General features: G+C 41.2%; 3 protein-coding genes across 3 annotated transcripts; 1 reads left to right on the top strand and 2 right to left on the bottom strand.

The window, feature by feature from the left end:
- Window positions 1–76,519: 76,519 nt before the first annotated feature.
- MS3_00008253 (uncharacterized protein) lies at window positions 76,520–88,198 on the bottom strand. Its single transcript, XM_051216607.1, has 2 exons — window positions 87,662–88,198; window positions 76,520–76,788 (listed from the first exon to the last, which is right to left on the bottom strand). The coding sequence occupies exons 1-2, from the start codon at window positions 87,972–87,974 to the stop codon at window positions 76,643–76,645; spliced, it is 459 nt and encodes a 152-aa protein (XP_051065198.1). The 5' UTR covers window positions 87,975–88,198; the 3' UTR covers window positions 76,520–76,642.
- Window positions 88,199–105,120: 16,922 nt separating this feature from the next.
- On the bottom strand, window positions 105,121–118,601 carry MS3_00008252 (uncharacterized protein; the record flags this gene model as incomplete). The annotated part of the gene is made up of 6 exons (XM_012943123.3): window positions 105,121–105,428; window positions 107,966–108,179; window positions 110,431–110,527; window positions 112,879–113,006; window positions 117,151–117,313; window positions 118,556–118,601. 6 exons carry the CDS (start codon window positions 118,599–118,601, stop codon window positions 105,210–105,212), a joined length of 867 nt encoding a protein of 288 aa, XP_012798577.2. The 3' UTR covers window positions 105,121–105,209.
- A 2,278-nt stretch (window positions 118,602–120,879) lies between these two features.
- Window positions 120,880–134,999, top strand: MS3_00008251 (uncharacterized protein). Its single transcript, XM_035730300.2, has 7 exons — window positions 120,880–121,069; window positions 123,025–123,072; window positions 125,148–125,197; window positions 126,750–126,839; window positions 129,451–129,538; window positions 132,009–132,134; window positions 134,821–134,999. The coding sequence occupies exons 1-7, from the start codon at window positions 121,048–121,050 to the stop codon at window positions 134,886–134,888; spliced, it is 492 nt and encodes a 163-aa protein (XP_035586237.2). The 5' UTR covers window positions 120,880–121,047; the 3' UTR covers window positions 134,889–134,999.
- Window positions 135,000–144,179: the final 9,180 nt, after the last annotated feature.

Here is a 144,179-nt window from a genome sequence, read left to right as displayed (position 1 = left end):
CCTATCAGGTGTGTTTAAACTACCACTGACCACTGACCACTGACCACGTGAAACACTTCAAGATGCATTCCTCCGACCACATCACACCACTCACACTCGACCAGTGCACACAGCTACTTCTCAGTCGGCACGTTTGTCGAGCCGTTTCGTCTGACCGGAATAGTGGTTGTGGTGTCTGTGAGACGATCGAATGGCACACCACCTAGACACAGTGTATCGAGTCAGATGTTGATGCTGTCCTGGATAGCTTGTTGTATTGGATGACATAGATGGACGCTTCAGCGATGTCAATGTGTCTGTGCGAGTGTGTTCGTGGACGTGTGAGTTGGATAGAGGGTATGTGAGGGAGTGAGTGTATCAGGAAGACAGGAATTCTGTTGGGCGATTGAGATGTTTGTCTGACTGTCGGTGTGCTCCACGCGCATGCACGTGGATGTGAGGAAGAGTGAGTGGTTCAGTTTTGTTGTGTGTGTAGATGTAGGTGACGGCGAATGTGAAGGACAAGATGAAGATGAAGATGAAGATGAATATGGAAATGGCGTGTTGTAGTGTTGATGATGTAGTAGTAGTTGTGGATCGTGGTAGTGGAATGTATAATTGTGTGAGGAATTGTTGTTGATATATTGTCGGTATGATGTAGGTATGATGTGAATGTGTGGTGTGGTGTGTGTGGTTGCGTCGCGAATGTGGCCTCGTGGTGTAGCGGTTATCACTCTGGACTTTGAATCCAGCAACCCGAGTTCGATTCTCGGCGAGGCCTAGTACTATGAGCACTTTCGAATTTATCACTCTCCATGTGCACCACTTCGCAACTACCCTTCGATCACGTCGTCCCAATCACACTTCACCATTGCACTCAACACCACTCCTCAGTCTGATCAATCACCTGGTCAATCAACAGGCTGAACGGCAAACTGTGATTCACAAACTACTATGTCGTCTGTGTTCGACCGATTGCGGTCACACACCCACCACTACGTACGCGTGTCCCAATTACACATGTCCAGGAGGCTACCACATATGCACACAGATTCCTCCTACTCCACACTTCTGCACCTGCATGTGATTACGCATATGTGTAATTGAGCCATTGTATTTCACAGACTGTTCCAGTATTGATGCTTGTGTGTGCGTGTGCGTGACATTGATTGAGCGAGCTAGCAAGTGAGTGAGTGAGCACGTGTGTATGTGATTGCACTGTTGGCGTGCACTGTGGGATATTTTGTGTGAGTGAAACGATGTTGTTGATGGCATGTCGTGTCGTTTGTATGTGTGGTGTGAATGTGTGATGTTATGTATGCGGTGAGCGTGCATCTACTGTCTGGTGGTGTGGCGGTTGCCACTGTCACCTGCGAATCCAGTGACCCGAGTTCGAGTGACGGAGGAGCCTCATCCTATCAGGTGTGTTTAAACTACCACTGACCACTGACCACGTGAAACACTTCAAGATGCATTCCTCCGACCACATCACACCACTCACACTCGACCAGTGCACACAGCTACTTCTCAGTCGGCACGTTTGTCGAGCCGTTTCGTCTGACCGGAATAGTGGTTGTGGTGTCTGTGAGACGATCGAATGGCACACCACCTAGACACAGTGTATCGAGTCAGATGTTGATGCTGTTCCTGGATAGCTTGTTGTATTGGATGACATAGATGGACGCTTCAGCGATGTCAATGTGTCTGTGCGAGTGTGTTCGTGGACGTGTGAGTTGGATAGAGGGTATGTGAGGGAGTGAGTGTATCAGGAAGACAGGAATTCTGTTGGGCGATTGAGATGTTTGTCTGACTGTCGGTGTGCTCCACGCGCATGCACGTGGATGTGAGGAAGAGTGAGTGGTTCAGTTTTGTTGTGTGTGTAGATGTAGGTGACGGCGAATGTGAAGGACAAGATGAAGATGAAGATGAAGATGAATATGGAAATGGCGTGTTGTAGTGTTGATGATGTAGTAGTAGTTGTGGATCGTGGTAGTGGAATGTATAATTGTGTGAGGAATTGTTGTTGATATATTGTCGGTATGATGTAGGTATGATGTGAATGTGTGGTGTGGTGTGTGTGGTTGCGTCGCGAATGTGGCCTCGTGGTGTAGCGGTTATCACTCTGGACTTTGAATCCAGCAACCCGAGTTCGATTCTCGGCGAGGCCTAGTACTATGAGCACTTTCGAATTTATCACTCTCCATGTGCACCACTTCGCAACTACCCTTCGATCACGTCGTCCCAATCACACTTCACCATTGCACTCAACACCACTCCTCAGTCTGATCAATCACCTGGTCAATCAACAGGCTGAACGGCAAACTGTGATTCACAAACTACTATGTCGTCTGTGTTCGACCGATTGCGGTCACACACCCACCACTACGTACGCGTGTCCCAATTACACATGTCCAGGAGGCTACCACATATGCACACAGATTCCTCCTACTCCACACTTCTGCACCTGCATGTGATTACGCATATGTGTAATTGAGCCATTGTATTTCACAGACTGTTCCAGTATTGATGCTTGTGTGTGCGTGTGCGTGACATTGATTGAGCGAGCTAGCAAGTGAGTGAGTGAGCACGTGTGTATGTGATTGCACTGTTGGCGTGCACTGTGGGATATTTTGTGTGAGTGAAACGATGTTGTTGATGGCATGTCGTGTCGTTTGTATGTGTGGTGTGAATGTGTGATGTTATGTATGCGGTGAGCGTGCATCTACTGTCTGGTGGTGTGGCGGTTGCCACTGTCACCTGCGAATCCAGTGACCCGAGTTCGAGTGACGGAGGAGCCTCATCCTATCAGGTGTGTTTAAACTACCACTGACCACTGACCACGTGAAACACTTCAAGATGCATTCCTCCGACCACATCACACCACTCACACTCGACCAGTGCACACAGCTACTTCTCAGTCGGCACGTTTGTCGAGCCGTTTCGTCTGACCGGAATAGTGGTTGTGGTGTCTGTGAGACGATCGAATGGCACACCACCTAGACACAGTGTATCGAGTCAGATGTTGATGCTGTCCTGGATAGCTTGTTGTATTGGATGACATAGATGGACGCTTCAGCGATGTCAATGTGTCTGTGCGAGTGTGTTCGTGGACGTGTGAGTTGGATAGAGGGTATGTGAGGGAGTGAGTGTATCAGGAAGACAGGAATTCTGTTGGGCGATTGAGATGTTTGTCTGACTGTCGGTGTGCTCCACGCGCATGCACGTGGATGTGAGGAAGAGTGAGTGGTTCAGTTTTGTTGTGTGTGTAGATGTAGGTGACGGCGAATGTGAAGGACAAGATGAAGATGAAGATGAAGATGAATATGGAAATGGCGTGTTGTAGTGTTGATGATGTAGTAGTAGTTGTGGATCGTGGTAGTGGAATGTATAATTGTGTGAGGAATTGTTGTTGATATATTGTCGGTATGATGTAGGTATGATGTGAATGTGTGGTGTGGTGTGTGTGGTTGCGTCGCGAATGTGGCCTCGTGGTGTAGCGGTTATCACTCTGGACTCTGAATCCAGCAACCCGAGTTCGATTCTCGGCGAGGCCTAGTACTATGAGCACTTTTGAATTTATCACTCTCCATGTGCACCACTTCGCAACTACCCTTCGATCACGTCGTCCCAATCACACTTCACCATTGCACTCAACACCACTCCTCAGTCTGATCAATCACCTGGTCAATCAACAGGCTGAACGGCAAACTGTGATTCACAAACTACTATGTCGTCTGTGTTCGACCGATTGCGGTCACACACCCACCACTACGTACGCGTGTCCCAATTACACATGTCCAGGAGGCTACCACATATGCACACAGATTCCTCCTACTCCACACTTCTGCACCTGCATGTGATTACGCATATGTGTAATTGAGCCATTGTATTTCACAGACTGTTCCAGTATTGATGCTTGTGTGTGCGTGTGCGTGACATTGATTGAGCGAGCTAGCAAGTGAGTGAGTGAGCACGTGTGTATGTGATTGCACTGTTGGCGTGCACTGTGGGATATTTTGTGTGAGTGAAACGATGTTGTTGATGGCATGTCGTGTCGTTTGTATGTGTGGTGTGAATGTGTGATGTTATGTATGCGGTGAGCGTGCATCTACTGTCTGGTGGTGTGGCGGTTGCCACTGTCACCTGCGAATCCAGTGACCCGAGTTCGAGTGACGGAGGAGCCTCATCCTATCAGGTGTGTTTAAACTACCACTGACCACTGACCACGTGAAACACTTCAAGATGCATTCCTCCGACCACATCACACCACTCACACTCGACCAGTGCACACAGCTACTTCTCAGTCGGCACGTTTGTCGAGCCGTTTCGTCTGACCGGAATAGTGGTTGTGGTGTCTGTGAGACGATCGAATGGCACACCACCTAGACACAGTGTATCGAGTCAGATGTTGATGCTGTTCTGGATAGCTTGTTGTATTGGATGACATAGATGGACGCTTCAGCGATGTCAATGTGTCTGTGCGAGTGTGTTCGTGGACGTGTGAGTTGGATAGAGGGTATGTGAGGGAGTGAGTGTATCAGGAAGACAGGAATTCTGTTGGGCGATTGAGATGTTTGTCTGACTGTCGGTGTGCTCCACGCGCATGCACGTGGATGTGAGGAAGAGTGAGTGGTTCAGTTTTGTTGTGTGTGTAGATGTAGGTGACGGCGAATGTGAAGGACAAGATGAAGATGAAGATGAAGATGAATATGGAAATGGCGTGTTGTAGTGTTGATGATGTAGTAGTAGTTGTGGATCGTGGTAGTGGAATGTATAATTGTGTGAGGAATTGTTGTTGATATATTGTCGGTATGATGTAGGTATGATGTGAATGTGTGGTGTGGTGTGTGTGGTTGCGTCGCGAATGTGGCCTCGTGGTGTAGCGGTTATCACTCTGGACTTTGAATCCAGCAACCCGAGTTCGATTCTCGGCGAGGCCTAGTACTATGAGCACTTTCGAATTTATCACTCTCCATGTGCACCACTTCGCAACTACCCTTCGATCACGTCGTCCCAATCACACTTCACCATTGCACTCAACACCACTCCTCAGTCTGATCAATCACCTGGTCAATCAACAGGCTGAACGGCAAACTGTGATTCACAAACTACTATGTCGTCTGTGTTCGACCGATTGCGGTCACACACCCACCACTACGTACGCGTGTCCCAATTACACATGTCCAGGAGGCTACCACATATGCACACAGATTCCTCCTACTCCACACTTCTGCACCTGCATGTGATTACGCATATGTGTAATTGAGCCATTGTATTTCACAGACTGTTCCAGTATTGATGCTTGTGTGTGCGTGTGCGTGACATTGATTGAGCGAGCTAGCAAGTGAGTGAGTGAGCACGTGTGTATGTGATTGCACTGTTGGCGTGCACTGTGGGATATTTTGTGTGAGTGAAACGATGTTGTTGATGGCATGTCGTGTCGTTTGTATGTGTGGTGTGAATGTGTGATGTTATGTATGCGGTGAGCGTGCATCTACTGTCTGGTGGTGTGGCGGTTGCCACTGTCACCTGCGAATCCAGTGACCCGAGTTCGAGTGACGGAGGAGCCTCATCCTATCAGGTGTGTTTAAACTACCACTGACCACTGACCACGTGAAACACTTCAAGATGCATTCCTCCGACCACATCACACCACTCACACTCGACCAGTGCACACAGCTACTTCTCAGTCGGCACGTTTGTCGAGCCGTTTCGTCTGACCGGAATAGTGGTTGTGGTGTCTGTGAGACGATCGAATGGCACACCACCTAGACACAGTGTATCGAGTCAGATGTTGATGCTGTTCTGGATAGCTTGTTGTATTGGATGACATAGATGGACGCTTCAGCGATGTCAATGTGTCTGTGCGAGTGTGTTCGTGGACGTGTGAGTTGGATAGAGGGTATGTGAGGGAGTGAGTGTATCAGGAAGACAGGAATTCTGTTGGGCGATTGAGATGTTTGTCTGACTGTCGGTGTGCTCCACGCGCATGCACGTGGATGTGAGGAAGAGTGAGTGGTTCAGTTTTGTTGTGTGTGTAGATGTAGGTGACGGCGAATGTGAAGGACAAGATGAAGATGAAGATGAAGATGAATATGGAAATGGCGTGTTGTAGTGTTGATGATGTAGTAGTAGTTGTGGATCGTGGTAGTGGAATGTATAATTGTGTGAGGAATTGTTGTTGATATATTGTCGGTATGATGTAGGTATGATGTGAATGTGTGGTGTGGTGTGTGTGGTTGCGTCGCGAATGTGGCCTCGTGGTGTAGCGGTTATCACTCTGGACTTTGAATCCAGCAACCCGAGTTCGATTCTCGGCGAGGCCTAGTACTATGAGCACTTTCGAATTTATCACTCTCCATGTGCACCACTTCGCAACTACCCTTCGATCACGTCGTCCCAATCACACTTCACCATTGCACTCAACACCACTCCTCAGTCTGATCAATCACCTGGTCAATCAACAGGCTGAACGGCAAACTGTGATTCACAAACTACTATGTCGTCTGTGTTCGACCGATTGCGGTCACACACCCACCACTACGTACGCGTGTCCCAATTACACATGTCCAGGAGGCTACCACATATGCACACAGATTCCTCCTACTCCACACTTCTGCACCTGCATGTGATTACGCATATGTGTAATTGAGCCATTGTATTTCACAGACTGTTCCAGTATTGATGCTTGTGTGTGCGTGTGCGTGACATTGATTGAGCGAGCTAGCAAGTGAGTGAGTGAGCACGTGTGTATGTGATTGCACTGTTGGCGTGCACTGTGGGATATTTTGTGTGAGTGAAACGATGTTGTTGATGGCATGTCGTGTCGTTTGTATGTGTGGTGTGAATGTGTGATGTTATGTATGCGGTGAGCGTGCATCTACTGTCTGGTGGTGTGGCGGTTGCCACTGTCACCTGCGAATCCAGTGACCCGAGTTCGAGTGACGGAGGAGCCTCATCCTATCAGGTGTGTTTAAACTACCACCACTGACCACTGACCACGTGAAACACTTCAAGATGCATTCCTCCGACCACATCACACCACTCACACTCGACCAGTGCACACAGCTACTTCTCAGTCGGCACGTTTGTCGAGCCGTTTCGTCTGACCGGAATAGTGGTTGTGGTGTCTGTGAGACGATCGAATGGCACACCACCTAGACACAGTGTATCGAGTCAGATGTTGATGCTGTTCTGGATAGCTTGTTGTATTGGATGACATAGATGGAGGCTTCAGCGATGTCAATGTGTCTGTGCGAGTGTGTTCGTGGACGTGTGAGTTGGATAGAGGGTATGTGAGGGAGTGAGTGTATCAGGAAGACAGGAATTCTGTTGGGCGATTGAGATGTTTGTCTGACTGTCGGTGTGCTCCACGCGCATGCACGTGGATGTGAGGAAGAGTGAGTGGTTCAGTTTTGTTGTGTGTGTAGATGTAGGTGACGGCGAATGTGAAGGACAAGATGAAGATGAAGATGAAGATGAATATGGAAATGGCGTGTTGTAGTGTTGATGATGTAGTAGTAGTTGTGGATCGTGGTAGTGGAATGTATAATTGTGTGAGGAATTGTTGTTGATATATTGTCGGTATGATGTAGGTATGATGTGAATGTGTGGTGTGGTGTGTGTGGTTGCGTCGCGAATGTGGCCTCGTGGTGTAGCGGTTATCACTCTGGACTTTGAATCCAGCAACCCGAGTTCGATTCTCGGCGAGGCCTAGTACTATGAGCACTTTCGAATTTATCACTCTCCATGTGCACCACTTCGCAACTACCCTTCGATCACGTCGTCCCAATCACACTTCACCATTGCACTCAACACCACTCCTCAGTCTGATCAATCACCTGGTCAATCAACAGGCTGAACGGCAAACTGTGATTCACAAACTACTATGTCGTCTGTGTTCGACCGATTGCGGTCACACACCCACCACTACGTACGCGTGTCCCAATTACACATGTCCAGGAGGCTACCACATATGCACACAGATTCCTCCTACTCCACACTTCTGCACCTGCATGTGATTACGCATATGTGTAATTGAGCCATTGTATTTCACAGACTGTTCCAGTATTGATGCTTGTGTGTGCGTGTGCGTGACATTGATTGAGCGAGCTAGCAAGTGAGTGAGTGAGCACGTGTGTATGTGATTGCACTGTTGGCGTGCACTGTGGGATATTTTGTGTGAGTGAAACGATGTTGTTGATGGCATGTCGTGTCGTTTGTATGTGTGGTGTGAATGTGTGATGTTATGTATGCGGTGAGCGTGCATCTACTGTCTGGTGGTGTGGCGGTTGCCACTGTCACCTGCGAATCCAGTGACCCGAGTTCGAGTGACGGAGGAGCCTCATCCTATCAGGTGTGTTTAAACTACCACTGACCACTGACCACGTGAAACACTTCAAGATGCATTCCTCCGACCACATCACACCACTCACACTCGACCAGTGCACACAGCTACTTCTCAGTCGGCACGTTTGTCGAGCCGTTTCGTCTGACCGGAATAGTGGTTGTGGTGTCTGTGAGACGATCGAATGGCACACCACCTAGACACAGTGTATCGAGTCAGATGTTGATGCTGTTCTGGATAGCTTGTTGTATTGGATGACATAGATGGACGCTTCAGCGATGTCAATGTGTCTGTGCGAGTGTGTTCGTGGACGTGTGAGTTGGATAGAGGGTATGTGAGGGAGTGAGTGTATCAGGAAGACAGGAATTCTGTTGGGCGATTGAGATGTTTGTCTGACTGTCGGTGTGCTCCACGCGCATGCACGTGGATGTGAGGAAGAGTGAGTGGTTCAGTTTTGTTGTGTGTGTAGATGTAGGTGACGGCGAATGTGAAGGACAAGATGAAGATGAAGATGAAGATGAATATGGAAATGGCGTGTTGTAGTGTTGATGATGTAGTAGTAGTTGTGGATCGTGGTAGTGGAATGTATAATTGTGTGAGGAATTGTTGTTGATATATTGTCGGTATGATGTAGGTATGATGTGAATGTGTGGTGTGGTGTGTGTGGTTGCGTCGCGAATGTGGCCTCGTGGTGTAGCGGTTATCACTCTGGACTTTGAATCCAGCAACCCGAGTTCGATTCTCGGCGAGGCCTAGTACTATGAGCACTTTCGAATTTATCACTCTCCATGTGCACCACTTCGCAACTACCCTTCGATCACGTCGTCCCAATCACACTTCACCATTGCACTCAACACCACTCCTCAGTCTGATCAATCACCTGGTCAATCAACAGGCTGAACGGCAAACTGTGATTCACAAACTACTATGTCGTCTGTGTTCGACCGATTGCGGTCACACACCCACCACTACGTACGCGTGTCCCAATTACACATGTCCAGGAGGCTACCACATATGCACACAGATTCCTCCTACTCCACACTTCTGCACCTGCATGTGATTACGCATATGTGTAATTGAGCCATTGTATTTCACAGACTGTTCCAGTATTGATGCTTGTGTGTGCGTGTGCGTGACATTGATTGAGCGAGCTAGCAAGTGAGTGAGTGAGCACGTGTGTATGTGATTGCACTGTTGGCGTGCACTGTGGGATATTTTGTGTGAGTGAAACGATGTTGTTGATGGCATGTCGTGTCGTTTGTATGTGTGGTGTGAATGTGTGATGTTATGTATGCGGTGAGCGTGCATCTACTGTCTGGTGGTGTGGCGGTTGCCACTGTCACCTGCGAATCCAGTGACCCGAGTTCGAGTGACGGAGGAGCCTCATCCTATCAGGTGTGTTTAAACTACCACTGACCACTGACCACTGACCACGTGAAACACTTCAAGATGCATTCCTCCGACCACATCACACCACTCACACTCGACCAGTGCACACAGCTACTTCTCAGTCGGCACGTTTGTCGAGCCGTTTCGTCTGACCGGAATAGTGGTTGTGGTGTCTGTGAGACGATCGAATGGCACACCACCTAGACACAGTGTATCGAGTCAGATGTTGATGCTGTTCTGGATAGCTTGTTGTATTGGATGACATAGATGGACGCTTCAGCGATGTCAATGTGTCTGTGCGAGTGTGTTCGTGGACGTGTGAGTTGGATAGAGGGTATGTGAGGGAGTGAGTGTATCAGGAAGACAGGAATTCTGTTGGGCGATTGAGATGTTTGTCTGACTGTCGGTGTGCTCCACGCGCATGCACGTGGATGTGAGGAAGAGTGAGTGGTTCAGTTTTGTTGTGTGTGTAGATGTAGGTGACGGCGAATGTGAAGGACAAGATGAAGATGAAGATGAAGATGAATATGGAAATGGCGTGTTGTAGTGTTGATGATGTAGTAGTAGTTGTGGATCGTGGTAGTGGAATGTATAATTGTGTGAGGAATTGTTGTTGATATATTGTCGGTATGATGTAGGTATGATGTGAATGTGTGGTGTGGTGTGTGTGGTTGCGTCGCGAATGTGGCCTCGTGGTGTAGCGGTTATCACTCTGGACTTTGAATCCAGCAACCCGAGTTCGATTCTCGGCGAGGCCTAGTACTATGAGCACTTTCGAATTTATCACTCTCCATGTGCACCACTTCGCAACTACCCTTCGATCACGTCGTCCCAATCACACTTCACCATTGCACTCAACACCACTCCTCAGTCTGATCAATCACCTGGTCAATCAACAGGCTGAACGGCAAACTGTGATTCACAAACTACTATGTCGTCTGTGTTCGACCGATTGCGGTCACACACCCACCACTACGTACGCGTGTCCCAATTACACATGTCCAGGAGGCTACCACATATGCACACAGATTCCTCCTACTCCACACTTCTGCACCTGCATGTGATTACGCATATGTGTAATTGAGCCATTGTATTTCACAGACTGTTCCAGTATTGATGCTTGTGTGTGCGTGTGCGTGACATTGATTGAGCGAGCTAGCAAGTGAGTGAGTGAGCACGTGTGTATGTGATTGCACTGTTGGCGTGCACTGTGGGATATTTTGTGTGAGTGAAACGATGTTGTTGATGGCATGTCGTGTCGTTTGTATGTGTGGTGTGAATGTGTGATGTTATGTATGCGGTGAGCGTGCATCTACTGTCTGGTGGTGTGGCGGTTGCCACTGTCACCTGCGAATCCAGTGACCCGAGTTCGAGTGACGGAGGAGCCTCATCCTATCAGGTGTGTTTAAACTACCACTGACCACTGACCACTGACCACGTGAAACACTTCAAGATGCATTCCTCCGACCACATCACACCACTCACACTCGACCAGTGCACACAGCTACTTCTCAGTCGGCACGTTTGTCGAGCCGTTTCGTCTGACCGGAATAGTGGTTGTGGTGTCTGTGAGACGATCGAATGGCACACCACCTAGACACAGTGTATCGAGTCAGATGTTGATGCTGTTCTGGATAGCTTGTTGTATTGGATGACATAGATGGACGCTTCAGCGATGTCAATGTGTCTGTGCGAGTGTGTTCGTGGACGTGTGAGTTGGATAGAGGGTATGTGAGGGAGTGAGTGTATCAGGAAGACAGGAATTCTGTTGGGCGATTGAGATGTTTGTCTGACTGTCGGTGTGCTCCACGCGCATGCACGTGGATGTGAGGAAGAGTGAGTGGTTCAGTTTTGTTGTGTGTGTAGATGTAGGTGACGGCGAATGTGAAGGACAAGATGAAGATGAAGATGAAGATGAATATGGAAATGGCGTGTTGTAGTGTTGATGATGTAGTAGTAGTTGTGGATCGTGGTAGTGGAATGTATAATTGTGTGAGGAATTGTTGTTGATATATTGTCGGTATGATGTAGGTATGATGTGAATGTGTGGTGTGGTGTGTGTGGTTGCGTCGCGAATGTGGCCTCGTGGTGTAGCGGTTATCACTCTGGACTTTGAATCCAGCAACCCGAGTTCGATTCTCGGCGAGGCCTAGTACTATGAGCACTTTCGAATTTATCACTCTCCATGTGCACCACTTCGCAACTACCCTTCGATCACGTCGTCCCAATCACACTTCACCATTGCACTCAACACCACTCCTCAGTCTGATCAATCACCTGGTCAATCAACAGGCTGAACGGCAAACTGTGATTCACAAACTACTATGTCGTCTGTGTTCGACCGATTGCGGTCACACACCCACCACTACGTACGCGTGTCCCAATTACACATGTCCAGGAGGCTACCACATATGCACACAGATTCCTCCTACTCCACACTTCTGCACCTGCATGTGATTACGCATATGTGTAATTGAGCCATTGTATTTCACAGACTGTTCCAGTATTGATGCTTGTGTGTGCGTGTGCGTGACATTGATTGAGCGAGCTAGCAAGTGAGTGAGTGAGCACGTGTGTATGTGATTGCACTGTTGGCGTGCACTGTGGGATATTTTGTGTGAGTGAAACGATGTTGTTGATGGCATGTCGTGTCGTTTGTATGTGTGGTGTGAATGTGTGATGTTATGTATGCGGTGAGCGTGCATCTACTGTCTGGTGGTGTGGCGGTTGCCACTGTCACCTGCGAATCCAGTGACCCGAGTTCGAGTGACGGAGGAGCCTCATCCTATCAGGTGTGTTTAAACTACCACTGACCACTGACCACTGACCACGTGAAACACTTCAAGATGCATTCCTCCGACCACATCACACCACTCACACTCGACCAGTGCACACAGCTACTTCTCAGTCGGCACGTTTGTCGAGCCGTTTCGTCTGACCGGAATAGTGGTTGTGGTGTCTGTGAGACGATCGAATGGCACACCACCTAGACACAGTGTATCGAGTCAGATGTTGATGCTGTTCTGGATAGCTTGTTGTATTGGATGACATAGATGGACGCTTCAGCGATGTCAATGTGTCTGTGCGAGTGTGTTCGTGGACGTGTGAGTTGGATAGAGGGTATGTGAGGGAGTGAGTGTATCAGGAAGACAGGAATTCTGTTGGGCGATTGAGATGTTTGTCTGACTGTCGGTGTGCTCCACGCGCATGCACGTGGATGTGAGGAAGAGTGAGTGGTTCAGTTTTGTTGTGTGTGTAGATGTAGGTGACGGCGAATGTGAAGGACAAGATGAAGATGAAGATGAAGATGAATATGGAAATGGCGTGTTGTAGTGTTGATGATGTAGTAGTAGTTGTGGATCGTGGTAGTGGAATGTATAATTGTGTGAGGAATTGTTGTTGATATATTGTCGGTATGATGTAGGTATGATGTGAATGTGTGGTGTGGTGTGTGTGGTTGCGTCGCGAATGTGGCCTCGTGGTGTAGCGGTTATCACTCTGGACTTTGAATCCAGCAACCCGAGTTCGATTCTCGGCGAGGCCTAGTACTATGAGCACTTTCGAATTTATCACTCTCCATGTGCACCACTTCGCAACTACCCTTCGATCACGTCGTCCCAATCACACTTCACCATTGCACTCAACACCACTCCTCAGTCTGATCAATCACCTGGTCAATCAACAGGCTGAACGGCAAACTGTGATTCACAAACTACTATGTCGTCTGTGTTCGACCGATTGCGGTCACACACCCACCACTACGTACGCGTGTCCCAATTACACATGTCCAGGAGGCTACCACATATGCACACAGATTCCTCCTACTCCACACTTCTGCACCTGCATGTGATTACGCATATGTGTAATTGAGCCATTGTATTTCACAGACTGTTCCAGTATTGATGCTTGTGTGTGCGTGTGCGTGACATTGATTGAGCGAGCTAGCAAGTGAGTGAGTGAGCACGTGTGTATGTGATTGCACTGTTGGCGTGCACTGTGGGATATTTTGTGTGAGTGAAACGATGTTGTTGATGGCATGTCGTGTCGTTTGTATGTGTGGTGTGAATGTGTGATGTTATGTATGCGGTGAGCGTGCATCTACTGTCTGGTGGTGTGGCGGTTGCCACTGTCACCTGCGAATCCAGTGACCCGAGTTCGAGTGACGGAGGAGCCTCATCCTATCAGGTGTGTTTAAACTACCACTGACCACTGACCACTGACCACGTGAAACACTTCAAGATGCATTCCTCCGACCACATCACACCACTCACACTCGACCAGTGCACACAGCTACTTCTCAGTCGGCACGTTTGTCGAGCCGTTTCGTCTGACCGGAATAGTGGTTGTGGTGTCTGTGAGACGATCGAATGGCACACCACCTAGACACAGTGTATCGAGTCAGATGTTGATGCTGTTCTGGATAGCTTGTTGTATTGGATGACATAGATGGACGCTTCAGCGATGTCAATGTGTCTGTGCGAGTGTGTTCGTGGACGTGTGAGTTGGATAGAGGGTATGTGAGGGAGTGAGTGTATCAGGAAGACAGGAATTCTGTTGGGCGATTGAGATGTTTGTCTGACTGTCGGTGTGCTCCACGCGCATGCACGTGGATGTGAGGAAGAGTGAGTGGTTCAGTTTTGTTGTGTGTGTAGATGTAGGTGACGGCGAATGTGAAGGACAAGATGAAGATGAAGATGAAGATGAATATGGAAATGGCGTGTTGTAGTGTTGATGATGTAGTAGTAGTTGTGGATCGTGGTAGTGGAATGTATAATTGTGTGAGGAATTGTTGTTGATATATTGTCGGTATGATGTAGGTATGATGTGAATGTGTGGTGTGGTGTGTGTGGTTGCGTCGCGAATGTGGCCTCGTGGTGTAGCGGTTATCACTCTGGACTTTGAATCCAGCAACCCGAGTTCGATTCTCGGCGAGGCCTAGTACTATGAGCACTTTCGAATTTATCACTCTCCATGTGCACCACTTCGCAACTACCCTTCGATCACGTCGTCCCAATCACACTTCACCATTGCACTCAACACCACTCCTCAGTCTGATCAATCACCTGGTCAATCAACAGGCTGAACGGCAAACTGTGATTCACAAACTACTATGTCGTCTGTGTTCGACCGATTGCGGTCACACACCCACCACTACGTACGCGTGTCCCAATTACACATGTCCAGGAGGCTACCACATATGCACACAGATTCCTCCTACTCCACACTTCTGCACCTGCATGTGATTACGCATATGTGTAATTGAGCCATTGTATTTCACAGACTGTTCCAGTATTGATGCTTGTGTGTGCGTGTGCGTGACATTGATTGAGCGAGCTAGCAAGTGAGTGAGTGAGCACGTGTGTATGTGATTGCACTGTTGGCGTGCACTGTGGGATATTTTGTGTGAGTGAAACGATGTTGTTGATGGCATGTCGTGTCGTTTGTATGTGTGGTGTGAATGTGTGATGTTATGTATGCGGTGAGCGTGCATCTACTGTCTGGTGGTGTGGCGGTTGCCACTGTCACCTGCGAATCCAGTGACCCGAGTTCGAGTGACGGAGGAGCCTCATCCTATCAGGTGTGTTTAAACTACCACTGACCACTGACCACTGACCACGTGAAACACTTCAAGATGCATTCCTCCGACCACATCACACCACTCACACTCGACCAGTGCACACAGCTACTTCTCAGTCGGCACGTTTGTCGAGCCGTTTCGTCTGACCGGAATAGTGGTTGTGGTGTCTGTGAGACGATCGAATGGCACACCACCTAGACACAGTGTATCGAGTCAGATGTTGATGCTGTTCTGGATAGCTTGTTGTATTGGATGACATAGATGGACGCTTCAGCGATGTCAATGTGTCTGTGCGAGTGTGTTCGTGGACGTGTGAGTTGGATAGAGGGTATGTGAGGGAGTGAGTGTATCAGGAAGACAGGAATTCTGTTGGGCGATTGAGATGTTTGTCTGACTGTCGGTGTGCTCCACGCGCATGCACGTGGATGTGAGGAAGAGTGAGTGGTTCAGTTTTGTTGTGTGTGTAGATGTAGGTGACGGCGAATGTGAAGGACAAGATGAAGATGAAGATGAATATGGAAATGGCGTGTTGTAGTGTTGATGATGTAGTAGTAGTTGTGGATCGTGGTAGTGGAATGTATAATTGTGTGAGGAATTGTTGTTGATATATTGTCGGTATGATGTAGGTATGATGTGAATGTGTGGTGTGGTGTGTGTGGTTGCGTCGCGAATGTGGCCTCGTGGTGTAGCGGTTATCACTCTGGACTTTGAATCCAGCAACCCGAGTTCGATTCTCGGCGAGGCCTAGTACTATGAGCACTTTCGAATTTATCACTCTCCATGTGCACCACTTCGCAACTACCCTTCGATCACGTCGTCCCAATCACACTTCACCATTGCACTCAACACCACTCCTCAGTCTGATCAATCACCTGGTCAATCAACAGGCTGAACGGCAAACTGTGATTCACAAACTACTATGTCGTCTGTGTTCGACCGATTGCGGTCACACACCCACCACTACGTACGCGTGTCCCAATTACACATGTCCAGGAGGCTACCACATATGCACACAGATTCCTCCTACTCCACACTTCTGCACCTGCATGTGATTACGCATATGTGTAATTGAGCCATTGTATTTCACAGACTGTTCCAGTATTGATGCTTGTGTGTGCGTGTGCGTGACATTGATTGAGCGAGCTAGCAAGTGAGTGAGTGAGCACGTGTGTATGTGATTGCACTGTTGGCGTGCACTGTGGGATATTTTGTGTGAGTGAAACGATGTTGTTGATGGCATGTCGTGTCGTTTGTATGTGTGGTGTGAATGTGTGATGTTATGTATGCGGTGAGCGTGCATCTACTGTCTGGTGGTGTGGCGGTTGCCACTGTCACCTGCGAATCCAGTGACCCGAGTTCGAGTGACGGAGGAGCCTCATCCTATCAGGTGTGTTTAAACTACCACTGACCACTGACCACGTGAAACACTTCAAGATGCATTCCTCCGACCACATCACACCACTCACACTCGACCAGTGCACACAGCTACTTCTCAGTCGGCACGTTTGTCGAGCCGTTTCGTCTGACCGGAATAGTGGTTGTGGTGTCTGTGAGACGATCGAATGGCACACCACCTAGACACAGTGTATCGAGTCAGATGTTGATGCTGTTCTGGATAGCTTGTTGTATTGGATGACATAGATGGACGCTTCAGCGATGTCAATGTGTCTGTGCGAGTGTGTTCGTGGACGTGTGAGTTGGATAGAGGGTATGTGAGGGAGTGAGTGTATCAGGAAGACAGGAATTCTGTTGGGCGATTGAGATGTTTGTCTGACTGTCGGTGTGCTCCACGCGCATGCACGTGGATGTGAGGAAGAGTGAGTGGTTCAGTTTTGTTGTGTGTGTAGATGTAGGTGACGGCGAATGTGAAGGACAAGATGAAGATGAAGATGAAGATGAATATGGAAATGGCGTGTTGTAGTGTTGATGATGTAGTAGTAGTTGTGGATCGTGGTAGTGGAATGTATAATTGTGTGAGGAATTGTTGTTGATATATTGTCGGTATGATGTAGGTATGATGTGAATGTGTGGTGTGGTGTGTGTGGTTGCGTCGCGAATGTGGCCTCGTGGTGTAGCGGTTATCACTCTGGACTTTGAATCCAGCAACCCGAGTTCGATTCTCGGCGAGGCCTAGTACTATGAGCACTTTCGAATTTATCACTCTCCATGTGCACCACTTCGCAACTACCCTTCGATCACGTCGTCCCAATCACACTTCACCATTGCACTCAACACCACTCCTCAGTCTGATCAATCACCTGGTCAATCAACAGGCTGAACGGCAAACTGTGATTCACAAACTACTATGTCGTCTGTGTTCGACCGATTGCGGTCACACACCCACCACTACGTACGCGTGTCCCAATTACACATGTCCAGGAGGCTACCACATATGCACACAGATTCCTCCTACTCCACACTTCTGCACCTGCATGTGATTACGCATATGTGTAATTGAGCCATTGTATTTCACAGACTGTTCCAGTATTGATGCTTGTGTGTGCGTGTGCGTGACATTGATTGAGCGAGCTAGCAAGTGAGTGAGTGAGCACGTGTGTATGTGATTGCACTGTTGGCGTGCACTGTGGGATATTTTGTGTGAGTGAAACGATGTTGTTGATGGCATGTCGTGTCGTTTGTATGTGTGGTGTGAATGTGTGATGTTATGTATGCGGTGAGCGTGCATCTACTGTCTGGTGGTGTGGCGGTTGCCACTGTCACCTGCGAATCCAGTGACCCGAGTTCGAGTGACGGAGGAGCCTCATCCTATCAGGTGTGTTTAAACTACCACTGACCACTGACCACTGACCACGTGAAACACTTCAAGATGCATTCCTCCGACCACATCACACCACTCACACTCGACCAGTGCACACAGCTACTTCTCAGTCGGCACGTTTGTCGAGCCGTTTCGTCTGACCGGAATAGTGGTTGTGGTGTCTGTGAGACGATCGAATGGCACACCACCTAGACACAGTGTATCGAGTCAGATGTTGATGCTGTTCTGGATAGCTTGTTGTATTGGATGACATAGATGGACGCTTCAGCGATGTCAATGTGTCTGTGCGAGTGTGTTCGTGGACGTGTGAGTTGGATAGAGGGTATGTGAGGGAGTGAGTGTATCAGGAAGACAGGAATTCTGTTGGGCGATTGAGATGTTTGTCTGACTGTCGGTGTGCTCCACGCGCATGCACGTGGATGTGAGGAAGAGTGAGTGGTTCAGTTTTGTTGTGTGTGTAGATGTAGGTGACGGCGAATGTGAAGGACAAGATGAAGATGAAGATGAAGATGAATATGGAAATGGCGTGTTGTAGTGTTGATGATGTAGTAGTAGTTGTGGATCGTGGTAGTGGAATGTATAATTGTGTGAGGAATTGTTGTTGATATATTGTCGGTATGATGTAGGTATGATGTGAATGTGTGGTGTGGTGTGTGTGGTTGCGTCGCGAATGTGGCCTCGTGGTGTAGCGGTTATCACTCTGGACTTTGAATCCAGCAACCCGAGTTCGATTCTCGGCGAGGCCTAGTACTATGAGCACTTTCGAATTTATCACTCTCCATGTGCACCACTTCGCAACTACCCTTCGATCACGTCGTCCCAATCACACTTCACCATTGCACTCAACACCACTCCTCAGTCTGATCAATCACCTGGTCAATCAACAGGCTGAACGGCAAACTGTGATTCACAAACTACTATGTCGTCTGTGTTCGACCGATTGCGGTCACACACCCACCACTACGTACGCGTGTCCCAATTACACATGTCCAGGAGGCTACCACATATGCACACAGATTCCTCCTACTCCACACTTCTGCACCTGCATGTGATTACGCATATGTGTAATTGAGCCATTGTATTTCACAGACTGTTCCAGTATTGATGCTTGTGTGTGCGTGTGCGTGACATTGATTGAGCGAGCTAGCAAGTGAGTGAGTGAGCACGTGTGTATGTGATTGCACTGTTGGCGTGCACTGTGGGATATTTTGTGTGAGTGAAACGATGTTGTTGATGGCATGTCGTGTCGTTTGTATGTGTGGTGTGAATGTGTGATGTTATGTATGCGGTGAGCGTGCATCTACTGTCTGGTGGTGTGGCGGTTGCCACTGTCACCTGCGAATCCAGTGACCCGAGTTCGAGTGACGGAGGAGCCTCATCCTATCAGGTGTGTTTAAACTACCACTGACCACTGACCACTGACCACGTGAAACACTTCAAGATGCATTCCTCCGACCACATCACACCACTCACACTCGACCAGTGCACACAGCTACTTCTCAGTCGGCACGTTTGTCGAGCCGTTTCGTCTGACCGGAATAGTGGTTGTGGTGTCTGTGAGACGATCGAATGGCACACCACCTAGACACAGTGTATCGAGTCAGATGTTGATGCTGTTCTGGATAGCTTGTTGTATTGGATGACATAGATGGACGCTTCAGCGATGTCAATGTGTCTGTGCGAGTGTGTTCGTGGACGTGTGAGTTGGATAGAGGGTATGTGAGGGAGTGAGTGTATCAGGAAGACAGGAATTCTGTTGGGCGATTGAGATGTTTGTCTGACTGTCGGTGTGCTCCACGCGCATGCACGTGGATGTGAGGAAGAGTGAGTGGTTCAGTTTTGTTGTGTGTGTAGATGTAGGTGACGGCGAATGTGAAGGACAAGATGAAGATGAAGATGAAGATGAATATGGAAATGGCGTGTTGTAGTGTTGATGATGTAGTAGTAGTTGTGGATCGTGGTAGTGGAATGTATAATTGTGTGAGGAATTGTTGTTGATATATTGTCGGTATGATGTAGGTATGATGTGAATGTGTGGTGTGGTGTGTGTGGTTGCGTCGCGAATGTGGCCTCGTGGTGTAGCGGTTATCACTCTGGACTTTGAATCCAGCAACCCGAGTTCGATTCTCGGCGAGGCCTAGTACTATGAGCACTTTCGAATTTATCACTCTCCATGTGCACCACTTCGCAACTACCCTTCGATCACGTCGTCCCAATCACACTTCACCATTGCACTCAACACCACTCCTCAGTCTGATCAATCACCTGGTCAATCAACAGGCTGAACGGCAAACTGTGATTCACAAACTACTATGTCGTCTGTGTTCGACCGATTGCGGTCACACACCCACCACTACGTACGCGTGTCCCAATTACACATGTCCAGGAGGCTACCACATATGCACACAGATTCCTCCTACTCCACACTTCTGCACCTGCATGTGATTACGCATATGTGTAATTGAGCCATTGTATTTCACAGACTGTTCCAGTATTGATGCTTGTGTGTGCGTGTGCGTGACATTGATTGAGCGAGCTAGCAAGTGAGTGAGTGAGCACGTGTGTATGTGATTGCACTGTTGGCGTGCACTGTGGGATATTTTGTGTGAGTGAAACGATGTTGTTGATGGCATGTCGTGTCGTTTGTATGTGTGGTGTGAATGTGTGATGTTATGTATGCGGTGAGCGTGCATCTACTGTCTGGTGGTGTGGCGGTTGCCACTGTCACCTGCGAATCCAGTGACCCGAGTTCGAGTGACGGAGGAGCCTCATCCTATCAGGTGTGTTTAAACTACCACTGACCACTGACCACGTGAAACACTTCAAGATGCATTCCTCCGACCACATCACACCACTCACACTCGACCAGTGCACACAGCTACTTCTCAGTCGGCACGTTTGTCGAGCCGTTTCGTCTGACCGGAATAGTGGTTGTGGTGTCTGTGAGACGATCGAATGGCACACCACCTAGACACAGTGTATCGAGTCAGATGTTGATGCTGTTCTGGATAGCTTGTTGTATTGGATGACATAGATGGACGCTTCAGCGATGTCAATGTGTCTGTGCGAGTGTGTTCGTGGACGTGTGAGTTGGATAGAGGGTATGTGAGGGAGTGAGTGTATCAGGAAGACAGGAATTCTGTTGGGCGATTGAGATGTTTGTCTGACTGTCGGTGTGCTCCACGCGCATGCACGTGGATGTGAGGAAGAGTGAGTGGTTCAGTTTTGTTGTGTGTGTAGATGTAGGTGACGGCGAATGTGAAGGACAAGATGAAGATGAAGATGAAGATGAATATGGAAATGGCGTGTTGTAGTGTTGATGATGTAGTAGTAGTTGTGGATCGTGGTAGTGGAATGTATAATTGTGTGAGGAATTGTTGTTGATATATTGTCGGTATGATGTAGGTATGATGTGAATGTGTGGTGTGGTGTGTGTGGTTGCGTCGCGAATGTGGCCTCGTGGTGTAGCGGTTATCACTCTGGACTTTGAATCCAGCAACCCGAGTTCGATTCTCGGCGAGGCCTAGTACTATGAGCACTTTCGAATTTATCACTCTCCATGTGCACCACTTCGCAACTACCCTTCGATCACGTCGTCCCAATCACACTTCACCATTGCACTCAACACCACTCCTCAGTCTGATCAATCACCTGGTCAATCAACAGGCTGAACGGCAAACTGTGATTCACAAACTACTATGTCGTCTGTGTTCGACCGATTGCGGTCACACACCCACCACTACGTACGCGTGTCCCAATTACACATGTCCAGGAGGCTACCACATATGCACACAGATTCCTCCTACTCCACACTTCTGCACCTGCATGTGATTACGCATATGTGTAATTGAGCCATTGTATTTCACAGACTGTTCCAGTATTGATGCTTGTGTGTGCGTGTGCGTGACATTGATTGAGCGAGCTGAGCAAGTGAGTGAGTGAGTGAGCACGTGTGTATGTGATTGCACTGTTGGCGTGCACTGTGGGATATTTTGTGTGAGTGAAACGATGTTGTTGATGGCATGTCGTGTCGTTTGTATGTGTGGTGTGAATGTGTGATGTTATGTATGCGGTGAGCGTGCATCTACTGTCTGGTGGTGTGGCGGTTGCCACTGTCACCTGCGAATCCAGTGACCCGAGTTCGAGTGACGGAGGAGCCTCATCCTATCAGGTGTGTTTAAACTACCACTGACCACTGACCACTGACCACGTGAAACACTTCAAGATGCATTCCTCCGACCACATCACACCACTCACACTCGACCAGTGCACACAGCTACTTCTCAGTCGGCACGTTTGTCGAGCCGTTTCGTCTGACCGGAATAGTGGTTGTGGTGTCTGTGAGACGATCGAATGGCACACCACCTAGACACAGTGTATCGAGTCAGATGTTGATGCTGTCCTGGATAGCTTGTTGTATTGGATGACATAGATGGACGCTTCAGCGATGTCAATGTGTCTGTGCGAGTGTGTTCGTGGACGTGTGAGTTGGATAGAGGGTATGTGAGGGAGTGAGTGTATCAGGAAGACAGGAATTCTGTTGGGCGATTGAGATGTTTGTCTGACTGTCGGTGTGCTCCACGCGCATGCACGTGGATGTGAGGAAGAGTGAGTGGTTCAGTTTTGTTGTGTGTGTAGATGTAGGTGACGGCGAATGTGAAGGACAAGATGAAGATGAAGATGAAGATGAATATGGAAATGGCGTGTTGTAGTGTTGATGATGTAGTAGTAGTTGTGGATCGTGGTAGTGGAATGTATAATTGTGTGAGGAATTGTTGTTGATATATTGTCGGTATGATGTAGGTATGATGTGAATGTGTGGTGTGGTGTGTGTGGTTGCGTCGCGAATGTGGCCTCGTGGTGTAGCGGTTATCACTCTGGACTTTGAATCCAGCAACCCGAGTTCGAGTCTCGGCGAGGCCTAGTACTATGAGCACTTTCGAATTTATCACTCTCCATGTGCACCACTTCGCAACTACCCTTCGATCACGTCGTCCCAATCACACTTCACCATTGCACTCAACACCACTCCTCAGTCTGATCAATCACCTGGTCAATCAACAGGCTGAACGGCAAACTGTGATTCACAAACTACTATGTCGTCTGTGTTCGACCGATTGCGGTCACACACCCACCACTACGTACGCGTGTCCCAATTACACATGTCCAGGAGGCTACCACATATGCACACAGATTCCTCCTACTCCACACTTCTGCACCTGCATGTGATTACGCATATGTGTAATTGAGCCATTGTATTTCACAGACTGTTCCAGTATTGATGCTTGTGTGTGCGTGTGCGTGACATTGATTGAGCGAGCTAGCAAGTGAGTGAGTGAGCACGTGTGTATGTGATTGCACTGTTGGCGTGCACTGTGGGATATTTTGTGTGAGTGAAACGATGTTGTTGATGGCATGTCGTGTCGTTTGTATGTGTGGTGTGAATGTGTGATGTTATGTATGCGGTGAGCGTGCATCTACTGTCTGGTGGTGTGGCGGTTGCCACTGTCACCTGCGAATCCAGTGACCCGAGTTCGAGTGACGGAGGAGCCTCATCCTATCAGGTGTGTTTAAACTACCACTGACCACTGACCACTGACCACGTGAAACACTTCAAGATGCATTCCTCCGACCACATCACACCACTCACACTCGACCAGTGCACACAGCTACTTCTCAGTCGGCACGTTTGTCGAGCCGTTTCGTCTGACCGGAATAGTGGTTGTGGTGTCTGTGAGACGATCGAATGGCACACCACCTAGACACAGTGTATCGAGTCAGATGTTGATGCTGTCCTGGATAGCTTGTTGTATTGGATGACATAGATGGACGCTTCAGCGATGTCAATGTGTCTGTGCGAGTGTGTTCGTGGACGTGTGAGTTGGATAGAGGGTATGTGAGGGAGTGAGTGTATCAGGAAGACAGGAATTCTGTTGGGCGATTGAGATGTTTGTCTGACTGTCGGTGTGCTCCACGCGCATGCACGTGGATGTGAGGAAGAGTGAGTGGTTCAGTTTTGTTGTGTGTGTAGATGTAGGTGACGGCGAATGTGAAGGACAAGATGAAGATGAAGATGAAGATGAATATGGAAATGGCGTGTTGTAGTGTTGATGATGTAGTAGTAGTTGTGGATCGTGGTAGTGGAATGTATAATTGTGTGAGGAATTGTTGTTGATATATTGTCGGTATGATGTAGGTATGATGTGAATGTGTGGTGTGGTGTGTGTGGTTGCGTCGCGAATGTGGCCTCGTGGTGTAGCGGTTATCACTCTGGACTTTGAATCCAGCAACCCGAGTTCGATTCTCGGCGAGGCCTAGTACTATGAGCACTTTCGAATTTATCACTCTCCATGTGCACCACTTCGCAACTACCCTTCGATCACGTCGTCCCAATCACACTTCACCATTGCACTCAACACCACTCCTCAGTCTGATCAATCACCTGGTCAATCAACAGGCTGAACGGCAAACTGTGATTCACAAACTACTATGTCGTCTGTGTTCGACCGATTGCGGTCACACACCCACCACTACGTACGCGTGTCCCAATTACACATGTCCAGGAGGCTACCACATATGCACACAGATTCCTCCTACTCCACACTTCTGCACCTGCATGTGATTACGCATATGTGTAATTGAGCCATTGTATTTCACAGACTGTTCCAGTATTGATGCTTGTGTGTGCGTGTGCGTGACATTGATTGAGCGAGCTAGCAAGTGAGTGAGTGAGCACGTGTGTATGTGATTGCACTGTTGGCGTGCACTGTGGGATATTTTGTGTGAGTGAAACGATGTTGTTGATGGCATGTCGTGTCGTTTGTATGTGTGGTGTGAATGTGTGATGTTATGTATGCGGTGAGCGTGCATCTACTGTCTGGTGGTGTGGCGGTTGCCACTGTCACCTGCGAATCCAGTGACCCGAGTTCGAGTGACGGAGGAGCCTCATCCTATCAGGTGTGTTTAAACTACCACTGACCACTGACCACTGACCACGTGAAACACTTCAAGATGCATTCCTCCGACCACATCACACCACTCACACTCGACCAGTGCACACAGCTACTTCTCAGTCGGCACGTTTGTCGAGCCGTTTCGTCTGACCGGAATAGTGGTTGTGGTGTCTGTGAGACGATCGAATGGCACACCACCTAGACACAGTGTATCGAGTCAGATGTTGATGCTGTCCTGGATAGCTTGTTGTATTGGATGACATAGATGGACGCTTCAGCGATGTCAATGTGTCTGTGCGAGTGTGTTCGTGGACGTGTGAGTTGGATAGAGGGTATGTGAGGGAGTGAGTGTATCAGGAAGACAGGAATTCTGTTGGGCGATTGAGATGTTTGTCTGACTGTCGGTGTGCTCCACGCGCATGCACGTGGATGTGAGGAAGAGTGAGTGGTTCAGTTTTGTTGTGTGTGTAGATGTAGGTGACGGCGAATGTGAAGGACAAGATGAAGATGAAGATGAAGATGAATATGGAAATGGCGTGTTGTAGTGTTGATGATGTAGTAGTAGTTGTGGATCGTGGTAGTGGAATGTATAATTGTGTGAGGAATTGTTGTTGATATATTGTCGGTATGATGTAGGTATGATGTGAATGTGTGGTGTGGTGTGTGTGGTTGCGTCGCGAATGTGGCCTCGTGGTGTAGCGGTTATCACTCTGGACTTTGAATCCAGCAACCCGAGTTCGATTCTCGGCGAGGCCTAGTACTATGAGCACTTTCGAATTTATCACTCTCCATGTGCACCACTTCGCAACTACCCTTCGATCACGTCGTCCCAATCACACTTCACCATTGCACTCAACACCACTCCTCAGTCTGATCAATCACCTGGTCAATCAACAGGCTGAACGGCAAACTGTGATTCACAAACTACTATGTCGTCTGTGTTCGACCGATTGCGGTCACACACCCACCACTACGTACGCGTGTCCCAATTACACATGTCCAGGAGGCTACCACATATGCACACAGATTCCTCCTACTCCACACTTCTGCACCTGCATGTGATTACGCATATGTGTAATTGAGCCATTGTATTTCACAGACTGTTCCAGTATTGATGCTTGTGTGTGCGTGTGCGTGACATTGATTGAGCGAGCTAGCAAGTGAGTGAGTGAGCACGTGTGTATGTGATTGCACTGTTGGCGTGCACTGTGGGATATTTTGTGTGAGTGAAACGATGTTGTTGATGGCATGTCGTGTCGTTTGTATGTGTGGTGTGAATGTGTGATGTTATGTATGCGGTGAGCGTGCATCTACTGTCTGGTGGTGTGGCGGTTGCCACTGTCACCTGCGAATCCAGTGACCCGAGTTCGAGTGACGGAGGAGCCTCATCCTATCAGGTGTGTTTAAACTACCACTGACCACTGACCACTGACCACGTGAAACACTTCAAGATGCATTCCTCCGACCACATCACACCACTCACACTCGACCAGTGCACACAGCTACTTCTCAGTCGGCACGTTTGTCGAGCCGTTTCGTCTGACCGGAATAGTGGTTGTGGTGTCTGTGAGACGATCGAATGGCACACCACCTAGACACAGTGTATCGAGTCAGATGTTGATGCTGTCCTGGATAGCTTGTTGTATTGGATGACATAGATGGACGCTTCAGCGATGTCAATGTGTCTGTGCGAGTGTGTTCGTGGACGTGTGAGTTGGATAGAGGGTATGTGAGGGAGTGAGTGTATCAGGAAGACAGGAATTCTGTTGGGCGATTGAGATGTTTGTCTGACTGTCGGTGTGCTCCACGCGCATGCACGTGGATGTGAGGAAGAGTGAGTGGTTCAGTTTTGTTGTGTGTGTAGATGTAGGTGACGGCGAATGTGAAGGACAAGATGAAGATGAAGATGAAGATGAATATGGAAATGGCGTGTTGTAGTGTTGATGATGTAGTAGTAGTTGTGGATCGTGGTAGTGGAATGTATAATTGTGTGAGGAATTGTTGTTGATATATTGTCGGTATGATGTAGGTATGATGTGAATGTGTGGTGTGGTGTGTGTGGTTGCGTCGCGAATGTGGCCTCGTGGTGTAGCGGTTATCACTCTGGACTTTGAATCCAGCAACCCGAGTTCGAGTCTCGGCGAGGCCTAGTACTATGAGCACTTTCGAATTTATCACTCTCCATGTGCACCACTTCGCAACTACCCTTCGATCACGTCGTCCCAATCACACTTCACCATTGCACTCAACACCACTCCTCAGTCTGATCAATCACCTGGTCAATCAACAGGCTGAACGGCAAACTGTGATTCACAAACTACTATGTCGTCTGTGTTCGACCGATTGCGGTCACACACCCACCACTACGTACGCGTGTCCCAATTACACATGTCCAGGAGGCTACCACATATGCACACAGATTCCTCCTACTCCACACTTCTGCACCTGCATGTGATTACGCATATGTGTAATTGAGCCATTGTATTTCACAGACTGTTCCAGTATTGATGCTTGTGTGTGCGTGTGCGTGACATTGATTGAGCGAGTAGCAAGTGAGTGAGTGAGTGAGCACGTGTGTATGTGATTGCACTGTTGGCGTGCACTGTGGGATATTTTGTGTGAGTGAAACGATGTTGTTGATGGCATGTCGTGTCGTTTGTATGTGTGGTGTGAATGTGTGATGTTATGTATGCGGTGAGCGTGCATCTACTGTCTGGTGGTGTGGCGGTTGCCACTGTCACCTGCGAATCCAGTGACCCGAGTTCGAGTGACGGAGGAGCCTCATCCTATCAGGTGTGTTTAAACTACCACTGACCACTGACCACTGACCACGTGAAACACTTCAAGATGCATTCCTCCGACCACATCACACCACTCACACTCGACCAGTGCACACAGCTACTTCTCAGTCGGCACGTTTGTCGAGCCGTTTCGTCTGACCGGAATAGTGGTTGTGGTGTCTGTGAGACGATCGAATGGCACACCACCTAGACACAGTGTATCGAGTCAGATGTTGATGCTGTCCTGGATAGCTTGTTGTATTGGATGACATAGATGGACGCTTCAGCGATGTCAATGTGTCTGTGCGAGTGTGTTCGTGGACGTGTGAGTTGGATAGAGGGTATGTGAGGGAGTGAGTGTATCAGGAAGACAGGAATTCTGTTGGGCGATTGAGATGTTTGTCTGACTGTCGGTGTGCTCCACGCGCATGCACGTGGATGTGAGGAAGAGTGAGTGGTTCAGTTTTGTTGTGTGTGTAGATGTAGGTGACGGCGAATGTGAAGGACAAGATGAAGATGAAGATGAAGATGAATATGGAAATGGCGTGTTGTAGTGTTGATGATGTAGTAGTAGTTGTGGATCGTGGTAGTGGAATGTATAATTGTGTGAGGAATTGTTGTTGATATATTGTCGGTATGATGTAGGTATGATGTGAATGTGTGGTGTGGTGTGTGTGGTTGCGTCGCGAATGTGGCCTCGTGGTGTAGCGGTTATCACTCTGGACTTTGAATCCAGCAACCCGAGTTCGAGTCTCGGCGAGGCCTAGTACTATGAGCACTTTCGAATTTATCACTCTCCATGTGCACCACTTCGCAACTACCCTTCGATCACGTCGTCCCAATCACACTTCACCATTGCACTCAACACCACTCCTCAGTCTGATCAATCACCTGGTCAATCAACAGGCTGAACGGCAAACTGTGATTCACAAACTACTATGTCGTCTGTGTTCGACCGATTGCGGTCACACACCCACCACTACGTACGCGTGTCCCAATTACACATGTCCAGGAGGCTACCACATATGCACACAGATTCCTCCTACTCCACACTTCTGCACCTGCATGTGATTACGCATATGTGTAATTGAGCCATTGTATTTCACAGACTGTTCCAGTATTGATGCTTGTGTGTGCGTGTGCGTGACATTGATTGAGCGAGCTAGCAAGTGAGTGAGTGAGCACGTGTGTATGTGATTGCACTGTTGGCGTGCACTGTGGGATATTTTGTGTGAGTGAAACGATGTTGTTGATGGCATGTCGTGTCGTTTGTATGTGTGGTGTGAATGTGTGATGTTATGTATGCGGTGAGCGTGCATCTACTGTCTGGTGGTGTGGCGGTTGCCACTGTCACCTGCGAATCCAGTGACCCGAGTTCGAGTGACGGAGGAGCCTCATCCTATCAGGTGTGTTTAAACTACCACTGACCACTGACCACTGACCACGTGAAACACTTCAAGATGCATTCCTCCGACCACATCACACCACTCACACTCGACCAGTGCACACAGCTACTTCTCAGTCGGCACGTTTGTCGAGCCGTTTCGTCTGACCGGAATAGTGGTTGTGGTGTCTGTGAGACGATCGAATGGCACACCACCTAGACACAGTGTATCGAGTCAGATGTTGATGCTGTCCTGGATAGCTTGTTGTATTGGATGACATAGATGGACGCTTCAGCGATGTCAATGTGTCTGTGCGAGTGTGTTCGTGGACGTGTGAGTTGGATAGAGGGTATGTGAGGGAGTGAGTGTATCAGGAAGACAGGAATTCTGTTGGGCGATTGAGATGTTTGTCTGACTGTCGGTGTGCTCCACGCGCATGCACGTGGATGTGAGGAAGAGTGAGTGGTTCAGTTTTGTTGTGTGTGTAGATGTAGGTGACGGCGAATGTGAAGGACAAGATGAAGATGAAGATGAAGATGAATATGGAAATGGCGTGTTGTAGTGTTGATGATGTAGTAGTAGTTGTGGATCGTGGTAGTGGAATGTATAATTGTGTGAGGAATTGTTGTTGATATATTGTCGGTATGATGTAGGTATGATGTGAATGTGTGGTGTGGTGTGTGTGGTTGCGTCGCGAATGTGGCCTCGTGGTGTAGCGGTTATCACTCTGGACTTTGAATCCAGCGACCCGAGTTCGAGTCTCGGCGAGGCCTAGTACTATGAGCACTTTCGAATTTATCACTCTCCATGTGCACCACTTCGCAACTACCCTTCGATCACGTCGTCCCAATCACACTTCACCATTGCACTCAACACCACTCCTCAGTCTGATCAATCACCTGGTCAATCAACAGGCTGAACGGCAAACTGTGATTCACAAACTACTATGTCGTCTGTGTTCGACCGATTGCGGTCACACACCCACCACTACGTACGCGTGTCCCAATTACACATGTCCAGGAGGCTACCACATATGCACACAGATTCCTCCTACTCCACACTTCTGCACCTGCATGTGATTACGCATATGTGTAATTGAGCCATTGTATTTCACAGACTGTTCCAGTATTGATGCTTGTGTGTGCGTGTGCGTGACATTGATTGAGCGAGCTAGCAGTGAGTGAGTGAGTGAGTGAGTGAGCACGTGTGTATGTGATTGCACTGTTGGCGTGCACTGTGGGATATTTTGTGTGAGTGAAACGATGTTGTTGATGGCATGTCGTGTCGTTTGTATGTGTGGTGTGAATGTGTGATGTTATGTATGCGGTGAGCGTGCATCTACTGTCTGGTGGTGTGGCGGTTGCCACTGTCACCTGCGAATCCAGTGACCCGAGTTCGAGTGACGGAGGAGCCTCATCCTATCAGGTGTGTTTAAACTACCACTGACCACTGACCACTGACCACGTGAAACACTTCAAGATGCATTCCTCCGACCACATCACACCACTCACACTCGACCAGTGCACACAGCTACTTCTCAGTCGGCACGTTTGTCGAGCCGTTTCGTCTGACCGGAATAGTGGTTGTGGTGTCTGTGAGACGATCGAATGGCACACCACCTAGACACAGTGTATCGAGTCAGATGTTGATGCTGTCCTGGATAGCTTGTTGTATTGGATGACATAGATGGACGCTTCAGCGATGTCAATGTGTCTGTGCGAGTGTGTTCGTGGACGTGTGAGTTGGATAGAGGGTATGTGAGGGAGTGAGTGTATCAGGAAGACAGGAATTCTGTTGGGCGATTGAGATGTTTGTCTGACTGTCGGTGTGCTCCACGCGCATGCACGTGGATGTGAGGAAGAGTGAGTGGTTCAGTTTTGTTGTGTGTGTAGATGTAGGTGACGGCGAATGTGAAGGACAAGATGAAGATGAAGATGAAGATGAATATGGAAATGGCGTGTTGTAGTGTTGATGATGTAGTAGTAGTTGTGGATCGTGGTAGTGGAATGTATAATTGTGTGAGGAATTGTTGTTGATATATTGTCGGTATGATGTAGGTATGATGTGAATGTGTGGTGTGGTGTGTGTGGTTGCGTCGCGAATGTGGCCTCGTGGTGTAGCGGTTATCACTCTGGACTTTGAATCCAGCGACCCGAGTTCGATTCTCGGCGAGGCCTAGTACTATGAGCACTTTCGAATTTATCACTCTCCATGTGCACCACTTCGCAACTACCCTTCGATCACGTCGTCCCAATCACACTTCACCATTGCACTCAACACCACTCCTCAGTCTGATCAATCACCTGGTCAATCAACAGGCTGAACGGCAAACTGTGATTCACAAACTACTATGTCGTCTGTGTTCGACCGATTGCGGTCACACACCCACCACTACGTACGCGTGTCCCAATTACACATGTCCAGGAGGCTACCACATATGCACACAGATTCCTCCTACTCCACACTTCTGCACCTGCATGTGATTACGCATATGTGTAATTGAGCCATTGTATTTCACAGACTGTTCCAGTATTGATGCTTGTGTGTGCGTGTGCGTGACATTGATTGAGCGAGCTAGCAAGTGAGTGAGTGAGCACGTGTGTATGTGATTGCACTGTTGGCGTGCACTGTGGGATATTTTGTGTGAGTGAAACGATGTTGTTGATGGCATGTCGTGTCGTTTGTATGTGTGGTGTGAATGTGTGATGTTATGTATGCGGTGAGCGTGCATCTACTGTCTGGTGGTGTGGCGGTTGCCACTGTCACCTGCGAATCCAGTGACCCGAGTTCGAGTGACGGAGGAGCCTCATCCTATCAGGTGTGTTTAAACTACCACTGACCACTGACCACTGACCACGTGAAACACTTCAAGATGCATTCCTCCGACCACATCACACCACTCACACTCGACCAGTGCACACAGCTACTTCTCAGTCGGCACGTTTGTCGAGCCGTTTCGTCTGACCGGAATAGTGGTTGTGGTGTCTGTGAGACGATCGAATGGCACACCACCTAGACACAGTGTATCGAGTCAGATGTTGATGCTGTCCTGGATAGCTTGTTGTATTGGATGACATAGATGGACGCTTCAGCGATGTCAATGTGTCTGTGCGAGTGTGTTCGTGGACGTGTGAGTTGGATAGAGGGTATGTGAGGGAGTGAGTGTATCAGGAAGACAGGAATTCTGTTGGGCGATTGAGATGTTTGTCTGACTGTCGGTGTGCTCCACGCGCATGCACGTGGATGTGAGGAAGAGTGAGTGGTTCAGTTTTGTTGTGTGTGTAGATGTAGGTGACGGCGAATGTGAAGGACAAGATGAAGATGAAGATGAAGATGAATATGGAAATGGCGTGTTGTAGTGTTGATGATGTAGTAGTAGTTGTGGATCGTGGTAGTGGAATGTATAATTGTGTGAGGAATTGTTGTTGATATATTGTCGGTATGATGTAGGTATGATGTGAATGTGTGGTGTGGTGTGTGTGGTTGCGTCGCGAATGTGGCCTCGTGGTGTAGCGGTTATCACTCTGGACTTTGAATCCAGCGACCCGAGTTCGAGTCTCGGCGAGGCCTAGTACTATGAGCACTTTCGAATTTATCACTCTCCATGTGCACCACTTCGCAACTACCCTTCGATCACGTCGTCCCAATCACACTTCACCATTGCACTCAACACCACTCCTCAGTCTGATCAATCACCTGGTCAATCAACAGGCTGAACGGCAAACTGTGATTCACAAACTACTATGTCGTCTGTGTTCGACCGATTGCGGTCACACACCCACCACTACGTACGCGTGTCCCAATTACACATGTCCAGGAGGCTACCACATATGCACACAGATTCCTCCTACTCCACACTTCTGCACCTGCATGTGATTACGCATATGTGTAATTGAGCCATTGTATTTCACAGACTGTTCCAGTATTGATGCTTGTGTGTGCGTGTGCGTGACATTGATTGAGCGAGCTAGCAGTGAGTGAGTGAGTGAGCACGTGTGTATGTGATTGCACTGTTGGCGTGCACTGTGGGATATTTTGTGTGAGTGAAACGATGTTGTTGATGGCATGTCGTGTCGTTTGTATGTGTGGTGTGAATGTGTGATGTTATGTATGCGGTGAGCGTGCATCTACTGTCTGGTGGTGTGGCGGTTGCCACTGTCACCTGCGAATCCAGTGACCCGAGTTCGAGTGACGGAGGAGCCTCATCCTATCAGGTGTGTTTAAACTACCACTGACCACTGACCACTGACCACGTGAAACACTTCAAGATGCATTCCTCCGACCACATCACACCACTCACACTCGACCAGTGCACACAGCTACTTCTCAGTCGGCACGTTTGTCGAGCCGTTTCGTCTGACCGGAATAGTGGTTGTGGTGTCTGTGAGACGATCGAATGGCACACCACCTAGACACAGTGTATCGAGTCAGATGTTGATGCTGTCCTGGATAGCTTGTTGTATTGGATGACATAGATGGACGCTTCAGCGATGTCAATGTGTCTGTGCGAGTGTGTTCGTGGACGTGTGAGTTGGATAGAGGGTATGTGAGGGAGTGAGTGTATCAGGAAGACAGGAATTCTGTTGGGCGATTGAGATGTTTGTCTGACTGTCGGTGTGCTCCACGCGCATGCACGTGGATGTGAGGAAGAGTGAGTGGTTCAGTTTTGTTGTGTGTGTAGATGTAGGTGACGGCGAATGTGAAGGACAAGATGAAGATGAAGATGAAGATGAATATGGAAATGGCGTGTTGTAGTGTTGATGATGTAGTAGTAGTTGTGGATCGTGGTAGTGGAATGTATAATTGTGTGAGGAATTGTTGTTGATATATTGTCGGTATGATGTAGGTATGATGTGAATGTGTGGTGTGGTGTGTGTGGTTGCGTCGCGAATGTGGCCTCGTGGTGTAGCGGTTATCACTCTGGACTTTGAATCCAGCGACCCGAGTTCGAGTCTCGGCGAGGCCTAGTACTATGAGCACTTTCGAATTTATCACTCTCCATGTGCACCACTTCGCAACTACCCTTCGATCACGTCGTCCCAATCACACTTCACCATTGCACTCAACACCACTCCTCAGTCTGATCAATCACCTGGTCAATCAACAGGCTGAACGGCAAACTGTGATTCACAAACTACTATGTCGTCTGTGTTCGACCGATTGCGGTCACACACCCACCACTACGTACGCGTGTCCCAATTACACATGTCCAGGAGGCTACCACATATGCACACAGATTCCTCCTACTCCACACTTCTGCACCTGCATGTGATTACGCATATGTGTAATTGAGCCATTGTATTTCACAGACTGTTCCAGTATTGATGCTTGTGTGTGCGTGTGCGTGACATTGATTGAGCGAGTGAGTGAGTGAGTGAGTGAGTGAGCACGTGTGTATGTGATTGCACTGTTGGCGTGCACTGTGGGATATTTTGTGTGAGTGAAACGATGTTGTTGATGGCATGTCGTGTCGTTTGTATGTGTGGTGTGAATGTGTGATGTTATGTATGCGGTGAGCGTGCATCTACTGTCTGGTGGTGTGGCGGTTGCCACTGTCACCTGCGAATCCAGTGACCCGAGTTCGAGTGACGGAGGAGCCTCATCCTATCAGGTGTGTTTAAACTACCACTGACCACTGACCACTGACCACGTGAAACACTTCAAGATGCATTCCTCCGACCACATCACACCACTCACACTCGACCAGTGCACACAGCTACTTCTCAGTCGGCACGTTTGTCGAGCCGTTTCGTCTGACCGGAATAGTGGTTGTGGTGTCTGTGAGACGATCGAATGGCACACCACCTAGACACAGTGTATCGAGTCAGATGTTGATGCTGTCCTGGATAGCTTGTTGTATTGGATGACATAGATGGACGCTTCAGCGATGTCAATGTGTCTGTGCGAGTGTGTTCGTGGACGTGTGAGTTGGATAGAGGGTATGTGAGGGAGTGAGTGTATCAGGAAGACAGGAATTCTGTTGGGCGATTGAGATGTTTGTCTGACTGTCGGTGTGCTCCACGCGCATGCACGTGGATGTGAGGAAGAGTGAGTGGTTCAGTTTTGTTGTGTGTGTAGATGTAGGTGACGGCGAATGTGAAGGACAAGATGAAGATGAAGATGAAGATGAATATGGAAATGGCGTGTTGTAGTGTTGATGATGTAGTAGTAGTTGTGGATCGTGGTAGTGGAATGTATAATTGTGTGAGGAATTGTTGTTGATATATTGTCGGTATGATGTAGGTATGATGTGAATGTGTGGTGTGGTGTGTGTGGTTGCGTCGCGAATGTGGCCTCGTGGTGTAGCGGTTATCACTCTGGACTTTGAATCCAGCAACCCGAGTTCGAGTCTCGGCGAGGCCTAGTACTATGAGCACTTTCGAATTTATCACTCTCCATGTGCACCACTTCGCAACTACCCTTCGATCACGTCGTCCCAATCACACTTCACCATTGCACTCAACACCACTCCTCAGTCTGATCAATCACCTGGTCAATCAACAGGCTGAACGGCAAACTGTGATTCACAAACTACTATGTCGTCTGTGTTCGACCGATTGCGGTCACACACCCACCACTACGTACGCGTGTCCCAATTACACATGTCCAGGAGGCTACCACATATGCACACAGATTCCTCCTACTCCACACTTCTGCACCTGCATGTGATTACGCATATGTGTAATTGAGCCATTGTATTTCACAGACTGTTCCAGTATTGATGCTTGTGTGTGCGTGTGCGTGACATTGATTGAGCGAGTGAGTGAGTGAGTGAGTGAGTGAGCACGTGTGTATGTGATTGCACTGTTGGCGTGCACTGTGGGATATTTTGTGTGAGTGAAACGATGTTGTTGATGGCATGTCGTGTCGTTTGTATGTGTGGTGTGAATGTGTGATGTTATGTATGCGGTGAGCGTGCATCTACTGTCTGGTGGTGTGGCGGTTGCCACTGTCACCTGCGAATCCAGTGACCCGAGTTCGAGTGACGGAGGAGCCTCATCCTATCAGGTGTGTTTAAACTACCACTGACCACTGACCACTGACCACGTGAAACACTTCAAGATGCATTCCTCCGACCACATCACACCACTCACACTCGACCAGTGCACACAGCTACTTCTCAGTCGGCACGTTTGTCGAGCCGTTTCGTCTGACCGGAATAGTGGTTGTGGTGTCTGTGAGACGATCGAATGGCACACCACCTAGACACAGTGTATCGAGTCAGATGTTGATGCTGTCCTGGATAGCTTGTTGTATTGGATGACATAGATGGACGCTTCAGCGATGTCAATGTGTCTGTGCGAGTGTGTTCGTGGACGTGTGAGTTGGATAGAGGGTATGTGAGGGAGTGAGTGTATCAGGAAGACAGGAATTCTGTTGGGCGATTGAGATGTTTGTCTGACTGTCGGTGTGCTCCACGCGCATGCACGTGGATGTGAGGAAGAGTGAGTGGTTCAGTTTTGTTGTGTGTGTAGATGTAGGTGACGGCGAATGTGAAGGACAAGATGAAGATGAAGATGAAGATGAATATGGAAATGGCGTGTTGTAGTGTTGATGATGTAGTAGTAGTTGTGGATCGTGGTAGTGGAATGTATAATTGTGTGAGGAATTGTTGTTGATATATTGTCGGTATGATGTAGGTATGATGTGAATGTGTGGTGTGGTGTGTGTGGTTGCGTCGCGAATGTGGCCTCGTGGTGTAGCGGTTATCACTCTGGACTCTGAATCCAGCAACCCGAGTTCGAGTCTCGGCGAGGCCTAGTACTATGAGCACTTTCGAATTTATCACTCTCCATGTGCACCACTTCGCAACTACCCTTCGATCACGTCGTCCCAATCACACTTCACCATTGCACTCAACACCACTCCTCAGTCTGATCAATCACCTGGTCAATCAACAGGCTGAACGGCAAACTGTGATTCACAAACTACTATGTCGTCTGTGTTCGACCGATTGCGGTCACACACCCACCACTACGTACGCGTGTCCCAATTACACATGTCCAGGAGGCTACCACATATGCACACAGATTCCTCCTACTCCACACTTCTGCACCTGCATGTGATTACGCATATGTGTAATTGAGCCATTGTATTTCACAGACTGTTCCAGTATTGATGCTTGTGTGTGCGTGTGCGTGACATTGATTGAGCGAGTGAGTGAGTGAGTGAGTGAGTGAGTGAGCACGTGTGTATGTGATTGCACTGTTGGCGTGCACTGTGGGATATTTTGTGTGAGTGAAACGATGTTGTTGATGGCATGTCGTGTCGTTTGTATGTGTGGTGTGAATGTGTGATGTTATGTATGCGGTGAGCGTGCATCTACTGTCTGGTGGTGTGGCGGTTGCCACTGTCACCTGCGAATCCAGTGACCCGAGTTCGAGTGACGGAGGAGCCTCATCCTATCAGGTGTGTTTAAACTACCACTGACCACTGACCACTGACCACGTGAAACACTTCAAGATGCATTCCTCCGACCACATCACACCACTCACACTCGACCAGTGCACACAGCTACTTCTCAGTCGGCACGTTTGTCGAGCCGTTTCGTCTGACCGGAATAGTGGTTGTGGTGTCTGTGAGACGATCGAATGGCACACCACCTAGACACAGTGTATCGAGTCAGATGTTGATGCTGTCCTGGATAGCTTGTTGTATTGGATGACATAGATGGACGCTTCAGCGATGTCAATGTGTCTGTGCGAGTGTGTTCGTGGACGTGTGAGTTGGATAGAGGGTATGTGAGGGAGTGAGTGATATCAGGAAGACAGGAATTCTGTTGGGCGATTGAGATGTTTGTCTGACTGTCGGTGTGCTCCACGCGCATGCACGTGGATGTGAGGAAGAGTGAGTGGTTCAGTTTTGTTGTGTGTGTAGATGTAGGTGACGGCGAATGTGAAGGACAAGATGAAGATGAAGATGAAGATGAATATGGAAATGGCGTGTTGTAGTGTTGATGATGTAGTAGTAGTTGTGGATCGTGGTAGTGGAATGTATAATTGTGTGAGGAATTGTTGTTGATATATTGTCGGTATGATGTAGGTATGATGTGAATGTGTGGTGTGGTGTGTGTGGTTGCGTCGCGAATGTGGCCTCGTGGTGTAGCGGTTATCACTCTGGACTCTGAATCCAGCGACCCGAGTTCGAGTCTCGGCGAGGCCTAGTACTATGAGCACTTTCGAATTTATCACTCTCCATGTGCACCACTTCGCAACTACCCTTCGATCACGTCGTCCCAATCACACTTCACCATTGCACTCAACACCACTCCTCAGTCTGATCAATCACCTGGTCAATCAACAGGCTGAACGGCAAACTGTGATTCACAAACTACTATGTCGTCTGTGTTCGACCGATTGCGGTCACACACCCACCACTACGTACGCGTGTCCCAATTACACATGTCCAGGAGGCTACCACATATGCACACAGATTCCTCCTACTCCACACTTCTGCACCTGCATGTGATTACGCATATGTGTAATTGAGCCATTGTATTTCACAGACTGTTCCAGTATTGATGCTTGTGTGTGCGTGTGCGTGACATTGATTGAGCGAGCTGAGTGAGTGAGTGAGTGAGTGAGCACGTGTGTATGTGATTGCACTGTTGGCGTGCACTGTGGGATATTTTGTGTGAGTGAAACGATGTTGTTGATGGCATGTCGTGTCGTTTGTATGTGTGGTGTGAATGTGTGATGTTATGTATGCGGTGAGCGTGCATCTACTGTCTGGTGGTGTGGCGGTTGCCACTGTCACCTGCGAATCCAGTGACCCGAGTTCGAGTGACGGAGGAGCCTCATCCTATCAGGTGTGTTTAAACTACCACTGACCACTGACCACTGACCACGTGAAACACTTCAAGATGCATTCCTCCGACCACATCACACCACTCACACTCGACCAGTGCACACAGCTACTTCTCAGTCGGCACGTTTGTCGAGCCGTTTCGTCTGACCGGAATAGTGGTTGTGGTGTCTGTGAGACGATCGAATGGCACACCACCTAGACACAGTGTATCGAGTCAGATGTTGATGCTGTCCTGGATAGCTTGTTGTATTGGATGACATAGATGGACGCTTCAGCGATGTCAATGTGTCTGTGCGAGTGTGTTCGTGGACGTGTGAGTTGGATGTTGATGTGTGAGTGTAGAGTGTATAGAGGGTATGTGAGGGAGTGAGTGTATCAGGAAGACAGGAATTCTGTTGGGCGATTGAGATGTTTGTCTGACTGTCGGTGTGCTCCACGCGCATGCACGTGGATGTGAGGAAGAGTGAGTGGTTCAGTTTTGTTGTGTGTGTAGATGTAGGTGACGGCGAATGTGAAGGACAAGATGAAGATGAAGATGAAGATGAATATGGAAATGGCGTGTTGTAGTGTTGATGATGTAGTAGTAGTTGTGGATCGTGGTAGTGGAATGTATAATTGTGTGAGGAATTGTTGTTGATATATTGTCGGTATGATGTAGGTATGATGTGAATGTGTGGTGTGGTGTGTGTGGTTGCGTCGCGAATGTGGCCTCGTGGTGTAGCGGTTATCACTCTGGACTTTGAATCCAGCAACCCGAGTTCGAGTCTCGGCGAGGCCTAGTACTATGAGCACTTTCGAATTTATCACTCTCCATGTGCACCACTTCGCAACTACCCTTCGATCACGTCGTCCCAATCACACTTCACCATTGCACTCAACACCACTCCTCAGTCTGATCAATCACCTGGTCAATCAACAGGCTGAACGGCAAACTGTGATTCACAAACTACTATGTCGTCTGTGTTCGACCGATTGCGGTCACACACCCACCACTACGTACGCGTGTCCCAATTACACATGTCCAGGAGGCTACCACATATGCACACAGATTCCTCCTACTCCACACTTCTGCACCTGCATGTGATTACGCATATGTGTAATTGAGCCATTGTATTTCACAGACTGTTCCAGTATTGATGCTTGTGTGTGCGTGTGCGTGACATTGATTGAGCGAGTGAGTGAGTGAGTGAGTGAGTGAGTGAGTGAGCACGTGTGTATGTGATTGCACTGTTGGCGTGCACTGTGGGATATTTTGTGTGAGTGAAACGATGTTGTTGATGGCATGTCGTGTCGTTTGTATGTGTGGTGTGAATGTGTGATGTTATGTATGCGGTGAGCGTGCATCTACTGTCTGGTGGTGTGGCGGTTGCCACTGTCACCTGCGAATCCAGTGACCCGAGTTCGAGTGACGGAGGAGCCTCATCCTATCAGGTGTGTTTAAACTACCACTGACCACTGACCACTGACCACGTGAAACACTTCAAGATGCATTCCTCCGACCACATCACACCACTCACACTCGACCAGTGCACACAGCTACTTCTCAGTCGGCACGTTTGTCGAGCCGTTTCGTCTGACCGGAATAGTGGTTGTGGTGTCTGTGAGACGATCGAATGGCACACCACCTAGACACAGTGTATCGAGTCAGATGTTGATGCTGTCCTGGATAGCTTGTTGTATTGGATGACATAGATGGACGCTTCAGCGATGTCAATGTGTCTGTGCGAGTGTGTTCGTGGACGTGTGAGTTGGATAGAGGGTATGTGAGGGAGTGAGTGTATCAGGAAGACAGGAATTCTGTTGGGCGATTGAGATGTTTGTCTGACTGTCGGTGTGCTCCACGCGCATGCACGTGGATGTGAGGAAGAGTGAGTGGTTCAGTTTTGTTGTGTGTGTAGATGTAGGTGACGGCGAATGTGAAGGACAAGATGAAGATGAAGATGAAGATGAATATGGAAATGGCGTGTTGTAGTGTTGATGATGTAGTAGTAGTTGTGGATCGTGGTAGTGGAATGTATAATTGTGTGAGGAATTGTTGTTGATATATTGTCGGTATGATGTAGGTATGATGTGAATGTGTGGTGTGGTGTGTGTGGTTGCGTCGCGAATGTGGCCTCGTGGTGTAGCGGTTATCACTCTGGACTCTGAATCCAGCGACCCGAGTTCGAGTCTCGGCGAGGCCTAGTACTATGAGCACTTTCGAATTTATCACTCTCCATGTGCACCACTTCGCAACTACCCTTCGATCACGTCGTCCCAATCACACTTCACCATTGCACTCAACACCACTCCTCAGTCTGATCAATCACCTGGTCAATCAACAGGCTGAACGGCAAACTGTGATTCACAAACTACTATGTCGTCTGTGTTCGACCGATTGCGGTCACACACCCACCACTACGTACGCGTGTCCCAATTACACATGTCCAGGAGGCTACCACATATGCACACAGATTCCTCCTACTCCACACTTCTGCACCTGCATGTGATTACGCATATGTGTAATTGAGCCATTGTATTTCACAGACTGTTCCAGTATTGATGCTTGTGTGTGCGTGTGCGTGACATTGATTGAGCGAGTGAGTGAGTGAGTGAGTGAGTGAGTGAGCACGTGTGTATGTGATTGCACTGTTGGCGTGCACTGTGGGATATTTTGTGTGAGTGAAACGATGTTGTTGATGGCATGTCGTGTCGTTTGTATGTGTGGTGTGAATGTGTGATGTTATGTATGCGGTGAGCGTGCATCTACTGTCTGGTGGTGTGGCGGTTGCCACTGTCACCTGCGAATCCAGTGACCCGAGTTCGAGTGACGGAGGAGCCTCATCCTATCAGGTGTGTTTAAACTACCACTGACCACTGACCACTGACCACGTGAAACACTTCAAGATGCATTCCTCCGACCACATCACACCACTCACACTCGACCAGTGCACACAGCTACTTCTCAGTCGGCACGTTTGTCGAGCCGTTTCGTCTGACCGGAATAGTGGTTGTGGTGTCTGTGAGACGATCGAATGGCACACCACCTAGACACAGTGTATCGAGTCAGATGTTGATGCTGTCCTGGATAGCTTGTTGTATTGGATGACATAGATGGACGCTTCAGCGATGTCAATGTGTCTGTGCGAGTGTGTTCGTGGACGTGTGAGTTGGATAGAGGGTATGTGAGGGAGTGAGTGTATCAGGAAGACAGGAATTCTGTTGGGCGATTGAGATGTTTGTCTGACTGTCGGTGTGCTCCACGCGCATGCACGTGGATGTGAGGAAGAGTGAGTGGTTCAGTTTTGTTGTGTGTGTAGATGTAGGTGACGGCGAATGTGAAGGACAAGATGAAGATGAAGATGAAGATGAATATGGAAATGGCGTGTTGTAGTGTTGATGATGTAGTAGTAGTTGTGGATCGTGGTAGTGGAATGTATAATTGTGTGAGGAATTGTTGTTGATATATTGTCGGTATGATGTAGGTATGATGTGAATGTGTGGTGTGGTGTGTGTGGTTGCGTCGCGAATGTGGCCTCGTGGTGTAGCGGTTATCACTCTGGACTTTGAATCCAGCAACCCGAGTTCGATTCTCGGCGAGGCCTAGTACTATGAGCACTTTCGAATTTATCACTCTCCATGTGCACCACTTCGCAACTACCCTTCGATCACGTCGTCCCAATCACACTTCACCATTGCACTCAACACCACTCCTCAGTCTGATCAATCACCTGGTCAATCAACAGGCTGAACGGCAAACTGTGATTCACAAACTACTATGTCGTCTGTGTTCGACCGATTGCGGTCACACACCCACCACTACGTACGCGTGTCCCAATTACACATGTCCAGGAGGCTACCACATATGCACACAGATTCCTCCTACTCCACACTTCTGCACCTCAATGTGATTACGCATATGTGTAATTGAGCCATTGTATTTCACAGACTGTTCCAGTATTGATGCTTGTGTGTGCGTGTGCGTGACATTGATTGAGCGAGTGAGTGAGTGAGTGAGTGAGTGAGTGAGCACGTGTGTATGTGATTGCACTGTTGGCGTGCACTGTGGGATATTTTGTGTGAGTGAAACGATGTTGTTGATGGCATGTCGTGTCGTTTGTATGTGTGGTGTGAATGTGTGATGTTATGTATGCGGTGAGCGTGCATCTACTGTCTGGTGGTGTGGCGGTTGCCACTGTCACCTGCGAATCCAGTGACCCGAGTTCGAGTGACGGAGGAGCCTCATCCTATCAGGTGTGTTTAAACTACCACTGACCACTGACCACGTGAAACACTTCAAGATGCATTCCTCCGACCACATCACACCACTCACACTCGACCAGTGCACACAGCTACTTCTCAGTCGGCACGTTTGTCGAGCCGTTTCGTCTGACCGGAATAGTGGTTGTGGTGTCTGTGAGACGATCGAATGGCACACCACCTAGACACAGTGTATCGAGTCAGATGTTGATGCTGTCCTGGATAGCTTGTTGTATTGGATGACATAGATGGACGCTTCAGCGATGTCAATGTGTCTGTGCGAGTGTGTTCGTGGACGTGTGAGTTGGATAGAGGGTATGTGAGGGAGTGAGTGTATCAGGAAGACAGGAATTCTGTTGGGCGATTGAGATGTTTGTCTGACTGTCGGTGTGCTCCACGCGCATGCACGTGGATGTGAGGAAGAGTGAGTGGTTCAGTTTTGTTGTGTGTGTAGATGTAGGTGACGGCGAATGTGAAGGACAAGATGAAGATGAAGATGAAGATGAATATGGAAATGGCGTGTTGTAGTGTTGATGATGTAGTAGTAGTTGTGGATCGTGGTAGTGGAATGTATAATTGTGTGAGGAATTGTTGTTGATATATTGTCGGTATGATGTAGGTATGATGTGAATGTGTGGTGTGGTGTGTGTGGTTGCGTCGCGAATGTGGCCTCGTGGTGTAGCGGTTATCACTCTGGACTTTGAATCCAGCGACCCGAGTTCGATTCTCGGCGAGGCCTAGTACTATGAGCACTTTCGAATTTATCACTCTCCATGTGCACCACTTCGCAACTACCCTTCGATCACGTCGTCCCAATCACACTTCACCATTGCACTCAACACCACTCCTCAGTCTGATCAATCACCTGGTCAATCAACAGGCTGAACGGCAAACTGTGATTCACAAACTACTATGTCGTCTGTGTTCGACCGATTGCGGTCACACACCCACCACTACGTACGCGTGTCCCAATTACACATGTCCAGGAGGCTACCACATATGCACACAGATTCCTCCTACTCCACACTTCTGCACCTGCATGTGATTACGCATATGTGTAATTGAGCCATTGTATTTCACAGACTGTTCCAGTATTGATGCTTGTGTGTGCGTGTGCGTGACATTGATTGAGCGAGTGAGTGAGTGAGTGAGTGAGTGAGTGAGCACGTGTGTATGTGATTGCACTGTTGGCGTGCACTGTGGGATATTTTGTGTGAGTGAAACGATGTTGTTGATGGCATGTCGTGTCGTTTGTATGTGTGGTGTGAATGTGTGATGTTATGTATGCGGTGAGCGTGCATCTACTGTCTGGTGGTGTGGCGGTTGCCACTGTCACCTGCGAATCCAGTGACCCGAGTTCGAGTGACGGAGGAGCCTCATCCTATCAGGTGTGTTTAAACTACCACTGACCACTGACCACTGACCACGTGAAACACTTCAAGATGCATTCCTCCGACCACATCACACCACTCACACTCGACCAGTGCACACAGCTACTTCTCAGTCGGCACGTTTGTCGAGCCGTTTCGTCTGACCGGAATAGTGGTTGTGGTGTCTGTGAGACGATCGAATGGCACACCACCTAGACACAGTGTATCGAGTCAGATGTTGATGCTGTCCTGGATAGCTTGTTGTATTGGATGACATAGATGGACGCTTCAGCGATGTCAATGTGTCTGTGCGAGTGTGTTCGTGGACGTGTGAGTTGGATAGAGGGTATGTGAGGGAGTGAGTGTATCAGGAAGACAGGAATTCTGTTGGGCGATTGAGATGTTTGTCTGACTGTCGGTGTGCTCCACGCGCATGCACGTGGATGTGAGGAAGAGTGAGTGGTTCAGTTTTGTTGTGTGTGTAGATGTAGGTGACGGCGAATGTGAAGGACAAGATGAAGATGAAGATGAAGATGAATATGGAAATGGCGTGTTGTAGTGTTGATGATGTAGTAGTAGTTGTGGATCGTGGTAGTGGAATGTATAATTGTGTGAGGAATTGTTGTTGATATATTGTCGGTATGATGTAGGTATGATGTGAATGTGTGGTGTGGTGTGTGTGGTTGCGTCGCGAATGTGGCCTCGTGGTGTAGCGGTTATCACTCTGGACTCTGAATCCAGCGACCCGAGTTCGATTCTCGGCGAGGCCTAGTACTATGAGCACTTTCGAATTTATCACTCTCCATGTGCACCACTTCGCAACTACCCTTCGATCACGTCGTCCCAATCACACTTCACCATTGCACTCAACACCACTCCTCAGTCTGATCAATCACCTGGTCAATCAACAGGCTGAACGGCAAACTGTGATTCACAAACTACTATGTCGTCTGTGTTCGACCGATTGCGGTCACACACCCACCACTACGTACGCGTGTCCCAATTACACATGTCCAGGAGGCTACCACATATGCACACAGATTCCTCCTACTCCACACTTCTGCACCTCAATGTGATTACGCATATGTGTAATTGAGCCATTGTATTTCACAGACTGTTCCAGTATTGATGCTTGTGTGTGCGTGTGCGTGACATTGATTGAGCGAGTGAGTGAGTGAGTGAGTGAGTGAGTGAGCACGTGTGTATGTGATTGCACTGTTGGCGTGCACTGTGGGATATTTTGTGTGAGTGAAACGATGTTGTTGATGGCATGTCGTGTCGTTTGTATGTGTGGTGTGAATGTGTGATGTTATGTATGCGGTGAGCGTGCATCTACTGTCTGGTGGTGTGGCGGTTGCCACTGTCACCTGCGAATCCAGTGACCCGAGTTCGAGTGACGGAGGAGCCTCATCCTATCAGGTGTGTTTAAACTACCACTGACCACTGACCACTGACCACGTGAAACACTTCAAGATGCATTCCTCCGACCACATCACACCACTCACACTCGACCAGTGCACACAGCTACTTCTCAGTCGGCACGTTTGTCGAGCCGTTTCGTCTGACCGGAATAGTGGTTGTGGTGTCTGTGAGACGATCGAATGGCACACCACCTAGACACAGTGTATCGAGTCAGATGTTGATGCTGTCCTGGATAGCTTGTTGTATTGGATGACATAGATGGACGCTTCAGCGATGTCAATGTGTCTGTGCGAGTGTGTTCGTGGACGTGTGAGTTGGATAGAGGGTATGTGAGGGAGTGAGTGTATCAGGAAGACAGGAATTCTGTTGGGCGATTGAGATGTTTGTCTGACTGTCGGTGTGCTCCACGCGCATGCACGTGGATGTGAGGAAGAGTGAGTGGTTCAGTTTTGTTGTGTGTGTAGATGTAGGTGACGGCGAATGTGAAGGACAAGATGAAGATGAAGATGAAGATGAATATGGAAATGGCGTGTTGTAGTGTTGATGATGTAGTAGTAGTTGTGGATCGTGGTAGTGGAATGTATAATTGTGTGAGGAATTGTTGTTGATATATTGTCGGTATGATGTAGGTATGATGTGAATGTGTGGTGTGGTGTGTGTGGTTGCGTCGCGAATGTGGCCTCGTGGTGTAGCGGTTATCACTCTGGACTCTGAATCCAGCGACCCGAGTTCGAGTCTCGGCGAGGCCTAGTACTATGAGCACTTTCGAATTTATCACTCTCCATGTGCACCACTTCGCAACTACCCTTCGATCACGTCGTCCCAATCACACTTCACCATTGCACTCAACACCACTCCTCAGTCTGATCAATCACCTGGTCAATCAACAGGCTGAACGGCAAACTGTGATTCACAAACTACTATGTCGTCTGTGTTCGACCGATTGCGGTCACACACCCACCACTACGTACGCGTGTCCCAATTACACATGTCCAGGAGGCTACCACATATGCACACAGATTCCTCCTACTCCACACTTCTGCACCTCAATGTGATTACGCATATGTGTAATTGAGCCATTGTATTTCACAGACTGTTCCAGTATTGATGCTTGTGTGTGCGTGTGCGTGACATTGATTGAGCGAGTGAGTGAGTGAGTGAGTGAGTGAGTGAGCACGTGTGTATGTGATTGCACTGTTGGCGTGCACTGTGGGATATTTTGTGTGAGTGAAACGATGTTGTTGATGGCATGTCGTGTCGTTTGTATGTGTGGTGTGAATGTGTGATGTTATGTATGCGGTGAGCGTGCATCTACTGTCTGGTGGTGTGGCGGTTGCCACTGTCACCTGCGAATCCAGTGACCCGAGTTCGAGTGACGGAGGAGCCTCATCCTATCAGGTGTGTTTAAACTACCACTGACCACTGACCACTGACCACGTGAAACACTTCAAGATGCATTCCTCCGACCACATCACACCACTCACACTCGACCAGTGCACACAGCTACTTCTCAGTCGGCACGTTTGTCGAGCCGTTTCGTCTGACCGGAATAGTGGTTGTGGTGTCTGTGAGACGATCGAATGGCACACCACCTAGACACAGTGTATCGAGTCAGATGTTGATGCTGTCCTGGATAGCTTGTTGTATTGGATGACATAGATGGACGCTTCAGCGATGTCAATGTGTCTGTGCGAGTGTGTTCGTGGACGTGTGAGTTGGATAGAGGGTATGTGAGGGAGTGAGTGTATCAGGAAGACAGGAATTCTGTTGGGCGATTGAGATGTTTGTCTGACTGTCGGTGTGCTCCACGCGCATGCACGTGGATGTGAGGAAGAGTGAGTGGTTCAGTTTTGTTGTGTGTGTAGATGTAGGTGACGGCGAATGTGAAGGACAAGATGAAGATGAAGATGAAGATGAATATGGAAATGGCGTGTTGTAGTGTTGATGATGTAGTAGTAGTTGTGGATCGTGGTAGTGGAATGTATAATTGTGTGAGGAATTGTTGTTGATATATTGTCGGTATGATGTAGGTATGATGTGAATGTGTGGTGTGGTGTGTGTGGTTGCGTCGCGAATGTGGCCTCGTGGTGTAGCGGTTATCACTCTGGACTCTGAATCCAGCGACCCGAGTTCGAGTCTCGGCGAGGCCTAGTACTATGAGCACTTTCGAATTTATCACTCTCCATGTGCACCACTTCGCAACTACCCTTCGATCACGTCGTCCCAATCACACTTCACCATTGCACTCAACACCACTCCTCAGTCTGATCAATCACCTGGTCAATCAACAGGCTGAACGGCAAACTGTGATTCACAAACTACTATGTCGTCTGTGTTCGACCGATTGCGGTCACACACCCACCACTACGTACGCGTGTCCCAATTACACATGTCCAGGAGGCTACCACATATGCACACAGATTCCTCCTACTCCACACTTCTGCACCTCAATGTGATTACGCATATGTGTAATTGAGCCATTGTATTTCACAGACTGTTCCAGTATTGATGCTTGTGTGTGCGTGTGCGTGACATTGATTGAGCGAGTGAGTGAGTGAGTGAGTGAGTGAGCACGTGTGTATGTGATTGCACTGTTGGCGTGCACTGTGGGATATTTTGTGTGAGTGAAACGATGTTGTTGATGGCATGTCGTGTCGTTTGTATGTGTGGTGTGAATGTGTGATGTTATGTATGCGGTGAGCGTGCATCTACTGTCTGGTGGTGTGGCGGTTGCCACTGTCACCTGCGAATCCAGTGACCCGAGTTCGAGTGACGGAGGAGCCTCATCCTATCAGGTGTGTTTAAACTACCACTGACCACTGACCACTGACCACGTGAAACACTTCAAGATGCATTCCTCCGACCACATCACACCACTCACACTCGACCAGTGCACACAGCTACTTCTCAGTCGGCACGTTTGTCGAGCCGTTTCGTCTGACCGGAATAGTGGTTGTGGTGTCTGTGAGACGATCGAATGGCACACCACCTAGACACAGTGTATCGAGTCAGATGTTGATGCTGTCCTGGATAGCTTGTTGTATTGGATGACATAGATGGACGCTTCAGCGATGTCAATGTGTCTGTGCGAGTGTGTTCGTGGACGTGTGAGTTGGATAGAGGGTATGTGAGGGAGTGAGTGTATCAGGAAGACAGGAATTCTGTTGGGCGATTGAGATGTTTGTCTGACTGTCGGTGTGCTCCACGCGCATGCACGTGGATGTGAGGAAGAGTGAGTGGTTCAGTTTTGTTGTGTGTGTAGATGTAGGTGACGGCGAATGTGAAGGACAAGATGAAGATGAAGATGAAGATGAATATGGAAATGGCGTGTTGTAGTGTTGATGATGTAGTAGTAGTTGTGGATCGTGGTAGTGGAATGTATAATTGTGTGAGGAATTGTTGTTGATATATTGTCGGTATGATGTAGGTATGATGTGAATGTGTGGTGTGGTGTGTGTGGTTGCGTCGCGAATGTGGCCTCGTGGTGTAGCGGTTATCACTCTGGACTCTGAATCCAGCGACCCGAGTTCGAGTCTCGGCGAGGCCTAGTACTATGAGCACTTTCGAATTTATCACTCTCCATGTGCACCACTTCGCAACTACCCTTCGATCACGTCGTCCCAATCACACTTCACCATTGCACTCAACACCACTCCTCAGTCTGATCAATCACCTGGTCAATCAACAGGCTGAACGGCAAACTGTGATTCACAAACTACTATGTCGTCTGTGTTCGACCGATTGCGGTCACACACCCACCACTACGTACGCGTGTCCCAATTACACATGTCCAGGAGGCTACCACATATGCACACAGATTCCTCCTACTCCACACTTCTGCACCTCCATGTGATTACGCATATGTGTAATTGAGCCATTGTATTTCACAGACTGTTCCAGTATTGATGCTTGTGTGTGCGTGTGCGTGACATTGATTGAGCGAGTGAGTGAGTGAGTGAGTGAGTGAGTGAGTGAGCACGTGTGTATGTGATTGCACTGTTGGCGTGCACTGTGGGATATTTTGTGTGAGTGAAACGATGTTGTTGATGGCATGTCGTGTCGTTTGTATGTGTGGTGTGAATGTGTGATGTTATGTATGCGGTGAGCGTGCATCTACTGTCTGGTGGTGTGGCGGTTGCCACTGTCACCTGCGAATCCAGTGACCCGAGTTCGAGTGACGGAGGAGCCTCATCCTATCAGGTGTGTTTAAACTACCACTGACCACTGACCACTGACCACGTGAAACACTTCAAGATGCATTCCTCCGACCACATCACACCACTCACACTCGACCAGTGCACACAGCTACTTCTCAGTCGGCACGTTTGTCGAGCCGTTTCGTCTGACCGGAATAGTGGTTGTGGTGTCTGTGAGACGATCGAATGGCACACCACCTAGACACAGTGTATCGAGTCAGATGTTGATGCTGTCCTGGATAGCTTGTTGTATTGGATGACATAGATGGACGCTTCAGCGATGTCAATGTGTCTGTGCGAGTGTGTTCGTGGACGTGTGAGTTGGATAGAGGGTATGTGAGGGAGTGAGTGTATCAGGAAGACAGGAATTCTGTTGGGCGATTGAGATGTTTGTCTGACTGTCGGTGTGCTCCACGCGCATGCACGTGGATGTGAGGAAGAGTGAGTGGTTCAGTTTTGTTGTGTGTGTAGATGTAGGTGACGGCGAATGTGAAGGACAAGATGAAGATGAAGATGAAGATGAATATGGAAATGGCGTGTTGTAGTGTTGATGATGTAGTAGTAGTTGTGGATCGTGGTAGTGGAATGTATAATTGTGTGAGGAATTGTTGTTGATATATTGTCGGTATGATGTAGGTATGATGTGAATGTGTGGTGTGGTGTGTGTGGTTGCGTCGCGAATGTGGCCTCGTGGTGTAGCGGTTATCACTCTGGACTCTGAATCCAGCGACCCGAGTTCGAGTCTCGGCGAGGCCTAGTACTATGAGCACTTTCGAATTTATCACTCTCCATGTGCACCACTTCGCAACTACCCTTCGATCACGTCGTCCCAATCACACTTCACCATTGCACTCAACACCACTCCTCAGTCTGATCAATCACCTGGTCAATCAACAGGCTGAACGGCAAACTGTGATTCACAAACTACTATGTCGTCTGTGTTCGACCGATTGCGGTCACACACCCACCACTACGTACGCGTGTCCCAATTACACATGTCCAGGAGGCTACCACATATGCACACAGATTCCTCCTACTCCACACTTCTGCACCTGCATGTGATTACGCATATGTGTAATTGAGCCATTGTATTTCACAGACTGTTCCAGTATTGATGCTTGTGTGTGCGTGTGCGTGACATTGATTGAGCGAGTGAGTGAGTGAGTGAGTGAGTGAGTGAGTGAGCACGTGTGTATGTGATTGCACTGTTGGCGTGCACTGTGGGATATTTTGTGTGAGTGAAACGATGTTGTTGATGGCATGTCGTGTCGTTTGTATGTGTGTTGTGAATGTGTGATGTTATGTATGCGGTGAGCGTGCATCTACTGTCTGGTGGTGTGGCGGTTGCCACTGTCACCTGCGAATCCAGTGACCCGAGTTCGAGTGACGGAGGAGCCTCATCCTATCAGGTGTGTTTAAACTACCACTGACCACTGACCACTGACCACGTGAAACACTTCAAGATGCATTCCTCCGACCACATCACACCACTCACACTCGACCAGTGCACACAGCTACTTCTCAGTCGGCACGTTTGTCGAGCCGTTTCGTCTGACCGGAATAGTGGTTGTGGTGTCTGTGAGACGATCGAATGGCACACCACCTAGACACAGTGTATCGAGTCAGATGTTGATGCTGTCCTGGATAGCTTGTTGTATTGGATGACATAGATGGACGCTTCAGCGATGTCAATGTGTCTGTGCGAGTGTGTTCGTGGACGTGTGAGTTGGATAGAGGGTATGTGAGGGAGTGAGTGTATCAGGAAGACAGGAATTCTGTTGGGCGATTGAGATGTTTGTCTGACTGTCGGTGTGCTCCACGCGCATGCACGTGGATGTGAGGAAGAGTGAGTGGTTCAGTTTTGTTGTGTGTGTAGATGTAGGTGACGGCGAATGTGAAGGACAAGATGAAGATGAAGATGAAGATGAATATGGAAATGGCGTGTTGTAGTGTTGATGATGTAGTAGTAGTTGTGGATCGTGGTAGTGGAATGTATAATTGTGTGAGGAATTGTTGTTGATATATTGTCGGTATGATGTAGGTATGATGTGAATGTGTGGTGTGGTGTGTGTGGTTGCGTCGCGAATGTGGCCTCGTGGTGTAGCGGTTATCACTCTGGACTCTGAATCCAGCGACCCGAGTTCGAGTCTCGGCGAGGCCTAGTACTATGAGCACTTTCGAATTTATCACTCTCCATGTGCACCACTTCGCAACTACCCTTCGATCACGTCGTCCCAATCACACTTCACCATTGCACTCAACACCACTCCTCAGTCTGATCAATCACCTGGTCAATCAACAGGCTGAACGGCAAACTGTGATTCACAAACTACTATGTCGTCTGTGTTCGACCGATTGCGGTCACACACCCACCACTACGTACGCGTGTCCCAATTACACATGTCCAGGAGGCTACCACATATGCACACAGATTCCTCCTACTCCACACTTCTGCACCTGCATGTGATTACGCATATGTGTAATTGAGCCATTGTATTTCACAGACTGTTCCAGTATTGATGCTTGTGTGTGCGTGTGCGTGACATTGATTGAGCGAGTGAGTGAGTGAGTGAGTGAGTGAGTGAGTGAGCACGTGTGTATGTGATTGCACTGTTGGCGTGCACTGTGGGATATTTTGTGTGAGTGAAACGATGTTGTTGATGGCATGTCGTGTCGTTTGTATGTGTGTTGTGAATGTGTGATGTTATGTATGCGGTGAGCGTGCATCTACTGTCTGGTGGTGTGGCGGTTGCCACTGTCACCTGCGAATCCAGTGACCCGAGTTCGAGTGACGGAGGAGCCTCATCCTATCAGGTGTGTTTAAACTACCACTGACCACTGACCACTGACCACGTGAAACACTTCAAGATGCATTCCTCCGACCACATCACACCACTCACACTCGACCAGTGCACACAGCTACTTCTCAGTCGGCACGTTTGTCGAGCCGTTTCGTCTGACCGGAATAGTGGTTGTGGTGTCTGTGAGACGATCGAATGGCACACCACCTAGACACAGTGTATCGAGTCAGATGTTGATGCTGTCCTGGATAGCTTGTTGTATTGGATGACATAGATGGACGCTTCAGCGATGTCAATGTGTCTGTGCGAGTGTGTTCGTGGACGTGTGAGTTGGATAGAGGGTATGTGAGGGAGTGAGTGTATCAGGAAGACAGGAATTCTGTTGGGCGATTGAGATGTTTGTCTGACTGTCGGTGTGCTCCACGCGCATGCACGTGGATGTGAGGAAGAGTGAGTGGTTCAGTTTTGTTGTGTGTGTAGATGTAGGTGACGGCGAATGTGAAGGACAAGATGAAGATGAAGATGAAGATGAATATGGAAATGGCGTGTTGTAGTGTTGATGATGTAGTAGTAGTTGTGGATCGTGGTAGTGGAATGTATAATTGTGTGAGGAATTGTTGTTGATATATTGTCGGTATGATGTAGGTATGATGTGAATGTGTGGTGTGGTGTGTGTGGTTGCGTCGCGAATGTGGCCTCGTGGTGTAGCGGTTATCACTCTGGACTCTGAATCCAGCGACCCGAGTTCGAGTCTCGGCGAGGCCTAGTACTATGAGCACTTTCGAATTTATCACTCTCCATGTGCACCACTTCGCAACTACCCTTCGATCACGTCGTCCCAATCACACTTCACCATTGCACTCAACACCACTCCTCAGTCTGATCAATCACCTGGTCAATCAACAGGCTGAACGGCAAACTGTGATTCACAAACTACTATGTCGTCTGTGTTCGACCGATTGCGGTCACACACCCACCACTACGTACGCGTGTCCCAATTACACATGTCCAGGAGGCTACCACATATGCACACAGATTCCTCCTACTCCACACTTCTGCACCTGCATGTGATTACGCATATGTGTAATTGAGCCATTGTATTTCACAGACTGTTCCAGTATTGATGCTTGTGTGTGCGTGTGCGTGACATTGATTGAGCGAGTGAGTGAGTGAGTGAGTGAGTGAGTGAGTGAGTGAGCACGTGTGTATGTGATTGCACTGTTGGCGTGCACTGTGGGATATTTTGTGTGAGTGAAACGATGTTGTTGATGGCATGTCGTGTCGTTTGTATGTGTGTTGTGAATGTGTGATGTTATGTATGCGGTGAGCGTGCATCTACTGTCTGGTGGTGTGGCGGTTGCCACTGTCACCTGCGAATCCAGTGACCCGAGTTCGAGTGACGGAGGAGCCTCATCCTATCAGGTGTGTTTAAACTACCACTGACCACTGACCACTGACCACGTGAAACACTTCAAGATGCATTCCTCCGACCACATCACACCACTCACACTCGACCAGTGCACACAGCTACTTCTCAGTCGGCACGTTTGTCGAGCCGTTTCGTCTGACCGGAATAGTGGTTGTGGTGTCTGTGAGACGATCGAATGGCACACCACCTAGACACAGTGTATCGAGTCAGATGTTGATGCTGTCCTGGATAGCTTGTTGTATTGGATGACATAGATGGACGCTTCAGCGATGTCAATGTGTCTGTGCGAGTGTGTTCGTGGACGTGTGAGTTGGATAGAGGGTATGTGAGGGAGTGAGTGTATCAGGAAGACAGGAATTCTGTTGGGCGATTGAGATGTTTGTCTGACTGTCGGTGTGCTCCACGCGCATGCACGTGGATGTGAGGAAGAGTGAGTGGTTCAGTTTTGTTGTGTGTGTAGATGTAGGTGACGGCGAATGTGAAGGACAAGATGAAGATGAAGATGAAGATGAATATGGAAATGGCGTGTTGTAGTGTTGATGATGTAGTAGTAGTTGTGGATCGTGGTAGTGGAATGTATAATTGTGTGAGGAATTGTTGTTGATATATTGTCGGTATGATGTAGGTATGATGTGAATGTGTGGTGTGGTGTGTGTGGTTGCGTCGCGAATGTGGCCTCGTGGTGTAGCGGTTATCACTCTGGACTCTGAATCCAGCGACCCGAGTTCGAGTCTCGGCGAGGCCTAGTACTATGAGCACTTTCGAATTTATCACTCTCCATGTGCACCACTTCGCAACTACCCTTCGATCACGTCGTCCCAATCACACTTCACCATTGCACTCAACACCACTCCTCAGTCTGATCAATCACCTGGTCAATCAACAGGCTGAACGGCAAACTGTGATTCACAAACTACTATGTCGTCTGTGTTCGACCGATTGCGGTCACACACCCACCACTACGTACGCGTGTCCCAATTACACATGTCCAGGAGGCTACCACATATGCACACAGATTCCTCCTACTCCACACTTCTGCACCTGCATGTGATTACGCATATGTGTAATTGAGCCATTGTATTTCACAGACTGTTCCAGTATTGATGCTTGTGTGTGCGTGTGCGTGACATTGATTGAGCGAGTGAGTGAGTGAGTGAGTGAGTGAGTGAGTGAGCACGTGTGTATGTGATTGCACTGTTGGCGTGCACTGTGGGATATTTTGTGTGAGTGAAACGATGTTGTTGATGGCATGTCGTGTCGTTTGTATGTGTGGTGTGAATGTGTGATGTTATGTATGCGGTGAGCGTGCATCTACTGTCTGGTGGTGTGGCGGTTGCCACTGTCACCTGCGAATCCAGTGACCCGAGTTCGAGTGACGGAGGAGCCTCATCCTATCAGGTGTGTTTAAACTACCACTGACCACTGACCACTGACCACGTGAAACACTTCAAGATGCATTCCTCCGACCACATCACACCACTCACACTCGACCAGTGCACACAGCTACTTCTCAGTCGGCACGTTTGTCGAGCCGTTTCGTCTGACCGGAATAGTGGTTGTGGTGTCTGTGAGACGATCGAATGGCACACCACCTAGACACAGTGTATCGAGTCAGATGTTGATGCTGTCCTGGATAGCTTGTTGTATTGGATGACATAGATGGACGCTTCAGCGATGTCAATGTGTCTGTGCGAGTGTGTTCGTGGACGTGTGAGTTGGATAGAGGGTATGTGAGGGAGTGAGTGTATCAGGAAGACAGGAATTCTGTTGGGCGATTGAGATGTTTGTCTGACTGTCGGTGTGCTCCACGCGCATGCACGTGGATGTGAGGAAGAGTGAGTGGTTCAGTTTTGTTGTGTGTGTAGATGTAGGTGACGGCGAATGTGAAGGACAAGATGAAGATGAAGATGAAGATGAATATGGAAATGGCGTGTTGTAGTGTTGATGATGTAGTAGTAGTTGTGGATCGTGGTAGTGGAATGTATAATTGTGTGAGGAATTGTTGTTGATATATTGTCGGTATGATGTAGGTATGATGTGAATGTGTGGTGTGGTGTGTGTGGTTGCGTCGCGAATGTGGCCTCGTGGTGTAGCGGTTATCACTCTGGACTCTGAATCCAGCGACCCGAGTTCGAGTCTCGGCGAGGCCTAGTACTATGAGCACTTTCGAATTTATCACTCTCCATGTGCACCACTTCGCAACTACCCTTCGATCACGTCGTCCCAATCACACTTCACCATTGCACTCAACACCACTCCTCAGTCTGATCAATCACCTGGTCAATCAACAGGCTGAACGGCAAACTGTGATTCACAAACTACTATGTCGTCTGTGTTCGACCGATTGCGGTCACACACCCACCACTACGTACGCGTGTCCCAATTACACATGTCCAGGAGGCTACCACATATGCACACAGATTCCTCCTACTCCACACTTCTGCACCTGCATGTGATTACGCATATGTGTAATTGAGCCATTGTATTTCACAGACTGTTCCAGTATTGATGCTTGTGTGTGCGTGTGCGTGACATTGATTGAGCGAGTGAGTGAGTGAGTGAGTGAGTGAGTGAGTGAGCACGTGTGTATGTGATTGCACTGTTGGCGTGCACTGTGGGATATTTTGTGTGAGTGAAACGATGTTGTTGATGGCATGTCGTGTCGTTTGTATGTGTGTTGTGAATGTGTGATGTTATGTATGCGGTGAGCGTGCATCTACTGTCTGGTGGTGTGGCGGTTGCCACTGTCACCTGCGAATCCAGTGACCCGAGTTCGAGTGACGGAGGAGCCTCATCCTATCAGGTGTGTTTAAACTACCACTGACCACTGACCACTGACCACGTGAAACACTTCAAGATGCATTCCTCCGACCACATCACACCACTCACACTCGACCAGTGCACACAGCTACTTCTCAGTCGGCACGTTTGTCGAGCCGTTTCGTCTGACCGGAATAGTGGTTGTGGTGTCTGTGAGACGATCGAATGGCACACCACCTAGACACAGTGTATCGAGTCAGATGTTGATGCTGTCCTGGATAGCTTGTTGTATTGGATGACATAGATGGACGCTTCAGCGATGTCAATGTGTCTGTGCGAGTGTGTTCGTGGACGTGTGAGTTGGATAGAGGGTATGTGAGGGAGTGAGTGTATCAGGAAGACAGGAATTCTGTTGGGCGATTGAGATGTTTGTCTGACTGTCGGTGTGCTCCACGCGCATGCACGTGGATGTGAGGAAGAGTGAGTGGTTCAGTTTTGTTGTGTGTGTAGATGTAGGTGACGGCGAATGTGAAGGACAAGATGAAGATGAAGATGAAGATGAATATGGAAATGGCGTGTTGTAGTGTTGATGATGTAGTAGTAGTTGTGGATCGTGGTAGTGGAATGTATAATTGTGTGAGGAATTGTTGTTGATATATTGTCGGTATGATGTAGGTATGATGTGAATGTGTGGTGTGGTGTGTGTGGTTGCGTCGCGAATGTGGCCTCGTGGTGTAGCGGTTATCACTCTGGACTCTGAATCCAGCGACCCGAGTTCGAGTCTCGGCGAGGCCTAGTACTATGAGCACTTTCGAATTTATCACTCTCCATGTGCACCACTTCGCAACTACCCTTCGATCACGTCGTCCCAATCACACTTCACCATTGCACTCAACACCACTCCTCAGTCTGATCAATCACCTGGTCAATCAACAGGCTGAACGGCAAACTGTGATTCACAAACTACTATGTCGTCTGTGTTCGACCGATTGCGGTCACACACCCACCACTACGTACGCGTGTCCCAATTACACATGTCCAGGAGGCTACCACATATGCACACAGATTCCTCCTACTCCACACTTCTGCACCTGCATGTGATTACGCATATGTGTAATTGAGCCATTGTATTTCACAGACTGTTCCAGTATTGATGCTTGTGTGTGCGTGTGCGTGACATTGATTGAGCGAGTGAGTGAGTGAGTGAGTGAGTGAGTGAGTGAGTGAGTGAGCACGTGTGTATGTGATTGCACTGTTGGCGTGCACTGTGGGATATTTTGTGTGAGTGAAACGATGTTGTTGATGGCATGTCGTGTCGTTTGTATGTGTGTTGTGAATGTGTGATGTTATGTATGCGGTGAGCGTGCATCTACTGTCTGGTGGTGTGGCGGTTGCCACTGTCACCTGCGAATCCAGTGACCCGAGTTCGAGTGACGGAGGAGCCTCATCCTATCAGGTGTGTTTAAACTACCACTGACCACTGACCACTGACCACGTGAAACACTTCAAGATGCATTCCTCCGACCACATCACACCACTCACACTCGACCAGTGCACACAGCTACTTCTCAGTCGGCACGTTTGTCGAGCCGTTTCGTCTGACCGGAATAGTGGTTGTGGTGTCTGTGAGACGATCGAATGGCACACCACCTAGACACAGTGTATCGAGTCAGATGTTGATGCTGTCCTGGATAGCTTGTTGTATTGGATGACATAGATGGACGCTTCAGCGATGTCAATGTGTCTGTGCGAGTGTGTTCGTGGACGTGTGAGTTGGATAGAGGGTATGTGAGGGAGTGAGTGTATCAGGAAGACAGGAATTCTGTTGGGCGATTGAGATGTTTGTCTGACTGTCGGTGTGCTCCACGCGCATGCACGTGGATGTGAGGAAGAGTGAGTGGTTCAGTTTTGTTGTGTGTGTAGATGTAGGTGACGGCGAATGTGAAGGACAAGATGAAGATGAAGATGAAGATGAATATGGAAATGGCGTGTTGTAGTGTTGATGATGTAGTAGTAGTTGTGGATCGTGGTAGTGGAATGTATAATTGTGTGAGGAATTGTTGTTGATATATTGTCGGTATGATGTAGGTATGATGTGAATGTGTGGTGTGGTGTGTGTGGTTGCGTCGCGAATGTGGCCTCGTGGTGTAGCGGTTATCACTCTGGACTCTGAATCCAGCGACCCGAGTTCGAGTCTCGGCGAGGCCTAGTACTATGAGCACTTTCGAATTTATCACTCTCCATGTGCACCACTTCGCAACTACCCTTCGATCACGTCGTCCCAATCACACTTCACCATTGCACTCAACACCACTCCTCAGTCTGATCAATCACCTGGTCAATCAACAGGCTGAACGGCAAACTGTGATTCACAAACTACTATGTTGTCTGTGTTCGACCGATTGCGGTCACACACCCACCACTACGTACGCGTGTCCCAATTACACATGTCCAGGAGGCTACCACATATGCACACAGATTCCTCCTACTCCACACTTCTGCACCTGCATGTGATTACGCATATGTGTAATTGAGCCATTGTATTTCACAGACTGTTCCAGTATTGATGCTTGTGTGTGCGTGTGCGTGACATTGATTGAGCGAGTGAGTGAGTGAGTGAGTGAGTGAGTGAGTGAGCACGTGTGTATGTGATTGCACTGTTGGCGTGCACTGTGGGATATTTTGTGTGAGTGAAACGATGTTGTTGATGGCATGTCGTGTCGTTTGTATGTGTGTTGTGAATGTGTGATGTTATGTATGCGGTGAGCGTGCATCTACTGTCTGGTGGTGTGGCGGTTGCCACTGTCACCTGCGAATCCAGTGACCCGAGTTCGAGTGACGGAGGAGCCTCATCCTATCAGGTGTGTTTAAACTACCACTGACCACTGACCACTGACCACGTGAAACACTTCAAGATGCATTCCTCCGACCACATCACACCACTCACACTCGACCAGTGCACACAGCTACTTCTCAGTCGGCACGTTTGTCGAGCCGTTTCGTCTGACCGGAATAGTGGTTGTGGTGTCTGTGAGACGATCGAATGGCACACCACCTAGACACAGTGTATCGAGTCAGATGTTGATGCTGTCCTGGATAGCTTGTTGTATTGGATGACATAGATGGACGCTTCAGCGATGTCAATGTGTCTGTGCGAGTGTGTTCGTGGACGTGTGAGTTGGATAGAGGGTATGTGAGGGAGTGAGTGTATCAGGAAGACAGGAATTCTGTTGGGCGATTGAGATGTTTGTCTGACTGTCGGTGTGCTCCACGCGCATGCACGTGGATGTGAGGAAGAGTGAGTGGTTCAGTTTTGTTGTGTGTGTAGATGTAGGTGACGGCGAATGTGAAGGACAAGATGAAGATGAAGATGAAGATGAATATGGAAATGGCGTGTTGTAGTGTTGATGATGTAGTAGTAGTTGTGGATCGTGGTAGTGGAATGTATAATTGTGTGAGGAATTGTTGTTGATATATTGTCGGTATGATGTAGGTATGATGTGAATGTGTGGTGTGGTGTGTGTGGTTGCGTCGCGAATGTGGCCTCGTGGTGTAGCGGTTATCACTCTGGACTCTGAATCCAGCGACCCGAGTTCGAGTCTCGGCGAGGCCTAGTACTATGAGCACTTTCGAATTTATCACTCTCCATGTGCACCACTTCGCAACTACCCTTCGATCACGTCGTCCCAATCACACTTCACCATTGCACTCAACACCACTCCTCAGTCTGATCAATCACCTGGTCAATCAACAGGCTGAACGGCAAACTGTGATTCACAAACTACTATGTCGTCTGTGTTCGACCGATTGCGGTCACACACCCACCACTACGTACGCGTGTCCCAATTACACATGTCCAGGAGGCTACCACATATGCACACAGATTCCTCCTACTCCACACTTCTGCACCTGCATGTGATTACGCATATGTGTAATTGAGCCATTGTATTTCACAGACTGTTCCAGTATTGATGCTTGTGTGTGCGTGTGCGTGACATTGATTGAGCGAGTGAGTGAGTGAGTGAGTGAGTGAGTGAGTGAGTGAGCACGTGTGTATGTGATTGCACTGTTGGCGTGCACTGTGGGATATTTTGTGTGAGTGAAACGATGTTGTTGATGGCATGTCGTGTCGTTTGTATGTGTGTTGTGAATGTGTGATGTTATGTATGCGGTGAGCGTGCATCTACTGTCTGGTGGTGTGGCGGTTGCCACTGTCACCTGCGAATCCAGTGACCCGAGTTCGAGTGACGGAGGAGCCTCATCCTATCAGGTGTGTTTAAACTACCACTGACCACTGACCACTGACCACGTGAAACACTTCAAGATGCATTCCTCCGACCACATCACACCACTCACACTCGACCAGTGCACACAGCTACTTCTCAGTCGGCACGTTTGTCGAGCCGTTTCGTCTGACCGGAATAGTGGTTGTGGTGTCTGTGAGACGATCGAATGGCACACCACCTAGACACAGTGTATCGAGTCAGATGTTGATGCTGTCCTGGATAGCTTGTTGTATTGGATGACATAGATGGACGCTTCAGCGATGTCAATGTGTCTGTGCGAGTGTGTTCGTGGACGTGTGAGTTGGATAGAGGGTATGTGAGGGAGTGAGTGTATCAGGAAGACAGGAATTCTGTTGGGCGATTGAGATGTTTGTCTGACTGTCGGTGTGCTCCACGCGCATGCACGTGGATGTGAGGAAGAGTGAGTGGTTCAGTTTTGTTGTGTGTGTAGATGTAGGTGACGGCGAATGTGAAGGACAAGATGAAGATGAAGATGAAGATGAATATGGAAATGGCGTGTTGTAGTGTTGATGATGTAGTAGTAGTTGTGGATCGTGGTAGTGGAATGTATAATTGTGTGAGGAATTGTTGTTGATATATTGTCGGTATGATGTAGGTATGATGTGAATGTGTGGTGTGGTGTGTGTGGTTGCGTCGCGAATGTGGCCTCGTGGTGTAGCGGTTATCACTCTGGACTCTGAATCCAGCGACCCGAGTTCGAGTCTCGGCGAGGCCTAGTACTATGAGCACTTTCGAATTTATCACTCTCCATGTGCACCACTTCGCAACTACCCTTCGATCACGTCGTCCCAATCACACTTCACCATTGCACTCAACACCACTCCTCAGTCTGATCAATCACCTGGTCAATCAACAGGCTGAACGGCAAACTGTGATTCACAAACTACTATGTCGTCTGTGTTCGACCGATTGCGGTCACACACCCACCACTACGTACGCGTGTCCCAATTACACATGTCCAGGAGGCTACCACATATGCACACAGATTCCTCCTACTCCACACTTCTGCACCTGCATGTGATTACGCATATGTGTAATTGAGCCATTGTATTTCACAGACTGTTCCAGTATTGATGCTTGTGTGTGCGTGTGCGTGACATTGATTGAGCGAGTGAGTGAGTGAGTGAGTGAGTGAGTGAGTGAGTGAGCACGTGTGTATGTGATTGCACTGTTGGCGTGCACTGTGGGATATTTTGTGTGAGTGAAACGATGTTGTTGATGGCATGTCGTGTCGTTTGTATGTGTGTTGTGAATGTGTGATGTTATGTATGCGGTGAGCGTGCATCTACTGTCTGGTGGTGTGGCGGTTGCCACTGTCACCTGCGAATCCAGTGACCCGAGTTCGAGTGACGGAGGAGCCTCATCCTATCAGGTGTGTTTAAACTACCACTGACCACTGACCACTGACCACGTGAAACACTTCAAGATGCATTCCTCCGACCACATCACACCACTCACACTCGACCAGTGCACACAGCTACTTCTCAGTCGGCACGTTTGTCGAGCCGTTTCGTCTGACCGGAATAGTGGTTGTGGTGTCTGTGAGACGATCGAATGGCACACCACCTAGACACAGTGTATCGAGTCAGATGTTGATGCTGTCCTGGATAGCTTGTTGTATTGGATGACATAGATGGACGCTTCAGCGATGTCAATGTGTCTGTGCGAGTGTGTTCGTGGACGTGTGAGTTGGATAGAGGGTATGTGAGGGAGTGAGTGTATCAGGAAGACAGGAATTCTGTTGGGCGATTGAGATGTTTGTCTGACTGTCGGTGTGCTCCACGCGCATGCACGTGGATGTGAGGAAGAGTGAGTGGTTCAGTTTTGTTGTGTGTGTAGATGTAGGTGACGGCGAATGTGAAGGACAAGATGAAGATGAAGATGAAGATGAATATGGAAATGGCGTGTTGTAGTGTTGATGATGTAGTAGTAGTTGTGGATCGTGGTAGTGGAATGTATAATTGTGTGAGGAATTGTTGTTGATATATTGTCGGTATGATGTAGGTATGATGTGAATGTGTGGTGTGGTGTGTGTGGTTGCGTCGCGAATGTGGCCTCGTGGTGTAGCGGTTATCACTCTGGACTCTGAATCCAGCGACCCGAGTTCGAGTCTCGGCGAGGCCTAGTACTATGAGCACTTTCGAATTTATCACTCTCCATGTGCACCACTTCGCAACTACCCTTCGATCACGTCGTCCCAATCACACTTCACCATTGCACTCAACACCACTCCTCAGTCTGATCAATCACCTGGTCAATCAACAGGCTGAACGGCAAACTGTGATTCACAAACTACTATGTTGTCTGTGTTCGACCGATTGCGGTCACACACCCACCACTACGTACGCGTGTCCCAATTACACATGTCCAGGAGGCTACCACATATGCACACAGATTCCTCCTACTCCACACTTCTGCACCTGCATGTGATTACGCATATGTGTAATTGAGCCATTGTATTTCACAGACTGTTCCAGTATTGATGCTTGTGTGTGCGTGTGCGTGACATTGATTGAGCGAGTGAGTGAGTGAGTGAGTGAGCACGTGTGTATGTGATTGCACTGTTGGCGTGCACTGTGGGATATTTTGTGTGAGTGAAACGATGTTGTTGATGGCATGTCGTGTCGTTTGTATGTGTGTTGTGAATGTGTGATGTTATGTATGCGGTGAGCGTGCATCTACTGTCTGGTGGTGTGGCGGTTGCCACTGTCACCTGCGAATCCAGTGACCCGAGTTCGAGTGACGGAGGAGCCTCATCCTATCAGGTGTGTTTAAACTACCACTGACCACTGACCACTGACCACGTGAAACACTTCAAGATGCATTCCTCCGACCACATCACACCACTCACACTCGACCAGTGCACACAGCTACTTCTCAGTCGGCACGTTTGTCGAGCCGTTTCGCCTGACCGGAATAGTGGTTGTGGTGTCTGTGAGACGATCGAATGGCACACCACCTAGACACAGTGTATCGAGTCAGATGTTGATGCTGTCCTGGATAGCTTGTTGTATTGGATGACATAGATGGACGCTTCAGCGATGTCAATGTGTCTGTGCGAGTGTGTTCGTGGACGTGTGAGTTGGATAGAGGGTATGTGAGGGAGTGAGTGTATCAGGAAGACAGGAATTCTGTTGGGCGATTGAGATGTTTGTCTGACTGTCGGTGTGCTCCACGCGCATGCACGTGGATGTGAGGAAGAGTGAGTGGTTCAGTTTTGTTGTGTGTGTAGATGTAGGTGACGGCGAATGTGAAGGACAAGATGAAGATGAAGATGAAGATGAATATGGAAATGGCGTGTTGTAGTGTTGATGATGTAGTAGTAGTTGTGGATCGTGGTAGTGGAATGTATAATTGTGTGAGGAATTGTTGTTGATATATTGTCGGTATGATGTAGGTATGATGTGAATGTGTGGTGTGGTGTGTGTGGTTGCGTCGCGAATGTGGCCTCGTGGTGTAGCGGTTATCACTCTGGACTCTGAATCCAGCGACCCGAGTTCGAGTCTCGGCGAGGCCTAGTGCTATGAGCACTTTCGAATTTATCACTCTCCATGTGCACCACTTCGCAACTACCCTTCGATCACGTCGTCCCAATCACACTTCACCATTGCACTCAACACCACTCCTCAGTCTGATCAATCACCTGGTCAATCAACAGGCTGAACGGCAAACTGTGATTCACAAACTACTATGTTGTCTGTGTTCGACCGATTGCGGTCACACACCCACCACTACGTACGCGTGTCCCAATTACACATGTCCAGGAGGCTACCACATATGCACACAGATTCCTCCTACTCCACACTTCTGCACCTGCATGTGATTACGCATATGTGTAATTGAGCCATTGTATTTCACAGACTGTTCCAGTATTGATGCTTGTGTGTGCGTGTGCGTGACATTGATTGAGCGAGTGAGTGAGTGAGTGAGTGAGTGAGTGAGTGAGTGAGTGAGTGAGTGAGTGAGCACGTGTGTATGTGATTGCACTGTTGGCGTGCACTGTGGGATATTTTGTGTGAGTGAAACGATGTTGTTGATGGCATGTCGTGTCGTTTGTATGTGTGTTGTGAATGTGTGATGTTATGTATGCGGTGAGCGTGCATCTACTGTCTGGTGGTGTGGCGGTTGCCACTGTCACCTGCGAATCCAGTGACCCGAGTTCGAGTGACGGAGGAGCCTCATCCTATCAGGTGTGTTTAAACTACCACTGACCACTGACCACTGACCACGTGAAACACTTCAAGATGCATTCCTCCGACCACATCACACCACTCACACTCGACCAGTGCACACAGCTACTTCTCAGTCGGCACGTTTGTCGAGCCGTTTCGCCTGACCGGAATAGTGGTTGTGGTGTCTGTGAGACGATCGAATGGCACACCACCTAGACACAGTGTATCGAGTCAGATGTTGATGCTGTCCTGGATAGCTTGTTGTATTGGATGACATAGATGGACGCTTCAGCGATGTCAATGTGTCTGTGCGAGTGTGTTCGTGGACGTGTGAGTTGGATAGAGGGTATGTGAGGGAGTGAGTGTATCAGGAAGACAGGAATTCTGTTGGGCGATTGAGATGTTTGTCTGACTGTCGGTGTGCTCCACGCGCATGCACGTGGATGTGAGGAAGAGTGAGTGGTTCAGTTTTGTTTTGTGTGTAGATGTAGGTGACGGCGAATGTGAAGGACAAGATGAAGATGAAGATGAAGATGAATATGGAAATGGCGTGTTGTAGTGTTGATGATGTAGTAGTAGTTGTGGATCGTGGTAGTGGAATGTATAATTGTGTGAGGAATTGTTGTTGATATATTGTCGGTATGATGTAGGTATGATGTGAATGTGTGGTGTGGTGTGTGTGGTTGCGTCGCGAATGTGGCCTCGTGGTGTAGCGGTTATCACTCTGGACTCTGAATCCAGCGACCCGAGTTCGAGTCTCGGCGAGGCCTAGTACTATGAGCACTTTCGAATTTATCACTCTCCATGTGCACCACTTCGCAACTACCCTTCGATCACGTCGTCCCAATCACACTTCACCATTGCACTCAACACCACTCCTCAGTCTGATCAATCACCTGGTCAATCAACAGGCTGAACGGCAAACTGTGATTCACAAACTACTATGTTGTCTGTGTTCGACCGATTGCGGTCACACACCCACCACTACGTACGCGTGTCCCAATTACACATGTCCAGGAGGCTACCACATATGCACACAGATTCCTCCTACTCCACACTTCTGCACCTGCATGTGATTACGCATATGTGTAATTGAGCCATTGTATTTCACAGACTGTTCCAGTATTGATGCTTGTGTGTGCGTGTGCGTGACATTGATTGAGCGAGTGAGTGAGTGAGTGAGTGAGCACGTGTGTATGTGATTGCACTGTTGGCGTGCACTGTGGGATATTTTGTGTGAGTGAAACGATGTTGTTGATGGCATGTCGTGTCGTTTGTATGTGTGTTGTGAATGTGTGATGTTATGTATGCGGTGAGCGTGCATCTACTGTCTGGTGGTGTGGCGGTTGCCACTGTCACCTGCGAATCCAGTGACCCGAGTTCGAGTGACGGAGGAGCCTCATCCTATCAGGTGTGTTTAAACTACCACTGACCACTGACCACTGACCACGTGAAACACTTCAAGATGCATTCCTCCGACCACATCACACCACTCACACTCGACCAGTGCACACAGCTACTTCTCAGTCGGCACGTTTGTCGAGCCGTTTCGTCTGACCGGAATAGTGGTTGTGGTGTCTGTGAGACGATCGAATGGCACACCACCTAGACACAGTGTATCGAGTCAGATGTTGATGCTGTCCTGGATAGCTTGTTGTATTGGATGACATAGATGGACGCTTCAGCGATGTCAATGTGTCTGTGCGAGTGTGTTCGTGGACGTGTGAGTTGGATAGAGGGTATGTGAGGGAGTGAGTGTATCAGGAAGACAGGAATTCTGTTGGGCGATTGAGATGTTTGTCTGACTGTCGGTGTGCTCCACGCGCATGCACGTGGATGTGAGGAAGAGTGAGTGGTTCAGTTTTGTTTGTGTGTAGATGTAGGTGACGGCGAATGTGAAGGACAAGATGAAGATGAAGATGAAGATGAATATGGAAATGGCGTGTTGTAGTGTTGATGATGTAGTAGTAGTTGTGGATCGTGGTAGTGGAATGTATAATTGTGTGAGGAATTGTTGTTGATATATTGTCGGTATGATGTAGGTATGATGTGAATGTGTGGTGTGGTGTGTGTGGTTGCGTCGCGAATGTGGCCTCGTGGTGTAGCGGTTATCACTCTGGACTCTGAATCCAGCGACCCGAGTTCGAGTCTCGGCGAGGCCTAGTACTATGAGCACTTTCGAATTTATCACTCTCCATGTGCACCACTTCGCAACTACCCTTCGATCACGTCGTCCCAATCACACTTCACCATTGCACTCAACACCACTCCTCAGTCTGATCAATCACCTGGTCAATCAACAGGCTGAACGGCAAACTGTGATTCACAAACTACTATGTTGTCTGTGTTCGACCGATTGCGGTCACACACCCACCACTACGTACGCGTGTCCCAATTACACATGTCCAGGAGGCTACCACATATGCACACAGATTCCTCCTACTCCACACTTCTGCACCTGCATGTGATTACGCATATGTGTAATTGAGCCATTGTATTTCACAGACTGTTCCAGTATTGATGCTTGTGTGTGCGTGTGCGTGACATTGATTGAGCGAGTGAGTGAGTGAGTGAGTGAGCACGTGTGTATGTGATTGCACTGTTGGCGTGCACTGTGGGATATTTTGTGTGAGTGAAACGATGTTGTTGATGGCATGTCGTGTCGTTTGTATGTGTGTTGTGAATGTGTGATGTTATGTATGCGGTGAGCGTGCATCTACTGTCTGGTGGTGTGGCGGTTGCCACTGTCACCTGCGAATCCAGTGACCCGAGTTCGAGTGACGGAGGAGCCTCATCCTATCAGGTGTGTTTAAACTACCACTGACCACTGACCACTGACCACGTGAAACACTTCAAGATGCATTCCTCCGACCACATCACACCACTCACACTCGACCAGTGCACACAGCTACTTCTCAGTCGGCACGTTTGTCGAGCCGTTTCGCCTGACCGGAATAGTGGTTGTGGTGTCTGTGAGACGATCGAATGGCACACCACCTAGACACAGTGTATCGAGTCAGATGTTGATGCTGTCCTGGATAGCTTGTTGTATTGGATGACATAGATGGACGCTTCAGCGATGTCAATGTGTCTGTGCGAGTGTGTTCGTGGACGTGTGAGTTGGATAGAGGGTATGTGAGGGAGTGAGTGTATCAGGAAGACAGGAATTCTGTTGGGCGATTGAGATGTTTGTCTGACTGTCGGTGTGCTCCACGCGCATGCACGTGGATGTGAGGAAGAGTGAGTGGTTCAGTTTTGTTGTGTGTGTAGATGTAGGTGACGGCGAATGTGAAGGACAAGATGAAGATGAAGATGAAGATGAATATGGAAATGGCGTGTTGTAGTGTTGATGATGTAGTAGTAGTTGTGGATCGTGGTAGTGGAATGTATAATTGTGTGAGGAATTGTTGTTGATATATTGTCGGTATGATGTAGGTATGATGTGAATGTGTGGTGTGGTGTGTGTGGTTGCGTCGCGAATGTGGCCTCATGGTGTAGCGGTTATCACTCTGGACTCTGAATCCAGCGACCCGAGTTCGAGTCTCGGCGAGGCCTAGTGCTATGAGCACTTTCGAATTTATCACTCTCCATGTGCACCACTTCGCAACTACCCTTCGATCACGTCGTCCCAATCACACTTCACCATTGCACTCAACACCACTCCTCAGTCTGATCAATCACCTGGTCAATCAACAGGCTGAACGGCAAACTGTGATTCACAAACTACTATGTTGTCTGTGTTCGACCGATTGCGGTCACACACCCACCACTACGTACGCGTGTCCCAATTACACATGTCCAGGAGGCTACCACATATGCACACAGATTCCTCCTACTCCACACTTCTGCACCTGCATGTGATTACGCATATGTGTAATTGAGCCATTGTATTTCACAGACTGTTCCAGTATTGATGCTTGTGTGTGCGTGTGCGTGACATTGATTGAGCGAGTGAGTGAGTGAGTGAGTGAGTGAGTGAGTGAGTGAGTGAGTGAGTGAGTGAGCACGTGTGTATGTGATTGCACTGTTGGCGTGCACTGTGGGATATTTTGTGTGAGTGAAACGATGTTGTTGATGGCATGTCGTGTCGTTTGTATGTGTGTTGTGAATGTGTGATGTTATGTATGCGGTGAGCGTGCATCTACTGTCTGGTGGTGTGGCGGTTGCCACTGTCACCTGCGAATCCAGTGACCCGAGTTCGAGTGACGGAGGAGCCTCATCCTATCAGGTGTGTTTAAACTACCACTGACCACTGACCACTGACCACGTGAAACACTTCAAGATGCATTCCTCCGACCACATCACACCACTCACACTCGACCAGTGCACACAGCTACTTCTCAGTCGGCACGTTTGTCGAGCCGTTTCGCCTGACCGGAATAGTGGTTGTGGTGTCTGTGAGACGATCGAATGGCACACCACCTAGACACAGTGTATCGAGTCAGATGTTGATGCTGTCCTGGATAGCTTGTTGTATTGGATGACATAGATGGACGCTTCAGCGATGTCAATGTGTCTGTGCGAGTGTGTTCGTGGACGTGTGAGTTGGATAGAGGGTATGTGAGGGAGTGAGTGTATCAGGAAGACAGGAATTCTGTTGGGCGATTGAGATGTTTGTCTGACTGTCGGTGTGCTCCACGCGCATGCACGTGGATGTGAGGAAGAGTGAGTGGTTCAGTTTTGTTGTGTGTGTAGATGTAGGTGACGGCGAATGTGAAGGACAAGATGAAGATGAAGATGAAGATGAATATGGAAATGGCGTGTTGTAGTGTTGATGATGTAGTAGTAGTTGTGGATCGTGGTAGTGGAATGTATAATTGTGTGAGGAATTGTTGTTGATATATTGTCGGTATGATGTAGGTATGATGTGAATGTGTGGTGTGGTGTGTGTGGTTGCGTCGCGAATGTGGCCTCATGGTGTAGCGGTTATCACTCTGGACTCTGAATCCAGCGACCCGAGTTCGAGTCTCGGCGAGGCCTAGTGCTATGAGCACTTTCGAATTTATCACTCTCCATGTGCACCACTTCGCAACTACCCTTCGATCACGTCGTCCCAATCACACTTCACCATTGCACTCAACACCACTCCTCAGTCTGATCAATCACCTGGTCAATCAACAGGCTGAACGGCAAACTGTGATTCACAAACTACTATGTTGTCTGTGTTCGACCGATTGCGGTCACACACCCACCACTACGTACGCGTGTCCCAATTACACATGTCCAGGAGGCTACCACATATGCACACAGATTCCTCCTACTCCACACTTCTGCACCTGCATGTGATTACGCATATGTGTAATTGAGCCATTGTATTTCACAGACTGTTCCAGTATTGATGCTTGTGTGTGCGTGTGCGTGACATTGATTGAGCGAGTGAGTGAGTGAGTGAGTGAGTGAGTGAGTGAGTGAGTGAGCACGTGTGTATGTGATTGCACTGTTGGCGTGCACTGTGGGATATTTTGTGTGAGTGAAACGATGTTGTTGATGGCATGTCGTGTCGTTTGTATGTGTGGTGTGAATGTGTGATGTTATGTATGCGGTGAGCGTGCATCTACTGTCTGGTGGTGTGGCGGTTGCCACTGTCACCTGCGAATCCAGTGACCCGAGTTCGAGTGACGGAGGAGCCTCATCCTATCAGGTGTGTTTAAACTACCACTGACCACTGACCACTGACCACGTGAAACACTTCAAGATGCATTCCTCCGACCACATCACACCACTCACACTCGACCAGTGCACACAGCTACTTCTCAGTCGGCACGTTTGTCGAGCCGTTTCGTCTGACCGGAATAGTGGTTGTGGTGTCTGTGAGACGATCGAATGGCACACCACCTAGACACAGTGTATCGAGTCAGATGTTGATGCTGTCCTGGATAGCTTGTTGTATTGGATGACATAGATGGACGCTTCAGCGATGTCAATGTGTCTGTGCGAGTGTGTTCGTGGACGTGTGAGTTGGATAGAGGGTATGTGAGGGAGTGAGTGTATCAGGAAGACAGGAATTCTGTTGGGCGATTGAGATGTTTGTCTGACTGTCGGTGTGCTCCACGCGCATGCACGTGGATGTGAGGAAGAGTGAGTGGTTCAGTTTTGTTGTGTGTGTAGATGTAGGTGACGGCGAATGTGAAGGACAAGATGAAGATGAAGATGAAGATGAATATGGAAATGGCGTGTTGTAGTGTTGATGATGTAGTAGTAGTTGTGGATCGTGGTAGTGGAATGTATAATTGTGTGAGGAATTGTTGTTGATATATTGTCGGTATGATGTAGGTATGATGTGAATGTGTGGTGTGGTGTGTGTGGTTGCGTCGCGAATGTGGCCTCGTGGTGTAGCGGTTATCACTCTGGACTCTGAATCCAGCGACCCGAGTTCGTGTCTCGGCGAGGCCTAGTACTATGAGCACTTTCGAATTTATCACTCTACATGTGCACCACTTCGCAACTACCCTTCGATCACGTCGTCCCAATCACACTTCACCATTGCACTCAACACCACTCCTCAGTCTGATCAATCACCTGGTCAATCAACAGGCTGAACGGCAAACTGTGATTCACAAACTACTATGTTGTCTGTGTTCGACCGATTGCGGTCACACACCCACCACTACGTACGCGTGTCCCAATTACACATGTCCAGGAGGCTACCACATATGCACACAGATTCCTCCTACTCCACACTTCTGCACCTGCATGTGATTACGCATATGTGTAATTGAGCCATTGTATTTCACAGACTGTTCCAGTATTGATGCTTGTGTGTGCGTGTGCGTGACATTGATTGAGCGAGTGAGTGAGTGAGTGAGTGAGTGAGTGAGTGAGTGAGCACGTGTGTATGTGATTGCACTGTTGGCGTGCACTGTGGGATATTTTGTGTGAGTGAAACGATGTTGTTGATGGCATGTCGTGTCGTTTGTATGTGTGTTGTGAATGTGTGATATTATGTATGCGGTGAGCGTGCATCTACTGTCTGGTGGTGTGGCGGTTGCCACTGTCACCTGCGAATCCAGTGACCCGAGTTCGAGTGACGGAGGAGCCTCATCCTATCAGGTGTGTTTAAACTACCACTGACCACTGACCACTGACCACGTGAAACACTTCAAGATGCATTCCTCCGACCACATCACACCACTCACACTCGACCAGTGCACACAGCTACTTCTCAGTCGGCACGTTTGTCGAGCCGTTTCGTCTGACCGGAATAGTGGTTGTGGTGTCTGTGAGACGATCGAATGGCACACCACCTAGACACAGTGTATCGAGTCAGATGTTGATGCTGTCCTGGATAGCTTGTTGTATTGGATGACATAGATGGACGCTTCAGCGATGTCAATGTGTCTGTGCGAGTGTGTTCGTGGACGTGTGAGTTGGATAGAGGGTATGTGAGGGAGTGAGTGTATCAGGAAGACAGGAATTCTGTTGGGCGATTGAGATGTTTGTCTGACTGTCGGTGTGCTCCACGCGCATGCACGTGGATGTGAGGAAGAGTGAGTGGTTCAGTTTTGTTGTGTGTGTAGATGTAGGTGACGGCGAATGTGAAGGACAAGATGAAGATGAAGATGAAGATGAATATGGAAATGGCGTGTTGTAGTGTTGATGATGTAGTAGTAGTTGTGGATCGTGGTAGTGGAATGTATAATTGTGTGAGGAATTGTTGTTGATATATTGTCGGTATGATGTAGGTATGATGTGAATGTGTGGTGTGGTGTGTGTGGTTGCGTCGCGAATGTGGCCTCGTGGTGTAGCGGTTATCACTCTGGACTCTGAATCCAGCGACCCGAGTTCGAGTCTCGGCGAGGCCTAGTACTATGAGCACTTTCGAATTTATCACTCTCCATGTGCACCACTTCGCAACTACCCTTCGATCACGTCGTCCCAATCACACTTCACCATTGCACTCAACACCACTCCTCAGTCTGATCAATCACCTGGTCAATCAACAGGCTGAACGGCAAACTGTGATTCACAAACTACTATGTCGTCTGTGTTCGACCGATTGCGGTCACACACCCACCACTACGTACGCGTGTCCCAATTACACATGTCCAGGAGGCTACCACATATGCACACAGATTCCTCCTACTCCACACTTCTGCACCTGCATGTGATTACGCATATGTGTAATTGAGCCATTGTATTTCACAGACTGTTCCAGTATTGATGCTTGTGTGTGCGTGTGCGTGACATTGATTGAGCGAGTGAGTGAGTGAGTGAGTGAGTGAGTGAGTGAGTGAGCACGTGTGTATGTGATTGCACTGTTGGCGTGCACTGTGGGATATTTTGTGTGAGTGAAACGATGTTGTTGATGGCATGTCGTGTCGTTTGTATGTGTGGTGTGAATGTGTGATGTTATGTATGCGGTGAGCGTGCATCTACTGTCTGGTGGTGTGGCGGTTGCCACTGTCACCTGCGAATCCAGTGACCCGAGTTCGAGTGACGGAGGAGCCTCATCCTATCAGGTGTGTTTAAACTACCACTGACCACTGACCACTGACCACGTGAAACACTTCAAGATGCATTCCTCCGACCACATCACACCACTCACACTCGACCAGTGCACACAGCTACTTCTCAGTCGGCACGTTTGTCGAGCCTTTTCGTCTGACGTTTTCGCATTGTCTTCTTTTGATGCAGCATCCCACGTTTGATTCTCTTCATGATGTTTTTCTGGTTTTTTTTGTAATACTTAGAATTTTGATTTTCTTTTATTTGTGTTTCCATATTTTTCTTTATTGTTCTATTTGTTTCTTTTCTACATTATATTTTATTTTTTTTACTTCATTCGCTCTTCTTATGTTACCATGCCGTTCTTCTTAATAACTTATTTTCCAGCTTCACATTTATCTCATGAATCCTGTTCAATTTTATTGTTTTAAATTTTCTGATTATGTTTATTTACCTCATTTTATAACTCAATTGATGTTATATAATTTTTATAACTACTTTAACCTACTGGTATATTCACGCATAAGCTGCAAGTTAATTAGTGTATCCTTATCCTTATCCAGCTCTCAGTATAACCGAGATATTATTCCTTCAGATTTTTTAAGATCAACATTTTGATATTATATCATGTGTCATTATATAAGCTAAGCTTATTATATATCGCATCCAAACAATAACGAAATTCTGCTACCCTCTGTAATAGAATATACCTTATACATGTAATTTGATTGTATATTTGATAGTAATTCATTGATTGTTTTTCAGGTTAGTTTACTGTACACAAATGTTTATTATTGAATTCAACTATTCTTGGTATATTTAACCTAAATGTTATATCGAATTAATTACAAATTATACATTCCAATAACAGTTGACAATTTCACTTGTGTTTTATTATGAATATAGAAATCTCTTCAGCTACCTTCATGATGATAGTCGAATAAAAGCTTTGAATCAAATGTATAATGTGAATATCATCAGAATATTATTGAGGTTTATCAGCTTATATATTCAGGCATAGATTTAATGTTTACATTTTATACAAATTTAACAATCCATATTTCATCGTTTTAAAGACCACTATAGAGTATGCCTAACTATTAGGTTTTATATAGAAGTTCAATCTAAACCAAATAAAATACATTTAGAAGGAGTATTAATTGCTTAATAATTAACCTAAGGACCTAATTAGACACTTCCTTGAGGAATAAGCCAGATTGTAGGGTCATTGAAATGTAACTGAGCCCTAGTCAAATGATCCGGCAGTTAGGTCACTGAATATTGAACAGAACATCAATCCCTGTCAAAGTCAAGCACGACCAACGCGCATTAGTTAATCATATGCCATAGATTGGCCCATGCGGTGGTGGTCTCAAAATCTTCTTTGTGCTAACTCTTACTAATATATTTCCGTAATAACGTCCTTTGTGTTATAACATCTTGATACGTCGAAGGGGCAATCCATGTTAGATACTGACGACGACGTGTGACTTTGAAATTAGCTTTTGGTTACACCATTCCCGTCTAACTCGAGTAGGCCGTCAATCATTTGACATATATCATCTATGTTAGTGATCTACAAGATGAATGGACAATGTTAGTTGATTAGAGCATTATGTATACTCTATATTGTAGTGTATCATAATTTTCTAATTGTTTTAATGACATAATGTTATTTGTTTAGTATTTATTTGAACGCATAAACATAGGTACAAGGCGAAATTAAATAGATACGCGCCACATAAATCATTCGATTTGTGTGAAGGCTAGGTAACTACCCGGTGCCCAAACCGAAGCCGGTTGTTTCCGTAAGGGATCACACCTGGGGCCTTTCACCTAAAGGTCTGATCCACAAGGCAGTGAAGCAACCTGAGGAGGTGCGGTACCATGGTAACCGGTGACCAACGATTGGTTCAAATGCCATTTGTTCCCTTAGGATACTGGAGCCCATGTACACCATTTGTTTGGAATCAGGGTTTTCCAACTCCCCTAAGTGGATTCACCGTATACACCAACCCGGTTAAAGCACTGGACATTCGCTTTTCATCCTCTCAGTTATATAAACAATAACCCCACCGCAAGAATGTATTAAGTAGGACTTCCCTGGCAGTGGTTGTATGCACATAGCCATGTGAGAACATTTCAAGAGAGAGAGAGAGAGCTGACTCTTCACACTCTCAGCCATATCAAGGTATTTGAGGGCTAGACATATTGATTGACAAATGTTCATAATAAACTGAATAATAATCTAATAAGTGAAAGTTATACAGAAAATAAACGTCTTTAGAATGTACCCGGTTTTAGTAAGCTAAAACTTTATTTCACTGACGTATATACATCTATCTGAAGTACATTAAAATAATAAAAAAAAAGAAAAACCATTTGGATGAAAATAATTTTTATTTATTTTTTTTCTTTTTATCCTCTTTGTTTTCTCTCTGTTTTTCTCTTTTATTTATAGAATAGACAAACTTTTTCTTGGGAAAAAAAAACAAAAAATATTTTTAATTTGGATTACAAAATTGTTCTAAATATTTACGATTACAACCAATACAACAACATTGTGTTACAACTTGATCTGGTTCATAAATTGTATATAATGTACATAAATCATCAAAACGTTTTTGTCGATGTAAAATTCTTTCTAAATCTGAAATATGCACAGAGAGAGAGAGAGAGAGAAAGAAAGAGGGAAAGGGAGATAAGTAAGTAGAATATGACGCAAATCAATATCATATAACTTTTATCTTATATAATAAAAACTGTTTTAAAAAGATTAATATAAAAGTATATCTTACCAGTCCCGACTGTTGCTGATACCTTGACGTTATGGGTGGGCTTGCCTATTTTGATGAATCAATTGAGTTATACTGGCTGAAACAATCGTTCCTCAAGGTCCTACCATGCCGTATATGTCGGTTGGAGAACGGTAAGACCAAATGCAGCAAACCCAAGGTCTGAAGGCGAAGTCGTACCACCGACTGTACAGAGGTGTGACGATGGTAAGGTGTTTTCCTCAGACAACCAGCATAACAGTGATGCTCCCTTCACACAAGGAAGGGTGAGGTTAGAAAACTTCGACGCTAAAAATGCACATCTCACCTTATCCCACGGACATCTGTCTCCGGCGGTAAGGTCTCAACAAGTACGGAGCTAACACGAAAGGTTGTGTATGACCGGCCTCAAGCAGTTGCCCCTGGGGCAACGCTCTCAGGTCTCTATGACCACCTCTTTGGCAGCAAACTTTAAAAATAATCACTTACCATCGATAAATGTTGTTATAATCTTTAAAAAAACATTTGAAGTGTATCTCCATCTATTATCGTTTTACGTAGTGTATCTGTGGATCATAGATAAACTTTAATGAAATATTTCCCGTTGACACTCAAGTATTTAGTTGTGTATAAGTCTTTAAGAATGGTGCATAGTGCACTATGTTTTGTCTATAAAGGTCTGTATATGAATATTATTTTTGTCTACATATAAGAGCCATATACCTACATATAATGAAGATTGTTATAAATTGAAATACAGCATAAATGTCACTTGTTGTTCAATTGTTAATTCATTTCAACGTTGTTTCTTATGATGAATATTGTGATAAAAATTTATCATCACTTGTAAGTAAAATTTCTTTCAGTGTTAAACAGCTGGCTGTCTACCTAAACCTTTCTAATTAAACATGGTAAGACTATAATTTATGGACGACATTTGAGCGACGCCAACTTGACCTTAAGAGTATTTACTTATTTAATAGGGTTAAATGAAGGTTATAAAGCAGTTTGAGGAAAAATAATAATGATTTACAGTTGATGGTAAGGGTCAGGATTTAGATTTATGGTTTTCATCACGAAGTGACATCAGCTAAAATGGCAAGACGCTATGTGAACGAATGGGTGAGTGAATTTCACGCCAAAATCCAAGACTTGTTATCGTAAATCTCATTGGTTCGTCCATAAATTATAGTTTCGTCGTAAACATTTACCAAAAAACATTGTTAGAAGTTTTGAGTTTAGAGATATGAATATAAACTTGTAGTGTTGGTTACTGTGTTAAATCCATATACCTTATTCTAGCTTATAGACAGGCCAATCTGCTCATTCTTCTGGAGTCACGTTTTGATCTTGTTAATTATCATCGCTTAATATCGGAAGGGGTTTTTGTGGATATTATAGTAATTCTAATAGTTGAGATCATAGGTCAATTGAAGCTAGATTTGGATATAGATATGTCGCTCAATTTCGTGGATTAGTTGAAGTTAGACATAAACGCCGTTGGATGCCGGCTTAGTAGTCTAGAGGTTAAGCGTTCGTGCGCGAGATCGATAGGTCCTGGGTTCGGATCTCGCGAGGCGGGATCGTGGATGTGCAGTGCTGAGGAGCCACGCAACAGGAAGAAATGTCTGTCCAGTGCTTCCAGGTTTTCCGTGGTGGTTTAGCTTCAATTGACCCATTATCTCAACTATTAAAATTATTTGTTTGTCAACCCTGGCTGTTTTTATGTAAGTATATATGCGTGCAATTCTTATCTTACCCATTACATGTCTGTAACTTGTTTTTATCTAGCTATAAATATCGATTCACGCTTGATTAAAAGGAGGTGGCTCACTTGCCTTCTCCGCCGCTTATCGTTTCGTCTCGTTTCGTTTCTCTGATTGTCTGTCTGGATTAATGATTGTACGGAACAAACGCATTCAATTATCCATTGTCGTGTTCGACTCATTTAATTCCGTTATTCACCAACGAGATTTAAGTCGATGAAATATATGAGGATAGCCGACATGTGTATTTCGATAACAATCAGCATACAATTCATTTGGAGTCAGATATAGAGCCACTAAAGAGATGAATCCGTAAACAACATTGTCCGATCTAGTTGACGTCAAAATGAACAGCCGCACTAAAAACTTTCCGAAATCATATCGTTACTAGCAAAATTAAATAAATATTTTGTTATAGCATAATAGCCCTATGAACTTTGTTTTCTGATCAATTGTCAAGACTTTGTAAAATCTTTACACCAACGGGTAACTTATGAGTAGTAAATGTCAAATCATAAAGGTGAATAATAACTGGTTTTTATTTATCAGTATTAAATTGAATAATTTCAGAAATGAATTCAGCTCTGTGTTTGAATGATAGCGTCTCATGTAAACTCAACTATAAAACTCACTAATATAGCGAGAAGATACATTTTAGGTGGATATTTATTTATCATACTCTAGTGACACTAAATGTCTGGTAGATAATGATCAGTTAAGACTTATTTCATCTAATGTTCACCGTAATAAGAGTTATGATTGACAATGTGTATGATACAATTATCAATTCATTTACAAGGAAACCTATCAATAAATTTGGATACTTTACTTATCGTTCAATATGTCAGTATAGTTATCTGACATTTTATAGAATAAAGCACTGAATCAATGTTAATAATTGAAATGATGAAATCTTCAATTTCTAAATAGAAGTTTATCTCATGATAGTTATTTCGTTGAATATACTGTAACTAGATAGTTGAAATGTTGTTACACTGAATACATATGAATCGTTAGACAAGCTAGAGTTTTAACATTCTAAAGAAATTCATGTACATAGCATGTTACCTGATCGCTAAATCTTATTACAATATTATTTCTATTATTATTAGCATCATTTACACTACTATCCCTACTACTATTATTATTATTGTCATCATCAAATAAAAACTTTCCTGATCATCCTTAAGAAACTCTAGATCTTTAATGATCTCTGTTTAACACAACTGACAATATAATCACTAAGTAAGATTTATTTTCTATACTGTCTAAAGGTAACCATCTATAAAACTCTATTAGTTAAGGTGTTATTATTCAATGTCTGAAAATATTATCTCTTTTTTATATTCATTACTAGATCATTGAGAAATTGAGATTGATCAGCTGAAATATTCTAACAAAAAAGGTATACCATCATAAAAGATGAAATAGTGATAAGATACGTTTATTAGGTTCATTTTCAATCAATTAAATTGTATCTAAGATTGAAAATAATGAACATTAACCATCATTATTAAACGTCATTTCTATGTTCATGGTATAATTGCTATGTGGTTTCTTTTATTTAGACTTCATTTAATGAATAAATTAAGGGGGGAGGAGGAGGAAAGAGACAAATAAACTAATTTCTTATTATTCACTTTATCAGGGTTAATAATGAATCAATAAAATATCCATCTATAGAGAGAAAATCCATGAAGAAACCATCTAATTAACTTTTATGATTTATTATAGAGTTTCAGACAAATAAATTTTGTTATAAGCAGGTTAATGTGATTTACATTAAAAAAAACATGAAAGTAAAAAGAGACTTGATTAATAATGAATGAATGATGAATTCAATATCAAATAAATCAGATCCAAATTATTGAATGACAATTAAACATTGATTATTATTATCATCACATCTAAATCATCAACATCATCATCCAAACCATCGTCATCATCATCATCATCATCCGAAATATCCTCATCTCAATCATCATTATCATAATAATAATAATTCAAATCCTCAACATCATCATCCAAACCATCGTCATCATCATCCAGATCATCATCTAAATAACCAACGTCATCATCATCGTCCGAATTTTCCTCGTGTGAGTCATCATCATCATCATCATCCGAATTATCCTCATCTGAATCGTCATCATCATAATCCAAATCATCAACATCATCCAAACCGTCGTCATCATCATCCAGATCATCATCATTATCCAAATCATCATCTACAACATCAATATCATCATCAATAGCACTAAAACAAATGAAAATTTAAAAGAAGCACATTAAAATGACACAAAAAAAGAGAGAAATGAAGGATAATCTGAAATGTTTTTTTAAAAAGATTTTTGTTTATTTATTTGGAATAAACTGAATATCTCATTTAATCTCTTAATGACCTTTATTTGACAATAAATAAATGAGTATAGTAGTTGTAATGACTGATTAGATATAAACATTTCACCAATATTAACTTCCTTTAGGTTGATATAATCATGTTTATATTGAATGAGAAAACAATAAACATGATAAACTTGTCCTTAATTGTGTGTGTGTGTCTGTGTCTGCATAGGTTGTTTACTTATGTAAGTAGGCTCATTTGAAAGAAAAAGATCAATCGTTGTTGTTGTTGACGCCGTTTGTTTTTTTATAACAATAAGTAGTTATTAGATTATTTACGTTTTAGTGTAAAAAAACACAACTGAATTACATAATCCGTGATAAAAATGGTACAAGGTATTCATTCGAACGATCAAAATCTAGATTTCATCTTTTACGATTGACTAGGTTATTGCTTATGTGTTACGGCTTCACAACACATTGAAAAGGTAGAATGATGTAATGATACAAAGTATTTTGTGCACAACAATATGTTTCTATTAAGCTATAGGATAATTGAAGAGTTTTAGCCATATATCGGTCCTTTACATTGATCACTCTATCCAAATAGGACAAAACGTGCATCGTGGATTCCATTGCTAGTCACTATCCATCTTTGCTTATAAAGTTTTATGACTTAAGGCAATCCTCACAGGATGCACATATGCCAATAAGTGACTGCTATGATAGGATATAATTTATGTGATATGAATATACTCTATCATTTAAATGATCATCATCAATAGAGAAATGATTCATAATCTCTTCATTTTATTTAATAATTTGCACCTTATCATTCTGTAAAAACCGTTTAATAACTAAAATAATAACAATGACAAATTGAATCCATAGTACATTCAATAGTGTATACTAACAAAGTGAATAGTACACTTTCACCATTTGTTTTATTTGATGAATGACAAAAAGTATGTTTCATTCAAGAAACTAATTTATTTTTTAAAAAAAAAGAATATTTTCTAAGTGCATCTACCTAATTTGGTAACACATCAGATTAAAAGTTCAGGGAAATAGTAACTTCCTATATGTTTAACAAAAGTATAATAGTTGAAATCATGAGTCAATTGAAGCTAGATAACCATGGAAAACCTGGAAGCACTGGACGGCCGTTTTGTCCAACTGTGGGACTTCTCAACAGTGCACATCCATGATTCCGCCCCCTGCGAGATTCAAACCCAGAACCCCTCAGTCTCGCGCGCGAGCGCCTAACTATTAGACCACTGAGCCGGCATTCAACGGTGTTAATGTCTAGCTTCAACCAATCCACGAAATTGCGACGCCGTATACCACTGTCTTCAGTGAGTTCCTATCTCACAACAAACCTGGTTGACTCATGATTTCAACTATTGAAATTACTAAAATCTCCACAAAACCTCGCCTGATAAAACTATAATACTTGAGTTATAGTCATCTAACGTTAAATAAATATAGTTTAATGTCTAACCATTTAGATCAGCGGTCGAAATGCACCTAAATCGAGTAGATGTTGATCATACGGAACATTAAGTTTTATTTAAAAAACAGTCATCATACAGTTCAGGTCTGACTTGTGAGGTCAAATGTTAGAATGAATAAGTTCTATAAATGATAGTCATACTGTTTAATGAAACTAATACATATAAATCGTATATGTCTGATCTAAACACTGAACGGTAACATAGTAGTTATGAGATCTGAATTAGATTTTATCTTGACAAACATGATATTCTAAAACATAACTGTTTAGTATCTTTATAGGTACAAACTAAGTTGATATTTTAGTTTTACAAAATGTTATTAAGATAAGTAAATGAAATTTTACAACATTATTAATGCCGTTCTGTTAAATTTCTTAAGACCTAGTTTATTGGCTATACTTATGAATTAAAAAGAAACTTCTATAGAGACCTAATGATTGATAGTAAGTGAACCCTTAGAAACAAACGGTGAGAACCAGGATACCGTGAACTCCTTATAAAAAGTGTATATTCACAACCCTACTAGGGATCAGACTGAAGCCCTTAGACTTGTGCGTACTCTCGAAACTCTAGGTTGTGCGATTACTAGTGAATAACTTTTAGAGGTAATTTGAAGAGTCCTAGTGCAAGGCTGTGATCAGCAAATTTAGACCATATCGAGAGTGAAGCGGTTATCTACTGCAGACAATGAACGATAGATGAGCAATATCGTAAACTGATTGAAGTTAGTTATGTACACTAGTGGATTCCGGCTCAAATGTTTAAAGAATAAACGCTCGCTGAAAGACTAGGTTTTTTAAACCACAATACTGACCAAATACTGACAAAAACGTTTCAATATAACTACTAGTCTAAGTGACTTGACATGTTGATGTAATCTTCTCAAAATTAGGTAGTTTTCAACAAGCATCTGAGAGTTGGTTGACTACTTTTATTACCAAAAGGAGTTAAAAATCAAATTAATCATAAATATTTGGTTGGTTCGTCCATAAATTATAGTCTTGCCGTAGTAGTAGTAGTAGTAGTAGTAGTAGTAGTAGTAGTAGTAGTAGTAGTAGTAGTAGTAGTAGTAGTAGTAGTAGTAGTAGTAGTAGTAGGAGGAGGAGGAGGAGGAGGAGGAGGAGGAGGAGAAGAAGGAAGAGGAGGAAGAGGAGGATGAAGATGAGGATGAAGAGGAGGAGAAGGAGGAATAGGAGTAGTAATGATTGTCATAATAATGCTCTCATATTTATTTAATTTCTTCCTTACTATAATATATTGATCATTTTTTGACCAAAACAGTAAATAAGCACATTGTGATAGCTAGTGCTTGTATTAATACTCTACTTATCTATTCTCATTGAATCATTTTTTCTGTTTAACGTTTCTTTTTTTAGCGAGTTAGTTTTCTATGGGATGGGGTCGCTAACGCTATGCTCAAACCTCCTCCTTTATCCGGAATTGGGACCGGCAATAACTCTAGAAGAGCTACAGGCCGAGTGCTGGTGTGCGACCTAAGGTTCCTCCACAAGGAGTCACAGGCGTCAGTAAATATCTATTATCGTAAGCCTGAATTCAACTTGTTCATACTTTTGCATTACCATCTTTTACTCATATCTATTAATTTATAGGGTATCGTAGGTAAATATATTTTATATAATAGATGATTGCATCCTAATAATAAAGTAAAACAAAATTCTAAATTCCAGTCAGTCATTTAGTTCATTAACTAATCTAAACTATTTTTTTAATGTTGATTTGATCATTTTCATTGTATATACATGAATAGACGTAATTGTAAACATCATGATCATCATCATCCTCAACCTCCTCCTCCTCATCATCATCATAATCATCATCCAGAAAGCTTTTTTTTGATTTCCCAGCAGTTTATTCATAAAAAAAGATAAATACATTTTAAATGATTATTATTGTTGTTATGTCTATTGCGCAATAGACATTCATATTTGACATTTTATTATTAAAACGAAAACAGTCTAATCTATCAAAATTCATTTATCTTTATTCCCATTTTTCCCTTAAACACAAAGATTGAAGTGAATAGACATTACTAAAGAGCAAAAAAAACATGATTGTTTCGATGAGTAAGTTATTCAAACTAGATGAGGAATTTTACTTCATTCATTCATATGGGTTCGAATCCCATCGCGGTCGCCAAATTTGCTATATTTGAAGAGATTAAAAGTTCAACTAATCTGAGAACGGAATGAAAACTCAGTGACACGATGACCAATAAGCTAGCTATTCCTATGCGTCTCAGCCCCGCTAATTAGAGAGAGAAGTGAGAGTTCAAAAGGGGGAAATATATTCCACAAGCATCCAGAACAACGTCAATAAATGAAATTCAAGCATATATATACAACATAAAAATGTCGTTGGGAAACACTACATAATAATATACCAAAAGAGATAACGAGTCAATAGCATCTATGGTCCTCCTAAGTGAGAAATAAGATGTGAAGTTGAAAATAAGGCATTTATCAAGTGAGTTCTAGGAATCTAACATCTCAAACATTCATGTTCACTTCAATAATTTAGGCAATTTACTCATTGCTTTTGTGTAATTAAACCATGAAACATTGTCACTTATATAAATGAAATAAGATTTACTCTTGGAGAGATTTTACACACATCATTTCATCAACAACAAACAAAAGATCACAGGAGAACAATTTGTAGTAGTAGTAGTAGTAGTAGTAGTAGTAGTAGTAGTAGTAGTAGTAGTAGTAGTAGTAGTAGTAGTACGACTAATTAATTAAAATATTCCATTCATTTCAATCGTTAGGGATTCGCTTATTTTGTTGTTTATATAAATATATAGTTACATAATATGCCCTTGTGGGTCAAAGTAATTTTACAACGGTTTTCAAGAGAACCAGACAGCACCTAGACTTTCACGTGACAACCCAAACAGCACGGCTCACTCCCGTTTAACAGGATAACAAGACGCTATCCAGGCTTAAATTTTATAACCTGAGAGGTACAGTTCAGTCAGCCTTCACAGGAGAACTAGACACCGTATAGGCTTTAAAGCTGCAACCTGAATAGTACAGCTCAATCCTGTGGCGTAAACATACAGGTGCCAAGCATCCTGGTGGACCATTCGCACCATTCATATACACATTCACGTCACATGTATGGTTATTCCGATCAATCATCTCGTGAATCGCTTATGCACAGGGCGAACAACGCAAAGTTGACCTATTCCGCTTACACGACAGTCAATCTCATTAATATTAGCAATGACGACAAGCCTTACAATGTCCCAATGACAATGGCTTTTGAGAACACTGAAAATCAACCACCAGTATGAATGAAATCGGTTAACAAGCAAACCAATTTTGTGCATATATACATATATATGCATATACAGATATATACAAGCTATTAATCTTATAAATCTGTTTTAAGGTACTTTATGTTCATTCCATCAGTCATAACTCATGAATCTCATCTAGTTTTGATCGACCGTAGCTGCTAAAAAGTAAATTGATGAGATTAAATTCAACACGTATATTAAACACTCTAATAGGTCGCCTAATTCATAAAGGGTGCAGGTGGATACAATCAACAGAATGTTTAACGGATAATCTTATATGCGATACGCAGCAGTGACGATTGTTCATTGGACTATATTTCAGGAACAAGTTATTTTGCTTGTTACTTAATCAGTACACCAGTTTCCTCTAACGGATAAACAAGGGTCTAATTCTTATTTAATGCTTTGTAATACAACGTTAAATCTTTTTCTGTATAGATTAACATGAAACAATAAACTGAATGAAACAAACTAGGGAGAAGAGGTGTTGAGTTGGCTTTGTTTTTCAAAAAATTGCCAGCTAAAACCAGTTTTCTAGAAGCCCCTCTCCAATTTCACCATTAATCATCAATCATAAGTAGCTTTAGAAAACTTCATAAAATTCTGGTGAAAAACTGTGGCCAGTGAGCACCATGTAAATGAAGAATGAAATGAGTATCGTTTGTGAATAGATACTGTGGAATTACATTTTGAATAATTGAAGTTAGACAAATAAATTGACTTTAGTTTGTTTAGTAATTCAAAAGTCTCATAGAGGCCCAGTAATATCTACCGTCAAGAATAATACTACCTTAGCCTCATAATTTCTAATCATTTATCAACGAACTCAAGTTTGTTAGTAAAATTACTGTTAAATAAGGCGGTAATAGCAGGCTTTCTTATTAGCTGTTTAATTAGTAATAATGTCAATGAGAAATTGCCATTCAAACAGTTGTATCAAGTGGCCCATTTCTTTTGTTTTATAAGATGATAGTAAAAGCCTATTCGATAGGATATTGAGGTCCTGCATTCAGTTTGTAGTCTGATTATAAATGTATATAATTTACGATAGTCTTAAAATCAAATAAAAATGTCATTCATTTATATGTATTGACATTTCAATGGATTTAAGTTTAGGACGATAGAACAGCTTCGTGAACTTTTCATCACTAAAATGATAAATGTCGATTATTTGAATTAAATGGCCACTAAATTGTCATTTCATAAGTCTACTAGTCAATTATAAGCTGTTACTGTCATGTTTCTTCAGGGGATATCAACCGAAAACTTACCATGTAAACATCAAATATTCGAATATATATAAACAGTTGCTAAATAAATGTCATTAAACAGTGAAGAAAATAATCCATAATTAATACATTAGTTGGAATTGATCAATCATTCAACCATATACAGTAATTGCTTTAAGTTCCGTAAATATGAGGACGGTTCATAGATGAATCCGAGGAAGGTCTAAACAGTTCAGAAAGAACCGAAGAATATTCCACAATCCCTATATGTATCTCCTTTATTAGACAAATTCTAATAACCCTGTGTATGCGGATTTGAGGACTATATTGATGATTTCATTTTTACTCATAAACTATAAATAGTTGACATTTCTGTACCATAAAATGACACTGTTTAGAATAATATTCTTTTCATTTGTTTTCTATCATCTCATTTACGACTTGAAAGGGTTCTAGCATTCGACTTCTCAAGTTATACATGGTATTAATAAGAAGAAACTAAGCTCTAGTATAATATAACAATTGATAATGAAGATAACTTATCAAAGATTCATCATCATATAATAATCATAACTTACTAGAATATTGTTCTGATGATGATGATGAGGAGGATGATGATGATGATGATGATGAGGAGGAGGAGGAGGAGGACGATGATCTTTTTAAACGATTAATTGGTGTATATATTCCACGTATAGAACAAACACGTTTAAGATTTTTTAAAAATTCATTACCACACATACGTATTGGATAATCCATCATAGTTATATAATCTGTATTTAATGGTAATAAACTTTGTGTTGTATTATTCAAATGAATTTCTATAGATTTTTTAATGAGAAATAAATGTAAAAAGAAAATTATCAAGATAAAGTAAAATAATTTTTTCATTTTTTTCTCTGTTTTTTTTCTTTTTTTTCTTTTTGTTGTTGTTAGTTGTTCGTTGTTTTATATTTCGATATAGAATTGATTTTCTTTAAACATATGATGATATTAAAAGAAAGAATAGACACTAATCAACATCTAAAATATTCAATAAGTATATTATGAAATGTACTTTGTAGTTTGTTTGAAAATGAATATTCAGATCTTGATCCAGATCCAGATCCTGATCCAAATCTAGATCCATATATATATATATATATATATATATATATATATGTATATATGGTGATTTATGTATGATTGTCTAGATCACCGTCTTTAAAAATAAACTATTATTTTAAAGTGCGCAATTCATTATAAACCAATCAGAATTTCACTTTCAATTATTCACCTTAAAAAGAGAAAAACAAAAGTATCATAGAATATCATTAAAAGTCTATGTATTTGTACATATATATCTATATATGTCTGTTGTATATTCAAAACTGATTAGTCGTATGATATAAACTAACTTTTTAAAAAAAAGTTCATTTAGTACATAAAGTACTTTCTCTATTCATTTATGTATCATTTATCTTTGAACTAAATAGGTAACTAGATGATCAGTTGAGTAATTGAAATGAAAGATACATGATTCAATTCATGATATAAATAGGTCAACATTAGGTGATTTGTATATTCAGTTGACGAAAGGAGAATCTTTGGTTCTATTACTAATCACTATCAAAATTTGTTTTAATTATATAGTCTTTGAAAAGATTAAATATCTGTACAAAGATAAATTCTCTTTAGATTCTACAATTTATATATTCAAATTAATAATCTAAAAAGTGACCAGGTTAAGGGCAAAGTACATCGTTTATAGTTACCGCATATGAAGCACTCGAGCTCGAAACTGATAGGTCCTGTGTTCGAATCCTGCGGTGTGGGATCGTGGATGTGAACTGCCGAGGAGTCCCATAGTGAGACGAAACGGCCATTCAGTGCTTTTAGGTTTTCCATGTTAGTCTAGCTTCAATCAACTCATGTACTCAATTATTAACTTACTATAATATCCATAAAAACCCTTTCTCAAATTAGAATTGTCATACAAAATACAATAAAATTGTTAATGTTGATATGACTCATATAGAATGTTAACTTGAATCAGTTTATATGTTAAGCGGAAATTTAAGATCCATGGTAAGAACAAATATAGGTCAGATAGGGTGAGTGAAATAATAGTGCAATTACATTTAGATCAAACGTTTAATGAAAGACTACATTGTGTGAAAAATTATTAGTAAGAGATAATAAGTTGGGTCGAATGAGAAGTAAATGGTAAGATTAATAATGATGCTTAACGAATAGTAAAAAAAAATAATACAAAGAGTTGCGAAGAAAAATAGCCGAGACAATTACATTTGATTACGAAAGGTCGTAAGTACAATAGTCGACTTACGTCATTCGATAGCTAAGATTACTATTGATTAATTGGCCTTGAGGTTGTCCAAGGGAGGATAAGAGGTTGAAGATATTTCTTTTGTACTCATAGCTCCGATGCTTTCATCCGGATGGCTGCTGCTTCAGCCGTTTGAAAGACTTTAAGTCTGACAAGCTTTGGTGAAAATTTACTGACCCGATAAATAATTGAAAAGGATTGGTTTATACTTGTACTATGACCAGATTTCACTAAATGCGCCAATATTGAACTCTTCACATTCTTCACCAGACCTTTGCTTAGCCACTCTGGGAAGTGTTCACGAGCACGAAAATGTAAATTCCTAGAACTTCGACCAATATAACTTGCTCCACAGAACCAGTCGAACTGACAAATACAAATTGAGGTGGTCATTCTAGGTAATTCATCTTTTAGTCTCGGTGTCACCACTGGGCGCGGAGAAAACACTAATCGAAGTTCTCCGGCATTAAAAGATTTTTGTATTGTCCTGTGTAATCTCTGAGTTAATATTTCACTAACCAGCATCCCCTCTGTGTTGTAGACGCATGAACAGGGATTTCTTCTTCACCATTTGTATTTCACCTATTTTCACCTTCCTGATCATATATTTAATGATAAACTTTCTAGGATAACCGTTGTCCCTAAGAGCACTAAGCAACGTGTTAAGCTCATCTTCAACTATATCCGCAGAACATATAGTGCGTATTCGGTAACTAAAAGTTTTGACCAAGTTTCGTTTGTATTGTAGAGGTGCAAAAGTTAAGGATTTGCGTATACTGCCCAGTCCATGTACCTTTTCTGTTTAAGTTCCTTTTTAACGATCCATCTGCTCTCTTAATTAGGAGAACGTCCAAAAAGACTATTCGACCATCACTCTCTTCTTCAGATGTAAACTGAATGTCTGGATGCACTTCATTAAATCGCCAAAGAACCTCTTGCTGTGACGTATTATCTTTACAGAGGATGAACGTGTCATCCATATATCTACAGTAAAATGTGAATTTTTGAATAATCTTTTTTAGTGCACCATTTTCTAGTTTGGCTAGAAAAATGTATATAAATATGATTGTTCTTAGTCCATACAGCTAAAGAAAATCTATGAAAATACATTTCAATAGTTTTTACTATGAGAATCCGAAACTTAATGAAACACAGTTATAAATTGGCTTAATTATAATATCATTTTATAATATAGTAAAGGAGAATACAGGTGAGAACAAACGATTACAGAGTTATTTCATAAAATAGAAGAATCATACTCCATACTTTGAAAGAATAAAGTCCGATTATGTACGCGGATGTCATTCATAAATATAGAATAAATATGCTATAGAGTGATTAATCAACCAACTGTGGGAAAGAACAAACCAAATCCCAGCGGAGGAAGAAATCAGGAAGAAGCGCTGGAAGTGGATAGGACACACATTGAGGAAAGCACCCAACTGTGTCACAAGACAACCCCTCACATGGAATCCTCAAGGCCAAAGGAAAAGAGGAAGACCAAAGAATACATTACGTCGGGAAATGGAGACGGATATGACAAAAATGAACAAGAATTGGATGGAATTAGAAAAGAAGGCCCAGGACAGAGTGGGTTGTAAAATGCTGGTGTGCGGCCTATGCTCCATTAGGAGTAACAGGAGTAAGTAAGTAAGTAAGTGTTTAATAATGTAAAGGATATAATGAATACAAAATACCAGAAGTGGAATACACTCCATAACGATAATCCATGCTGTAATCTTAGAGTTACTATTATAAAGAATGGATGATAAACACAGTAGGACATACCATACATATGGTATAAATACATCACTATGTGCGTTTAAAAAATGATGGATGTTTTATCTTCACCATGGTATGCACATTAGGCAGTCTAATCACACCAGAGTTCAACTTTCATTTATACATTATCTTCGTGTTCAGTATAAACTAGTTGCTATTATTACCGTTTAAATACAAAGTATTTGGAAACATTGTATGATGTATTGAATTGCTTAAGGAAAACTACATTGAATTAAGTACCAGTAATGGTGATAATGAAGTTCAGTCATACTTTTGATCATGTTTAGAAACCTGATGAGCTTTTCAACGGTTAAGTCATATCAATGGTTACGATCATGAGTCACTTGAAGCTAGACCATCATGGAAAACCTGGAAACACTGGACGACCGTTTCATCCTATTGTGGGACTCCTCAGCGCGAAACCAGTAGGTCCTGGGTTCGAATCCCGCAGGGGGCAAGGTTGTGGATGCGCACTGCTGAGGAGTCCCACAATAGGACGAAACGGCCGTTCAGTGCTTCCAGGTTTTCCATGGTGATCTAGCCTCAACTGACTTATGATCTTAACCATTGAAATTACTATAATATCCACAAAATCCATCTGAGGTTAAATCATATATCATATTCTTCAATAAAATCATGAGATTGATCAAATTTTAGGAATCTTAGGAATTCTAGTTTAGTTGTGTTCATGTTTATTCTGGATGTTTCCAATTCATTGCTGTTGGATTGTGTCGGGTTGTGGTGTGAACATAGGCTAATCATGTGTTCTTGATCTGAGTTGTGTTGAAGTCCTGCAGAATGGACAATGGGAGAGAATCTAGTGTAGATATTCGTCTAAGGTAAATTAATATCCCATAGGTGTAGAAGAAATAAAACCGAGCGTTATAACATCTATTCATCTGTCTGAAGTGACATTTTATTTATTTATTAGCTAAACTATACCATTCAATCAATTATCTGGGGATAATCAGATTCTAGACAGTTTGATAAATTTAAACAAATAATTCATATTGAAATAAAAGCGTCATTAATTGTTTACATGACACATTACTTACATCCGTTACCTCTCATGGAGGAGTATAGGCCACTCGCCGTCATTCTTCATTCAACTCTAAAAATTGCGATAATCTAACTCAATTTATTGTGGAATGGGATAATAGTTCTGCCTTATAAAAGCACTAAATTCAATAATAGTTTGATTTCATTGATGAAATAAATAACTAAGTGACATTTTAAAAAAAAGTATCTCATTTATGAGAGCTGTGCTCAAACGACATGTTCTTTAACTCAATCGAAGTTCGGTAGGTGTCATTTCATGTTACCACCAACTATGTTTACAAATTTGCATAAATATGCCAAAGCAGTTACATTGGTAGAACACAAAGGACAGTCTACGTCCGATTCAAAGAACATATTCCAAAAAGTTTAAAGACAAGTGAATTAAAAACATTCATCAGTGCCATCTCAAGACATTTCTTAGTTACAGGACATCAAGTGGATACATTGAAGTCTTTCAAGGTGATTAATAGACAACCAAACTTTAATCTTTTGAAATTTACCAAAGTGATAGCAATCAAACGTTTAAAACAAGACCTATGTACACAAAAAGAGGCAGTAATAAATCTTTCTTTGTCTTTGTACCATTTCCCCCCCTTTTTTTATTTATTACGTCATTCATTATTTCAACTATTTCCGAAGTTTGATTACACCATTGTCATTTTTCTTCAATTCATAACTGAGTGATTTCATTTCATATCTTTCTTTATTACCATTAATCTATTTTCTGTTGCTCCATTACATAATCATCTAATATTAACTTAATAAGTTCTAATCACTATTTCAATATTCTGGGACTTTCCCTCCCGAACTTTGTTTATCTGAAACAAACTTTTTATGGCCTTATCAACTCTAACGGAATCTTCGTCACATCATGATACACATATTCATCTATGATCACCTTTGCAGTTATTATAAGTATGTCAATATCTGTAATAACGTTGACTTTAAAATATTAAATTGGTTGTAAGTAACTGATAAGAACCTAGCGAAATAAAATGAATCCTTTTATTATCCTATAGCAATCTTCGTTCTTGATCGTTGGTTAAACGAATATCGTTTTAGTGCCAAGTTTTCAGTGATCTTGAGTGTCTCTATGAGAGAATTGATTACAATGATTTTCAGACAATCGGGTTAGTAACCAATAAATTATACTCTAAACCATAAGTTTCAAGCTCGTTTGTATCATTAAGCCTTACACAATCAGTGTAGCTGAAAAATGAATACAAAAAATCGGAAGACAATTAAACTAATTGTCAGGCATTGAAAATTCAATTCTTAACATTTTTCAAATAATGAGACTGCAACTACTCATTTCAGTATTATATTGACAATCTCAAAAATGCTTTTCAAAAACAAATTGTTTCAGTAAACAAATAGCATCTGATTCACTAGTAATGTCGAAGGAATGTTTACGGTGTTTATTTCCAAATTTTGATATCATGTACTACCTTACAGTTAATAGTTAAAGTCTGTCACTTTATCAATTATAGACTAATCAAGTTGTGTTTAATTCCGCTTTGTTATTTAGTTATGAAAAGGTCGAATATATCTACTTTGATCTTTATCAAAGCACAATGTACTACTTATGTGAATTGAATAAGTAACTTTTTCTTTGGTGTCAAAAGATGAACACACAACTACATGTCTACACATGGTTTTTCTACATGATCAAAATGAACCGTATGTGGAAAACAATTACAGTCATAATTATGATAGCTACAAACATTTACCTTTTATAGTACCGACGAATAAAGCTTTCTAAAAGTCGTTAAGTCATTAAGACATCGCTTATGAGAAATGATTTACGACAATTAAGTTATAGCGATTTATCATTTGAAACTATAGTTGTAGATGTTTTTAGTCAAAGAATAATAGTAGCTAGCAGTGGTAATCAGGTACCGCTTCTAGTCCTACTTGGTACTTGCCAATAAATGTTTGTAAATGTCTGACAATATCCGGGCAAAAGTAATTGACTAACTTCAGTTCTAAACATCAACAAAACCCTGACAAATGAAAAACATAATCACAGGCTTTTTAGTAATGCTCTAGTTATTATCCTTAGTTGAATTTCGGAAGAAAATGGAAGTATTCGATTTCCAACACATGGTTTCACCAAACTTAGTTCTGATTGAGGACTTATTAGATTTAAATACTTAAATTCTCCTTTGATGATTTCATTAACACAACTGAGATATATATTTTGGATTGATATGTTTAGCTCTGTGACCTTGTTCAACTCCTTAAAGTCCTGCCCTCATAATACATAAAGTATCATGTTGATAATTGAGAATAGATTATTTCCAGTAATGACGGTACTACTACTACTACTAATAATAATAATAATAATACTAATACTACTACAGAGAATGTTGTATTATTCATAATAATCATAAATTAAAACTGATTTTGTTATTTTCAAGTTACTTTTAATTTCAATCAGTTTGACTAAATTTTATCAGTAATGATTAATACATTGTAAAATTCATGTAAGATACATATCTGATACTGATTAAATAATAAAACCTTAGCTAAGATACATACACCTATTAAGTCTATTGTTTAGTCTAAGTGTATGCATTCATTAACAGAGGTATTTCTTGTTTCATAAAAGTGATTCACAAAATAGAGTTAAGTTAAATCCTGACAGCGATAAAATTAATCATTTTATGAAAACATTTTTTGCAATGTATTGCTTGAATGTTTTGGTATTTTAATCACATTATTTTACTTATTTAAATACATAAATATTGATATAAAGGGGCACCGAATACGTATGTGCCAAATATGTCACTGGATTTGTGTGAGGGCTACGATACTGCCCGGGTGCCCAAACTGAAGCAGATAGTTATTTTAGGGGGCCACTCTCTAAGCCTTTGACCTAAAGGTTTAATCTACAAGGCAGTGGGGCAACCTGAGGAGATGCAGTCCCATGGTGACCGATGACCAACAATATGTTCATACGCCATTTATTCACTCAGGGTCCTGGAACCCATATGCACCATTGGTTTGAATCAAGGTTTTCCAACTCCCCTAGGTGGATTCACCGTGTCCACCAACCCGGTTAAAGTAACGGACATTCGCTTTTCGTCCCCTCGATTTCGTAAACAACATTAACGCCACGAAAAGGCAGTGATTAGTATTTCCCTGGCAATGGTTGCATACACATGGCCATGTGAGAACATTTGAAGCGGGAAAACTGACTCTCCCACCCTCGACCGTACCAGGGTATTCGGAGGCTAATCACATTTCACAAAAACTAATTAAGATACGGAGTAAATTTTTTTATTAACGAAGTGAAGAACGTGCTGTGAAACTTTTCGTCATGCTTTTCTCAAGCTATGGATGAATAACTGAGTAATATTTATTTCAATTTACTAATCGGTGACAAATAACTAGTCAGCATTATCTACTACTTATTTCATATCAGTAACATGAATATTTCTCCAACATTTTGAGGTATAACGACAAAAATTTTGAGAGGATGCAATAAGAATAGATGCATTTCATGACATTGAATATTTTCATCATATTATACGAATTTTTAAACAAATTATTACAATACCATTAAGATATTCAGATTAAAATGAATTTAATCGAGCTATAAAACATTTTGCGATACGAATCACAATTACTTGAAAGTTATTCAAGGAATACATTTTCCAAAGAATATTTACGATTCCACTAAAACTGGAAGTGATATGAAATAATTTACATACCGTTACCCAGTTCACTTATATTCCTATTTCGGTGTTTTATTTAATTGTTCAGTTGACAATAGTATTTGTTCCTGTTGGGTCTATCAAAGCGTCCAAGTCACCCAATCGAGATGCGTGCAAAACAGAAGTTAACAAAACAACGATTTGTCTAAAATAGCGTTTCTGTTTAGAATAATACACAAAAATTAGTTTTAAGCATCAATTTATGATGTGTCTGCGGCGTTTGACGCGTCCTTTTCTATGAATAAAAAGGGCTTCGATACAGGTGATAGCTATGTCTAAACTTGTGACAGTATACCAACAAGCAAAATCCGAACCAAGAACAAACAATATGGTAACCATTGTGTTCAAACAAAGGTTAAACAAATTCACAAAATTGTGAATAACTGCGATAGTGATTGAGATAAAGTAATTATAATGATAAGTACAAAAAACGTAACAAGTATATGGTAATATTTCAGGATATTACACGACAAACTTGCATTACGATATAAGCTTAGAAATTGCTAAGAATACAACAATTTACTGAATATTGATAAGTAGTATAAAACAATACGCAAAAGAGTCGTGGTGAAGTAAATAAGGATAGAGAATGTAAAACAGACTTAACAGTTCCTCTTTTTATCGTTTAGTATTCTTTATTTTTACCACAATTTAGAAACATCTTTAAAGTGAACGTCTTATCGTGTTTGGAGAGCGATTCCTAATCTGCGTTCACCAATCACCAACTTTATACAAGCTAAAGCATTGAATTCAGACATAGAGGTGGCTGTAAGGATGTTTCACATCCTATCCAGGAAGATTTGGGAAGAAAAACAAGTGCCGACATACTGGAAATAAGGATATCTGTTCAAGACATCAAAGAAATGAGATCTCAGCAAATGTGAGAACTACAGAGTCACCACACAATTATCGGTACCAGAAAAAGATTTCAAAAGTGTGTTCTTAAACCGGATGAAAGATTCAGTAAACGCCCAACTTCGGGGTCAGCAGGCCTGGTTCCGTAAGGATCGGTCGTGTGCAGACCAAATTGTGACACTACGGGTCATGGTTGAACAATCATTTGAATGGCGCTCATGACTATGCATCAACTTCCCTGATTTTGAGAAAGCATTTGACATTGTGAATAGGAGGACCTAATGGAACCCTCTTCTACATGATTGTTCATCTGATATGATCGTCAACATTGTAATGGCTGGCACTGTTGCAAGCCCACATGTCATCCTAGCTCCAGGACAAACCAATTTATTCATTACTCTCAAGCCACATTTCGACCTTGTTACTTATTTGCTTATTAACCCTGACTGTTTTTATATGATCATATATGTGTCAATTGGTTGCTCTGTTCATTATGTGCCTGCCACTTACTTTTATCTGAATATAAATGTTGAAATGGCTCACTCACCCTTTCCTCTGAGCGTCATTTCGCTCCTCTTATTATCTGTTCAGACCAACGATTGTATAAAATATACGTATTCAAAATTTATTCTCGTATTGGACTTATGTAATTCCGTAATTAACTAATTCGGTTTAAGTCGATAATTATATACAGGGGTTGGCGGTGAGTATATTTTGATTTGGAGTCAGATATATGCCCATTAAAACATCGCATGGAATTCATACGACAGACTTCACTGTGAAATAATGCAGTGAGAGCAGCTCACAGATGGATTTTAACTGAAACCAGTTTAAGACATGGCTGCCTATGCCTAACATTTCTCTTTCTTCTTCTAATGGTCAACAGGATTATGAAGACCACTACATCTCAGGGGAAGCACGGAATACAATAGACAGCTTGGATGCAACTAGACAATTTGGACTTCACAAACAACTAAACTCTTCTATCCCATACACATCAACAAATGCAGGTCAAGACATCCGGTGTAACAACATCCTCTGTCTGAACCATTAGGCTTCAACAAGAGGAAAAGCAACATCCTTATATATAACACAAGGAACATCAACGCAATCACAATTGATGGAGAACCTCTGGAAGAGACAGAAAATTCCATATATCTGGCCGGAATCATCGACAAATAAGGAGAACCTGATGTAGATGTGAAGACAGACTGGCAAAGCAACGTCAACATGTTCGGATATTCAGAAAAATATACCAAAAATTATCCTGTTAAGTCTAATGCTATCCTTAGACTTTAAATGGACATTTCCTATCGGTCAATGTTTATTTCACTCGTCAAATATTGTACAAATGTTGTTTTCTATTTTATGGTACGATGTGATCTGCTTGATTGGTATATAAACAGAGTATGTCTGAAATATAATGATTCATATCTCAGAGGTTGAGACTTGCGTTCTGGACTCAACTGGCTGGGCTAGACAGGGAAGCGAGACCAGTAAGGACTCTAGGTCGTTCTTACGTGTTTGCACGTCTTTGCTCCGATAGATAATTTGCTGCCATCTAATCTGCAGTCACAAGTCACAACACAACATTCCTATAAATGAAGAATATCTGGAACTCAAAATAACTGACTGCAAGGCAACACAAGAGTCAGAGTCTTCAATTCGAACGTAAAGACAGCTCTATTGTACGGAGATGAAACCTGGAGAACTACTAAGACTATCATCAATACAAGTACAAGAACGTATGACCAATTATCTACAAGAGATACTGAATGTCCGTTGGCCAGATACCATCAGCAACAACCTAGAGTTAATACCGTAAGCTGAGAGTACTATTTCTTCATTTATTTCTGATATTTTGAGTGATCAATCTAGGGTCTCAAAAAATTTCAGCACACCCTGTATTATATTTCAATGCTTTTTGGAGAAGGATTGCTTTCGCTTTGGTAAGTGGTTGTTTCGTTTTGTTTATTACACACTGTCATTTGTTTCTGCTCCATTTATTGGCTTGAAAATCTTAATTATTTCCTGTTTGAGTTTCTTTTGTGTCTGTTAAGTTTGTCTTACATTGTTCCTACTCGCTCCTTTTCCACTCTTTTGTATATTGTTTTATACTACTTATTTACATTCAGTAAGCAGTTGTATTCCCAACAATTTTCACGCTTATGTTGTAGTGTAATATTCTGAATTGTTCACATATACTTATAACGTTTATTGTACTTATTATTGTATTTATCACTATAATTACTGTACCTTAATCGCTGTAGCGGTTATTCACAGTTTTGTGCATTTGTTTAAAAGCAACAGTTTCCATAATGTTTTGCTCTTGATTCGGGTTTCGGCTGTTCATAAACTGTTATCAAATTTAGACACAGCTATTAGCTGTCCTTTGTACTATCGTATGTTGTAATTATTCTTTGTGTTACTGTTACAGAAAGCCTTTTCATTTTCGCACATGAAAGACGCGTTTAAACGCCCCAGACACCTCAAGAGTTGAGGTTTGTAACTAAAATTTGTGTATTATTCAATAAAGAACCGCTATTGTAGACAAATCGTTATTTTGGAAACTTCGGTTTTGCGTGTATTTCAATCAGGTGACTTGGACGCTTCGATAGATTTAACAGTGTCCAGTATGTTTTTGCTTGATTTCTCAGTAAGAGTTTTGAAGACTGTTAGATGTTCTCTTGTGAGTAGAGAGAATGATTTAAAGAAAATGAATATGATGAATCTAAAGCAAAAAATAATTCTTATAATCAGAATCTAAGAGAAGATATAGGGTGAGTAGATTTGTACCACTGATATCAATTTCGAACAATCTCACTTAACATCTGGGAGCATTTATTACGATAAGGGTCATTACTTTCATCAGATAGTTTCTACCTATCATTGGTTTAGTAGTTAAAAAAAGTTATCGTTTGACTGAATCTTCTTCCACTCTAATCCTATGAAAAGAGAATTACAGATCTAGGTAGACGGTGGAGGTCGAGCATAGGCAACACATTTCTCTACTATCTAAGTCAATATAAATTTATAATTCTGTCAACCGTTTAACTATCGTGCCCTGGTACCCTTTGTCTAAACTCACGATTGCTCACTCGGCAGTCCTAACATATATGAGTGATCTTTCGAAGATATTTGTGCGCAAATATTGATAAACTAAAAATGGCCGCTACCTTTATAAGCCACGTTTTATAATTAAAAGACAAAACATAACAAACTTCCACTCGATCAACTCTTTCTTTAGTTCTCAAACATAAGTAGGTGTACTGCTTATGAGTACCATTCAGGACAAAACACCTGTTCAAAGTTTCTTGTTTTTTCAGTGGTAGTCCGATTTATGAGAACTACTTACAAATTAAACTAATTTGCACAAAATTCCAACCAAAATACAGTTACATGGACGTGTTAAAAGACTTGTTTGTGTATATTTACTGTGTATAAGTTTATGCTGTATAGATAGGAAAGTAGGTGAACAATTTTAAAAAATAGTAAGATAAAGTTGAAACCGATAAAGACAACATAAGAATAGAGGAAGACATAAAAGTAATGTCAAGCTCTCATCCTTTGTGACCGTGAAACGGAATAGTATTTGTCGTGACCCAATGACAGGTGAAACCAACAGGATAGGATTGTTCGTTTACCTCAAGAAAACACAAATTATACTCTGTTAGGACAATGATCACCACTTTAATTTTCCAATTAACTTAGCTGCACCACTTAAATTACCCGAGTTAATATTTCTGATTATCCTTGTAAATCCTGATGAGAAGTGTCCATATACATTTGATTTGTATCTCCAGTAATAAACAAGCTTGTTTATGAATTTCACAGTACATACACTTCTTGAGCTTTGTACCTAATTATCATAAGAGAAACCTAGTTAGATTTTTTGAAAATAGAGTTCGGGAGATACGCTCAGACGATACTATACACAAGGAACTAGAGCTTATTCTCAATATGCTGAATGAAATAGGTTATTTACAAGGTTTCCTGAAGAAACACTTGCATGTAACAAACAGGAAAGTAGCGAAATCAACGGCTAGTAAGAAACCTCTCTTTCTGAAGCTGCAGTTCAACGGGGATATATTTGATGCGCTACGGGATAAACTTACTAAAGCAGTAAAGAGAACGTTGAATATAGCTAACCTCAGTCTATCGTTCTCGACTCGATCTATGGTGATTCCTCAACCAAATGATAAGCTACCTGGGTCTGCTACATTTTTGTGTATCCACGACTTCATCTGCTCCGGTAGAGAAAGCTATATTGAGTTCACAACCAAACAACTGAGTCAAAGAGTTAGTGTACACCTACCTTAGTGACCAGGAAAGAGTACCGTCATTCTATCACACTTGATCGATAGAGGTCATGTAGTAGAAGTACGTCACTTAAATTGATTTGTCGTATTCTTACTAGTTTCCCATATAAGGTCCGATCTCGTCTATTACAAATAGCAGAAGTTGTATGAACTCGAGGTAACAATCCAAGCCCTTGTATTCATGAGAAATCAGTAACACTTTTACCCCCCCCCTCTTGGCCTGAATAAATGATTTTATTTATTATTATTTTCCATACTATTTGTTCGTTTATTTTTCTTTACCACTACCCACTTTTTTTTCGAAACATACGCTTCATTGTCCGATTATTTTGACACTTACATACTTACGCCTGTTACTCGTAATGAAGTATAGTTCGCCGACTAGCATTCTCCAACCCACACTATTTATTACATAATCCTATAGTTTTTATAAATGTTATTTCAGCACATTTGTGTTTTTCAAGTCATTGACGTATTACCTGTTATGTAACACTGATTCAAGCCTTTATTATTCTTATCACGACTAGTACACTTGTCATCATATTATCAATGTGTACTGTTTAAATATTTGAGCTATTCCACTATAATCATTGACTCATAAACTGCCTTGATTGGTTTAATTATTTGCATATATTCAGATAAACATTACTCTATATTCGAGTAAAACCTGATGAGGATCTAATGAAAAACAATACTGTTCTGTATATGCTGTTCTAATTAACAATATGGGAATAAGAGATAGAAACTAATAAGAAATAATAACTTGTTTGCATTGGTGCAGGTGCATCCACTCTTTTGTTCAAACCCTAATCTTTCCAATTACTGTATAGCAACTCACGTGCAATCGAGTTTGTTCACGTTTAATTCGGTTAAGTCATTTTGTTAACTTATTAATAAACTGAATCATCAGTACAACAACAACTTATCTATATCATTGTATCTTGATTATTGTTGTGAATGTATGAACATGTATGCTTAAGCGCTGCTTACTGCCTATGCATTTATTCACGCTGTTAGCCTTACTACTAACCGCTCAATTGATGCGATGATTCATTCATTTCACTATGTATATATATGTCCATGTTAATCATGTTCATTGCTCTCTCTCGCTTAAGTGTGCTCGCTTACTCGTACTCATATTCGCTGACTCACTCGCTCACTTGCCTGCTTGCCTTTCGGCACAACTCTTCTATGCTTGTTTGACGCACCTGTAATTTTGGATAACTCTGTGTGGTCCCGTAATAAATGTGATCAACACTTCGTATTCGCCTTCTGATTAATATACCGTTGGGGCGTTATCTAGTGACGGTTATTAAGACGAATCGTATACGAAGTTTAAGGATTATATTGATCACCGACCACCACAACTGCTTATACTTTTACTACCTCTACCACTATGGGATTCGTATCGACAATTGTATCTGTCTGCTAATGTGGTATGGAAACTCGAACTAATGTACGTACCTACGAAGTTCCACGTTGTTACTGTCTGACTGACTTGTTAAATTATTCAGTTTGACTATAGAATAAAATTGAACTTTGTAGATGATTTCATACATTTCCTTGATTCTCTTCAATTGCTCATTACCTAGAAACAATAACAATCATTATGTAATATTAATGAAGTTGAATAGGATAAAAGAAATCAGAATGGAAGAATGACATAATCACTAAAATGAGTTACGTTCACAAAACAAGCAAAGATTAAGAAAATAAGTTAATGATTAAGGTCATGTAATGAAGATAGAATTCCCCATGGCAGTTCAAGATTTACATCTTTATTCTTTTTTTTTTAATACACAGGTTCGGACTCATTCTTTTAACTCAGATGGCCTATATATGAAATATAATGAATTCAAAGTTGTCTGAGTAGCGATTGTTTCGAAAAATGTTGAAGTGCTAACAATATGACCATTATCAGGTAAATGATGAGCAGATTCCCCATTGACCTTCGGTACGATTAAACCTATATTGGCATCCCCAATCGAATTAATACTCAGACATACCATGAATATACATACTTTGTTCGATAAAGAACTTTATAGACAATGGAAGGTCGTTGCAATTGAATCATTACTGTATTTAAACATAGACGGTTTGTTTTTGAAAAATTCGAAAACCAACTTCTAAAAGTTAAGATAGATGAAATAGAATTTTCTCATTGCTATATAACACAATTATGGCCATAAAATCCATGGCGAAAGTGAAAGCCTACCAAAACGTTTGATAGTGTTCATCAAGTAATCATTCACATAAAGAGAGAAGCAAACAAGGACATCATTTCTTTCTAGACATTTTATTGACGAGAAGCCTACACACAACCAACATACACATTTTTCGAGCTTTGTCCCATTAAAATTTTTAAAAAAAAACCTAATCAAATCCTTAGCTGACAAAGCCAACATTATTTGATCTGATTATACCCTTGAAGAGAACTAAAATTTATTCTTGGTTCACTAAATAAACACGTATACTCATCAAAGTACTTAATAAAACATATATCTAGAACTAAACCTGAAGTTTAATCACTACTGGTACCAAAAAACCTTTATTCTTGGAGTGCAATTCAAAGGTGATATAACTAGCGAAACATCAATTTAACAAGCACAAAAAGCCATCAAACGTATATTCAGTGAACGATTACCCAGTTCGTCCTTTACCATTTTAATTGCTCTAGCGGACTCGGTTTTATCGGACTTACAATCACACGATTACATTTCTGTACTACACCTTTTACTGTCGACAAAAGGAGACCTATCAGTCAGTCACTTGTCACAATTCAAATTCGGCTCTTAAATTTATATATTAGTGCAAAGCCATGACGAAGCGCTGATTGAGAAGAAATACATCTTTGCTCAACTTTTATTATTAATGTCTTAATAGGCTTTTATGAATTAACTTCAATTGTTGTGAAATGTGCTCTGAAATGCTCAGAAAATTCTTCATTCCTCTTTTTATGACATAAGTACTTTGGCACGTAAATACTAACTGGATGTAACATGAGATGGGAGTTGGTCCAATTCTACTTGTCTCAATGGATAATTTATTTGATACAACAAAACTAGTTCAGTGACTGGATACGTCCTCTACATAGTAACACAATCTAAAATTAATCAAGATTGGATTCATGATCGTAGTATAATTCATTCCCCTAGTTATTGTTTTTTCATACTTTATGAGCAACCAATATATAGTAGACATATTTCAACTGTAGGTAACTATTCTTCTGTTTTCTCATGTGAACTTAGTTTCAGTACATCACTAAATAGTGTTCAACAAAACTTTGTTTCAACCTATCGAATATAAACGATTGAAATCTAAATAAATCTCACTTCAACTATCTTTTTGATGAAGAGATATTTCTATTTATCCGACGTTTTCAGTTACTCAAAGTAGCCATTAATTATAGTTGTCAAAATCGAAAATGCTATTTAACGGCTTTGTGAAAACTGTATAATCGCCGATTTAATATAATTTCAGTTTCTGAATTTGACCGTGTCAACCAATCAGTAAAGAAGAAGAGTACTATAAAAAGTCAAATAGTTATTGTTGAGTCGGCTTTCAGAGAACTTCAACGGAGCCTCCAGAGGCCCAAAACGAGCCGAAGAGTCCTAGCCAATCAGAGCATGATGGAGCTTTCTAGAGTGTCAACGTAGCGTGCTACTATTGGTAAGTAGCATAATATGTCTTTTAGTGGATTGGCCAAAATATGATGTTCATTTAACAAATGTTAACATCTATAAATACCCGTGTTTTTCTGTATAAAAATGAACCTTTGGAGTAAAGTGTTTTCGCTTATTTTGCGCTTTTTCTCTCGACTTCAGGTCACTACGTAGTTCTAGCTTTCGGGTTACCAGAACAGCTTAGGAACTGAATAAAGCGTTCAAATTAACAAGACTTATCAGTTATGTTTAAAACTCAATTGTTTATAGAGATTACAAGATTTACCCAAACAGAAATGAAATAAGAACAAACAATTGATTACATAACGATTACTATTACATCTAACTATTGTATAACATAAAAGATACTACAAGAGGATTTGTTCAAAAATTAAACAATATTTCTATTCTATATTTCCATATGCTTTATTCCATTGTCCAATTTGTTTTTCTGTATAACTATAAGCTATAGGTAAAAATGCTTGAGAAATTTTTGCAAGAAGTTGTGGTATACAATATGTAAATGGATTCAATGTTATTTGTCCAGATATTAATGAATTAATGGCTAATAGACCATATGATAACCAACCAAATATATTGAATAATAAGATTGAATTATTCAACTTTGTTGAATGATTTCATGAAGTAAACAAAAGATCAAAGAAAAACACTTCATTAATACATGGGTAAAATAATTTCTTAAACAAAAAAATGGATCGATAACATTTGAGTAAACATTAGAAATTCTGGAAACTTTATTCATTATGGTCCGACGTTGTTTAATCAGGACTCTGTACGGTGTCGAGTCCAGGACCATCATTTTTCTTGATGAACACGATAAGTAACAGACTATCAAGTTAAAGCACAGTAGTTTGTGCCTTTAACACCAGTCAATTACACAGCTTTGCCAAACCATCATCTTAAACTGACTAACACCACATACAATCTGGTGTTGAGAAAACTGAAGTACAAACCTGATGATAATAAGTCTAACATGATTATGATGATGAATTAAGTCATTGATAAGTAGAGTACCAATTAAGTAACATGTTCAAAGAGATTTCACCTATCATCCGTCAGAGATCAAGAAAACTTGTATAGATGAAGCTTATTCACTGACCGCTACGATTTTCATCTAAAAAAATCCCATCTAAAACATTTAAGGGAATGTAAAAGTTAGGCGAAACAATCACTTTCAGTGAATCTTTATGAATGTTAATCCAAGGAGCGAAAAAAAAAAGTGTTCTAAGAAATTCAATACTAACGATTGCTTATACCGATATTTTTCTGTTATTATCCATAACAGGCGTTACAGCATCTTGTTAATATATAAATAACTATACTATCCGAAATATGTTACTCATTACATTACAAAGTAATCCAAATAGAAAGGATTCTTTGTATCAATCCCGAATTTTGAATGCAAAACAGTTTTTACATCACTTTGCTTTGTTTCAAGGGTATAATGTGACAATTTCACCCTTTTCAGCCCTATTTAATAGTTATTATTATCATTATGGAAATGGTGGAGAACCAGAGGAAAACAAATCAAACATCATCTACAAAATAAATTGTGCCAACTGCGAAACACACTACATCGGACAAAGCGGATGCCCCCTTCACCTTCGCCTACACGAACATCAATTAGCAGTCAAACGCCATGATATTTCCTCACTTAATACACGTGAAAAACTGCGGACACTCATTCGATTGGACAGAGGAAATCCCAAAAACACTAGAGAAGTTTAAGAAGCCTGGCACTCAGGTCAATCAGCGATCAACAAGCATATTGAAATCAATCCAATTTATCAACCAATCAGGAAAATCATGCACAAATATAAGAACAAAAATCAAACCAATGGGAGACACAACCAAAACAAAGAAGTAAACAATGACAAATTTATGGTCAATAAGAACCAATCAACATCGAGGTGTACAGAACAAGCTGTGAAACGCATGTGGAGAAATTCGAACACTTCACCTCTATCTGAAGTTTTTGCTGATGATGTCGTTCAGAAGAACGATGAAAGCTCCACGACCAAACTATCCAGCTCAGAGAACAAAACTCCATCATTATTATTGTTACTGGCTAAGCTTTTACGATTTTTCAGAAACTTCATACTACCCTATGTTATAGTTCATATTATTGTTATGATAATTAGTTTACCATTGCTTTGTTAGTCGCATCAAACTTATCATTTTATTTTTCACGGTTTAATATTAACTAGACCACTAAACCGACATCTAACGGTGTTATTGTCTAACTCCAACCAATCCACGAAATTGCACCACCCTCCACCACTGAGATTGGTGGACGAAACGCCCGTCCAGTGCTTCCAGGTTTTCCATGGTGGTTTATCTTAAATTGACTCATGAACTCAACTATTAAATTACTATAATATCCACAAAACTCTTTTCTAAATATAAATAAGCCTTTCAATTTTGAAAATTATGAAGTAGCATAAGTGGTAGATAAAGCCTCTTTAATGTTGATAAAATACACAAATTCACTATATTACAGACTAAATATATTCACGGACCTTAATTTTAGGGATTTTCTGGGATACTCTAAAAACAGATAAGTTATTTGATGCATTTATATAAAACACTTTATCCAAGTCATTAAAAGGACCGGTGTAGAATACTGACAATGTTCATTTGGAATGTAAAACAAATGTTAGTGCAATTCTTCTGTTATAGTTTGGTCTTAACCAATGAAAGAAACCAAAAGAACACAACTCATTTAGTGAGTTCAACAAATCATTTATCTTTTTTTAGTCTCCATGAAATGCAGCAGCGATGCGGCAATTTAGAAGACTCTCCCGGTTTCCCACATTGTACGAGTATTCCATGTACTTAAATAAATGGTTGCTCTGGTTGTCAGAAGGGGCATCGGCCTCGTGAGTTCCGAAGGAACTCGGCTTTCATCACGAGACCTTCTGACTCCCAGGTCAGAGTTTAAAGGGTTTGAATACTTTTTTCTGGTTGACGTCTTTTTAGCGAGTTAGTTTTCTACGGGATTATGTCGCTAACCCCATGCCCAACCCTCCTCCTTTATCCGGCCTTGGGATCGGCAGTAACCCCCGGAGGGACTCAAGGCGGAGTTTCCATGAAATAGATCTTAAAAATAATTATGCGATAATCAAATAAATAAATCTACCTTTATAAGAATCTCAATCTTTGTCGTGTTCTTCTTCTTATTTTTATTTGCATCCGATACTGCATACTGTATCAGTTTATATTGTGACCAAATACCGATACCGAATGGAAGTACATAACCAAATATAACTAGTGAAAACATATACAATTTCATGCTCTGATCCATATTAGTCCAGTCCAATAGACATGATGTGTTATGAGGTTCTAATGCATATCTGAAACATTAGAAAAGTTAAGATAGTGATTTGATATCATTATCAAATTTCGACTTGATAATCATTTCAAACACATTTAAAATGGTATAGGTTGTTTAGAATAAAGAATAATGATATACGATGGATAGTGGCTAGCAGTGGAATCCAGGACGCGCGTTTCATCCCATTTGGGACTCGTCAGCTGGATGTAACCGCGTCCTGGGTTCCACTGCTAGCCACTATCCATCATTGCTTACAAATAGCTTGTGAATTAAGGTAATATTGAGGCATACACACAGTATGCACATATGCCAATAACAGACTGATCAATTGCAGTCTTAAACCTCGATGGGAAGATACAAGCCAAACAATACCAAGTGAATAATAATATGCTTTCAATGGCCTAATGAAGAAGCAATTTTGTAGTGACTGTTTCGTTATTCTATCACCTCAATAACCGTTATAATATAAATCTCAACGGTGTATGATATCAGAAGGCGATGAGAAGCAGCTACCACAGTTTATTAGTGGATAGCACTTATCACAAAGCTATAAGCACATTAAGCTCATTTGAAACCGAGAGGCAAATAGGTATACATGATCCAATACATTGGCAAATTTATAGTCAAATTGCATAAGGGCACAGTAAAGCAAAAGCTAATAATAATAGGATTTGAGTACATATATGCATGGGGAAGAGAATGAATCATCTAGTGATATTTAAGTGATCAACATCTTAGCTAGAGTCTGTCATATGATCTAGTGATTATAACACTACAAAGAAATATGCGAATCGTGACTATTCCAATAGCATTATCTGTTAAGTAAGTTAGTAAAAAACACTTAACTAAAATTAACCATAACAAAATTGGTTGTATGATAGTTACTATAACTTATACTGAGCTAGTAAACATCAGAAATTTGATTTTATATTCACTGAGATATTACAAACATGCCATTACTAGTGTTATGACTTGATCTCGTCTATTTAATTTTTTAATGTGACTGTAAATTTGACTAATCGATGTTGACTTGTTTAATTAAGACAGATTGTTGACCCGCCAGACAGTTACCAGAATGTCATTCACTTAAAATACATACTAAATAAAATTTTCTAATGAATATAGATTTTTGTTAAGTCTTATTCATTTGATCTTAAGTCAGTTAATCAAGGATATGACTCTTATTAATATGCTAACTTTATGGCTGGGACATGTGTTATGTAGGCCCAACCACCAACTACCCCGACGAGCTGTGTTTTATGGTGTACGAGTAGGTTGGAAGAAAGCTAGAGGCTGCCAGATCAAAACATGGCACAAATCCATCAAGTCACCGACAAGTTGACTGAATGAACCTTGTTGGTAGGTGTAAACTATCTGGTTGGGATCTTCAAGACGATAGCAACCGATGATTAGAGATCTTGAATGATATGGCTCAAAATCGTTTGCAATGGTGGGCGCAGGTGCATCCTCTCTTCGTGTTCTTCCAAATCCTAATCTTCTCAACTCTTCATGTCCCTTTTTTCTCTTTCCGAATTTACTTCACTGGATTATACTCCTTGAATAACATCTTTACTGCTTATACTTTTGCTACCTCTAGCACTACAGGATTTGAATCGACAATTGTGTCTGTGTGTTAATATTGTATGCAACTCGTACTAATGTACGTACGTACGAAGTTCCACATTGTTACTGACATACTGCTAACTTTATTCTGAACTGCAAATATTTAATGAGTATTTTAGAATAAATCCCAAAAAAAATTGAGGAATTAACTGAACTGTAAATTACTTGTACTAAAAATTTACTAACCGAAAAATAAAGAAACTATGTCTTGATTTGAAGTTAGAATAGTCAGTACAGCAACAAAAAAGATTTTCCATGTTGAATGACAAATTTTGGCCTAATCCTCATGTTTGGAATTATTTATTAGACCCATGTGATGATGAAGAGAAAAAGGATATGATGCTTTTTTTGATTAATTAAAGTTGAAACTCTTTAGTCAACAGTAGTAGTCTTAAAGTACCAGATATCTTGTTTAGTTCAAGCCCCTGAACTATAGATCTTATTTTATCAAGTACTATGTTGATTGCTGTTAATGATTGAATATCATTCAGTTAAGGTGAGAAGACTGTTATTATTTGAGTGAATTGATCATAAATGTTAGTACTTTAGTAAATTACATGTAAAATCAATCGGTATGATGCATTTAGCCTTCATTTGGAACTGTAAGCAACCATACAGATTATCAGTAAAAAGAAGGTACGCTTTACCTGCCATATCCATAGAGTGGTAGAATAGCCCACAATGCACCGATCATCCAAATTCCAAAAGGAATGTAATTATATTGATTAGATATGAAATGACGGACTGTAAAAAAATGAGGATAATAACTATCATCATAGTTCAATTTGACTTTCATTCTTAAAATTTATTTGTAGTGTTTTCGCTGCCCTTCAATATACAAGGAACTGGTAGTTTTTAATTGACATCACAATATAACACAACTAAACTGTTATTTACTATGAAGTTACACACGAATCCTTTAAGTTTAAGGTTATGTATTATCCCTTCATTATAACAACCTGAATCTTGATGTTGTGTGCTTGCACATAAAATGTCAAGGTAATTCCTATAAGATCGGTATGACGTAAGAATTAATTTAACATCCCTTGTTGGACTGATAAAGTCACTTGTATAGGACCCAGTCAAATTTGGAAGAAATCGAAATGATCGTTAAAATTACGGCTAATGAAATGCAGATAAATATTCTATTTCCACTTAGATAAAAAACGGACTATGCCTAGCAGTTGAATGCAGAGTATATATTTCTTTTTTATTTGAGACTGGTCCTCAAGACAGAGTTTAATGCAGAATCCTGGTGGGTGGCCTATGCTCCACCACAAGGCGTAACAAACGTTATTTATCAGATACTAGTACTCGATTCTACTGTTAGACACAATCCATTTATTCAAAATAACTTGTAACATAATGACTAATATTGAGGCAATTCTTAAAGGATGCATATATACTAACAAAGTGATAAGCATTCAGTTCTCGATGATAACAGAGAGACTATTCAAACATTACTGATAATAATAATAATATCCTGTTATTACAATAATAAGAGTAAATACTCAACTTTTAACTTATAGCACAACAAATACCTTTCGAACGTCTTTTTCAACACAATAAGCTAACAGTCATAAGTGAAATTACCCTATAAAAACATTGATTTTGTTGGTTAATACAAAACTCTGTCTGAATGAAATTTTACGATAGAAACTAGTTATTCTATTCAGATATATGAAAAACTGTTGTAAATCTAAGTCATCGAGTTTAATATAAATGTCAAAGCCAAATAGAGAAAGTCCTTCTTTTTCTTTCAATTGCTCCTTTAAACTAAATATTGTTCATAGTAAAAAACTACGTTAAGAATTTCAGTCAATATACTGTACTGTAGGCCCGTTTGTCCAAGCAAAATTCAGAAGTTAACGACAACAAAAAAGAGAAAGACAAATAAACAGTCCATACAAAGTGGATATGACGACTTTTTGATTGAGTTTATGAATCAATCAATGTTACATCACCACTGAAAACCTGGAAACACTGGGTGGCTGTTTCGTTCTAGTGTGCGACTCCTCAATAGTGCACATCCACAATTCCGCACGCTGTATTACGACCCAGGACATTCAGTCTCATGCTCGAACACCTAACCTCTAGACTATGATAGGGTAGAAGAAGGGTAAGATATCTACACTACAAGAAAATTAAAACTTCCAAATAAAATAGCTCGCTTATGAACATAACGATGGATTCAATCTCCTAATGTTTAGTCTTATAAAAGTCATTTTTCTCATGTAGATTATGCAATTATCAAATAAGAATTTCTGCGAGAAAAAAAAATGTTTGCCACTTACAACAAACAGTCATGATGCACCGTAAAATGACCGTGTTAAAAATGTAGATTTCAACTAGAAAATCTAATGGTAATACGTTAGCTGAAAGAAATGAAATTCCTAAATTCATATCCTAATGTGATTAAGAGTGAGCAAATTGTTATAAAACAACTGTCCGGTGCTCCATAGTGTTTGGTGGTCCTCCATCTGATTTCATAAATGTCCATATAAAATCTTAATGATTTTGTAAATAATGTTGGCTAAATATTGGTTAGTCGATTAGATACTATTAGGAATATGTTATATCCCGATGAGAATAATGAATGGTAACATTTGGAACCCATTTACGGACCAATACTATGCTTATATTTTTATCGGGTAATTGTTAAATGACTAAACTATTCATATTCGTGTTCCTCTTATCATAAGCCCTACTTTGACCTATGAACTATTATTATACAATTCACCATTCTTAAGTTATGCCTTGTCTCTTCCTCATTCACAGCCGCATTTGGATAAATCTTGTACAAATATTATTTTCCCTTTTATGGTACGATATGGTCTGTTTGGTTGGTATATAAACCCAGTGTTTTTGAAATACATGGTTCATATCTCTGAGGCTGAGATTGGTGTTCTGAACTTAACTGACTGGGCTAGGCACTAAGCGGGACCGATAAGTACTCCAGAATGCTCGCACGGGTTTTATGCGTCATTGGTCCAGTCGATAATTCACTGTTCTCTAATTAACGGTATCATTATGTTATACATTAACGGGGCACACAGGCTACAAGTGATAACAGGATATAATCTTTGTCTACTTACTATAGGTTAAGTTCAATATTTCAACCATAGTGAAGAAACAGATAAAACACGACAAATAAATTGATGTCATTCCAAAAAACATTCCAGCAAATGCATATGACTGACAGCCAAAATGACCAAAAGACCATCTGAAATATTAAAAGAAATAAAATATCAGATGGATTTTGTGGAGATTGTAGTAATTTCAATGGTTAAGATCATGAGTCAGTTGAAGCTAGACCACCATGGAAAACCTGGAAGCACTGGACGGCCGTTTCGTTCTAAAATATTTAACTGGAAATTTCTTTTCAACACTTGAAAGTTATGAAAACTGAAAAATAAATAAGGCTGAAGTAGAATTATTTACGATTTCTTCAATGTAACTGAAATCCTTTGAAATTAAATAAGATTACTGGTTCCTTATAGATATATCTATACACATCCTTGAGTAAATGATCTTTAATATCAACTAATATATTGAATTAATCTTATGCTTTCCATTCTGTATTTCGATATAAGTCAGTGAATAGCGTTACAACTATCAGTCAGTAGTACATATAACGTACAGACTTTAACATATTTACAGATGAAGTTAGTTGAAACAAAATACAATATATTTGCTGAACAGCTTACTATCAATGTTTAGTCATATGTTGGTAGATATAAGTAGTATGGATCATCAATTGAAAGTGTCATGTTTGGAGATAGAAGGTTAGGAAGACCGAAGAAAAGAGAACGAGAACAAAGAATGATTAGTGTGGAGAAAAAGGACGACTGACTGATTTCTTTTCCAAATGAACTATTGACCGTATGGTTCTCAAATTTTGCTAAGAGATTCTGTAATTTTGTACTGAAACACATTCGGTTGTCCTTACTTTTGTTCACGTTCACTACAACACTACTTGGTTGTTACTCATTCCTTGTTGTGTTTCGATAAGAATAATGAGTGGTAATTTTTTGGGATCTATTTATGGACCAATACTGTGCGTATATTTTTGTCGTATAATTGTTGATTAACTAAACTATTCATATTCATGTCTCTCTTATCTTAAGCCTTATTTTAGCCTGTTAAACGATTTTCCATTCTTGAATTATTCCCCGTCTATAAATCACTACCTCTTACATTCACAGTAGTAGAATTTCAAATATAATCACGTTGGTAATGTTTACGTTGATTGATATACTGAAACATGTAAGATATTTGCATTATGTACAATCTTTAGAAAGAAAATTCTGCATTCATACAAAACGTTAGCTTATAGGAGAGACTAAAGTCTATGGGTAGGTTACGACAAAAACCATAATAAATAACAGTATACAGGTGACTAAATAAATTGTATTAATATACTGACGAATAACACTTTCTGTTATAATTGGGTCATCCTAAAACGTTTTTAAACTATCAAGAGTATGTATGGTCCATACTAAATGGAAAAGACTAGAACTCAGTGTTAGGGTATACGACTTTATATATAGTATTCTTACGTACGTAACCAGGGCCAAATGTGTGTAGTAATCCTAATTAAACTAGCTAATTCAGCGCCCAAATATTGTGAAACTACTCGTTCAGATTTAAACAATAGTTCTTATATAACTTAAATAACTATCTATAGAATATGAAGTATTTCCCTAATGACATGCTACCGTTCTTCTTTCAGTTAATCTATTCTTTTCATTATTCTTATCCATCCTGAATCAAACATGTTTGATTTATGAATCCATTAACATTTAGTTTCATTATTGGATAGAATATCTAAACTCATTCTTATTCACTGTATCAGTTGATATTTGATACAATAACAAAATGACTAAGTTTTTATATCTCTAAATTATGATGTGAAATATATGTAGGATTTGGAGTATGATTATGGGTGGTTAATTATATGAAGGTTAAGGCCTATTGTATGTATCTGAAGAAGATTAAATACTAGATAGAATCAAATAAATAATCTTTTAGATATTTTGATGGAATTCTGTTCTCTACAGTAGACCGAAAATACACAATTCAAACTTCACTTCTACCTGAAGTTTGTGTTGATGATATCGTTCTGAAGAACGATGAAAGCTCCACAACCAAGTCATCTAGCTCAGAGAACAAAACTCCATCAAAATTATCCACCTGAGCTACAAAACTTCTCCACCATCTCAAAATTTTAGAATATTCTGGTACCATTTGTAAATTTGAACACAAGTCCAGTAGTTCATCTTCAATCAACTCATGTCCTCTAGAATACTTTTAGTATATTTAACATTACTTCACAAGACAAATAAGAAAACAAAACGGTATTTTTGTCATCTGTTTCACATGGTAATCCATTTAAAAGTGTATGATAGCATCTTTTTTGTATTAAAGTTCCTTTTGGGTTTATTTTTGGTCTCATCAGTGTGCTCACATACACAATTAGATAGACTTCATTTCATATGTTTCATTCAATTTTCATAAATGTTTTTTTCAAGGGGTTACAATTTAGCTCTACATTAAATTACCTCTTCAGAGATGAATGAACAGTTTCATGAAAGCAATGAACAAAAGCTTACAGTAAGAATTATGATGAATGTAATATATATATACAATTCAAAAGTCAGTGGAATATTCCTTTAAATAAACAAGTTCCAGGAATTACAGCAATATTCATGAGTCATTAGCCAAATACTAATAAAAAGCCTCATTAGTGTTTTCAGTCCTTTTAAGTCAAGAAAACAATCATTGCCGAACACTGATAAGCATGCCTGTGTTCTAAATCCTGACGAATAATGAATATGTGGTCGATGCAGCCACGACCAGGTCTGATGCCAGCCTGATTCTTTCGTGTTTGAAGTTCATGAGTCTTTGTTAGGCGTCCGATAATTATTGAGACCAGGATTCTAGGTGTTATATTAGGTTGTAAATGTTCATCGACGGAGATGATTAGGCCACGTGTTACGTATACCTGAACACCGAATACCATGGCACACAGTGCTGACTAGTGTTGGAGATTGTTGGAAGAAAGTTAGGAGTGGCAATACTAAAACGTGGCATCAGTGCTTGAAGTCACTAACTTCTGGTATGGGCCATATTGGTAGATGCAGACTACTTGTTTGGGGTCCGCGTGACTATCGTAACCAGTGGATGGAGATTCTGTGTGATTTGGCTCAGGATCGATCACAATGGCGTAGGTGTATATGTGGTGTAGGTTACTTATATTCACACATGTAGTATACAACGGTGATCAGGCATAGAATGTGTTTTAGTAGAAGGTCGATGAGGAAAGAACGGGAACGGAATGCAATTGGTATGAAAATGCATGAATAATGAAATCTGAGATAATGGATTGATGTTTGCAACCAGAACAGTCAAGTTTGAGATGATGGATTGATATTTTGCGAATTAAGGATTTACCATATGGTTCTCAGATTTTATTAAGATGCTCTGTAATTTCGTATGAAGTACATTTGATTATCCCAATAGTATTTTGTTCACTACATGTACACTCTCTGTCTTCCCTTAAAGTGTGAGGTTAAAATTGCTTTATGTCTTCCTCTCTACCAGCTAATCCTTTCTTCCTGTATTATATCGTTATAGACAATCTTTCTTTTATATATTACTATCATTGAGGCAACTACTTCTATAATATTCGGTGTTCATCTTGTTGTGCTAATGAGATCTGACAACTTGGACCGATGCATATGTGTACCTGGTCTTACGTTGTATCTGACCTTCAAGATTTAAGCTGATTTCAATTACTACTCAGAATAAGTATTCAATAAAAGTTTTATTATTAAGGTTAGACTTGGTAACTTCAAATTAATTAAGTATTGGATAGAATTTTAATCATAAAATAATAATGATACATCTGTATTATCCTAATGAGTAGAAATGAGAGTTTCTGACCTTACATGATCTGGTGAAATCCACTTCTTGAGAGTAAACAAATTACCGGAATAAATTGACATTTAGTTAAACACAAACGTTGGTAAAAGGATCCACCAAATAGATATGCGCTACATAAATCATTCGATGTGTGTGAGGGTTAGGATACTGCCCGGTAGCCCAAATCGAAGTAGGTAAATTTAAATAGAACAGAGGAATAGGTCGTTCCTCTAATTGCTGTTTCTACTCATTATGACACTACAAATATATCATCATTTTATTATACTCTATAAAAGTTTGATCATAGTGCATATTTATTCTAGAGTTTTAGTGGAGGTTTCAAGCCATAAGACTGAAATAATGTAAGTCATGCTAATTAGGATCTGAACCGTCCGGAAGTTAAATATGTATGTCCAATAAGATTAGATTAAATTTATTCTTACCCTTTTTGATAAACACCGATTGCACTAAAAGGTGTAATTGCAATGCAACCCAAACAAGCCGCAACCAAATGATAATGAAACTTTTTCAAACCATCGGGTAAAATAGAACTTATCTTCGTTAACCGTGAAATGTTCTTAGTGTGTAACCACAAGCCTAGCAAACCTGAAATAGATAACACAAACTGATCAATAGTTGCGATAATTTTTAACTAACCTTCTCAATATCCTTCATCAATTCGAAACTCGTTTAGCCAACTTTACATCCATTAGATTTCTAGTGTTAACTAGCTGTATATGGATAAAGCTCCTTATGAACTTCTCTATCTTTTATTTAACCATGTATCGCGATGTCAGAAATAGGATTTGTTTAGTGCACTGTTGGTTTGAAATTGGAGTGGATTCACGGTATCCACGAAGTCGATTAAATAGCCGGACATTCGCTTTTCGTCTTCTCAATTTCGTAAACAACACCCACACTGCAAGGAAGCAGTGAGTAGGACATCCCTATAGATGGCTGCATACGCGTGGCCATGTGAGAGCATTTCGAGAGGAAGAGCTAACTCTCCGCACCCTCGACCATAACAGGGCATTTGGGGGCAGGTGAACTTAAACTGACAAACATATATAACTTTAGTAAAAATATTCATACCACCGTAATTTAAATTAATGTTCATCATAGATTCGGATATTAAATAATATTCTTATTTATTTAAAAGAGATTCATAGTTATTACTTATTGGTTTTAACAGCTTTAATTCAATCCCGTAGTCCCTTTCGGTGATGATTATTTCGGAATGTTTACGAATTACTCTCTACCACGACACCAATAATTAGTTCTTGATTTCAAACTAATATGAAAAGAACGAAACCGCTATTATGACAAACTAAGAATTCACAATTGATTGATCACTGAGTGGTGATCAATGTCATGTGTGTCAAACCCTTCTTAGCGCAGATCGAATGCCATCAACCGAGTTGCAATGTGGCCACTAGTACCATTGGGTTATCCCGACCGCGACCGTGACACGGGATAGAATCCGTCAGGGAGCACCAGTTCCCTCAAGATTACAGGTACACCTTGCTGATGAGTGCCAAATAGCATGAAACCCGGGTTCAGGGTTTCCTGTTGACTACCTCCAACCACCATTCTATCTCAAGCTAAGAATATAAAAAATAACAGAGTGTATTTCAATACGATCGGCGTTTAAGGATTCAGATACTAAAAAAACAATATTTGCATGATACTAAGTATTAACCAGGTAAGCTTGAACTAGTGTTTGTAATGTCCTAGTTTGAATTAACAGTCGAATTCCTCTTGTTTCCACTGCAAATTAACGATCATCTATCCAAATTTATTTTATGAATACAATTATGGAAATAAGATTTTATCAAAAAATTTACTTACCAGTTAAGAGGAAAGCAAATCCAAGTTGATATGTATTATCATTCATGAGTACTGAATGTTACCATATAAAATAGAAGTTTAATTTGTAGTCTAATTTATTATGACCCTTTAGACTCATTAGGTCAATCGATATGTTATACATATTTCAAATATGATTGGTCAAAATGTCATGTGCTGAGAGGGGGGGAATGAAACAAAAGATTAAAAACATGAAGTTCTCCTCAGTAAAGTGGTTGATGGTTTGAATATAAAACAAATTTTATCTGAATAATCATTAAAACCGGTAGGCTATACGACTGGTGTTTCATACGATTTAAAGGTTTTCTGATAGTAAACACCAACAACCTAACAGGCAATGAAACATAGAATCATTTCGTAGTTTGAATTAAGCATCATACCACTTAACGATTAAGTTAGAATTCAATGGTTGTAAATCGTGATCTTTGTTCACTGTCATTGACGGCTATCCGTTTACATTGGCATAAATAATGTGAATAAAGAGTTCACTCATAAATATCTGGCCTCTATAGAGATGAACAATGATTTAACAAAATAAATGAAACGATTCATGAGTATTATTTTGTATGATTGAAATTCTTGAAGTTTCCATAACCAAGTTAGCAAAAAGAGAAGGGGTTGGTGACAAAGATCAAGTAACTAGTAATGCAAAATATGACGACACTAAATGAATACCATGTAGGGGGAAAACGTGGTAAAACATGATGATTGTAAAAAAAAAATCATTTAAACGAAGCTTCATTATCCCAAGCTACCTAATCACTTCCTTTCATAGTTTAATGAAGGAAATTAACTTGATTGTGTACTCATAAATTTGTAATTCAATGATGATGATAATAATGACGATGATGATGATGATAATGATAATGATGATGATGATGATGATGTGTAGCACAGTTTTCATAGTTGATAAACAATAAATATGTAGACACACAGACAGACTAACACAGATATTGAAAAAAAGTTATACCGAAGAATACATGGATTAGAGGCGATAACTGTACGACAATGAGTGAAATATTTTTCAATGTACTATGTCCTTATATTCGATTAATTATATCACGTGATACGACAGATAATTAGAGACATCGACTTACACAACCAGACTAATGACGCATAAACCTCTACTAGCAGTCTAGAGCTCTTATTGGTCCTCTGAAGTAGTAGCTTCTCTCCTAACCCAGCCGCCTTAGTCCAGAACGCCAATATCATCCTCCGACATACGAATCATATATTTCAGATATACAAGGTTTATATACAAACAAACCAGACCGCATCATAGAAAAGATCCAGCCAGAAAGGGGCTGTGATTGTGAGAGACGGTTACTAATAAAATGGAAACATCTTAAGAATAGTAAATCGTATGATAATATTCAATAGGTCAAATAATAGTTCTACAATAAGAATATGTGTAATAAAAGTCCACAAATAGATACTAGCGGTTACTATTTACCTATTCTTCATACGAATATAATAAAAGGAATTAGCAAGAAAAATATACGAAGGCACAAAAACAACCACTATGATTTAAATGATTTGTACATCACATAATTTGCTTAGTTGTAAACTGTTCAAATAGATGGTGGATTGACGTCAATACATAGCTATTGAAGAATACCTTTTTTTTATTTCTAACAATCCTCTTGACAATAGTTTTGTGGTGTGTGGTACTGATGTCGACGGGTGTAAGTAGTATGTATCACCAATCGAAAGTGAAATGCCTGTCGGCTGATGTTTAAGATGATCGAAGAAAAGAGAATGAGAACAGAGAATGATCGCAGTGAGAATGAATGAATAGTGAAGTCCGAAACGATTGACTGACATTTTGCAAATTAAGTTATTACTGTATGGTTCACAGATTTTACTAATTTGTTCTGTAATTTTGTATTTAAATACATTCGATTGATCCCCACTTATATTCTCATTCACTACAGTTATAGCTGTTTTTCAAAGATACACAGCACTGTATTATTCTACTTTCATATTCATACTAGTATAACCCATGTATCTATTCTATAGAAGTCAATTCTATCTCATTCATTCATTTACTATATTTTCCTGAATGTTCTAAGATATTTCTATCCATTTATTCGATTGTGAATCTGAATGGATAAAATTTTATCTTTACACCCCTTTATTATGTTGAAAACAGTAAAGAAGTAAACATCCAAATAAGTGAAACCATGGGAACTTTAAAAAATAAGTATTTTAACCTATGATTATCTAATTGATCACTGTTACCATTAGTTAATTTATTAGATTCTACTGCATATATATATATATATATATATATACGTACTTGCCTCAAATAATATTGAGTTAAGGGCGGAAACGAATCATTCAATGTAAAAGTTCTATTTCATCATATTCGAGAATTTCCATACTGATTCACAAGTGAATAGAATTAAATAAAGTCGAATAATTCATTACTGGAAGTGTGATAAACTCTATTAACTATCGATTTATATTACAAAATGAGTCTTGATAGTGATTCAGGTAATGATGAAAGCATTTTATAATGTTTTGGTTACATTTAAAATTTATAATGAGATAGCATGACTATAATTTATGGACAAATCAATCATGTATATGATAAGACGTCTTGAATTTCGTCATGAAATTCATTCATCCATTTGGATAAATAGAGTTTTGGCATTCTAGCTGATGTCAGTTCGTGATGAAAACCCTAAATCTAATTTTTAACCTTAACTATCAACTATAAGTCAGAATTCTAATTCCTCACACAGGTTTATAACCCTAAGTTGGTCCTGATTATTAGCTGGACACTCTCAAGGTCAGTCTAGCGTCACTTAAAGATCGTCTATAAATTATAGTCTCACCGTTTATGTAGTTCATGCTTTTCAATAATTAACGTCTCTTATATTTAATGTTTCGAATGTTTTAAAAATCAGTTGTACTCTAAGTATGATAAGCTTATTATGAATCTGGTTATTGAAGTTTTCCTATTAGAAATATAATTACTGATCTATATTGATTGGTGATGGCATTTTGTAACATTTTACAGACTGGTATTACCTTTATTCGCTAAATTTCTTGTTTTGTGTCATGGTCATGAAAACGTTTTTTAATTCATTTGTTTTATGTCGTTTTTACCCAATATCATTTCGTAAATCCATAAAATTCGAGATGTATAAACATTGGAATTGACTATTGGTTATGTTCAAATAATCATCAGTGTCATACAACTTCAACATCATAATCGTTTATCCATCCTTGTTATCTGGTATGTGACGAAATCTCAGCACGGATATAGAAGGATCGACTAGCTTCTGCCAACTCACGTCATTTATGATGTAGGCGAGATATCCGTCTACCAAACAAAGGACGGGTGTACTGCGCAGCAGTTCGTTCCGTCCTACTTTATGGCAGTGAAACATGGCCGGCAAGAGTAGAGGATATTCGTAAGTTACCAGTATTCGATCACACGGTGTCTTCGAAGCATTGTGCGTATATCCTGGGGCCACAGAGTAAGTAATGCAGTTATTTGGAAACGGGTACTAGGTAAGGATGGCAAATGAATTGATGAAGTAGTGAAACTTCATCAGTTGAGATGGTTTGGACATGTGTTACGTATACCCAACCACCGACTACCCCAAACAGCGATGTTTTATGGTGTAGGAGTAGGTCGGAAGAAAGATAGAGGTGGTCAAACCAAAACATAGCACAAATCCATCAAGTCACCGACAAGTTGACTGAATCAGCCGTGTTGATAGGTGTAGAGTACCTGGTTGGGATCCGCGAGACGATAGCAACCGATGGTTGGAGACCTTGAATGACATGGCTCAAAATCGTTTGCAATGGTGGGCGCAGATGCATCCTCTCTTTGTGTTCTTCCAAATTCTAATCTTCTCAATTCTTCATGTCCCTTTTTTCTCTTTACAAATTTCTTTCACTGTATCATACTCCTTGAATAACATCTTCAAACCCTAATGTTTCCGGTTACTGTTTGTACTCTTACTACCTCTACCACTATGGGATTCGTATCGACAATTGTATCAGTGTGCTAATGTGGTATGGCAACTCGTACTGATGTACGTATGTACGAAGTTCTACGTTGTTATTGACTGACTGACTGGCTTGGAAAGTATAAATTCTAAAAATGTCCAACTAGTTATTTCGCTTCTTAACTGATAGTATTGATAAAACTGACTCCAATATGTGGATGATAGATTGTTACAGCTTTCATAATCACAATATTCAGAGTAGTAAACTCATTTTTCAAAACTTATCTACTAAAATCTTGTAAGGAATCTGTACTAAAATCTACTTTTTTAACTGTATGTTTACTTAATTCTTCATTACATGTATTTGAATTACAGTAACCGAACATCACGTATCTTTAATTTGGTGTTATCGGTTAACAGTGAGCCTTAAAGAGAAACCCTTTTTTCGGTGATATTTTATTTAATAAACTTGCTATCTACTTATAGATGATACTAATCAACAACAGAGAATTGGTCTAGAAGCATACATAGCAGGTATGTGATAATTATTCTTATATTATCTGTAAATACTAACCAAATTAAACTCTGTAGCTGAATTACTCACCTATTGAATAACTACTTCTATGTTACTATGGAGATTATTCAATATATAGGATGATATTAATTTATAGTTCATTTATGAAAGTTAGATAAGTAGTGAATGTCAATTGTTTACTGTAAATTAGTTTGTATTGACTAGTTTTTCATTCTGTTTTTTTTTTGTTATTTGACTAAAATCTAATCAAGAAGTAGGTTAGAGTAGTTCAATTATGAATACGCTCAGTCACTAGTCACTGAATTCACTAAACTCATATAAAAGTAGGATAACATTTCGTGTAGTCAAGTGAACCAAATATATTTTCAGATTCAATCATACTTTTTGTATGATACTGTAGTCAATGTCCCAATCTTAATGATAGCTCAATTTCTACAAACATTATTTCATAATTGTCTTAAATTCCAATAAACTGTCTTCTCAAACACACACATATTGATTTGAGGCAGCGGTTACAACAAACAGAGTAACTTCATCTTTATTATAAATATAGACGACCTAATTTCAATATTTTGGAAACAAATTATTGTCAATTTTCAAAATATCAGATGGGGTCTTTGTGGATATTATAGTTGTTTCAATCGTTGAGATCATTAGTCAATTGAAGCTAGACCACCATAGAACACCTGGAAGCACTGAACTCCTCAACAGTGAGCACTTTTGACCAGCGGAATTCAACCGGGTCTCTTGTGAGATAGTAACTCACTAATGACAGTGGTGGATATGTCGCTCAATTCCGTGGATTAGTTGACGTTAGATATTAACACCGTTGGATGCCAGCTTAGTGGTCTAGTGGTTAAGCGCTCGCCCACGAGACTAATGGGTCTTGGATTCGAATCTCTCGAGGCGAGATCGTGGATGCGCACTTCTGAGGAGTCCCACAATAGCTTCAATAGACTCATAATCTCAACTATTGAAATTTCAAAAATGTAATAAGAAAACGCAATGGACTTCTACCTGAAATTTGTGCTGATGGTGTCGTTCACAAGAACGATCAAAGCTCCACGACTAAACCATCCAGCTCAGAGCACACAACTCCACTAAATCGAACTGTTAAGCTTGACATACTCGTATAATAAAGTTAGAACCATTAGAATGCACATTTACTCATTATGACATTTTATTGGAAAACCAAAAAAGTTCTAATGAATGATTATCAGTAAAAATATACTGAAGATAGATGGCATGATGAAGAAAGAATAAGAAGTCATAAGATAACTTCTCATATTAATATTGATTTTCGGACTACCATAGTGGATGAAAATTGAATAAGATTGTTCATACATAAAGTAGACATACATATTTTAACGGCTGAGGTTATCATACAACTAAGAGTGAACCATCTAGGTCAATCTTATAAACAGTTTTATTCATATCCCTTGTGATAAAGGAAGATGGTTGATTACCTGAATTAGTACTTTTGATCTATTTGACCTTTTTAATTTAAATGACTTTTTTGTTTCATTAATTACCATAAAGGTAAATGTACGATCTCATTATTCTAAATGTAATGCTTAAGTTCATCTTATTTACAAAATCAGCTTTCACTTTTCATTCCACTTTCCAATTTATCGGTATGTTACATTTTATTTTTAAATAATCCACAGATACAATATGAATTTTAGTCAGAATTTAGCATCTCCAGGTTTGTAAACTATAAATTTGTTCGGATAGTTTCTCTTTTTAGACCAGTAGCTGATAACACTCAGGTTGAGAAGTACTTACTTACTTACATACGTCTGTTACTCCCAATGGAGCATAGGCCGCCGACCAGCATTCTCCAACCCATGCCCAACTTTCCTCCTTTATCCGGGCTTGGGACCAGTAGTAGCCTCAGGGGGGCTCCAGGCGGAGGTGTAACTATTGGTTCATGGTTTCAACGATAAAATATCGTTAAGTGTACACTAATTCTTAATGATAGATTAGTCAATATTTTCATTTAGATAAGACAGCATATTTTATCGGGTTATTCTTAACTAACTGCTCAATTAATTCTGTTTTATTTTGGGGTTAGCAATCTATGGACAGCATGAAATATTGGACAAACTACTAGATGAATTCGATGTAAGTTACCAAATCTACTGATGTTTTCGGTATGGAGCGATTTGTTTCATTTAAAAAAAACTTCCGATACGATGAAGTCCGACACTCTGAATTAACATTTTACTTATTTTTAGTACATGTATTTACAATAATTCTATGAAGCCTAAGTTGGTATGAAATCACAAATTTGTCTTGCTTGTTATCTTAAATAATTTTTGAAACATAACTTGTCTACTATTCTTATTTTAGTAGTTCATTTTAATTTTTCAAAATAAATGTGATGGTTCAGTAAATAAATACCTGAGTACAGTCCTGACAAAAGTTCAATATGCATAAACTTGCTTATCTACTTACAAATGATCGTAAACTTATTAATTTAACTAAGATGTAAAGCATTTGGGAGTGACTTCAGCTAGGAAAGTGTGTTTATTTGGAGATATATTTTAAAAATGAGAAACATTCAACTGCTAGTAACCAGGATCACTGTCGTCAGTATGTTGTTGTGAAGATTGTTGGATTTCTTTCAAATCATGATCTTATTTCCACATCCCAGTGACGAGCTTCGCGATGTAGCTTCTGGGGATCTGGTGAAAAGCCGTGACCAGTATAGTTCAGTTTTGTCGGGTATGAGGCAGTTACCCATTGAAGACACTGGAAGATGGAAATTAACAATGACACGTTGCACATCAGCCCAGCAGTCTTGAGTCTAGACATTCACTCGACACAGACGGTTCCGGGTTCGAGTCCCACGTGTGGGATCGTGGACATGCGCCGCTGAGGAGTTCCATACTGGGATGAAACAACTGTCCAGTGATTCTAGGAGTTCAATAAAGTTCCAACTTAGAAATCATCACCATTGCTGAGAAACAAACAGTCTACTAAATTAAGATAAACCATTCCTTAGTTCCTGAAGTTTTCAAATAACAATAGAAGAAAGTTGCAAGACTAGTCTTTTGCCAACGTTTATTAACACTGGCAAAGAGTTTACTAATAGTCACAATGAAAAGGCATTAAAAGACTAGTCTTTTAATATGACGGGGATCTTTAAACGATGAAAAGGCATTAATTGAAGTCTATTAATGTCACTTCATTAAGAGTACATATCAGTTAGTTGATAAACAGATTAAGTGTTATAAATATGAAAAAATAACCAAACCCTTTAAAACTTAACTTATATTTATATTCAGAGAGTAGTTTTGTGGATTTTATAGTGAATACGTACTGCTGAGGAGTATCATAGTAGAACGAAACGGCCGTCTAGTGCTTCCAGGTTTTCCATGATGGTACAACCTTAATTGACTCATGAATTCAACCATCGAATTGATATTGATATGATCATTTATCTAAGACATTCATTATAAACGTAGATGAAATCAAAATCTAATAAATGGGTTTGATATAAATAGAACTGAAACTCATTCATTCAGTCAAATAATCATAACTCTTGATTTAATTATCAACTACTATTTATCAGCTTTATTGTTCTTTGCTAATATTAACCAAATGCATTTGTTGTAGTATGAATTATGTTATCAGAAATATTTTAATATTTAGTGTCTTTCAATCAATAAAGCTTGATCAGGTAACATTGTATTCAGATGAATTGACTGGAATGATGCCTATACATGCAGCTGCAGCTTGGGGAAATCCAAAATGTTTGGAAGTGAGTTATATATTATTTATACTTCAATTCCTGATAGTCATGTATAATGCTTTTCTACTATATTAACACTTCGAAAAAGTGAGGATTTTACTTTATAGAATGTAGAGTTGTAGTGACCTACTTTTATCAAGAGAACGTGATTGGTTTAATGAAAACAATTATTATCATAACCAATTGTAACAGTGATTGTTTTACTGTACTTGTTTGTTTAACTGTACTAAAGACATTCTTCCTTTCGTTGATTGTGACTTTGCACGGATTCGGTTACGCTCAGTAACCACACTTGTACTCCTTTGGCACGATCTCGATATTCTTTCGATACCACGAGATCGCCAACAAATACATCTTGCCTACAGCCATCAACTGCCTTCTGATACTTGGCCCACGGGGATCTTATCGGTTAACTGACACGCAGTCTTCCTTTAGTGTTGATCATAGTCAACCGCGACTCGATGCCATACAACAGAGTAATAAACTTGCTTGATACAAACAGATTTCGTATTTGTTTCACAGAACTAAACAGAGTAGTTTAATACTTCCGAATCATATAGATTTAGGTTGAATACAATCAGCTGGAATATTACTGAAATGAGAGAGATAATGAATTTGGAAGGAAGTTGAGTAAAGATCTATCCAAATTATAAAACAATTTTTCAGTAGTAAATGAGTAATATAATTAGTGGGATCAATCTAGTCAGTTCTTTCTTCTTTTTGTTTTCTTCAGATCTATTCAGAAAACTGTTCATGTAATTAGATCTCTAGAATCTTTAACATTAACGTACTCACAAATCGTTATTCTTAACATTTTTAGACCACAAAGTGTTTGATGTACTTCATTTTGATTCTGAATGTTTTAAGAATAAAGCAAAAAAATTTTGATTGCTTTACAGTTCCTATAACAATATTCAATTGTTTATACAACTAAGGTAACTCTTGAAGGTGGCAGCGTAGAAACAATAATTTCTCATAGAACAACAAACAATATTTAACTCTCATGAAATGATAATTTCACTTTTTGATTTTAAGCTTTTTATCTCTTTCACATTTTTGGTTTTGATTATTGATAAGTCTTGTCGATTGAACGCTATATTCGTTCCTAAGCTATTCTGATAAACCACACGCTAGAACTATACAGCGACCTGAACACCAGAAAGAAGACGAAAAGTATGAGAGAGACACTTTACTCCATGGTTCGTTTTTGTACAGAAAACATGGGTATTTATAGATGTTAACGTTTGTTAAATCAACATCATATTTCGGCCAATCCGTTAACGACATATTATGCTACTGACCAGTAGTAGCACGCCACGTTGGAATTCTAGAATGCTCCATCATGCTCTGATTGGTTAGGACTCTTCGGATCGTTTTGGGCCTCTGGAAGCTCCGTTGAAGTTCTCCGAAAGCCGACTCAACAATTTTATTGTCACCAAGTTTAACAATTTGATTAAATCATATAGGTTTTCACAGATCGGTATATAGACTTTTCAGATATAGTCATCCCTAAGATTGTATCCACAATGTGACTTGAGCAAGTCATAGTTATTAAAATGTCACTTGTTATTGTCTATATGAATTTTCACTTAGAATTATTAATAAACCTTACTGACTATCTATTATATGTTGTAGCATTGTGCTCCTATCAATTAGAGAACAATGATTTATCGACCGGACCCATGAGGCATAAACCCGTATGAGCAGTCTGGAGTACTTGTCGGTCCCGCTTAGTGCCTAGCCCAGTCAGTTAAGTCCAGAACACCAATCTCAGCCTCAGAGATATGAACCATGTATTTCAAAAACACTGGGTTTATATACCAACCAAACAGACCACATCATACCATAAAAGGGAAAATAACATTTGTAGAAGATTTAGCCAAATGTGGCTGTGAATGAGGAAGATAGTAATTGATAGACTGGGTATAACTCAAGAATGGTAAATCGTATAGTAATAGTTCATAGGTCAAAATAAAGCTTGTAATAGGAGGAACATGAATATAGATAGTTTACTTGCTTACCAATTATACAGTAAAAATTTGTGTATCGTATTTTTCCATAAATAGTTCTCAAAAGTTACCACCCACTATTCTCGTCGCGATATAACACTATCCAGTGAAATTTTGACTGGTTTTTTTCAAGTTAATCCACATATATGTTTTAAGAATGAAATGAATACTTACCTGTTCAATGAATTGTATTTTAGAAAGACTATTTACCATAGAATAGGACTTCTAAAGGAATTCCTTAGCTTTAGATAATATCTTATAGGAAATATCATATATTTTTTCAAGTTTCATTATATGTTCCATATTTTCAGGTTACTTTACGGACTAGTTTGTTAAGTTGTCAAAATGCCACTAGTAAAATAAATGTAAAGATTCTGTTCTTCACAGAGTTGTGTGATTGATCGTAATATCATGTTGATTCATTGTAATTGGAAATGAAATCTTAAACTTTTCCAATCATTTCTCCTTAACAATGAACGTGTGAACAATAATAAATTCTTGTTTAAAAATCAATGAATTAGTTTACATATAACTTTTCATCTTTTCATTTATTACATACATGATTCAATACTTTAAAAGTATTTTACCATTTTCTACTCCCATATATTCAGGTACTTGTCCGATATGGCTGTAATGTGAATCAACTGGACTCGATGAACTGTTCACCTGTTCACCATGCAGCAAGAAATGGACATAGTGGTAAGATAATATGTCAGTTTGATAATGAAATGTGTAGATATTCATTTAAGGATTCTTATTATTCTGTTATAGAATTGTTTTACATTAACATGAGCAACAGTTTTTGTTTTCTGGGTAGTGGCTAGTGGATATGAAAAGATCATCTAGATGATCAGCCAGATGATGAGCAAACAAGGACATTTTAATTTAGATTATATATATGTATTTATATTCAAAACCTAAATATTCTTAGTAAAATAGCTGTTTTCTTTTATTATTATTTTTTATTATTAGAAGCTTTATTCAACATTATATTTTTGGTACAACATAGAATTGTCAGCATAAAGTATTTCAACAAGTTTCCTTTTCTTATACCTTGATCTATTATGACGATAAATTTTGAATGATGACCGGTTAGATGTTAGGAGTTCGGTAATCCACATTTGATTAATGTTCATTCGTTTCAATGCATATTGCCAGCCACCATGATGTCGCTGATTGTACCTTTTTGTATCACGTATAGCGAAAGGTTGTAAACTTTTCATAAACGCGCCTGAATAAATTGTGCGCACAATAGACATAATGATGTGCTAAAACAAACAACAAAACAGATAACTTGATGAAATATCTAGATCGGAGGAACAGGTAGCCCAGATATTCAAGCAGGCCGTCACGAACTGAAACCATCAGAAAGATATAAACCATTTTTTAAAATAAAAAGGTATAATCTAAGTTTGAACAATCACTCTCTTTATTTTCAATCTGTTCACAATGTATACATATTCTTCTGTTTGTTTTCGCAATAAATCTTGGTTATGTGTAACCAATTAACAGTTTTCAGTATCCAATGTATCCATGGTAACTCTAATATCTTGTTGTTCTAATCGAGTTGATGAAAATTTAGAATAATTTTCAGTAATAACACCAAAATAACTCTAGTCACAATATGAGCTTTACAAATACATCAGAGAATCTGTACTGTTTACTGTGAATGAAGTATGATGATGGTGTCCACTGGATAGATTTGACGAGCACTACAACACTATATAGAAACGTGTGACCTAAATAATAGACACTGCACAACATTATTGCAGATACTTTAAATCCTTATAAATCCTCATGCTTGATATTACATAACAGATTTATTAAGTAATGGTGCTAAGGTCTTCAATTCAAGCATAATCGTTTACAAACTCTTCTTCCACTTATAAAGTGTGCGTAATGTTTATTAGAAGTAGAGACAGTAACTTGTATCAAATTAATCATATTTCCCTACAAATTAAGTGACGTACGAAGAATAGTTTTAAATCTAGAAGAAAGTATCAATAACACAACAAATAGGTTTACGTGAAATCTCTCATATTTCATTTATACAATTGATTGCTCTCAATAAAAATAATTTCATAACTCGAAATAGTTGTTCGAGAGACATTTTATGTTCATCATGTTAGATCAGATGTCAGTCTATTTGAACTAACCTTTTATCGATCAGTATGTTGTTGTGGAGATTGTTGGATTTCTTTCAAATCATGATCTTATTTCCACATCCCAGTGACGAGCTTCGCGATGTAGCTTCTGGGGATCTGGTGAAAAGCCGTGACCAGTATAGTTCAGTTTTGTCGGGTATGAGGCAGTTACCCATTGAAGACACTGGAAGATGGAAATTAACAATGACACGTTGCACATCAGCCCAGCAGTCTTGAGTCTAGACATTCACTCGACACAGACGGTTCCGGGTTCGAGTCCCACGTGTGGGATCGTGGACATGCGCCGCTGAGGAGTTCCATACTGGGATGAAACAACTGTCCAGTGATTCTAGGAGTTCAATAAAGTTCCAACTTAGAAATCATCACCATTGCTGAGAAACAAACAGTCTACTAAATTAAGATAAACCATTCCTTAGTTCCTGAAGTTTTCAAATAACAATAGAAGAAAGTTGCAAGACTAGTCTTTTGCCAACGTTTATTAACACTGGCAAAGAGTTTACTAATAGTCACAATGAAAAGGCATTAAAAGACTAGTCTTTTAATATGACGGGGATCTTTAAACGATGAAAAGGCATTAATTGAAGTCTATTAATGTCACTTCATTAAGAGTACATATCAGTTAGTTGATAAACAGATTAAGTGTTATAAATATGAAAAAATAACCAAACCCTTTAAAACTTAACTTATATTTATATTCAGAGAGTAGTTTTGTGGATTTTATAGTGAATACGTACTGCTGAGGAGTATCATAGTAGAACGAAACGGCCGTCTAGTGCTTTCAGGTTTTCCATGATAGTATAGCTTTAATTAACTCATGAACTCAACTATTAAATTACTATAATATCCACAAAACCCTTTTCTGATTATAATTCTTTATAAGGCTAAATTCGACCTGTTCATATAAGCATTTGTTTGATGTGATTATTGCTGTAAAATATCCCATTATTTGCTCATATTCTTTACTATGTTCGACTTATCTAGTCTAATTCGTTCATAATTTTCAGAAACGGTAGAATGGCTCATGAAGAATGGAGCAAGTCTTGTGGAATTAAATCTTTTTGGTCAGAAACCAGCAGATTTAGCTTTAGCTAATAATTTCCCTGATTTGGCAGATGTAATTCGTAGAGAAGGTTAGGTCATTTTTTACATTATATTAAAATGATTAATTCATGTTATTCATACAACGTTCGTTTTTTACTTTTTACTTACTTACGCCTGTGACCTCCAGTGAAGCATAGGCCATCGACCACTATTCTTCAAACCACTCTATCATGGGTCTTCCTTTCCAGTTCTATTTAATTGTTGTTGATTCTTCTTATGTCTACCTCTATTTCTCGGTTTAATGTGTCTTCTGATCTTAGTTTTCCCCTTTGGCGTTGAGAATTCCAAGTGAAGGCTTGCCTTGTGACACAGTTGGGTTTTTTCCTTAATGTCATATCCATTTCCATCACTTCTTCCTGATTTCTTCCTCCGCTGGAATCTGGTTTGTACTCTCCCACATTAAGTTGTCGCTGATAGTGCCTTGTCAACTTCTATGCTATACACATCGATAGTCGATAATATTAAAAAACAATTGTGACTTTTATAAAGTTCCTATCACAACTCTTCAAACATGTCGATTATCACAGTTAACACAACACGATGTTTTAGCTATTTGAATGTTATAGTATATTCAGTTGAAAAATAAGGATTCAAGGATATAGAATGAAATTTTCCAATGAAACGAATGTTCAGCACTCCACGAAATATTATGTCGACAATATAATTTAAATTAGTTAAGGAATCCTAACCTCTGTGTAGCTTAAGCATTAAACTACATAAGCTATTTACATTCATATTATCAAATGAAATCATATTTCGTGTTTACATCAAAATCTCTTTCAATCATTCTAAAACTTTTACCTAAAAATATTAAACGAACTATGGAACCATATTCTTCTTTTAAAATGACACAAGCTGAATGGATGCATTCAAAAACATTCAGCATGTAATTTATAATAAAACATTAAATATCAATGTCTAGCATACATTGACAGTATCTGTAGACCTAGTTCCTCTTTACAGTAACCTACAACAATAGATTTAAATAATTCTGTTAGCAGAAATAAAATGAGTCAATGGTCATTGTTCATTCTCTTCACAAAGTTCTGTATTATGATTGTTAAGTTTGTCTTACATTGTTCCTACTCGCTCCTTTTCCACTCTTTTGTATATTGTTTTATATTACTTATTTACATTCAGTAAGCAGTTGTATTCCCAACAATTTTCACACTTATGTTGTAACGCGAGTTGTAGTGTAATATTCTGAATTGTTCACATATACTTATAACGTTTATTGTACTTATCATTGTATTTATCATTATAATTACTGTACCTTAATCGCTGTAGCGGTTATTCACAGTTTTGTGCATTTGTTTAAAAGCAACAGTTTCCATAATGTTTTGCTCCTGATTCGGGTTTCGGCTGTTCATAAACTGTTATCAAATTTAGACACAGCTATTAGCTATCCTTTGTACTATCGTATGTTGTAATTATTCTTTGTGTTACTGTTACAGAAAGCCTTTTCATTTTCGCACATGAAAGACGCGTTTAAACGCCCCAGACACCTCAAGAGTTGAGGTTTGTAACTAAAATTTGTGTATTATTCAATAAAGAACCGCTATTGTAGACAAATCGTTATTTTGGAAACTTCGGTTTTGCGTGTATCTCAGTCGGGTGACCTAGAAACTTTGATAGATCTAGCAATGATGTGGTTATTTTTATCAAAGATTAATTTACTATTCACAACTAATTATACACTAGGGGAATGACAAGGTTCAAATTTCACTTAGGATATAATCAAGTACAGAAAAGAATAGATGAAGAAAGGAAAAAAACCATATTGAAGCGTGAAACCGTAGATATCGTCATTACTGAAGATTCGGACAATATTCTCATTAACTATTTCAATGACTATTTTACAATTATACTGTAAGCTAATGTATGCAACATAATCTAAGTCTCGTGAGATATGTTTGTGGCGGTGGTGGTAGTGGGGGTGGTGAGAGTAAATTACTGCTAAATTGCAGACGCCAAAAATGATTAATCAATATAAAGTTGTCATGATTTATGTTGGGGACGTTAGATCCCCAGAACTCAATTGAAAAAGGACCGAATTTTGTAATTTACTTAGAAAATTTGAATTTCTTTGTTTTCGCGCCAAAGGCGCTCTTGTCACCTTCATGTCGTATTTCCCACTGGGAAATACCCAAAGTGCTATTGGTTTGTTGTGTCCTTTAGTATGCTATTTGGTAACTCTCCCCAAGGACGGTTTTGCATTGTATGTATACGTTTTGATTTGTGTTTGTTGTTATCGCTCTTTTCTGGCTGTTTGCGGAATATACTTCCCCATTTCAAGCTTGGACTTCTCCCTCTAGTTAGCGGGGCTGGGACTCATCAATAGTTAGCTTACTGGTCCTTGGTCACCGAGTCTTGTTCTCGTTCGCCGATTAAGTGAACTCGTGATAGCTTCAAACCTAGAAAGCCTATCGATTCTTTGAATCCTTGATTCTTCTTTCCGTAAGACGAATCAGTAGTAGCATTCAAGTTAAAGAACATAACAATTTATAAAATACTATAATCACAATGATATTTCAGTAATATAAAGACATCTAGATTCAAATCTGATCTTATTCAGTGAGTTCTTTCAACTTCCAATCAGTTATCTAATGACATATTTACATGTTTTACACTACAATAAATAACTTTTAATATTGAATTTCTCTTTAATTCTCTCCGTATTTCTATTGTTGTTTTTTTTATAATTTTCCCTAACAGCAAAAAAACAACTAAAAGAATTGGAATCAAAAACACTACATCCAAGTGATTCCATTGAATTATTATAAAAAGAAAACTGAAGATCATTGATTCATCTCATAACATTTCAAAATGAATTCCAATGTTGAATATAATGCTATTATTAACTAAATAAAACAAATTTATAACATCGCACAAATATTATAGAAAAACTGTGCTTTTACTAGAAGTTTTTTGAACTTACTAACGATTTGATTGGTCCCCCCGGTCTCTCACATTTTCCGGATATTTCATGTACCTAACTTAATTGTTACTCTGGTTGTTAGAAGAGGCATCGACCTCATAGCTTCCGAAGAATCTCGGCTTTGATAATGAGACATAACAATTTTTCTGATTAAAGATCCTTCAACTCTGAGGTCACAGTTAAAATGGTTTAATTTGTCTATTTTAATTAGCGATCGTTTAGTAATATTATTTTCTACGGGATGGGGTTGCTGAACTCTACTCCTTTATCCGAGCTTGGGACTGGAATTAACCCTAGAAGAGCTACAGGCGGAGTTAGAACTTTTTGAAGATTATCTCAAGAATATCTGCGCAATCGAACAAAACTTTGGGTATAGAAATGAAATGATGACTTTCCCATAGTTGATATAAAACTATACTTTTGATTAGCTTGAATAAAGATCTTGAATATATGGCCTCATGTAACGTTCAATAATTTATAAACTAAATTCTTATGGTATAACTTTAGGCTATCCAAGTGTTTTATACGTAGATTTAAAAATGACACGATTTGAAAATGTTTGTATTTTTATTGCCTACACTGAAATCTTCTAGAATAGATCAACAATAAATTGGGGATCGATATATGCCTTATGTTTGCATTAGATCCATAAGCTCTGAACTGAAAGTATGATCCATCTTGTTTACTCTGGAAAGTTGCATAGAAAAATTAACTTCGTCTCAACACTAATTGATATTTGTCCGAATAAAAACGTCGACTTAGTCCACTTTTAATGATGAAAAAATCCTCTATTGGAAAATGATCCAAGGATGAGATGTTTTGTTAGAAACAAAATGGTGATCAAGTGAAACGAATGCTTCAGTGGTTAATTAGTATGTATACAAGAGACTTGGTTTCCTCTTCTCAAGGATTTACATAGACCTTATTGCTGGACTCGAATTACCTAACACACAATAAATGAAGTTGAAACTTTACGCCAAGTATCTACTAAGACATTAAACCCAGATTTTTGCAGAAATAAAACGTCTAGATATTTTAACACTATTTTCTTACTAAAAAATTAACCCACTCAGTGAACAATAAATTTTAAATACATCTAAGTCCTACAGAAAGTCAGTCGTGGTCCGGATAGCTCAGTGGTAATGTATCTGACTGTGAAGCTGGGTGACACGGGATCAACTCCATCAGGGTGCGTCAGTTCCCTCAGGTACAATTTGCTGGCGAGTGTCAATATTATATGACTTTATATTTTATGTTACATATTTGATATTGCTCTAGTAAATTTAACAGAAAAGTGACACTCAAAAACTTCAGTACACTGAACTCTGACAGTAATGCATACAATAATTTAGAAACCCATTTATTCAATTAATAATAATAATTTTGGTATCATATTCATCATAAATAAACAAGTAAAGTTATTGAATCCGTTATGTGAGTGCCCTTTTAAAAGATGCTTTAGATGCTTATGGCTTTCTGGATGACATTATCATTAAGAGAAAGACTATGTACCCTTTCAGAGTAGATTCCCTAGTTACCAATAATTGGTTAAACGTTAGCGTCCGAAAGTTGATAAACAAAACTCAAGAGATTTAATTTCGTTTAATTTTCTACTAGTTCTTTTTACTGACATAATAATTTAGCAACTGTCTCTAGTCAAATTAAGAAAAAATTTCAGTATGGCCTTCAAAGTTTTTGGCGTTGGTGTTTCCTCTCAGATAGACAGTTTGATTCCAGCGATTTAATTGTCATTCTAGGAAACGGTTTTTGTGTTTAACTTTACATGAAATAGGCATGAAAGTTGTTATTCAGAATGACATTGAACTTTCAGCAATTAAATAATCTAGTTAAGAAAACATAATTCCACCACAAGTACCCATCAGAGCTGCAAATCTCCATTAATTCATCTCTTAAGGTGCTGGATTTCCATGCGGGAAATCGATCACATGTTCATATACATTTATAAATTCCTATCAGTATTGAGTTGTGGAGATTATTACGTTCTTGATTGAGACCGTGAACCGGTTGGTGTTAGACCACAACTGAAAACCTGAAAGCACTAGACGGCCGTCTCGTTCTATTGTGGGTCTCCTCAGCTGTGTGCATCCAAGATCCCGGTTGTGGAATTCGAACCTTGGGCCTTCAGTCTCGCGCGCGAACACTTAACCTACTAGACCACTGAGTCGGCATCCAATGGTGTTAATGTCTAACCTCAACCAATCCACGAAATTGCGCGACCAGTTTCAATTGTACTGAGGTAGATATCTGTCTCTACCCGACAAAGATTAGGTTCACCGATCACCGCTCCTCACTAGAACTCCGATAATTCCTTCACGAAGCCAGTCACTAGTGAGCACATGGTAATTATCAATATTGGGTTGTAGAGATTATTAAGTTTTTGATTGAGATCATGAACCGATTGTTATAAAGAATGAGATAACGTTCGTTTTGAGTTGGTTTCTTGGAAACGCTTCCCTCATCTCAAAATTCCATCCAACTGATTAACAAGAAAATCATTTCGTTCAACTAATGAAAGTGGAACACTTCAATTGACTTGTTATTAAACAAATGATACTGAATATTCAATATTTCTATAGGTTATATTTAACTGAGTTCTATGTATGTGGTCTAAAGTACTACACCGAGTATTAAATTGTATTTTATTCATTGTCGGACATAATCTAAACACTAAAACTTGGCCAAACATAAAGTTTCATATTTATGCATATGAAGAAAGATCCCTTAAAATTATTCTCATTTATTTATAAATCACATTTTACACTTTACTACTATCATTAATTTAAGTAGAAACCTGAGAAAAGATAAAAAAAATTGTACACCTGAAAAGTAATATGAATGTGATTTTCCATTTTGGTTACTACAGACACTAAATACATAATTATTAGACAAAACAAGAACATGAAAACCAAATTTTGTAAATGTAAACAAACTATTTATTTATTCATTTTCATCCAAGGTCAAGTTGATTCAAGTGACATAATGAAATAAGAAATAAATAAAAATGAAACAATTAAGACATGTGAATTATTGTAGTAATGAATAACTAATAATTAGAAATTTGTTTAAGGTATGGAAGAAGAAGAAGAAGAAAAAAAGAATGAGAATAAGACGAAGAAGAACTGACTAGTTCAACTGAGGTCATCATGAATCAAAAGAACAACAATAAAAAGGTTTAATGATGTCATAAAAATAGTCTACTAAACATCAAAATATTTGCCTCGAGAAATTCTCTTTTTTTCTTCTTTTTCTTCTACAAATGGAATAATTTAGGCGTATACATGAGACCGCAGACAAAACATAACTTATGGACAAAGGACATGAAGTGTTATGTCAACAACCACCACCCCCACAACAACAAAAACTATTTGTTTTATCACCATGATCACGTTAAATGTAAACATTTCACCTCACTATTTCTGGTTTTCTAAAAATATTAAACTATAAATAAACTAATTACGAAATAATGTTTTATTCAGAAGTTGGTATACCGCAGTTTCTATAATTGAAACAATTGGTAATTCAAAGCAAAGATGGATAGTGGCTAGCAGTGGAATCCAGGACGCGCGTTTCGTTCTGTTTGGGACTCGTCAGCTGAATGTAGCTGCATCTCAGAGTTGACGTTCACTCTGGGACTCGAACTCAGCACCGTTCGCTTCAAACGCCATCGTGTTATCCATTTAGCTACTGAGTCCTGATAGCCACTTGCTTGTGCAATGGGTTGAAGTTTAATTCACTTGATATTGTTTTACTTGAATCTTCCCAGGACTCAGTAGCTAAGTGGATAACGCGATGACGTTTGAAGCGAACGGTACTGAGTTCGAGTCCCAGAGTGAACATCAACTCTGAGATGCAGGTACATCCAGCTGACGAGTCCCAAACAGGACGAAACGCACGTTCTGGATTCTACTGCTAGCCACTATCCATCTTTGCTTATAATGCTTGTAAATTAAGCAATATCGAGGCATACGCACAGTATGCACATATGCCAATAAGAGACTGATCAATTTCAGTCCTAAAACATCAATGGGAAGATTCAAGTAAAACAATATCAATTGGTAATTCAGTCTATAAAATAAATTTATTAAGTCAGTATTTGGATTCCATATTCCTGATACATGTATGAATTATAACTCTGTTAGATTTAATGATGTAGGGTAAAAAAAACATTTCATAGAAGTAATCTAATGGCTTTGTAAACGAATGGATAATAATGAGTTGAACTTACTGAATTTGTAATTGACTAATCTAATTTTTGGATTTTTTGAATTACAAGTTCACGTTCTTCAAGATTTTGTTACTTTTGTTACTTACAGTGGGAACTTTTATTAAAAAGAAATAAGTAATATATTAGAATATTGTATTCTGTCTTTTCTAAACACATGAATATGACAACATGCATAGACTTTAACCCTAAACCTAACACTGATGAGTTCAACAAAGCAACTTATTTTAGTCAAATCTGATGCTTGTTGAACAAAATAGATAAAACAAATATGGTTTATTCTTAACATACTAGTTACTGATGAAGAGGAACTAATCATCCGTTTATGATTTGTGATACTCTATCAGCATGTAAAAAAGAACCCAGATATCAGCGAATTTACAATTGAGTTTAATGTAAAGAATATAGAAATCTAGAGTTTTCCAGTATTCATTTGTACTTGTGTACAAAAGTCGATCAATTGTTGATTGATAAATCCAATTTTCTTTTAAAAGTATTTTATAGTTTTATCCTTCAATACTGTCCGAAAGTTAATTTGGTCAAAAAATTGATGACATCTAAAAAATCGTTGAAAATCATAAATTCCTGGACAGTTGTGTTAGAAGTTTACGTTTATTGGCTGAAGTTAGACATTCACACCGCTGGATGCCGACTCAGTGATCTAGATGTTAAGTGCTCGCGCGCGAGACCGAAGATCTTGGGTTTGTGGATATGCACTGATGAAGAGTCCCATACTAGGATGAAGTGGTCATCCAGTGCTCTCACGTTTTCCATAGTGGTCTAGCTTTAATTGACTCATGAACTCAACTATTATGTTTACATGTTTCAAACGAGCCCATTTTAACCAACCATGATCAAACACATAGAAATTATTCTGCTAAGAATGGTAGTTTTGATTAGCATACCACGGAAACTTGTAAATAAAGTGTTAAAAATGATAATAGAATGTTGAAATTCCCTTTAAAATGCATTGGTAATGTATTATGAATGATCTATAGAAACAAAAAAAATGTGGAGGCCCGTAGTTTGATTTTGTCTTCATTTAGATCGACGATATTCGTTGAAGGGCTCACCATTTTAGTGGCCCGTGGATCTGACTCCTATTTAGATCGTATAAATGTTTGTTATCGCCTATCCTCGTATATCATCGTCGACTTAAATCGCGTTAGTCAATAACGGAATTAAATAAGTCAAATAACGAGGATTGATTTGTGAATATATATATTTCGTATATGAAGCGAATGAAACAGAGCAAAGCAAAATGACACGCAGGGAAGATGGCTGGGAAGTCAACTCCATTTTAGTCAAGCGTTACTCAATATTTATAGTCAGACAAAAATAAACTAGAGACATGTAATGAGTCATGGGATATAAGTGTACACACATATACGCTCAAAAAAACACTCAAGGCTAATAAGCGAATAATTGACAAGGTCAAAATATGACTCAAGTAGAATGAATAGAATGGGATGTCCGAAAGCTAGAATAAGGTATATGGGCTTGGCATAATAACTGACACTACATAGCCCCCTCGTAGAAAATAGCACATTTAAAAAAATGTCTGTTTTCGAAAATAACACTGAAGTGATATGAGGATAACGTTAACAACAAGTAGCGAAAAAAATATTGTACAACACTCGATAACGTACAGTGTCACATGAGGGATGTGTGCATTATATGAAAATGTCATACTTATGCAAGAGAATACCGGAATATCGAAAAGGCGCGGACAAAAATGGAAACGTTAACATGCGAATATGAGCAAATTAATGAGCGTACAAAAAATTAACATGTACTAATTCTATGACTGTCTGAACGATAAAATAACACGTTTGTATGAGTGATTCAAATTATCGTGAAAATAGTAATCAATTGTTTGTGGGTATGACAGGGAAATAAATCGTCAAAATGAGTACAGTAGAATATGACAGAAATTAGTCTGTGGTGCTGACAGAATAGTGAAATATGTTAAATATATGTTCTGTTGAGCCGCAGTAGAATAAATAGCATCAACTAGCGATGAGTGAATTTGAATTTAAATGCGTAGTTCCCGTTCGTAGGATAATAATAGTCATGTTGTGAAATGATAACTGCTTCGACGGGTGATATTCGTTGCTGTACTGCAATTGATAATAATCATAAAATGTGAAGTCAGTGAACGTTGTCGTCTGCGTTATGACAGATGCATTGAGTTATCATTAAATATGTATTAGTAGAATGACCAGAGGAACAGAATGGTGACTGAGTAGACGAGGTACGTAGAGTCGTATTCCTTTTTGGTCATGAAGCCTAGAGCGGTTTGTGTAGTTTGAGGGAGATGCGGTCGACATCGTTTGTTACAAAACCGTACCAAGGCATGACAAAAATACCAATACATATGGTTAGCGATGGTGACGTATGAGACTGACTTGGATGTAACGAACAAGAGTGTATCTTTGAGAGACTAGCTCTAAACTCTATGATCTGATATGCAGTGCGATGGGAATAGAATAGTAGTTGCAGTGATAAGTGATCCAGCATGTAGTTATGCATGTGCAAGAATAGATAAAATGAACGTAATGGTTACTTACTAATCGGCTAGTTAGAGGCATCCACAGACATAATAAGAGACGATTTCGAAATGAAAAATGTATGCTATGATAACATAAACTAATGACCTCGACGAAGTGAATGAATGTAATATTAGGTCAAAATGACATGAAAAAAATTGGAACGAACTCACTTAAAGCAGGAAAATTTCACGTTTTCGAATAGTAAAAATATCCCAATGAGTTCTCACAAAGTGGAGTGGAATTTTCATAAAATGATAATTTGTTCGGTGAGTAATATGATTGCGAAAATGTCATAATTTAATGACAGCACGAACAAGATTAATAATCCCACATTCGGTCATGATATTGAGAATCATGTAATAACAAGCATATAATGATAATTTGAATCGTAATGGAACAAACCGACGAATGGATCAATGAGAATAGTTGACATGAGGACAAAGTAACAATAAGATAATAAGATTTGTGCATGTCCATGTCGTGCTGCACAGGCTTTGCTGAGTGCGTCGGATTAGAGATTGAGCTGGACCCGGTGAGTGTGTTCGTCGAATGTATCAAGTGCAGAAATCTCTTCATCGACGTAGCTTGCTGCGTTAGGTTCGTCGTCGGCGGGCTCACCAATTATGTGGTGGTCGGTATTCGATATAATCCTTAAACTTCGTATACAGCTCGTCTTGATAACCGTTCTATATAACGTCCCAACGGTATATTAATCAGAAGGCAAATACGAAGTGTTGATTACGTTTATTGCGAGACCACACACATATATCCAAATGTACAGATGCGTTAAACAAGCATAGAAGAGTTGTGCCGAAAGGCAAACAAGCGATCGAGCGAGTGAGCGATTATAGTGACTCACGTGCAATTGAGTTTATTCTCATTTGACTCAGTTAATCCCTTTTGCTAACTCATTTAGCGGACAAAGTCATCCGCACTATAACAACTTATTGTACCCTTATTATTTTGTGCTTGTATGAAGTACGTATGCTTGAATATTGCCTACGGCCTACGCATTTATTCACTCTGCTAGTCTTACTACTAACTGCTTATTTGATTCGATTACTCATTCATTTCACTAGGTTAATATATGTCCATGTTATTAATATTCAACACACACACACTCTCGTCTCGCTCTGGCTCTCGCTCTCGCTCGCTTGATTGTATTCGCTTACTCATATTCGCTCACTCGCTCCCTCGATCGCTTGCTTGCCTTTCGGCACAACTCTTCTATGCTTGTTTAACGCATCTGTACATTTGGATATATGTGTGTGGTCTCGCAATAAACGTAATCAACACTTCGTATTTGCCTTCTGATTAATATACCGTTGGGACGTTATATAGAACGGTTATCAAGACGAGCTGTATACGAAGTTTAAGGATTATATCGAATACCGACCACCACAAAACTACATCGTTATGATCAGTTAAGATGTTAATCTTTTCAAAACCTGTGTATTCTCACTACCATATTTACCCAACTCACTTTTTTAAACTTTCACCAGACACTAATAAAATGTAGGCAGTGCTTATATTCTACTTGAAGCTTTCATCTTCCCTACCTCGACTAAGATAATGAGCTGAATACATAGTAATCATTAGGAAAATTAAGTAAAATGATGGATTCCAACTATTTCAATTCAACTGTTCTGTGCAAATCAAAATGCATGAGAATATATGTCCAACTGTTTGTGGTAAACTCAAGTCTAATTTTAATTAAATAATTATTGTATAAAATTGATGAAATTCAAAAATAGTCTATGATTTCAAAACCAGCTAAACTAAATCCCTATCCGAAGCTACTGATTCACATTTTCAGTAGTTTAAGTACTTCTGCTAAAATAATTTCCGTCTAAACTGTTATTTTGCAAAAATAAAGTTTTTTTTTTAAAAAACTTTGAAGAAATGATATAAACTCGAGATAACTCATCATCAACTATTGTTTCTATCTATTGAAAAAGCCTTTTTTTCCGGATTGAGTAAACATGAATAAATTTGAAAAGTATCCTAAGGAGGCGTTAACATGATCATCACATTAAAAAAAAGGTATTCTAATTAATATATCATTTGTTTACTGTTACCATAGAAGATAATTTATTTTGTTTAGATTCTTAAATGACAGACGTCTGAATATAACCCTTTTTGTTATTTGAGCAGTTCATCAAAATAATTTGTTTGTTTGTTTGTTTGTTTTTTTTAAAATGCAAAACTTTACAGTCAAGTAATAGTAGTACAAAATGAATAAAAATAAAATTAATGAAATCGTTCCATGTCCTAATATAGAGATTTTAATAAATGAATGCGTGCACCTATCAACAAAATGAATATGAATTAGGATTTATAG

This window comes from Schistosoma haematobium, chromosome 6 (assembly GCF_000699445.3).
Source record: "Schistosoma haematobium chromosome 6, whole genome shotgun sequence".
Classification (NCBI taxonomy): Eukaryota; Metazoa; Platyhelminthes; class Trematoda; order Strigeidida; family Schistosomatidae; genus Schistosoma; species Schistosoma haematobium.
Note: the sequence above shows the minus strand (reverse complement) of the source record. Positions and strands in the feature narration are given on the sequence as shown.

Excerpts from the sequence above, each read along its gene's own strand:
- MS3_00008253 (XM_051216607.1), bottom strand. The coding sequence starts at position 87,974 with ATGAAAAAATTATTTTACTTTATCTTGATAATTTTCTTTTTACATTTA. Across the intron at positions 76,789-87,661 it reads ATCATCAGAACAATATTCTA|ATTTAGAAAGAATTTTACAT; the intron begins GTAAGTTATGAT and ends TGCATATTTCAG.
- MS3_00008251 (XM_035730300.2), top strand. The coding sequence starts at position 121,048 with ATGAGTCTTGATAGTGATTCAG. Across the intron at positions 125,198-126,749 it reads AACTACTAGATGAATTCGAT|CTTGATCAGGTAACATTGTA; the intron begins GTAAGTTACCAA and ends CAATCAATAAAG. Across the intron at positions 126,840-129,450 it reads GAAATCCAAAATGTTTGGAA|GTACTTGTCCGATATGGCTG; the intron begins GTGAGTTATATA and ends CCATATATTCAG.